General features: G+C 41.6%; 1 protein-coding gene across 6 annotated transcripts; it reads left to right on the top strand.

Moving 5' to 3' along the window:
• The first annotated feature begins 17,999 nt into the window (after nt 1-17,999).
• On the top strand, nt 18,000-124,780 carry gkup (glucuronokinase with putative uridyl pyrophosphorylase). 6 transcript variants are annotated; one of them, XM_028463771.1, is made up of 24 exons: nt 18,000-18,211; nt 22,937-23,043; nt 26,074-26,118; nt 26,232-26,385; nt 26,498-26,569; nt 27,724-27,812; nt 27,886-28,042; nt 40,744-40,821; nt 54,349-54,440; nt 54,546-54,651; nt 54,738-54,817; nt 56,092-56,160; nt 58,117-58,177; nt 58,317-58,333; nt 61,007-61,064; nt 61,131-61,223; nt 61,308-61,368; nt 73,185-73,253; nt 79,357-79,470; nt 110,747-110,804; nt 119,093-119,161; nt 119,238-119,301; nt 119,380-119,421; nt 124,368-124,780. In XM_028463771.1, the coding sequence occupies exons 1-24, from the start codon at nt 18,155-18,157 to the stop codon at nt 124,449-124,451; spliced, it is 1,896 nt and encodes a 631-aa protein (XP_028319572.1). In that variant the 5' UTR covers nt 18,000-18,154; the 3' UTR covers nt 124,452-124,780. The 6 variants fall into 6 exon arrangements, 5 of the variants coding, with proteins under 5 accessions (XP_028319572.1, XP_028319571.1, XP_028319574.1 ...); XM_028463770.1 differs by having other exon boundaries at nt 18,001-18,211; nt 119,380-119,451; XR_003675320.1 differs by lacking the exon at nt 124,368-124,780 and having other exon boundaries at nt 18,001-18,211; nt 119,098-119,161; nt 119,380-119,441.
• The last annotated feature ends 14,840 nt before the right edge of the window (nt 124,781-139,620 follow it).

Genomic DNA, 139,620 nt, shown 5'->3' with positions numbered 1-139,620 from the left:
ATGACGCGCACTGTGCAGTAAAATAGTTACGAGTAGAAATCTGTCCAGTAGTGCTGTGGCTAAATTTAAAGAGGCCATTCCTGCTGCCTTAAACTCAGTGCATCATCCAATAAATAACTACGATATTAATTATAACCCCTCTCAACTGGATATGCTTGTCGATAGCTCTGCTAGTGTACTAAAATCTACCTTGGACTCAATTGCCCCATTGAGGGAAAAAACTATTAAACATCAGAGGAAAGCTCCGTGGTTTAGCTCTGAAACTCGCACACTCAAACAAACAACCCGTAAATTAGAGAGAATGTGGCGCTCCAATAAAACAGAGGAGTCACGAATACCCCTGCAAGAAAGCCATAGTAAATACATGACAGCCTTACGACATAGTCGATCTACATACTATTCCTCACTAATTGAAGGAAATAAAAATAATCTGAGGTACCTTTTCAGCACTGTAGCCAGGCTAACACAAAGTCAGAGCTCTATTGAGCCCATGATTCCTCTAGCCCTCAGCTGTGAGGACTTTATGACATTTTTTAACGATAAAATTCATAAGATTAGAGATAAAATTAGCCACTCCCTGCCTTCACCTGGGCCTGCTGTACCATTAAATGTAAATAGGCCTAACCTAAACTGTTTCACACATATAGGACTTCAGGAACTTAACTCTATTATTTTATCCTCCAAACCATCGACCTGCCTTTCAGATCCGATCCCAACTAAGCTGTTTAAAGAAGTTGGTCCCCTAGTCTGCCCATCTTTGTTGGAGACAATAAATATTGTATATCCCTATCAATAGGCTACGTGCCACAGTCCTTTAAAGTAGCTGTAATTAAACCCCTTCTCAAAAAACCTACTCTTGATTCAGTACTTTAGCAAACTACAGGCCTATATCTAATCTTCCTCTTATTTCAAAGATTCTTGAGAAAGTTGTGGCGGCTGAGCTCTGTGACTTCCTTCCAAACAACAACCTGTTCAAGGACTTCCAGTCAGGTTTTAGAGCTCAACACAGCACAGAGACTGCTTTAGTTAAAGTAACTAATGATCTACTCTGGGCTTCAGATGAAGGACGACTCTCAGTGCTGGTTTTATTAGATCTTAGTGCAGCTTTTGACACTATAGATCACTATATTCTACTAGAGTGATTAGAGGAATTACTTGGAATCACAGGGACTGCCCTAAACTGCTTTAAGTCCTACCTATCTGATAGGTACCAGTTTGTACACGTGAATAATAAGTGTTCTGTGTACACTAAAGTAAGCTACGGGGTTCCTCAGGGGTCTGTGCTAGGTCCAATCCTCTTCTGCATCTATATGCTCCCCCTTGGTAATGTTATGAGAAAATACTCTGTTAACTTTCACTGCTATGCTGATGATACCCAACTGTATGTATCAATGAAGCCAGGTGAGACAAATCAGCTATCTAAACTTGAGGCCTGTCTAAAGGACATTAGGGCCTGGATGGACCAAAATTTTCTTCTTCTTAACTCAGACAAGACTGAGGTCATTGTACTGGGCCCACGACACCTTAGAGAAACCTATGCTAGCCTAACTGCCCTAGATGGCATTACTCTGGCACAAAGCACAACTGTTAGAAACCTTGGGGTTCTATTTGATCAGGATTTATCCTTCAACTCTCACATAACACAAACTTCAAGAACTGCCTTTTTTCATCTCCGTAACATTGCTAAAATCAGACCTATCCTGTCTCAGAGCGACGCCAAAAAGCTAGTCCATGCTTTTGTTACCTCTAGACTGGATTATTGTAATTCTCTTTTAGCAGGCTGCCCGAGCAAGTCGCTTAAGACACTTCAGCTGGTTCAAAATGCTGCAGCACGTGTACTGACTAGGTGAAGAGATCACATTACTCCTGTATTAGCCTCTCTGCATTGGCTTCCCATGAAATATAGAATAGAATTCAAGATTCTTCTTCTCACTTATAAAGCCCTAAATGGACAGGCACCAGTCTATCTCAAGGAGCTTGTAGTGCCATACAATCCCCCCAGAACACTACGCTCTCAAAATGCTGGCCTACTCGTTGTTCCATTTGTCTCTAAAAGTAGTATAGGAGGAAGAGCTTTCAGTTATCAGGCCCCACTTCTCTGGAACCATCTACCAACCACGGTTCGGGGGGCAGACACCCTCTCTACCTTTAAGGTTAGGCTCAAAACATTCCTCTTTGGTAAAGCTTTTAGTTAGGAACCAGCTCATAGCTCATAGTTAAGATGCAATAGGCATAGACTGCCGGGGGGGTCTGGCATGCTCGGTTGGAGAGAGGTTGAAGAGGGCGTTAAGAGAGAGGTCATTTAGGATAGAGAGGGACCGGAGAGGGTCCCATTCCTCTCTCTAACACTCCCTCTATGTCTGCTTCTTCCCTTGTGTGTTTGCTCCTGTACTCCTTCTGGCTTTTGTCTTGCAGGTCCGTGGGATCCTCAGTGTGGAGTTACAGAGTCTCAACAACTCTGTCTCCACCCTTTCCTCTGCACACACCCAACACAGCATAACGTGGATGGCTGTTCATCATAGGAATGGGATCCACACAAGGTTCCTGCTGCTTAACAGAAGATTTTCCTTGCCGCCATGATGATTTCATGTTGGGTGTGGGATACATATGTATGTGTATATACGTATATATTCATATGTGTGTATCCATAAAATGAAGAGTCCGTCCTTAAGACTGCTCTACTGTAAAGTGTCTTGAGATACCATTGGTTATGATTTGGCGCTATACAAATAAAAGATTGATTGATTGATTGATGAACATTAATACCTGTCAAGTATCCCGTTTTGGCCGGGAAACTCCCGTATTTTACCCCTCTTTCCCACCATCTTCCCGTATTAGTATTTTCCCATAAATATCCCGTATTTTAATGTAATAATAATTAAAAGATGCCTTACTAAACTGAACGCTGTCACTAGCCTCGCGAGAACTTCCACCTGAAATGGCCTGGGTGGCAGTTCTCACGAGATTAGTGCTGACAGCGGCAACAAACCCGGAAACATCTCAGAAAAGAGATGAATGAAGACATTCTGGCGAAAAAACAAAGAAGTCGTTTAAATACGTTGTGAAATGGAAGAGAGAGTTTAACTTCATAAAGAGCAGCAGGATGGGACACAGTTACACGTTCTGTAATATTATTAACTGAAATTTTAACGTCTCCCACAGCAGAAGGAACGACGTAAGTCAGCATGAAAAATAAGCCAATCACAAGCACCACAAATATACACTGCTTTAAAAAGTGTTAAAGGATGTAAATTCTGCAACAAATCTGTCGTTAGTGAAAACCAGAGAACCACATGAGTGAGCATGATAAATTAAAAGAAAATATATAATGAAAATGAAATGATAATGTCTAACTTAAAGACGAGCAATGTTAAATTAACAGTAAATATGCAATGTGTTGACTTGTATATAAACTATAAGTATATTAAATAAACGCATGTGCTTCATATACCATTTGTGTTTTTATTTAAGCTGTTTTATAATTTAGGGCTGGTCAATATATCGAGATTCAAGATGTATTTTCAAATCCAAAACTTGACAGACATGCATTAGATTAGACAAGGAATTTGTTTAATTTACTATGTATTTATGCTAATACCAGTGTTCATAACACTGGTAGTAGCTGAATAAAAGTTTTAATTAATTTAAGTTCATTTCTAGGACAGATATACACACACATACGGGTGGGTGATATGGTGGGAAAAAAAATATCACATCACAATTTTTTCTTTGTAACATCACAATACGATTTTTTTCATTGAAATCATTTAGACTACAGTATTTTAAAGTTATTTACCAATAAAACAAACCAATTCACTTACTTAAAATCATCGCCCTAAATGAAAAAAAAAAAGAATAAATGATCATTTAAGACAAGGTAATTTTCAAATATTTTTTTTAAATTGTATTTAAGCAATTTATCAAACTGGTTCCACGTACAATTAACATCAAACAAAATGGCTGACGTGTTTTTATAGTCACACATAGTCTTTTTATTTTGTTTAACTAAAGTAGTGTAGCATTAGCATCACTTGCTACATAACAAGGCAGCATATCTGTCTCGTGATTTCTATTTGTTATTGAGGTAACGCACTCAGGGTAATAAAATCCTACTTTAAGCAGTGTTTGAATGTCTCATTTCACACAGTTTAGACAATCATATCCTTTACAAGATAAAACATTACTGCTTTGGTTACATTAGGCCTGGATGATATGGAAAAATATTCATATCTCTATATTTTTCCTCAAAATGGCAATAGGCGATATAAACCATTTGTTTTTTATCAATAGTTTTACAAGAAAAACAATAATGGGTCAAAGTTAGTGAAGCCACAAAAACCCTTTTATTAATCACTAGCAGCACAATAACATTTTGTGTCATTTTTTTACTTTTTCCTTCATTAAAGCTGAAATGTATGGAAGCCCGTTTCCGTCACTAAAAAAAATTAAAAATTACCAAGGAAAGTCATAATTATGAGAAAGAAAGTCATATTTATGAGATAGAAAGTCATAATTATAAAATAGAAAGTCATAATTATGAGAAACAAAGTCATAATTATGAGTTAGAAAGTCATAACTATGAGAAAGAAAGTCATAATTATGAGATAGAAAGTCATAATTATGAGATACTTTAACACATTTATAACAGCTTGTTCATGTGGTGAGTAGCTGATACTGAGAGATGGCTGATAAGACTATCGAAGGCTACTTTAGACGGGGCTTTACAAATGATGAGATATTTTGTTTGCTTGGAATTGTGGAATTGTGCTGAGTAAACACACACTTGAAAGGATACTAAGCAAAAAGAGGCTCTGGCGTCGAAAGGATAAAACTGATGTGGCTGAAGTAGCACAGTTTATTGAACAATAAATGGAGACTTCTGGTCAGTGCCATGGGTACAGATGGATGTTCCAAAAATGTTGGCTGAACGGAATTGTGACTGACAGAGAAACTATTCAAATATTGCTACAATTATTGGACAGTGAAGGTGTAGATCTGCATTCAAAGAACAGGCTGCAAAGGTGTGTATACCACAGCTGTGGCCCAAACTATGTCTAGCTTATCGACGGCTATGACAAACTTAAGCCATTTGGAATCACAATCAGTGGATGCATTGATGGATTTTCCAGAAAAGTGCTATGGCTTGAAGCTTACAAGACAAATAATGTTCCAAAGGTCATTGCTGGCTACTTCACAGATACCGTGATAACTGCTGGAGGGTGCCCTGCCCGTCTGAGGCTTGACTTAGGAACAGAAAATGGACACATGGCACAAATGCAGCGCTTTTTGCATTTTTCTGAGAATCAAGATGAGAATGAATCAGTAACCTTTGGTCCAAGCACTGGAAACCAGCGGACTGAAAGATGGTGGCTGATCCTGAGAAGTGAGTGTGCCCAGTTTTGGATGCACCTGTTTGACAAACTGAGAGAAGATGGCTACTTCTCAGACACATTTTTGGACAAATCTTTGATCCAGTTTTGTTTTCTTCAAAAAATACAGGTAAGAATAACATACATTACATGGACCTAGTTTAGGTGCACTATTACATTTGTTAACGTGATAATGAAAACACACATTATCCTAACTATTTGTGTACACTAATACTACTACTGTTTATTTCAAGATGAAATAAATGAGGTTGTAATGACTTTGAACAACCACAGAGTCCGTCAAGTCCATAACTCCAGATCACCCCATGGACTTCCCTCTATTTTGCATGCAGTTCCTCACCTGTTTGGAGGCAGAGACTTTTTGCATCACGTGGACCTGGAGAAAGTGCAACTTTGCCTTGATGAGTGTACATTCAAAGATTTTCCATGTGACAGTGATGTGTTCAATATCTGTGTGGACCTGATGTCCGTGCATAATCTGAATATGTCAAATGATGTGTATGAATCAATTAATCTCTACATTAAACTCAGAGATTTGATAGACAATCAACTAGAGTTAGATGAATAGTGTATATTACCTGTGTAACATGTCAGAATGCAATGACAAACAGAGATTAAGGAGTTTGTGCCATTTGTAAATAACCCATTTTTTTTCTTTTCAAAACCACTTTTTCTACCAGGTCTTTTTTGTTACAGTTCTTTGAGACACTTTCCTTTTGTGTTCAACCGCCTTTTTTTTAGTGCGCATCTGAACAAATGTACCAGTACCTTCTCGGAAATGCATCCATCCCAACTCAAATTTTCTTTCATTCTTCTGAACATTCTTTAAGCTCACAGGAGCTTGATGGCTTTTCTCAGGCCCATTATCCATTTGTTTTTTGTGAGCTTTCCCTTAAGCCTATATTCTTTCAGTTGTTCATCCGTTATGTAAGGTATGACTTTGGCATCAATCTAAAATGAAAAAAATATTCCATCATTGTACAATCATCATTGGACATGGTTTTAATACCTGCTAAGATTTTAAGATCAAACAATGCACAAAAAAACACAATTATTTTTTATTCTAATTGTTCAATATTAACATGTTAAACAACAACTTATCACATCATTATTATTATTACCTCTGATTTGATTGATGAACAAAAATTACCTTGACCTTTTCCATTTGCTCAATGGAATCAATCTACAGACACATGCCGTGACCATAGATAGTCACTTAGCTCATCCATCCTGTCACGTGTAAGAGAAAAAAAACAACATTTTATTTAACTTTCTATTTAAGTTTTGTTTCTTTCTTTTTTGTAAATATAAATATCAGTTATTTTTAATACATTTTTTTTTTTTTTTTACTAATATTCAGATTTATCCTTAAATGTGCATTATTATAGCACTCAAAATTAAGGACTGTTTAAAGCAGTGGTTCTCTAACTTTTTTTTGCTCAAGTTCCCCCTTTTTCTTGTTTCTGAATCCAAGTACCCCTTTGTCCAACTACAACATTTTACTCAGAATACTATGAAAAAACAACTATCTATCAGAATGATGGAATGAACGAGTGATAACACACATTTTAAAAAATCTCATTTTGTAAATAAGTGTAATGAAACAGTATTTAGTGCCTCCTGAACAGAACTAATTATACAGTTTTTAAAACTTCCAGTCATCTCTCACCTAATGTTGGACCAAGACTGACCTTTGCATTTCCAGTTAATGTTCTAATCAAGATCATTATTATGATTACCATTTTTTAAATCTACAAATAAATATTATAAACTTTAATTCTCTCTCTCTCTCGTACCCCATGTAGTGCTAACTGCTAAAACACGGAACACCGTTTTATCCTACGGTTAGTGTGCCTGAAAGCATGTCGACGAATCGATGTGTTGTGTGAGGTGTGTAGAGACCGTTCATTGGGTCGTTGTTGTGTGATGCCTGCCATGGTTGGTTAGATTTAGGCACAAGGAGACATAGATTGGTTATCTCGGTCAGTCAATCAGTTACTCGAGCTATGGCAAGCCGCGTGGACCACAGTTCATTATCATAAAAAGAAAAATAAGAGTATTGAATGGGGAGAAGCGTGAGAAATTTCAAGTGTGGCGTGTGGTGTGAGAATGCGTCAAATTTGCGTGACTGTCACACTCGTGAGGCTTGGCAGCTCTGCTCTTGACCATTGAAATCACACGCTCGAGAACTGAACTAGAGCAAGATTTCCTAGAGTATGACAAGGCTTTTTGTATGCAAAATTTCTCCACAGAATTCTAGACTTAAAGTATTGTAGACAATGTTTAGCTTCCGGGTGGATCATCAAGACTATTGGTCCTCCTAATTGTCAATCATGTTTACAAAAGGCCGTCGTACGTGCTCGTGCCCGGTGCGCACCGGGTCCTTTGAAAATGGATTTTCACTTACCGGTGGCGAGTCTGACATAGTGGGAAAAGTGCAAATCTTCTTTTGTAAGGTAAGCTTGTATGACCGATGTCCACACCAACTTGTAAACAGAGCTGTGCACGAGGAAAACGGGGCTCGTGCACGCTCTCCCGCACACGTAGGCGTGTTGCGCATGCGCTTTTTTTTTTTTCAAAATGTGGATAGGGCGTTTCTTTTTTAAACATCGTCCACAATACCTTCAATAATTCTGACATTGTAAGCAAGGAAAAAATGTTACATCGGTTCAGACATCCAGGGAGCATTTTATGTTTTTTTTTAAGTACATGTTAATTTGCCATTTAAAAAATGCCAAGTAGTAACTGGTATCAGAGAAAAACCCAACCGATACCCAACTCTAGATGTGGCCCAGCCTCAACAGCACTCTGCCTCCAGCAGCCTCCAGGTAAATTTAGTTTGAGACCCCTGATGTAAAAGATGTGAGCCATCTGACAAAATAGACTTAGCCATGTTACACACCCATTTATTGTACAGATCATGAATAGGTTCCTGAGTCTTTTGAGGGTGGGGTTGTGCTGTGTTCAAGTCTGAAGAAATAGAATAATTGGGAAAACAATATCCAAAGGCAGAATAAGTGTGTTGGCATTAACAGAGAAGATTTGGAACATTTTTCATTGTTGCAACCCAAATACCTAAGTTCAGCTTGTCATTTCACAACTTCATGCTCATTACAAATGTGGTGTAGCTCCTTTCAAGACATCACGGACAAAGTCCATTCTTCACACAGAGGTTTATTCTCCGTCTCTACATCTTAACACATCGCAAAAACCAACACATAAATAACACAGTACAATAGATTGAGCACAGTACACAATCAAGCTACAAAATGGCGGAAGCACAAATAAAGACATGAAATTAATACCTCGTTTAAGGTTGCCACCTTTCAGAAAAGAAAATAAGGGACACCCACGGGACCGTGAACACAATCCTGAAAAATAGAACATTTGGACATAGAACAGTGTTTCCCAAACGCTATTGCCCCATGTACCCCTTAGCTCATGTTATACATTATTTATTGTGTGTGCAGGCTCGTCTACACTCTTTCCTGTGTCTCGCCTAACATTAACCTTGAATTTAGGCCTTTTTATTCATTTACTGTATTTCTGATGTTTTGCTCATTTTGGAGAGTTGTGCAACAAATTATGATTGATGAATGAAAACAAAAGTCTGTGCATGTAAAAAAAATATCTATAATGTTGAAAAATAAACTGAAATGTTTGTGTGTATCTCCTGAAAGGTGTTCAAGTATACCTAGGGCAGCGGTCTACAGCGATTATTCTAAAAGGAGCCATTTTGCTTCCTCTCACCTGGATTAAAATCCTTACGGAGCAGAAAAAAATCCAATCTCAATGAAGACAATATAGTGAAGAAAATTCTCGTTACAGTTATATAAAGTAAAATTATTAATAATATTAAAAAAAAACTTGAATTAGATAACACATGATCATGTCGGTCAACACACACACACACACACACATATATATAATATTAATTGCTTGATTCTTGCAACATATCAAGTATGCATATTAATCTGGCACATTGGCAGTAAATTCATTATTTCCCTACACAAATAAAATCTAAATTTTCTTCCAGAACAGTGTTTTTTTGGTTTAGCTATCTAACAGGGATTTAAAACGTTAGGTTAACCACAGGTGCAAGGCAAGTTTATGGTTGATGAGACTTATTGTACAATGCAATTTATTTTTAGGTTGACAAATTGTTTTATCATGATTTTATTTGGTGTCAATGTCATTTATCATTAATACCCTCTGTAAGAAATAATTCATTATTTTAATATTTTCTTATAGCTATAGGGAATTATTGTTAGAGAGTCAAAGACCCACAGGTTGCAAGCCTCTGTCCTCAGGGTACACATACCCCAGTTTGGGAACCACTAGTATATAGAAATTTCTACAAAATTTTAAACCTAGGGAATATATATAACATAAAATAAAATATTAATGTATTTATTTATTTAATGTTAACCTAATTTTTGTTAAAATACCTGACATAATATTCCCATTAATATTGGCTAATACTACTGTAATAATAAATCATTCAACTTTAAAACCTCCACATCCTAAACATTGCATCAAATTACAGTAGTCTTTCAAATTAATAAATCTTACATGCTTACAGTCCAATCATGATGTGTCTTACTGTATTGTCTCAGGAGATGATAGATGTATGAAGAACGTCTCAGATCGTTCATATCTACAGTGTTGTTCTCCTGAGGCTGTTTGATAGGATGCAACGATTAATCGTAAGGCAGTTAAAAATCGATTCATAGGTATCACGATTGATATTGATCTTCTGAAAATTGAATCACAGTACTTTTTTAACCAGCAGAGGGCGCTATCAAGAAGTGTAGGCGGCGGGTGGAGTCTGCTAATACTTTCTTTCTGGCTGCCTTCTACTCTTAAATATGCTAATAAATGATTCCTTACCCCTTTAGCACCGAAAGAATATCTTTAAAATTACATGAATAACGTAAAAGTCACGTTATTCTATGAGCTCTGTCTGCTAGCATAGCATCTCTTCTTCACTGCTGGATTAGCTGCATGCCAACCGACCACTGGGTTACCAGCGCCCTCTGCTGGTCCAAACAAATATCTGACGTAAATACAGGGCAATGACATTTTTTTTTTTTAAAGTCCAATTGTTAAGGCACAAAATACATTTTCAGTTGCACTTTCAAAAAGAAAAAGAACTATGATGCAATTTTGCATTGTTTATTATAGAACCAGAATTTAAATTAATAAGCTTCTTCTTCATTTGTATTATTCCTTTATTTATTTAATTTAAGATTTATTTTTAGTTAAATTGCATTATTTTGAATAGTTTATCAAGGGATTATTTTGACAATGAAAAATAAAAGGAAAATAATACAGTATTTTCTAGTTTTTTTCCCCCCAAAAGAATAAAGGAATATTTTTCAATCATCATTTGTCTACAGTCTTATTTTGTAAAATAAATCGTGAGAGAATCGTATCGTGAACCCAGTATCGTGAATCGAATCGTATCGGGAGTTGAGTGAATCGTTACATCCCTACTGTTTGATGTCAGACAGTCCACCGTATGACACTGAGAACTCTCTAAAGTTGGACATTTTTAGGGTCTGAGCAGCGCAGGTGTGACACACCACACAGAGCAGGGGTCCTACGTAAATCTCACCATTACGATGTTGCTGGCTTTGGTTTTTCCTGTGTTTTTGTGTGTGATGATCTGACAGACATGTCTAGTGTTCTGGTCATTTATGCAAATACGGAACAAACAGTGTTCTGTTTTGGCTCAGTATGGGACACACCATTTAAGGGCCAAATAAGGAACGATTACATATTTTAAGGGACGGGTGGCAACCCTGACCTCGTTGGTTGCTTGCAAAACTTAAAGATGTTCCAGTGTAAACTTGAAGATTTTCCAACCGTATATGCATCTTAAATGCTAATAAATTGATTATTTTACTAAATAATTTACAATGACATTAGCTTTTGCCTTCGTAATCCGTCCGTTCACTGGAAGCTATACAGCCGTCCGGAGCTGATAACCCGCCCGGTTCTTTAATGCTGGAGAAAGACACACATTTATAATCATACACTCATAATGAAGATGAAGTCAAGGAATTAACACCATTTATCACAGATACGATTTACAAGTGAGTGAGATACCATTCAGCGCTGGTCCCCATGGTTCCTTCACACGTGCGTTATGGAAGCTGAAAGAGAGCATCGTCCTGGCATCCCCTGGCTTTATTCTCTTTGCTCCTCCTCTTCCTCTTCGGACCTGTATAAGTAATCAATGTGTGTGGAATCGAGTGTGCACCGCTGAGTGACGTGACTGTGTGTGTTGCTAAGTGTAATGTGCAAATAACGTCCCTAAATATCCCTCACTTCAAAGTTGCTCTCTCAGAAGAGGAGTGGGGGAGAGGGAGGTCCCCTCCTCCCAAAAACAACTCTCCACTAGCAACCTGTGAAGCCAAGCCTCTCCCTCTGCAGGCTACTCACCAACCTCTCACTCATTCAGAGCTGTTTTTGTCAGAGAACTCTGACTTTTAACTCAACAGATAAAGGCCATTACCTGGCCTTTGGAATGCAGAAATCCGACACCCCAGGAAAACAACAACTGCTGCAACATCTACTGCCATCCCTATACACGCAAGTAAAATCCCTCCTGCAACTAAAACAAAATAAATTAATGTATACCTGAACACACAACCAAAGATGCGTTTGATCAAATGAAAGCTACTGATTTCAAAACCATTTCCATGGAGGAGGAAAACGTTTTCAACGATTCTTTAAAGGCTTCAAATCCCACATACCGGTACACTCTATTCAAACTATATGACACAGAACATGCATTATGATAAAGGTGGAAATAGCTTCATCAGTGTGCAATATGAAAGTCTGATAATATATATACATATATTTTTTGGGTTGGTGGTCAGATGCGGACACAGGGTTTATTTGGTCAATGGGTTTTGGAAGCAGACCGGTCTGGAATTCAGGGGTTTCAGTGTGTGTGTGTGTCTCAATTAATCTGCCGTTGTTCTGTGCCCTCAGGGTTTTGTAAGCTGCTGATAGTGGTAGTCATAACAATGACAGAGCATCCGAGAAGAGACTTTGGTAAATGCTATCAGTGTACGATGGTATCTGGCCTGCTTAGGACAGTCTGACCAGAACTGACCAGGAGAGATTCTGTAATGGCAGTGGCTATCCGTACGATTGCCGTATCAATATACTGTACCAACATTCTATCCGTACACAGCGCCTCTCATTGGCCAGTTTAGGTCACGTGACTAAGACTAAACCAAATCCTAACCCTACAGTCTCTCTGTGTGTTACAAATTAAGAAATGGGTACTCAACAAATTATACACAATCCCGGATACAACTTCTTAATTACCACATAACACCATCAGAGCTGTCCCGCCCCCCACTGACCGGGACACCACTGCGGTTGGAGTAGTCGCAGGCACCTTTTCAGGAAACCTTCGTACTCCACAAATAAAGACCTGGGTACCCCTGCAATGACCCACAAAAAAAAATGCCCTTAACCGCTACCGCCCCCACTTAATGGCCCCTGATCACATCGACTACTGCTTTCAATTAATGGCCTTGACCCTAAATCCTACCCAGTCATTCAATATGAACCCCTACCCTAAACCTTGATCCCATACCTAACCGCTACCGCCCCCACTTAATGGCCCTAAACTCAACCTCTACCACCCCACTCAATGGCCGGGTCCTTAACCCTCAATCTAACCCCTACCCTTTAACCCTGATCCTAAACCTAACCGCTACCGCCTTTACTTAATGACCAAAATTAGAGAATTTCACAACACTTACCTTCCACATTTACTACACCCAGACAGGAACCTCAACCCTCACCACAACCACTACCGCCTCCTCTTAACTCATTCAGTGCCAGCTATTTTCAGAATTTCTGCCCCCCTCAGTGCCTGCCGTTTTTGAGCATTTTGACTGATTTTTAAAGACCCACAGAATATTTTGTACCATGACAATCTGGGATCTGACACCAGATTCTGAAAGATTGAAGCCTCTACTTTCATCAGATAATTTGTTGTTTCTGGCTTGTTTCGTTCTCCCATAATCAGCTGTTGAATAAAGCAAGTTTTACACAAATCTTCAGTGTCAAAGCAAAAAGCTGAGAAAACAGCCTTTTTCTAAAAAAAAATCCAGTCAGTGACTTTAAAGCGTTTTTTTTTTTTTTTTTTTTTGCTTTAGTGACAACTCTAACATCTGAACATTGTTTCCTTACATAAAACAAAAACAAAAAAAACACTGAGACAGGGCTTTTGATGGCAAAATTATTTTCACGCACACCTTTTTGTTTCCCTGTTTTAAGGTTTTGAAATTTTTGTAAAAATCATAAAATGGAAAAATGCTATAAAATCCAGAATTTTTTCAGCAGCTTTGAGGTCATGTGGCCCAGTGACCTAAAACCAATTTATAATAGTAGTCCTAGTCCCAGGTACTGATGATGTGTTGTTGCAATAGTAATCCTATTTCAGAACCTAGGATTACTATTGCAACAACACATCATCAGTAGGGTAAAAGTAACCTGTCTCACGACGGTCTAACGCACACCTTTTTGTTTCCCTGTTTTAAGGTTCTGAAATTTTTGAAAAATCATAGAGGGGAAATATGAGAAAATCCAGGATTTTTTCAATAGCTTTGAGGTCATGTGACCAAGTGACCTCAAACCAGTTGATAATTGTAGTCCTCGTCTCAGGCTATCATGCAAACCTTTTAGATTCCCTGTTTTAAGGTTTTGGAATTTTTTAAAAATCATAAAGAATATCAATTATTTTTTTCAATAGCTTTCAGTAACCTTAAACCAATGTTTTTATGGCTACTTGTTTTTCAGTTGGACAGAGTGTCAAATCAAGAGGTAATTACCTCTTTCCAGTGTAAATTAAAAAAAAAAGCAATATTTTAGTTCCCACTTCAATGCAGCCTCAGCCTCCTTAAAAAATATTGAGAACAAACTCTTATATGTAACAGACATCCTATACCCTGAATATTTGAGAGAAAAAATGAAATCTGTTCCCCCAAATGGATTATCAAATTAAGAACTGTCCTTTAGGCTTGCTGGATCATGGAAGCTGGGAGTATATCTATCATTACAGTTTAAGTTTGTATAACATAAATTGAAGCCTAAAGGAAATAGTGCATATGATGTATAAATAAAAATTATGCAATTTACTTTATTTTTTGGCAGGTTTTTTTTTTTGCAAAACCTGCCAAAAAAGGCTGCCGATGAGGAGTGGAAAGCATTGTTGCAACTGAATCAAAATTGAAACAACCTATGTGGCCTCCTCTGTGTTGGGATTCAAAGCGGTTTTGCCTGTAATTGATCTAATGGAGCTTTCTCATCTTTGCTTTATATGAGGTAAATTCACAGTGGAGAAAACACAACAAAAATATGCATTGATTTGTTGTATTTAAGCAAGCAATGACCTGTTTTGTTGGTCAAATACACTATTCTGTGAGAATGGCAAGTTCTTGCTAAGCAAAGCAAACTATCGGTTATATACATAGCCCCGGTTCTCTGACTAATATGCGTGTATGTGTAAATGACCTATAGTTCTATTTCATAACATTTGTTTCAATGTCTCACTATGGGATGCGGTAGCTCCCTTATTGCAGACAAGCTTATTGCATGCCACACCAGCCTGAAGGGCAAGCCCTGCTTCGATCAGGACAGGAGAACCACCCGTACCACACACAGAGCGAAAACATTCAGTCGGAAAAACAGGACAAAAGTGAGGGGCGAGGACCAACTCGCTGCTGCACAAATATCCTGATCATCAATCGTATGGTCGTAAGGAAATTAAACATGTTTGAAATCCAGTTGCTCCTCGTGAGGGTATCTCACAGTTGAAGCAGTACCATGGACAATCTTACCTTATTCTCTCACACTGCGCATGCGCGAACACCGTAGGACCGCTGTAAAATTGACAGACTGTACTGCCCACGTCTGTCCAGCCAGCTCCTGGTCCATCAACATTGCCGTCTTTTCTTTTTTTGCGAGTGTCTCATCACTTCCCGGTTTTTCTTCTTCGTCTGTTTTAATGGCAATGCTTCAGAGTTCTTCTTCTTCTAATTTGTACGTTGCATTTCTGTAAACAAGACCTCGACGTGTTGTGTATGAACGTACAGTGTGAGCAGTCAGATCGTGTCAGAGTGTCGTACAGTGTGAGAACATGCATCGTGAGCTGCGCACATTCAGGCTCTGCACATGAGTCGCACAGTTTGAGCTGGAGCTGAGTATAAAGCAATCGGCTCCACCACCCAATGTGACAGGCGTTGCTTTGTAACAGACTTTCCCCTATGGGGCGGCGCCCAGGAGAAGAAGAGCTGATCGCTCCTCCTGAAGCCCACTGTCAAATCCATATACGCGCAAGACAGCATGTACAGGACAAAACAGATGAGGCCTCTGCTCACCCTGTGAAGCAGAGAAAGCCGTAGCATCAATAGGAGAACACAAGCCTAATATCTTCGGCACAAAAGCCAGGTTGGGCTTCAGCACCATCCTAGGGTCGCCAGATAAGAATTGAGCGCACAATAGGTGCACTGATGCAGGAATGGCATTGACACATTTGGCTGAAGCCAAAGCCAGCAGCAACACCGCCTTTAGGGACACAAACTTCAAGTTTGAGCGTCCCAACGGCTCAAATGGTGGGTGCTTAAGCCCCTCCAAGACCACAGCCAAAACACACGGTGGCACCAGCAGCCTGGACACAGGGAAGAGCCTGCGCGCCGTTTTATCCCCAAAGCCCACATGACAGGCTGCGATAACCGCCAGATATACTTTCACTGAAGAAAAAGCCCTCTGTTTGTCAATCACTGAAAAGGAACGTGTCCCGCCCGTCGACACCACTCCTCAAACACCCTCCACTTGCAGTTGTACAGAGACCTAGTGGAGGAGGCTCTAGCGCACTGAAATGTGGAAATCACACGTTGTGGGAGCCCAATGGCTGACAAACTGTGCCATTCAGGGGCCAGACCCATAGCACCAGGCGTTCTGTGGGATGAAACACCCTGTCCTCTGTCTGCGACCACAGGTCCTTCCGCAGTGGGAGATGCTAGGAAGGAGCGCACAGCAGCCGGTAAATCTCCACGAGCCAGTGCATAGCAGGCCCGAGCGGAGCCACCAGGAGCAGACTGTGCCACAGCTCCCTCACCCTGGAAAGGGTGGGGGTACCAGGGCCAATGGAGGGAACGTGTAAAGCAGCGCGCGTGGCCAAGCGTGCGCTAATGCCTCTACCCCAAAGAGAGTGAGGTTGTGTGAACTGACCGTTTTTGTCCCCGGAAAACAGATCCACCTCGGGCCGTGCGTAATCGGCCCATATCTGTTCCACGACTTCCGGGTGAAGTCTCCGCTCACCGTAACATGGTGCGCCCCTGGACAACAGGTCCGTGCCAGAATTCAAGACTCTCGGGATGTGCGACGCTCTGAGTGACAGGAGACAACCGCCACTTAATAGGATCAGTTTGCGTGCCAGCAGGTGCAGCCAACGGGAGTGCAAATTGCCCTGGCCTTATTGTCCATCCTCACCAGGACGTGATGGCCCATGAGAAACGAAAGAAAGTGCTGAAGCGCGAGGAACACCGCTGAGGGCTCCAAGCAATTGATGTGGGAGCGCTGGGGACCGGCTCCAGCGTCCTCTCACTAGGGCTGGGCAAAAAATCGATTCATTTGCTTAATCAAATTTGTTGATAAAAACAATTTTTATTTTGCAAATATATATATATATATATATATATATATATATATATATATATATATATATATATATATATATATATATATATAAACATATAAACAAATATATATATATATATATATATATATGTTTTTTTTTTCCTAAATAAATGAATAAAATAAAAAATTACCAGCCACCCCTAAATTGTAGCAAAATATGTCACTAACACAATATTCAATAAATAACTAAAATATCATTGAACAGTTTTATAAATTACAAAAATAAATTAAAAAAAAAGGATTAAAGTTGTATTTTTACATTTTTTTGAATTATTATTATTCTTCAAATACACATCACACACCATAAAGATCAAATACCTGCATCATATACTTAAACTTTCTCAAATATAAATTTGTTCAAATAAAATTCAGCATGAAAATATCTAAGGTGGTGCACTTGTCACTAATCCTGGCTCCTCTGTATTTGTAACACACTTTACTAAACATAATCAAAAACTAAATGTGTCTGGGGTCGCTGGACATTTGCGATATTAAAATGGGATCACAAACTAAAAAAGGCTGGGAACTTCTGGGTTAATGTGGGACAAAAAAAGAAGGTAGAGAATACCAGTGTAGTTTCTGGGAAAAAAAAAAAAAAAAAAAAAATCTTAACTTACAGAAGGGGCCTAAATAGATGGTTTATACCCAGGGGCCAAAATGTGGTGCTACGTGCCTGAACTCATGATAGGTTTGTCCAGCTTGTTTTTATTTGTTTTGCCTCACAGTCAATAATTACACTGCAACCATGTAACTAAACTGAAGGGGAAGAAGCATTAGGCCATATGTTTCCATAATTAAAATGGTTAAAGGTATTGATATACCAGTACATACAGTCCTTATATCCAGTTAAGTTTGATAGATTTGAGTGATACACAATGGGTTGTTCAGGTTAGAGCTTTATTTTGAAGGGGCTTTGAGGAAGCACTCTCTTGTTTTCTTCAAAACCTCGTCTTAGCTGACAGCCGAAAGAAGTTAGACTCTGTACCTCGGTCCAGTGGTTCTTTTGGGTGAACTGGGACAAACTTGGCATAGCAATGATCTGCATTTTGTTAGTAGCCGGTCACGGCACCGTGTTAGAAACGCAAATCAAGGTGAGTCAGCCAAATCAACTGGATACTCAAGCTGTGCACCGGTGTAGTGAAAAATAATCCTACGCGTGAAAGCCTCCTACAGGCGCATGCGCACATGTATACGTACAATATTTTGCTACCTTAATTGTTCCTACTATTATAAACCCAAATTTTAACCTTAACCCGAACTGTCTACCGTAGGAAGCTTTCACGGTAAAACCTACCGTGAAAGTTTCCTACACCGGGTTAAATCACTGCGTCTGACATGGGTTAATGTCTCAATTATTTGTTTCCTCCTTTGTTTTCAAATCCCTCTCTAACCACTATTCAGGGAGGTTTTATCATCGAGGAGAGTCTTCCTTTTATTTAAATCCACCAATTGTTTTTCTCTCTCTCTCCCTCTCTCTCTCTCTCTCTCTCTCTCTCTCGGACTTTGGTCCTCTTTTTCTTGTGTGTCACGATTTTGTCAATGCAAAACAGTATCTTTATTGATTCGGTCACGTGTTTGTAAATTTACTGTAATAACACCAGATTGGCACATTATTTTTTAAGAGCAACTCTTAATCTTTCAGATATTTCTCTAATAAAACTTTTCAAACTCTTGAAGTGCGCAAGCGCGACCTGCGGAGGTCATAGGTCAAGAGGTATACAAATGTAAACATGTTTGTGTTATGCGCTTAGATTTTCGGCGGACTTTTTGTACAGTAAAGGTTGGCCTAATCTATCTGACATTTCAACCTATTACAAGTGAAACAGACTGCAGTTCAACACGCTTCATTGAATATTTGAGCTTTTATTAGGCTGGTGTCAGACCATGACACTCAATTTGTTTTTCTTGTTGTTGTTGTTGTGTACACTAGTTTAGTTAAAATCGCTACATCTCTGTTATCTGTGAACGGATTGGGCTAATCACTGCGGTCAACCGAGCCGTCAGCCAATTTTCTGTGCCTGTTTATAGACGGTTTTACGGTAATGCAGTCCGAGGACGGACTTCAAAATAAAAACAGAGACTTATGAAGGCAGTCTGCAATTTCACACGAATTCAATCAATCAGTCAGTCTGTTAATTGATTGATGAATTTATTAAGTGATTAGTTAAGTAATCAATTAAGCATTAGGAGTTAAATAATTGATTATTTACATTATTGATATTACCATTTTAATTCTGATCACAATGAAGCCTTCTGATGTGTAGTTTCAAAATAAAAGCACACCAAAGTTTCAAATATGAGACTTATTACATATGACTTTGGATTCATTTTTAAAGAAAACTACCAGTTTTTAGTCTAATTCCACATCAGCGTTGTAGTACACGGCTTATTACATATGATTTTGGATTCATTTTTAATTCATTCAGTGCCAGCCATTTTCAGAATGTCTACCCCCTTCACTGCCAGTTGTTTTTGAGCATTTTGACTGATTTTTAAAGACCCATAGAATACTTTGTACTTTGACTACCTGAGATCTGAAACAGATTCTGAAAGATTGAAGCCTCTACTTTCATCAGATTTTATTTGTTTGTTTCTGGCTTGTTTCGTTCTCCCGTAATCAACCGTTGAATAGAGCCAGTTTTTCGCAAATCTTCATTGTCAGAGAAAAAAGCTGAGAAAACAGCCTTTTTCTAACATCTGAACATTGTTTCCTTATATAAAAAAAAAAAAAAAAAAAAACACTGAGACAGGACTTTTGATGGCAAAATTATTATTTTGCTATCTGGGTCAGAGTTAAATTGATTTTTTACTGTATTTTGGCGTTCCTCCAAGTTTTTTCTCGTCATTCTGCACACACGCAACTTCCTCTTCCTCCTGGACATGCCGAGTGTCATTGCTTGCCCCGTTTTTTTTTTTTTTAATCGTTTTATCACACATGCAGTGGCCAAGTGGTGAATGTATTTTACAAAATCTTTATTTTTATGAGACAGTTCACTGCATCAGCTGTCAGCTCTCGATCCTCATCTCCACATAGCGTTTACCTGAATTTAAACAAGGAGAAGCGCTCTTTGTGACTATTTTTGTTCATAAATGACTGACAACTTTTTTTTAACAATCTGTGGAGGCAAATTTGATCATCCTGCCTATACAGTGAAGGAAAATGACTTTGTTTCGGTCATATCACCAGCTGCTGCGCTAAAAAGACACAGCCCACTGTCTCCAAATCCTAACTTGGTCAATCCCACACACGGGGGAGCAGGGAGGGGAGGGGCCATTTCTACGAGCATGAATCAATTTTGCTACAGACGTCTCGCAAAATGTGTTTCAAAACTCAAGCAGCGCAGATTCACATGAGAAAAATAATTTGTGCATCTGTAGCGGTAGATTCGAGTAGTTGTAACCGGTGAGTTGTGGTTGTAAACAATCATTTACGCAAGCAATTAAAAAAAAAAAAAAAACGTGAATAAATGTTGGATTACAAGTTTGCATCTGTAATTTTATGTGTAAATATCAGTCTAAACATTTTTTCTCATCATTTGTGACATTAAAATTTTTCACATGTATGTGGATTTTTTTAAACACAAGCTCACATCACATTCTACAAGCTCTCACATCACATTTAACAACTTCACATTACATTCTACAAGCTCTCACATTTTGCAATATATCTACCATAACCCACCCCCTGTCGATCACACAGATGTAACTTCCTCTTCCTCCCGACATGTAGCAATGACCGTTTTGGCTTGGTTAGTTGATGGTTTTATCTCACGATTGTAGCATTATCAAAAATCCACTCAGGTCCACACAGGTTCTGTGTTAGTATGTGGAGCTGTGAGCTGCTGGATACGTCACAATATCACTTCATAGCACCATAATCTTACTCGTTCCTGCTTCTCCCCCCAGCTAATGGTAGCATCAGTGGCTAATCTCTCATCTAAAGGTGCACTGCTGCCACCTTCAAGGCATCAGTTGGTTACTGCATCACATTACAGCTTAGATATTGATGAGGGCCCTCCGCTAGGGAGTTTTCTAGGAATCTCTTTGAAAAAAATGCAAATGATGAGTTATCTCGTCAATGGCACTGAGTGAGTTAAAGAAAACTGTCTGGTGAGACATGTCACTCATATTACTCATAGAACCGTGTTATGTAAATTACCTAAAGCTCTACTTCATAATATTTATTGAGATGTCTCACTATGGGATATTGTAGTTTCCGTATTGCAGACATGCTTATCGAGAGGAGACCAGCTGCAGGGCAGAAGTCTATACACATCCGGACAGTTAAACTGCCCGTGCTGAAACGTCCTGCATGTAAAAGCGGACAAACGTGAGGGGCGATGTTTAACTAGCCGCCGCCTAAATGTCCTGTACAGACACTCCCCTGAACAAAGCCCAGGATGTGGCAAGTCGAGTGTGTGCGCAGACCCTCAGGCGGCCGCAGATCCTGAGTCGTATGAGCCAAAATGATACCTCCACAACCCAGCGTGACAGGCGTTGCTTAGTAACAGGCTTACCCTTAACGGGATTAGCCCAGGAAACAAACAACTGAATGCTTCCCCTGAGGCTCCTTGTCATGTCCATATATGTGTGCACCACATGAACTGGACACAATACATGACGCTGCTGCTCAAATTGTGAGGCAGAAAAAGGCCAAAAGTTCAATGGGAGAACATGAGCCCACCACCTTCGGCACAAAGGCCGAGTTAAGCTTCAAAACAATCCTTGCATCACCCGTGAAGAGCTGAGCGCATGACTGGTGTACCGAGAGCGCATGGATGTCATTGACACGCTTAGCTGATGCCACAGCAAGTTACAGAACAGCTTTCAGAAAGGCAAACTTCAGGCTCGCCTCCTCCAGTGGTTCTCTCACTACGGTGCTGGACACCTTGAGGAGGAAGGAAGGGGTCCTGCCCGGACAGGCTCGCCTGACGCGCCTGCCACCAGCAGAGGCTTTTTGTGTTGAACACCGCGCTGTGCCGACATTAGCCTGGGGAGTCGACAGCCAGCCGGGCGTGGTTCCAGCTTCAGACAGCTCGAGCAGACCTGGTGCTTGTCTTTGTTGGAGATTTTATTCCCGCAATGATAGAGGCGAGTCCCAGCACATCCCATCTCCTCGGTGAGAAAAGCCCTGGCCTCCATTTCTGCGGTGACACAGTCATGTCCTGCGATTGGACCCGTGCTAGAATTGTCATGCGCAAATAGTCATACTGAGATTACAATTATATCTTATTTGTAATTCACATTAATATTGTGTATTAAGAAGTCTAATAATGTTATATAATATTTTAAATATTTCAGCAAGTTATTTGTCTGTGAAGTGCATTTTATGCCACACCTGTCTTTTTTATATATAGTGTTTCTATGATTTGTTGAAAGTCCCTGGGATATTTGGATTATTCATTGATTTTGTAAAATATCCCCGGACTATCCAGACGAGACATGAAAAGAGGACATATGGTTGTTGGTCACCCTACTGTCGTGCAAGGAAGAGTTAATTATCCTTGACTGACAAGCATTTTAATGTGGCCAGCCTTCGGCTCACCTGTGCTATAATCATGCTTTTTAATCAGCATCTTGAGGTGAATAGATTATTTCGACCAAGAAGAAAGTGCTCTCAAAGACGGATTTGATCAAATTTGTGAACAATATTTGTAAGAAATTGATCTTTTGTCTACGTAGAAGAAGTTTTAGATCTTTAGGTTCAGCTCATTAAAAAGGAGCAAAACCAAATTTGTTGCATTTGTATTTTTGTTTTGTGTAATAAGTGCTATTGAATCTTGGTGTTTCTCTTTTCTTTTTTTATTTCTCCTCAGTATGACGACTCGGGTCTATACAGCCATCTTACTGGTGTACCGAAGGCCCTTCTCCCTGGAACCAGAGGGAAGAAAATTCTTGACTTCTGGTGGGAAATAGTCAACATGTAAGTAAGACTGACACAAACATTAACAGGAATTTCAGATGATTTTACTGACAGACCAGTCACGGTAGATCCTCAGTGTTGAAATCTTTTATTATAAATATGTGTTGATTCACACTACCTGTACAAATCTCCAGAACGAGAATACATGCAGTGAAAAACCAATAGTCCCATTTTCTGTCATACTTTTAAATATTATAGATCATCACTGTTACAGAGAATATGGGCTGCTGGTCTTTGAGCTCTTGTAGTATTTTTCTTTGGTCAGTAATGACTGCAAAATTTTCCCACTGTTTCTAGTTTACTTTATTGGTACTTAATTACAAGGAAACACCTTAAATCATCCCACAGTGGGGAAATGTAATGTGTACAGCAGCAGAAGAATAGTAGCAATAAAAATGAATAACAAGAGTAGATATATAATAGGTAAAATAAATATTGAACACTTCACTATTGTTCTTAGTAAATATATTTCTAAAGGTGTTATTGACATGAAAACAAAGATGTTCAAAAAGTGTGTGAAACAACACAGGGAAAAAGTATTGGAACATGCTTAATGAATTTTATTTAATACTTCACACTCAAGTCTTTGTTGACAATAACAGCTTTAAGATGTCTCCTGTATGGAGAAACTAACTCAACTCAACTTTATTTATATAGCGCTAATTTCAACAATAGTGATTTCCTAGCACTCATCACACAATATACAAATTTTAAGAAAAATATCCAACAATTCCACACAAACAAGTATCAGCGACAGTGGGGAGAAAAACTCTCTTTTAACTGGAAGAAACCTCTTGCAAAACCAGGCTCAGACGTAGCAGCCATTTGCCTTGACTGGTTGGGATTATTGGACAGAAAGAGGAGAACAGAACAGGATAGAGAGAGAAAACATCAGAGTATCCAAAATTGAGCTGTGAACTACATATCAGGAACTGCCAACTCCAGCTTCAAGATACCTGAAACAGGAAAAAAAGAGAGAGAAGGGAGAACGAGGGAACCTTGTTATAGTTATATGGCTTACACATACTGTATGTAGTTAGGAATTATTAAAATATGTTTCAGATCAATTTTACCTGTTGGTTCTCTTAAAGCTGCAATATGTAAAATCCTTTCTCCGCTCCGTTTTCAAACCAAAACTGAAGCTTATCCTCCTTTACTGGTATATTTTGTGAATACTTCTAGCAACTTTTTTCTCAATAGAGACATAGTTACAAATTTATGGACTTTATCTTTTGTTAGTGGAGATTTTTCTGGTGTTTTAGAGACTCTGACATGAATGTACGTATCACTATAGTTACTGTCCGAAGCAGCGGCCGCTGCCGTCACCTCGTCTCCGCCACAAGCACACACAAAGGCTGCTGAGCGAACTGACAACCATCACTCCGCTTGCAGACTATAGAGTAATTCACCTTGAATAAGCTTATCTTGGTATACACACGTCTGTTATCACTCTCTCTCTGACACCAGTGTGTGTGTGGGGCGGACCCTGTACAGTCACAGGGATCCATGAGGGCACAAAGTGATCCGTTCCTCCTCAGTATGTTTGTGGCTTTAAACTGTTGATTCCCCACCTCTGTCTGCTTTTTTTCTTGATTTGCTGTGTAACTGTTGTGTCTAACGCTGTTATGGAGACTTTTGCTGGGACGTCATTACACGTTTACTACCAAGGGTACCTGACCACCCCTCGACTTCGGTCGAGCAGCCAATAGTAATAGCAAAAACACCTCATGGAGCACACGTGTTTGCAGAAAGATTCACTGTCCACGCAGAACACTTTGATTATTATATGCTCAAAGATGATTATGGACTTTTGACCAAATAATGCCAAAAACAGTTACATATTGCAGCTTTAAGGAGCATTTTACTTTGGCGCAAAAAAGAATAACTGTAAATGGAGAAAATGGCTGTCAACTTGATCGTAATTAGAGGTGCCCCGATCCGGTATTGATATTGGCTATCGGTCCGATATCAGTCAGAAAACGAATATCGGATTTTATCGGCTTACATCTAAAATCACCGATATAAGCTTTCTGATAAAATTTTCCGCTCCAGCACTTCTATCCATAGGTGACTGTGGTTCACACTCCAACAAATTAACCTACTGTTGCTGACTATTGTTATCTGTTTGAATAACATCACTTGATCAAGCCTTTTCTAACATTACACACTACAAAATAAGTAATAAAAGTATGTTGATAGTATGTTGATGATATGTGCTGATATTATATCGGATCAATATCGGTGTCGACCGATACGCAAGGCAGCAATATCGATATCATATCGGAAGTGAAAAAGTTGTATCCGGACATCCCTAATCGCAATTGAGTTGTAATTGAACATTGATAATTGAAGGCACAATTGTAATTTATAAATGTAATGCAGTAGCAAACACGAACAGCTGGTCGCAGTGTCGCTTCACCATTAACATTGTGAAGAAGAATTGCACAACACTGCTCAATCCACCGCTTTGTATCGAGAAAAAAGGGCACTGACCGTGGCGTTTTCTCATTGGCTTATCCAGCCAGTTTGTTTTCTAGGTGCATTACTACAAAAACAACAGTGTGCAACAGTATGCCCACCATGTTGTAAACAAAGCACTGAGCTGCTACGGGAAAGAGGAGGGTTGCTGCTTGATTTTATTTTCGTAAACCTTTGAATTTTATATCGCCGTTTTTTAATTTCCTAGTTCAGGGGTGCACAATACAACGATCACTATCTACCGGTAGATAGCGGAGGCATTTTGTGTCAATCGCGCACGTGGGCTGCAAGACCTCATAAATTAATGAGAACGGCACAGTCACATATACTAAAAATGAAATCCTAAAACTTCAACTTTTGACTTCAGGTTGAGGGGACGCTAGCGCACTAATCTTTTCATTTACAACCTCTAATACGTCAGAAGATGCAAGACTATTTAGGGAACACGTGGATATAAAGTTTATGAAGATGTGATTTAAAATGTGAAAGTTTTAGGCCAAAAATGCATTTTGGCTTAAAACTTATTTTGGAAACCATCTATTTTCACTTCAGGAGGCAGCTGTTCTCAGATGTCTATATGGTCACTAATGCAGACAAGTGAGTACCAGTTTTAGCCCATCACTGAAAGACTGATGATTTAACAACCTTTCCAGATTTATAAATTCAACCTGGCATCGCTTACTCTACGGTCCTTTTCAACCATTGTGCAGGTATAAGCATTATGAGCGCTGGGCTACAGCTAATGATTTTCCTATTGAAAATGTTGTAAATGATGGCAGCACAACATTGGAGGACTGCCTTGGGGCTGTGGCTGACCTTGAACTAGTCATAAGGAGTCGTAAACTGCAGGACGACATTATGGTGGTGCGGTGAATCTGACTTTTGTCTACATATATTTAGGAATGTAGTTTATAATTTTTGTTTTACAATGTCATTTTTTTTGTGTGTGTGATGTGGTTTTATTGTGTGGAAGCAGATTGCAGGAGATATGCTGTGTGAAGACCTGAACTTTGATATTGCTCAAGTCATTCGCTTCTTTAGGTCAAAGGTGAGTGTTTTTGCTTGATAGAAAGTGATAAAATGTGCACATGCTTGAGGTTTATACTAACCTTTGTAAGCATATAATACATCTACACCATTTTTTGTCATGTGGTGTTTAGCCACTCATGAGTCAAACATTTGCTTGAAAAGATGGGTAAGAATTTTACCATCTGGAGCAGAAGTGAATGTGTTTTCCAGTGATGGTGGTGTGATACTGAAGCTCTGATGCATGCTTTGAACACTTAATTACAATTCCATAAAACCACTGCTTCAAAGCATGCTTTGGTTGGAGAAAAAAAAATTGCATGACATACAAGTCTGAAGCAGCAACTGCGTCATTGCCTGAATGAATCACCTGACTGGCTCGTGGTCCAATCGGGTGATTCGATGTGAGGCGATTTGAATTTGAGCTATGCCAGCATCATTTATTACTTGTGAGTAAGTATTTTCCAATTGTGGAGAAGTCGATGAGTAAAAAATCTAACTGGTTCAATCCAATACCTGTCAAAAAATCTGTGCTCCCCATCCCACATAATCAACCCCTGCCATAGTTACATTTGTACAGCTGACCTATGCCATATATTCCCAGCACTCTCTATTCAATAACATAGTACAATCAATCTTTGTAAATAGGATAGGTTATGGATGCAAGCTCAGGCTTGATCACCTTATAGCTGGCCGTCTTTGATGAGGGTGTCAAAGGGTGTTAAAAAGGCTGAATCACCCCCTGATTCAATAGAACACCACTGATGATGCTTCCCAAAATTTACATCCTTCTTATGTCTACATGAGAAACCACTCTCATGCCGCTCTCAAATGGTAAATCTCATGTTCCTACCATCTTTTGGCACAAAGGACAATTCAACATCATATCCTGTGTTTGATTAATCTGATTCTGCATCAAATGTAAGAACACTATTTTCAAACAGCATGACCATATTGGCTTTACTTTCACCCTTCTTTTTAGTGTCAGTCATAATTGCGCAATGTAATGTTTTTTTTTTTCAAGAATAAAATGAGCCTTGCTGTCACAAAGATTGCACCACATACAGTGTTAACCTTTGATTAAGTCTCATGATCATTATTCAGGATTACTGGGAAAAACATGTAAACTTCCTACAATGTTCTAGATAATGTGTTTATCTATATATATGGCTGCAGCCTGGAGAGCTCGTCATATACTACGAACTGGAAGAAAGTGAGAAAACCAGCAGCAGGGGCATTGTGGAGGTGTGCCCTGACACTCACAGGTAGGGCCACTCAGTCACACTTTGCTCCAGAGGGTTGTGTTGTGTTTTATTTTGTGGGATCTTTCTGCATCAGGATTACACAGTTTTTGGAAAAACCCGTGGAAGGACGAACACCATCTCGACTAGCCACTGTGGTGTTTTACTGCATTCAGAGAGGCACATTATCCTACATAACAGACTACTTGAATTTGCCACCACATGCTAATGACAGAGGCTTCGGACGATTCTGGGTAAGTTGTGTTATGATCTATAAATGCTGACAAAGTCTGAACACCTAATCTTGTTGAAATGCTGTAGAACATCTAATGCATCTAAACCCATATATAAGTATTTATGATTCTGGCTGTCATATTCCACACAGTTGATGTTATGCAAGTATTTTATTGCTGAACTCTCAGAAGTGAATGAGAAATGTAATTTCTGGTATTGACCGTTACCTTTAATAACATCAATTGAATGTTCTACTTCCAAACTGTTGCTCATAACTCTCATTCAAATTCCTGTACAGTTTAATACCAAAGTCTTGACACCAATTTTTTGTAAATTATTCTCTTATAGGACTACCTTTATAACTACAGGTGCACATAACGTTTTGGATCTGGTACTCAGTTGAGCACCTTTGTTTTTTTTTTAGTGTTTACTTAAATTGATTTTTTTCTGTAACCCACCTTACAAGAGGAACAGAATAGAGGGATACTAAAATTGCAGCTTTTAAGCACTTACAACAGTAACTAGTAGAAAACTCTGAACATTGTTATACCACAGAATTATATTATCATAATCTTTATCACTTCCTCTGTTTTGAGGAAACAGTAGAAGATGTGACCGTACAAGGTCTACCTCTTTCTCTCTTCTTAAAGGTCCCATGTCATGCTATTTTTCACCCATCTCCATTTGTTCTAAGAACCCCAAAAAACCTAGTATTTGAGGTTATTTTTCCCAAACTCACCTGTTTTCCAGAGTTTTAGCCTCTGAAAAGTCAATTTCTGAGCAACTCTACACAAACAGGCTGATTTGCGTCCTACTTATGTATATTCATGAGTGGGCGTGTCTATAGAAGGGACACTGACTTCTTCCTCCCTGCATGCTGACGTAGGGCCAGAGGACGGCCCGCCCTCCTCCCACCCACTCCGTAGCCGAGCTCATGCTGCTTTATAAACACAAGACAGAGCGTGGGGGCTGGTATATACATAGACTGTAGAAAATACATACACAGCACTGTGCAAAGGATGCTGAAATGCTCACCTTTGTGGGTGTGTCTGTTTACATGTCAATCACAGCAGAGAGCTTCCTGAAGGAGCAGCTTCTCCAGCTCAGTGCCGCGTCAAAGTTGGATCGAGGTGTTTGGGCTTGCCCTCCAGTAAGAAAGGAGAAAATCACTCTCTAACTACTGTTTGAGAGAATCTATGAAAAAAACACTTTGGGAATGTGTATGAAGCCTAAATAGCACTTTTATGATGGTTAAAGCACATAATAGTTGATTTAGCGTAACACGGGCCCTTTAAGCCTGGGATTAACTGTTTTGTTTTGCTTTCAGTACTTTCTGGTGCACTCTACTATTAGTTTGCTACTCAATGTATGACTCATGATTTTATTACCTGTTGTTTTTCAGGTGGGATACACTACAGTTTTAAGACCTATATATTAATTATTGGAGATTCAACAACCCCAAAACAGCCAGCTCTCTTAGCTCAGAAGTGCTCTTCTTATTTTTGTATCTTAAATTAAAGCTGCAATAAGTAAGTTTTTTGGCTTCTTTTGGGCAAAAATCCATTATTGCCTTTGAGCATGTTGTAATTCAAAATGTTCTGAGTGGGCAGTACACTTTTACATCTTATCTTGCCCTGTATTAGAGGTTTAGAAATTCAGGAGCATGACACAACTTTTCAATCAGTCGGAGATCTTTTATCAAACCAAGTGCTCCATGAGCTGTTTTGGGGTGTTACTATTGGCTGCCCGACTAAAGTTGATACGCGTTCACGTCCTCTGTAGTGAAGTGCAATGGCAGACATTCCAGAAGGAGATGTCTCCATGGGTACAAATGGTTACACAACTCTCCAATAACAAAAGATAAAGGCCTTATGTTTGTCACTAGTTTTTTATTAAGAAAAAAGTCGATAAGAGCTCCACATTTCTGTGCATTCACGAGTATACCAGTAAGGGACAATAGGTTTTCACACAGTGAGGGGAGGTTAAGCGTTGTTATTTCTATACAAGTTTTACGATTCTACATACTGAACCTTTAATATTGATAAATTCATCTGTAAAACAAACCAAAACAAAAACAATAATTTTTATAAAGTTAACATTAAAATGTGTCCACTGTTCTTCATTTTAACTTACATCAGTACTTACTGCCTGACTACATCACTTTCTCATCTATCCCTTCTTTCTGCTGCACAGAGCATGAAACAGCTGTGTCTATAGCCCCTCCCCTCTTCACTCCTCATTGGAGAACCGTGCATATTAGAGCTGACTCTTTCCCTTCTATGTTCTCCAAAGCTTTTTTCCCTTTCCCCAAATCTTAGGTGGACAAACGTGCATTCCACCTTCTGATCTTGTGGGCACCATTTATGTGCACCCCTATTTAGGGGTCCAAGCCCATGGGGCCTGGGAACAAGCGGCGCTAGGAACCCTATTGTAATCGCTGAGATTTTTATTATTATGTTTCCCCCGGTAAAAGTGGTGCTGCAGGCTAAACCATGCAAGGAAGGATAGAGTACCCTTTGGAGGGTGGGTCCACTCACATATGTCCGCCAGCAGGTGGCGCTATAACCAAGGTCAACACGTTTTGGCCTATAACTCCCACACTGTATGTTGCACATTCAAAAACTTTATATCCACAGACTCCCTGAATAGCACTGAATCAGCTGGGCTAGGCCACGCCCATTTCCGCCTAACTTTTGTTGGAGCAAATTGCGAAAAATGGAAAACCTACTTTTTCGAACTTTTGTCCAATCAGCATGAAACTTGGCACGTAGAGTCTTCAGTTGATCCTGATCTGAAGTTCAGCAAAGAATTTTGTTCGGGCAAAATATGTGCAAATTGGGGTATGTGCCAAATTTTAATAATGTAGGCCACTAGGGGGCGCTGCAAATATGTGATATTTATATCTCTTAAATGGCAGGACCGATTTTTACCGAATGTGGTGGGTATAACCTTGGGTTGCTCCTGAGGCCATATCTCAAAGCTATTTGCGATTGGTCACAGTGGGCGTGGCTTATTACCAGTGTAATAAGCAGTGTACTTCCTGTTTACAAGTGGCGCTACATATTTTTGCGGGATGCCGTGCCAAACACGGTTAAACAGTAGAAGAAGAAACATTGTCAGCGTGTTTCTGTTTACATCACGTGCGCCAATCATGGCGAGTCAATGCGAGAATAGGACGTGCTTCTCAGAGTGGAAATACCGCATTATTTTTGTCTCCAAAAGATGTATCAGTGAAGCTAAACTAATGCTGCGGCTGGATTTTAACGGACTGTGACTGTTATCCAGGGACAGATCAGCAAAGCTATTGCACGGTATGTTGTTGTAAATATGCAGCCTGTCGCTGCTGCTGAGTCACTGGTAACAGCACAGCTCATTAACCTGATATGTTTAGCATTGTGTAGCTGAGAAAAATGCTGTGAATTAGTTTTTCCACATTTATTTTTACAAGCATTTTCAACAGCAGAAAGTGCACCTATAATATGCACAATTTACTTTACATTACTGTGCTGAGGCTGAAAAATAATTGTTTTAATTTTGGAGCAGCTGTTTTGTGCTTTATATGCACATCATTTATGGTTGTTTTATAGCAGTTGATCAACGGTGGATTATTATATTATTACAGCACTGATATGAAGCTGTATGAACACAAATGACCCAAAATAAATAATAATAAAGTTACTTTTTCTAGTAACGCATTACTTTTTTTCAGTAACTAGCACAACACTGCTTATTACAACATAAAATATAAATAAAGAAAACAATTTTCAGCTGAGTTACTATGTTGAGGGCTGTGAAATTTACAGGGTAGATATAGAAGACCACCCAGACCAAAAATTGCGCCACTAAGTGGCGCTATAATTGCAAACACATTTTGGCCTCTAACTTTCACATTTTAAATCACAGCTTCATAAAATTAATATCCACGTATTCCCTACATAGAGTCACATCTTCTGACATAGGCCACGCCCACTCCCACGGCATATTGCTCTTTGTAAGTCACGACATAACAACAAAAACCTTTGTCGAACTCCTCCTTAGGGTTTTGTCCAATCAGCATGAAACTTGTCACATAGAAGTCTTCAGTTGGACCTGATCTAAAGTTTAGCAAATAATTTTGTTCAGTTAAAATATGTGTTAATTTTTACTGAGTAAAATTTTCTAGTGAGCTATAAAAATGCAGAACTGTTGCATATCACAGTCAAAATAAATGCTAACAACACCAAATCTGAGATCCTGGGTTGACATGTGACTGTGGGGGTATGAGCCAAATTTGAATAATTTAGGCCACTAGGGGGCACTGCAAATATTGGCAATTTGTATTTTTTAAATGGCAAGACTGATTTTTACCAAATTTAGTGGGTATGACCTTGGATCGCTGCTGAGGCCATATCTTGAAGTCATTCGCAATTGGACAAAGTGGGCGTGGCTTATTACAACATAAACAGTAAACATTTATTTCCGCTCAAGTATTATGTTGAGGGCTGTGAATTTTACAGGGTACATATTGAAGAGCACGTAGACCACCCATACCAAAAAGTGCATCACTAGGGGGAGCTATAATGGGTGCAAAAGCGTTTTGGCCAACTTTCACATCTTCATAAACGTTATATCCACGTGTTCACTGCAAATGGCACGTTGGTCTGTGTCCTGATGCTCGCCCCAAGCCCGTCATCCTTCGTGTCACACATCCATGGGCTCCATAATGCCTCGGGGCAGAGTCACGCGGGAAGGCTTGGCCCCCTTTCATTACTGCTTGCAGGTCTAGTTGTATTTATAACTGCAAAGCATGCAGTAGAAAATTACATCATTACAGTGTGGTGGCAAAATTGATTAATTATGTATACTCCCATGATACAGCTTCTCTAAATGAATGTCAGTTGGCCCCAGTTTAATCTCGAAGGCCAGAGCACGTCCAAACCCTCCCCAGACATCACACACACACACACATCATATACACATACACACACACATACATCATATACACATACACACACACACATACATCATATACACATACACACACATCATATACACACACTCATCCACACACACACACACACACACACACACACACACACACACACACACATACACACACACACACACACACACACACACTCATACTCATCCCCACACACACACACACACACACGCGCACACACACGCACACACATCTAACTTTCACTGACCCCCCCCCCCCGGTCCCTTCTTTTGTTGTCTGTGGAAGGAGGAAGGTGGGTGGGACGGTGGGGTATAAATGTGTGGGAAAAGTAACTTTTGGCCTCTTCTTCTTCTCCTGCTCATCGCGCCCTCTCTCCTGGCCAGGAGAGACCAATGCTTCGTCCATCCCACTTTGTACCTTTTCATTTAGTTTAGATTAAATCATTTTTTATTACTTCATCATCTCTCCTGTCTGGTCTTCATCATTTATCACCACAGAGTGTGTTTCCAAGTCAAAGATGAGGTAACCGTAAATTTCACCGTAACAATTGGCGTCACGAACAGGATTCATCTTCTGCTCTGAGGGGCTTCGGCCGCGGACCGGTACCCGGAGAGCGGACGCGCTTAAAACCCCAAAGCCAGCTTTTAATGGTATGGGACTCCGGGTCTGCCCCGCGGTGGTCTGCCTCTCGGACAGAGACTGGATCACGAACCATCGGCTGATCCTCAAACACCAATTCGGACTACGAAGGTAAAGCTGCCTTTAAATATATATATATATATATTTATATATTAACTCTGTGTTGATAGACCGATAACCAGTCGAGTATTGTAAAGACTGTAATGAGAAAGGCTCAAATGGTTGAAGTTCTTTGCTTTTTAATACTATAAGTTCTCTATATTTTTCTTCGGGCTCCGGTTATTTTTGTTCAGGCATCTAGGACGGCTAGTCATTATTTACTTTGATTTTGTTCAGGCACCTCCACGGACAGCCTGTGAGGTCCTGACCATAGAATAGACAGGCAACCAAAGTTTCCGAAACACCCCGGTGCCATATACCGAGTTCACCTCTGCACTGAGACCAAAATGGATTAAAATCCCAAACCTAACCTAATCCAATAAACGGTAGTGAAGACTACAGGGAGTAAAACACTAATAATGGGGATCAAACAGACTGATGAAGATATCAGTGAGATATTATTGGATAAGTTAGTACTATTTATAGAAAATGAGTTCCTAAATATGATGAAAAAATCCAATAAACAAATAGTATATGCAATGCGCATATACATTCTCGGTATGATGTGAACTCGGATCATGAAACCGGCAAGCTTTCGGTGAGTTTTACCTTTTGTTTTAATTTTTTTAATTTTAATTTTTAATTTTTAATCAGATTTCTCCCTTGTTGTTTGACTTTAATGCTTTCATTTCGGACGTTTACACACACACGCACACGCACACGCACACGCACACACACACACACACACACACACACACACACAAAAGACAGAGCCTCCGTAGCCATAGTGTGAACAGATGTCTCTTCCGTGGGGGGGGGATGGCCTGTATCTCCTTTTGCCCCTTTTGTTTTAATGCAAACAGTTCCTTTTGGTGTAGGGGGAAAGGGGAGGGGGAGACTGCAGGAATATCATTACACACAGAGAAATGATTTACACAGACACACATTGACTCTATCCAGGCGTAGTGCCCCTCATTGGCCAGTTTAGTGAAAGGTCACATGATTAGACACTACATACTTGTAATACGGTCTGTTATTAATACATAGATTGCCAAAACTAACGATGTTGTGGCTTCTCGCCTTTCCCTCTGCCTGCAGAATAGTGCAAAGCCATTGCAACACTCAAACAAACACACAGATGAATACATTATTTCATTTTATTTTATTTTAATATTACTGTTATCATCATTATCATTTTTTTTATTATTTTATTGTTTCTGTTGGCTTTGCGGTTGTCCCTGAAGAAATGATATCTTCAATGAAAGCTCTTAATGAATGAAATCACCTCCAACTCTTATGCTAATGAAATGTCAACATCATACAAAGGACCAAGCTTCTACCAAGAACTCAACTCTCCCATTCAGCAAAGCAATGCTGCAACAAAATGACTCGCTCAGTCCCAAGTCAACTCTTCATCGTCTATGGAATGGGCCGCATGCCAGTGCTGGGATTAACACATCCTGCCCATCATCAAAGACTGAGAACCTGTGGGCATCGGAGTTGGTTGAACACTCCCCCACCAATGAGTTGAGGGTTGAACACCACGATTGCTGCCTGAATGATGGGCAACCACTGCAGACTGGTCACACGTCTGCTGGAACATCTTCACCAAAAAGACACTGTTTCAAAAGCCACGAGGATACCAAGCCAGAAGAAGTCCACCACAGCCTTTGGTGGTAGTGCTATATCACTTTAGCCTTGAACTTTGGCATAGGGAGGGGACAACTAGCAAATAGCCAACAAGCTTCTCCTTCGATAAGACAATACTAACCCCTCTATTTTCTGACTGTACGCTAGATTATTTTGTTTTCATTTATTCTCTCACACGCTTTGAGATATACTTAGAAGAAGGTGAGCTTTAAGCAGACAGACCAGACGTATAGTCACACACTCACGTTCATAACTATGAGCTGAAACACAGAACCACCATAACTTCACACAGAAAACACATTTATTTGCACTGCTTTTGCCTTTATGAGAAAGACAAACAAAAGGGAGGAAAATAGTTACTAATGGTTTTGTTTTTGTTTGCTTTTCTTTCCTTTTATTTTCTTGTTGAGGGGAGGCCCCCACAATGCAAGATATGGTTACATCCGTTGAAGAAAGAGCCCTCTGTTGCCTCAGCTTTTGGAGCTGAAGTTTTTATTTTTTATTCTTTTATTGGCCATGATTTTTTTGAGCTCACACATTTTTTTCTTCTTTGTTATTTCTGAACGATTCTTCTTTTACTCCTTTGTTTTTACTCAATTTCAGGAAAATTGAGACAGACATTGAGGACTGCAGCCTCAACCAAGTTTACATTTTGACATTTTTGACCGATACCCTCGTAAACAATCTGTACCTTACCCTTTTGAAGCTGCATGCGACAGACAGCCTAGTTCAACATTCATCGTTGTCATTTTGCGCGCCTCCTCCATACCGCGTCGGACTGTCTTGCCGGCCCGAAGCCACTCGACAGCAGGGGAGGTACCAAATTTTTCTACCAAATTTTTCCCGAGAAAACTGTCCCATTAGTTGCTATGAGTACTATTGTCTCTGCAGTACTGTGCGGTTGAAATTTGGGTGTTCCAGTCCGCGGGTCTGTTCTTTATCGGTTACGTGCTCTGGCAGATATCTGGTGTGTATGGAACTCTGGCTTTGTTTCTGATGTTGTTTTGTTGACGTTTTGGGAATATTAGCTGTTGAGGGGTGTGTTTATCTCCGGCGTGTTGGCTATTTGTTCTTTTTAAGAGCATTACTGATATTAGCTGTTGAGGGGTGTGTTTAATTCCGGCGTGTTGGCTATTTGTTCTTTTAAAGAGCATTACTGATATTAGCTGTTGAGGGGTATGTTTGTCTCCGGCGGGTCGGCGTATTTGTTTTTTTTAAGAGCATCTACTGATTTTAGCTGTTGAGAGAGCGCAGGCGTTGTTTCCTTAAAAGGTAGCGGCTGTATGGTGTGTGTGGGTGTGCTTGTCTCTAGCCTACGGCTATTGAGAGGTCTCCCCGCGTATCGGGAAGGAGTATTTAATAGAAGGGATTATTGTTTTATTTTATTTCTTCCTTCTCGGTGACTCGGGTGGAGAGGTTTGTGGTTTACCGCTCGGCGGTCTGTCTGATCAGCAGTTATTGAGATATTGTCGGAGCGCGTAAGATGGGTAAAGTACATAGCGTGGTACCGGCTAGAGATGCTGTGGACTGGGACGCCCCGTTAATACAACAAATGAAAACTAAATATGGACCAAAATCATGCGTTAAACTTGAGGTTTGGGTCGGGTCTTTTGGCTTCCCGTCTCGAGAATCATTAAGTGAGTGACAACTGGGCCATTTAGTTTACCAGGTTTTAAAGGTTATTTTTTCTGGGTGTTTAAAAACACCAAACGACATTTTTAATATATAATACCACTTTCAGTGGAATGACTGGCTTTGACCTTGACTGACCTTACTGTTCATGTTCAGTGTCCATGTTTTTTGTTGTTGTTGTATGTGTATACTCGTTGTGTACACTTGTCTATGTCTTCGTCGTAGTTGTTGTTATTGTGTTGTTTTTTACTCAAAGGAGACGAATCAAATCCAACTAAAGGAAAGGGATATTTTAAATGATTCATTTAAGTCTTAATGTTTTCCTCTCTTTCTGTTTCTGAGTGTTTCCGAACAGACAATGCCACCGCCTTTTCGACTCCGATCCTGCCTCCTTCAGCCGTCATGCCTGGTCACTGCTTCTTTGATGAAGGATGAGAATTAAAGGGAAGTATTGTCCATAACTATAACTGGGAAGCAAAGGGGAAATAGATTGAAATAGACACGTGACAATATGACATATTGTGGATGTTCTAACATAATATCTATTCCAGAGACTACAGAGACTTCCAATCCAACTGCAAAAGTGGGGACAGATCTTCAAATTTCCAAAAGGAGCGTACAGTTGACCCTGGCTTTGACCTTTTAAGGCTGAGGAGGAGGAGGTCGAGGAGGCTGGAGGGCACAAAGGCAGGCGGACACAAGAGAGAGGAAAACGGAGACACATCCAAAATGATCAGATAAGTGATTTTCCAATGATATTTATCATATGGTTTTAAGAATCCAAATGCATTCTTCTACGTCCCTCTGATTTTGATAAATCATAGGAAAATGATATACCTCAAAACCCTCCAACCATTTTCTTCCCCCACCAGCATTTAGCGTGCAAGACACTTTCACTGGGTTTAGACACTTTTAAGAGTAAAATAAAAGTTCTCAACATTGGGTTGGTGGCCCAATCTGGGTCGCCTGAGATTTAAAGAGGGTCCTCCTGAAATTCTTAATAATTGATAGATATAAATGAGACAGTTTAAAGTTAAGTAACTTCCGAGCATTTAAGGAAGCTCTCCAAACCGTGCTATGGCTTGTCACTCCTACGAATGGGATAAATGCAGAGAGCAAAAGACAATATGATTGTTTGACTCAACTTAACTTTAATTCTGTCTAACCTTAAAAGGGCCAATAATCTTGCTTAACTCTGGTTCAGACACAGAATAGGAGACACTTTTGCCACCAATTTAGAAACGAATGAACTGACAAATTCAGCTCTATAAAAAACTAGGTTATGTTATTAGGTGTGGAGTGTTAACATTATTTAGAATAAATAAAGGATAGAATAAGATTTCTCCTTCATAAATAAGAGATAGCAAAGAAAAAAATAAAACCCGATACAAACAATTTAAATAAATAACATTTATTTATTTGGTTAAACTTATTTGGCTTTCTCACATCTCCATGTCTCCCAATTGTATGCATTCATCTTGAGAAGACATGTAGTCACGCTCCACACTTTCCGTCTGACTTGCATGTCCTTCTCTGTCCGAACTCTCCGCCTTTGTCACTCCAGCCGATCGCCGCAGATGGCAGGCCTCAGACTGCCACCAGGTAGGTGGGATTTGGTATGGTCCCGATTCAAAACCTTGTTTACCAACTGCTCTTTTTCCTGCTTATGCAAAATTGACACACGGTCAGGCCCATGTGTCAAAGGGTGGTATGACATCTGCAATTCAGACAGTGTGGTACACAAAGGGATTTTCCTCTTTTGCAGCCGAGTTTTGTCAGAAATGTATGATCTGTGCTAAAAACAATCCAGGTAGAAAGAAGCCATTAACTAGCTAGACAGCTCACCCACCGCCATCCATGCCTAAGCACTGTTTGATCATCATAGACATGTTTTCCAAATGGATTGAGGCCTTTCCAACCAAACATCAGACAGCCACGGCAGTAGCCAAAGCACTGCTAACAGACATCATTCCTAGGTGGGGCATTCCATACAAAATTTCTTCTGATAACGGCACACATTTTGTCAGCCAGGTGATAACAGAGTTAGGGCTGAGATTAGACATGGATCTTAGAAAACACTGCAGCTATCACCCTGAGTCCGCTGGGGCCGTAGAAAGAGCTAACGGTACTCTGAAAAACAGGTTAAACAAGTGCATGGAGGACTGAACTGGATCAAAGCTTTACCGCTTGTCCTCCTTCAGATGAGACAACAGGTCCATCCGAAATCTAAACATTCACCCTTTGAAATCCTTTTTGGGCGGCCACCCAATGTGGGTCTATCCCCCTCTGTTTCGTCCTGGGCTGAGACAGCTCTCCAGACGACAGTTTGATAAAATACTGTGCACAACTGTCCACGATTCTTACTCTCAACAGGTCCAGAGTACGAGCGGCCCTCCCACTGACTACCACCGAGAACCTCCATGACATTCTTCCAGGTGACTTTGTGATCATGCACAACGCGAGACGGCTGTGAAGGTCGCAGAGCGAGCCACATGGATTCACGCATCACACTGCAGGAAGGTGCCAACACCAGCCGAACCTGCCCTCGAGACGACTGGCCTAGCGGAGGCACAGCCGACATCACAACCGATCGAGGAACCGCTGTAAAGAGGCACACATCCAGGAGCAGTGCCTTGACGAGCCTTTTGTTTGCCTTGAAGGTTGCAAACGAAAGGAAAAGACCTCGGGGAGTCACAGAGCTGACTCTGGATACGAGGCATATGGCCTGTTGAAATATCAGAAATCCTGCTTTGAGGACGTCGTGGGAGAAATACCGATCGCAAGCCTTTCCCGGTCACCATTGTTTGTCCAATGGACTACGAGGGGTTGAGCCAAAGTTACACTAACTTTGTTTAATTAAGTTTTATGAGTTTGGACTGTGCTTTGCTAAGGTTAAACATTTTACTAATTAATTTTGCTTTTTTTTGTGTTGGACTTTGTCCAAAAAGGGTGGATTGTGGTGGCAAAATTGATTAATTATGTATACTCCCATGATACAGCTTCTCTAAATGAATGTCAGTTGGCCCCAGTTTAATCTCGAAGGCCAGAGCACGTCCAAACCCTCCCCAGACATCACACACACACACACATCATATACACATACACACACACATACATCATATACACATACACACACACACATACATCATATACACATACACACACATCATATACACACACTCATCCACACACACACACACACACACACACACACACACACACACACACATACACACACACACACACACACACACACACTCATACTCATCCCCACACACACACACACACACACGCGCACACACACGCACACACATCTAACTTTCACTGACCCCCCCCCCGGTCCCTTCTTTTGTTGTCTGTGGAAGGAGGAAGGTGGGTGGGACGGTGGGGTATAAATGTGTGGGAAAAGTAACTTTTGGCCTCTTCTTCTTCTCCTGCTCATCGCGCCCTCTCTCCTGGCCAGGAGAGACCAATGCTTCGTCCATCCCACTTTGTACCTTTTCATTTAGTTTAGATTAAATCATTTTTTATTACTTCATCATCTCTCCTGTCTGGTCTTCATCATTTATCACCACAGAGTGTGTTTCCAAGTCAAAGATGAGGTAACCGTAAATTTCACCGTAACAACAGTAATTGAATTACATTTTTTGTGCTCTTATATACAGCATAACCCAACAATAAGTGTTTTCCTCCTCTGTATTGCATCAGCATATAATCTTTGAATGTAATGCAAATTCTCTGTGGCTTGTTCCTAATCAGGAGTGGCTCATCAATGAGAAGCAAGTTGATGTATTTGGTATGAAGCTTCCAACTGGCTTTCAGCTCATTGGACAAGTGGTATGTATTCTTTTCTCTTCTAATCTTTATTTTCCCATAGAGTTTTGATATGATGGCTGTTGGTACTGTATCTCTGTGACGACTCGCTAATATGCACTTTTTGACCGTTTTGATGCTTTATTCTAAAGTCACAAATCAGTGCAAACAAAGAGTTTAGAGTGTTCTTAGGGGAATTATTACTTTTGGATTTTCTTAACACTAATAACATTAAACATGGAAACATTATATAGGTTCTCTTTAAGGTTGTACTTGTGAGAAAACATGACATTTGGTTTCCTTTGTTTTATTATTTTTATTTATTATTATTATTATTATTATTATTATTATTATTATTATTATTATTATTATTATTATTATTTATCTATTTGCGTTCTCCATATTTCGATTTTTAAAAATAGACATTTTAGTTTAGCAATCATCAGGGATTCTTAAATTGTACTAAAAAATGACTTATAATTGGGGTTTTTACGCTGGGTTCTATTGAACTCCAGGGGTCCTTTGAATCAGTCACAAGGGCTCAAGACAGAACCTTTTAAAATCTGTTGCACAAAACAATTTTTCATGGTGAACTAATTATTTAAAATATAACTGTCAAATTTTGTAACTGTCAATTTTTTTTTATTTTGAATATTATTTATGCAAATTTAAATAAAATGCATTTTGAAAAAAAGTTAAAAAAAAATCTGGCCGGGCCCTTTCATGTTTGCGTCCAAATGAAATCCTGCCATCTCCTTCTGTTCTTTCACAACATTCAACAATGGAGCAGAAACAACAACAAATATCCATGCTTTTCAAGTTTTATTTGGTGCCATAGCCGGTATTCACATTGTCCCTCTTTTTTGTAGGAAGAAATCTCCAGCTGAACCAGGTTCAGAGGTGGTAGCCATCTACTTCAACTGGTTCGGGTTAGTGAACAGAAGAGCAGACAGAATAGGATAGAAGGATAGTCCCTCCGAGTGTTTCAGACGAGTTGAGCTGTGAACCAATGATCATTCCCTCCGAGTGTCCCAGACTAGTTGAGCCGCGAACCATTGATCAGTCCAAACGAGTTAAACTCTATTCTAGATTTTACAGGAAGCCAATGAAGGGAAGCCAAAACTGCAGAATTAGGCTCTCTCCTGTTAGTACCTGTTATTATTTTAGCTGCAGCCTTCTGGATTAGCATGAGATGTTTTAGCGAGTTACTAGGACATTCTGAAAGTAGGGAGTTACAATAATCTAGTCTCGATGTAACAAATGCTTGGATTAGTTTTTCAGCATCACTGTGGGCCAAGATATTCCTAATTTTAGAGATATCATGGAGGTGGAAGAAGGCTGTCTTTGTGATGTGTTTAATTTTAGAGTTAAAAGATAAGTCAGTATCAAAGATAATGCCTAAGTTTTTTTTTTTTTTTACTGTGGTGCTGGGTGACAGAGTAATGCCATCCAGAGACACTATTTGCTCTGATGACTTATCTCAATGGTGTTTTGGACCAAATAAAATCACTTTGGTTTTATACTGGTTAAGAAGGAGAAAGTTACGGTCATCCAGGATGCAATATCTTTAAGACAAGCCTGGAGTTTTAATAACTGAGTTTCATCTGATTTCATTGTGAGATAAAGCTGTGTATCATCTGGATAGCAATGGAAATTTATATTATGTTCTCTGATAATGTTACCAAGTGGAAGCATATATAATGTAAAGAGTATTGGTCCCAAAACTGAACCTTGTGGAACTCCATGATTAACTCTGGCGTGGAGAGAATTTATTAACATGACCAAAGTGGGTTCTGTCTGATAGGTAGGATTTAAACCAGCACTGTTTCTTTTATCCCAAATATACTTTCCAGTCTCTGCAGCAGTAGATTATCTACTGTATTGAAGGCTGCACTGATATCTAAGAGCACCAGAACTGACACCAAATTTTTGTCTGAGGCTAAGAGGAGATCATTGGGTACTTTTACTAACCCCCAGTTTCCACTGGATGCGGCTCCGCTGCGTTACGTCACCGCTGCGTCACCGGAGCTGATAGGTTTCCACTTTAGTCTATGTGTTAATTTCCACCGGGTCCGCTGCGGTGCGTGTCAGCTCCTTCCCAGATGCGGTAGTCCGGTGCCCTCCGCCAGATATACGCAGGGCTTCTATTTCTGGCTGACACCGGAGCACGACGCATCAATCAGCACAGAGCAAATGAAGCTAAACAGGAAATTAGGCACGTACTCCGCAATAAAATATCGGGTTACTTTTCAAAATAAAACACTTCAGATTATATTTCAAGTACCTACATCACCAAAACGTCATAATTTGTAAAAACAAATTCACATCCACTAGATTGAGTCCTCTCATACTGTAACTGTACTGGAAACTGCAGCAACTTTGATTTAGTTCATGTTTTGCTGGTGCAGTTTTATCTCTTCTCTGTTGGCTGTTGATAAAAAAATGTGGCTGTGACAAATCCAGAGAGTCCAACCTTCTTGTTCTCCTTCGCGAGGAACACAGACCTGTTTATTGTTGTGTTTATAACACATACATTTAACCGCCTTCTCGCACGATTATATAAATATCGTGATAACTGCTCTGTCTCGTGACATCACAGTCACCGGAGCGCATCGTGGTGCACTCAAAACGCAACCGGTGTGAATTACCGGACGGCGGACAGTGGTGAAATACCGGATCGGTGCCGTGGCGCAGCGGAGACGTATCCAGTGGAAACCCCGGGTAAGGCAGTTTCTGTGCTGTGATGGGCTCTAAAGTCAGACTGAAAGCTGTCGTATAAATTGTTCCTATATAGATGATCACATAGTTGACCTGCAATAACTTTTTCAAGAATTTTGGAAACAAAAGGGAGATTGGATGTTGGCCTATAACTGGACAAGTCACTTGGATCGAGGGTAGGTTTTTTAAGGAGAGGTTTGATTACAGCGATTTTAAAGGCCTGTGGTACATAACCTGTTACTAGAGATGTGTTAATCCAGTTTACTATATTAGTGCTAATTAGTGGAAGAACATATTTAAGTAGTGGAGTTGGGATTGGATCTAAAAGACAGGTTGTTGGTTTAGAAGCACTAACTATTGAGGTCAGTTCAGATAGGCCAATTGGAGTGTAACTATGTAAATAAAAGCTACATGTTGGGGATATTTCAGGAGTTGTCTTTTTTTTAAGAAATTATTGAGCATGCCTGCAGGGGGGACATTAGCTTTGTTTCTGATTGTTAGAATTTTATCAGTAAAGAAGTTGATGAAGTCATCACTGCTCAGTTTGACAGGAATAGAGGGTTCACCAGAGCTGTGGCTTTTGGTGAGCCTGGCTATAGTGTTGAATAGAAACCAAGGATTATTCTTTTTTTCTTTTATTAAAGTTGAATAATAGGAGGTTCTAGCTTTGCGGCGAGCTTTTTTTTAAAATAAACTAATAAACTTTCTCTCCAGGCTGTATGAACTTCAACCATGTTTGAAGAAAGCCACTTCCTTTCTAATTTCCGCGATGCCTGTTTTAGAAGACGCAATTCAGATTTATACCAGCTGAGCGACCTTTTTATGAAATATCTTCTTTTTAAGCGGAGCAACAGCATTCAGAGCTGTGTGCAGTGACAACATTGCATTGTTGATAAGATCATCTATTTTCTCTGTCGTAGGACATTGATAGCTACTCTCTGTTATCATATGGATCAAAAGTAAGCAATGATGCAGCTATATCTTTCAATCTAGCTACAGCTTTTTCAGACAATGATCTACTATAGTGTACTCTTCTCTCAGAGTTTAAGCAGGCTGATATTCTGAATTCAAAGGATAACAAGAAGTGATCTGAAAGAATAGGATTTTGAGGATATATTGTCAGGTGATCAATATCTAAGCCATATGTTAGAACAAGGTCCAAGGCATGATTAAGATAATGAGTTGGTTTGTTTACATTTTGTGTAAAGCCAATTCAATCGTGAATAGTGAGATAAATGATTTATTTAGGCTGTTGTTTTCATCATCGGCATGAATGTTAAAGTCACGTACTATGATAGCTTTATCAGTGCTCAGCACCAAATCAGTGAAAAGGTCAAAGAATTCAGAGAGAAACTCTAATTATGGACCAGGAGAACGGTAGACTATAACCAATAAAGTGGGTTTTTCTATCTAGTTTTTGGGATTACAAATTTCAAGGGAGAGGCTTTTGAATGAATTTTGGTTAAGTTTGGTTTTTGGGGTAACTGATAAGCTTGAGTGAAAAACTGCTGCAACTGCTGCAACAAAGGAGGGACGCCATTTTCCATGTTATTCTGTCATTTATGTCCGTGGACAACAACCTCGGCCCATGGTGTCGTTGTCACATGGAATATTATGGAGGCAGGATGACAGCGCTTCTGACTGCTGTACAACCGTGTTCTTATACTTGGTGAGTAAATCATCTTTCTTTATTAGCTTGTTAGAAAGGTGACAAATCTCTTCCCGTAGTTTGGTAATTTCTTTGTTGGCATTTAGTAGCAAAATGTCTTTCTCTGACGGCAGGTGAGGAGCAGGTACTTGCGGTACTCATGGAAGCGGCTCCATTTTGGGTGGTCCTTTTCTGGACTACAGAGAAATCTCAGGCTTTGTAGCTCCTTACGAACCCTCAGCCTCTCACTCTACCACTGGCTGACTAGGGTCACCGTGTTTAGGCCAGAATACATTCCTGAGTTCGTTTTAAATATAGTCATGTGTTGATTCTTCATTCATTATGAGAGGCATGGTCTTTCACTTTGCATACATACATATCACCCAACCAGAGGTGGACTTAAAGCTAACACTTGTTGATGACGTTATTGTATCTGTTTCTGCGTGACAAAAGTTTCAAGCGTAGAGACCACAGAGCAGGAGGAGCTGGTTAAAACAAATGGTGCTACGTCACTGATTTGGACTTCAGTTGGATAGTGAGCCGAAAAATGTGATTGAAAGATGTGTCAAGTGACTGCCACCCAATTAATTTTTCAGGGAGTGATTATTTAAATGAGCATATGGTACGATAAAGAAATAATGCTCCACAGTGACACAACGGCCGTTTGGGAAACTGCAGTCATCAGCAACAGCGGCTCGTACCGCGTTTGTACTCTTACTGGGGGTTTCCACTGGATACGTCGCCGCTGCACCACGGCACCAATCCGGTTTTTCCCCTCTGTCCGCCGTCTGGTAATCCACACCGGTTGCGTTTTTAGTGCGGCACAGTGCACTCCGATTGAACGACTGTGACGTCACGAGACAGAGCAGTTCTCATGATATTTATATAATCGCGTGAGATCGCATTTATATGTATGTGTTATAAATGTAACAATAAACAGTTAAACAGGTCAGTGTTCCTAACGAAGGAGAACAAGAAGGTTGGACTCTTGGGATTTGTCATAGCCGCATTTTTTAGCAACAGCCAACAGAGAAGAGATAAAACTGCACCAGTAAAACATGAACTAAATCAAAGTTGCATCAGTTTACAGTGCAGTTACAGTATGAGAGGAAACAATATAGTGAATGTGAATTTGTTTTTACACATTATGATGTTTTGGTGATGTTCTCCTGGTCATTATTCAGAGTTTTTCTCTGAATTTGTCATAGCCACATTTTTTGAAAGACGTGTCAAGTGACTGCCACCCAATTAATTTTTCAGGGAGTGATTATTTAAATGAGCATATGGTACGATAAAGAAATAATGCTCCACAGTGACACAACGGCCTTTTGGGAAACTGCAGTCATCAGCAACGGCGGCTCGTACTGCGTTTGTACTCTTACTGGGGGTTCCCACTGGATACGTCTCTGCTGCGCCACGGCACCAATCCGGTTTTGCCCCGCTGTCCGCCGTCTGGTAATCCACACTGGTTGCGTTTTTAGTTGTGCCACGGTGCACTCTGGTTGAACGGCTGTGACGTCGCGAGACAGAGCAGTTCTCACGATATTTTTATTATCGCGTGAGATCGCAGTTAAATGTATGTGTTATAAATGTAACAATAAACAGTTAAACAGGTCAGTGTTCCTAACGAAGGAGAACAAGAAGGTTGGACTCTTGGGATCTGCATCCAATATAAATTGGGGGTTATAGCAGCACACCTGATTGTCATGGTGCCAGCCTCCATCTGTGTTTTTCAGTCAGCTGTTTGTCTTTTTCTTTAACTTTACGTATCTGAGTGACAGGTGATTTGGTGTGTGTGAGTCCTGGTATTTCTGTGTGTTTCCCCTTCTGTGGGGAGAGATTTGTCTAAAAAATATTCACAAATAGATCCACAATTTTCAAGTTTTTTTCAAAGCCACAAATATATTTTCAATTTTCACATGTATTGTTTTTAGATTTTCACGTGTTTTTCAAATTTTTTCATGTTTTTCAGATCCACAAATACATCCACAATTTGCACACGTGTTTTCTCATTCATATGTGCATTCATCATGAATAATCATGTGTAAATCTTCAATTGTGCTGGATTGAGCAAAGTGTGTTTGTGGATCGGCCCGCATGTGAATTTATTTTTGAGACAAATGTAACGCAGCTTTGCTCAAATCCACACACACCGAGCTGCCAATCCACACCTGTGTAGAGCACCACCATCCACTAGGGGGCAGTAAAATGAGGTATCTGCTGAAGATTAATTTACAGACACAAGAATATCTAATAAAGTCACTGGTATCCACTGCACTGTTACCACAATCTTAGCCTTTTCATCATCATTTTAGTGGATTTTTATGAGTAAAAATGTCTTTGATGACACTTCTCTTGATGTATGTGATGCTGTATTTTATATAACAGAGTAAAAATGGCATGGTTCCAAGTGTACCAGTTTGACCAAAATCAAAAGAATCCTCACTACACAGAGAATCAGACACCAATAAACTATTCAGGCTGCATCTCAAGTATGACAAATTGGAGGAAATAACAATAGGACACCTTCTTAAACTCTTTCAGTGTTAACTAGGCCCGAGTGCCACGAGCTGGTGAAGGGTGTCTTGCTCTCGCAGTGGCCACAGTACGAGGCAAGGGGCGGAGCCTATGGAAAAGCTTGGGATCCGTGACCAGGGACCCGTGTCATGTTGTAGGCATGCTCCTGCGCTTTCCAAAAATGTATAATTCATGGTACTGAAAAAGGGGGAAACATTGTTATTGGGCTGGAATATTATTCTTTCTTTCTATCTTCTTTGTTTCCCGGTGTCGGAACCAGCTCAACTACTTTTCACCCACTGAACCATTATGTAGAGCCTCAAAAATTCAAACAAAATTCAATCTCATGTTTCTCTAATTTCTTTGCTATTTAAAATCTGACGCGCCAGTGCCCCCAAGTATGCCAAAAATGCATAACGAGATAGGATCATGAAAATTGACACAGAAGTAGACAATGACAAGAGAAGTAAAAAATGTTATTCAGACCATGCGAAGAACACAAAAAAGCTCAGAATCTTGAATTGAAAACTGCAAAATTGCTATTTTCGCTCTCCTCGGGCGTTTCATTGACGGGGTTCAAAATCACAGGAGATCATCTAGAGAAGTGTGACACCGAAAGCTATTCGTGGACTTTTGATAACTTTTACGGTGTTTACAGGGCTGTGAATTTTGGGCAAAAATTACAAAATATAAAATTTTTAGAAAATGCTCCCATCTGCACATACAACTTTGATTTGTGTCATATGTGAATCAGTTGTTAAACTCCCGGCCGTAATCCAGCTCAATGTGGAAAAATGGACATGGACGCACTGGCGCCCCCTACAGAGTAAAGAGCATTTAATGTGGGAAAAATGTCCTCTTTTAACACATTTCTTCTAGGGCGTTTCACTGACAGAGCTCAAAGTTGCTGGAGATCATCTAGATAAGTGTAACACCAAAAGTTAGCCATAGATTTTTGATAACTTTTATGGTGTTTGCAGGGCGTAGTCGTGATTTTTAGCCTTATTTTTTTAAATGCTCCCATTTGCACATACAAAGTCGGATTTGCTTTGAATGTGACTCAGTTGTTAAACTCTCTGCCTTAAACCAGCTCATTGTGGAATTACGGAAATTGCAGCGTTATAGCGTCCTCTACAAAGTGAAGACAATTTAATATGTTGAGGTGTCATTAAAGCAAAAAAAAATGTCGTTATTTCTCAGCTTTTTGTCACAAACAGGCGACTTGTGTGAAACTTGCCTCTATTCAACTGCGGATTACAAAAGAACGAAACAAGAACATGAAATTAGAGACTTTAATCTTTCAGAAACTGGTGTTAGAATTCAAATTGTCATAGTACAAAATATTCTGTGGGTCTTTAAAAATCAGTCAAAATGCTCAAAAACTGCTGGCACCGAGGGGGGTAGAAATTCTGAAAATGGCTGGCAGTGAATGAGTTAATAAAAAAGTATTTTTTGTCAAACCAAGTGTTATACTATGATCAGCAGGAGACAAGGGGAAGGCTGCAGCGATTGTGGCGACACTGCAGTGATTACCAATAACGTTAATAGACATTCTTGAAGCATCTGTTTTTGTCTCGGTAAATGCCTCATTGCAGCCCCCTAGTGGATGATGGTGCTTTCCACACATGTGGATCGGCAGCTCTGTGTGTAGATTTGAGCGAAGCTGCGTTACATTTGTCTCAAAAATAAATTTATACGCGAGCCGATCCACAAATGCACTTTGCTCAATCTACAAGCACAATTGAAGATTTACACATGATAATTTATGATAAATACACATATAAATGATAAAACGTGTAAATTGTGAATGTATTTGTAGATCTGAAAAACATATATGGAAATCTAACAAACACGTGAAAATCTAAAAAATACATGTGAAAATTGTGGATCTATTTGTGAATATTTTTGAGACAAATCTCTCCCCATAGTCAACACAGCTGCGTATGTCCCTGTTGTTTTATGTCTCCTGGTCCATTTTTGGTCCGTGTGCGTCTGCCTGTCCAATGCTGTGTGTCTTTTTTGCCTGTTCTCTGCATGTGTGGCTACACTGTGTGAGCAATGATTAGGAGCATTTATCAGTCAGTGACTGACTGGCAGAGGATTTGATTGTTTTCAGTGTTGCGGCCAGTTCTTTGTCGGAAGTTTAGGTTCTCGTCAGTTAGTCAGCTTATTTGTTTAACCTGAGTGTGCTGTCTGCATCCACGGTTTGAGAAAGTCCCAGGAATGACATCCGAGAGACAGCTGCCAGCTTCGCCTGGTCGTGACACTGTTACTGTGACACGGCTATTTATTTACTCGCTTCAACACTGCTTTGTTTATTACTGTAAAGAGGAAAAATAAAAATCACATGAATATTCACAGCAGCAAATCAGTTTCAGCAAAACTCAGTCCGACTTCACACCATGTATATATTTCTGTTGATATACGACAGCCAAATCAGAGGCTCACCTTCAAAAATAATTAAATAAGTACAAGCTAGTTTGAGATGGCTGTAGTATATGAAAATAAAACATTCCCTCGTGGATGTTAATGTGAACAGGTCTCCAGATGGAGGACATTTATAATGGCTACATCATGACATTTGTATTAATATATACTTGTTCCAGTATATTAAAAACATGTCCGTAGTCCTTCGAGAAGCTAACGATGCTAACGTCAGTAGTAGTGATGCATTTCTACAACAAATCAATAGTTTAACGTCACATAGCTTGAAAAACCAAAAACATTGTGTATCGTGCTGGATAATCACGCATTCCAAGGTGAGAGAGGAAATTTTACTTACAGGGGGTGTTAGGTATTTGCAAGTTTCTTTGTGTTTATTATATTATACATTTATATGACTTTAAGACATTGTTCTTTTTATTTCTTGGTTATAAGGTAGTTTTTGGTTGTGATTAAATGACCTCTTCTTTATTTTTATACTGTTTTCCAACTTGGGGATTTTTTGTTTCAGGCGCTTGAAAACCCTACGGCTCCACCTATAAATAGGCTGGGCCTGGAGTGCACGCTCTCTCTCTCGCTCATTTACCTGCAGACGCAGAGCTGGGCAGAGGTCTGTTCCTGCTCCTCCACCTGCGCTTCTCTTTTTGGGGTTTAGGTATGTTTTGTTTGTTTCTGATGGGACCGGCTGTCCTGTTTTCATTTTCAGTTGGTTTTCAGGATAGATTGGTTTTTTTTTTCTTTCTTAGTTTGGATGTGGTACTGGCTTCTACGGCCCTGTATAGGGTTGGCCCAGTACCGCATCTTTTTCTTCTTTTTGGCCGGCCCACCAGGTTAACTTTGTTTAAAGTTAATTAGTTTAAGGATAAGGGATGGTTTGGGGTTTTTTGTGTCCTTTATTTGTGTTTAACATTATTCTGTTCTTCAGGTTCCTTAACTTTCTTTTTTTTGTGGAGAAGTAAAATAATAGTTAACAGCTATGAATTAAAGTTGTAAAATCCTAATTGTTTTCCCGTGTCCTTCCTAATGTGTTTATTCCCTTTTCGGGGTGTAACGGGTGGATTCACTAAGATACTGTATGAAATAAAGGGGTTTAAACCGGGTGGGTCCTTAAATCCTTTGGTGGTGCTGTTTCCTCACCTGTTGTGGGGAATTCACTAGCATTGCGGTGCAATTAGGTGCACGTATAAACGCAGTTGAGACCGCTCTATTTAAATTAACATTTTTTTAGTTCAACGTTGAGAGGTGAGTGCACAGAAGTACAAAATGACATTTGAAGAAGTTAAATTGGAGACAGGTGGACTTCTGTTTGCTACACAAACATTCAATAACATAGAAAACAAAATAAGCAAATATAAGTGCTGTTTCATTACCTTTAAGATCTAATGTTAATTTTTTTCTTCCCCTAATTTATTGTGGCTGCTTCGTCAGGACTATAAATTTGCTTTTATCAGTCCACGGGAAACAGGCAGCTTTGGACAGATCAATAATCTGTTGTTGCCATTGATCTGAGTTATTGCAGCAACAGGTAAACCAGTCTACTGAGAATCATCCAGCAGGTCTGTGAGCTGTCCTGAGTAGCACTATGCCAGAACATTATGCCATTGCTGCATAAATTACGCAGCTCGTTAGCTGAGAAGAAACATATTTGCCCTACTAATTATCTACAGACGTCTAATGTGGAAGCTTTTTGAAGATTGCTCCCCATTATAAAAAGAGTAAGTATTGGACTGACATCACAACGGCCATTACAACACACTTGTGCAAAAACGTGGTTTGTTTCCACCCGGTGGAATGCAGCGGGTTAATAATATGAGACAGAAATGCTTAAACTGTATGGCCAGCTTCAAAAGACCTCTGTGTATTAAAGTATTTTGTAACTATTCGGACCTGCTGTCTGGTCGTACAGCAGAGCTTTATATCAGCCACATAGTCCATTTCATAACTCATCAGTTCACTCATTACTGTCCAGCTGGTGCTTACAGGCTTCATATTCCCATGATGACCATACGGATGAAGCAATGGCAGGTAGACTAAAGGACACGCGGAGTCATGGGGTCTCAGAATGGGCACAAATGTTGTAAAGCCAGTACTGTGTCACAGGCTCCATCTCGCCATTGATTGGTAAACCACCAGGTTGAACAGAGATGGCCTAAGTGCAACTTCACATAGAAAATGATTAGGTCAGCATCACTTTAGTCAAATTGCTTTATTTAGCATGCATTTATATTTGGGGGTAAGACTTGCTCTGGCACCTCTCTGCCATTTCAGCAGCTGTGTGGAAAGCCCGAAGCAAAGGGAGCTCCCCTTTACTCTTCCATGAGCTACATGGAAAGGTATACAGTATACAGAGAGTGCAGTAAAGCAGGACCCCTGGAACAGAAGCACATACGTTTAAATGGCAGCAGGAGACACTGTTTAATTAGAAAGAAGAGGAGGGGCTGGGGTGGGGTGGGTTGCGAGTCATTTGTGGACAAAGCATGTAGAAGTAGGCGTGTTTGCAGTGGTTTAAATACAGCGCCGTGACTAACTTTAACCAATGGGAAGCATAGAACATGATCAGCTGGATGATTAACTAAAATAGGGAATGGCTACCGTCAGCTGGTAGGACTCGCCTGAACTAACGCAATGCTCAATTTTTTGTGTATTTTTGGAGTAGTGATCAAATGTCGACAACATTTTCACTATGATAGAAAACCGCATGTTGTACTGTTTTTATTAAAAATATTATTAAAAAATGTTATTAGTGTTTGTTCACACAATTTTGCAGTTAATTTTGAATTTTGATATCCGCACAATGAATGTTCTGCAAATTGGCATTTGCACACATTTTAATACCCGGAAATCTTTATTGAATCCGCCGTTTTATGTCATCTTCGACACTCTCTGGCCCTCATTTATTAACCTTGCTTGAAAACGGTTGCAAATCGGAGTGCACAGTGTGTCATACGAATAGATCAACGTGGGACTTTTGAAACATTTGTGTCTGACCCATTGCAGCGCACCAATGATCGGGTGTTGATAAATGCCACGGCCAAATTTGATCGCCATTAACATGTTATGCCTTCAAATGTTCCTGGTTCGAAGGCCCTGCCCACTGAGGTAATACAAACATTTGCAAGGAAATAAACATTTCCCAGATAAAAATCAACATTCTCACAGCTGAGGTGAAGAAAAACAAAAAGTGCTTTTTGGTAGTGTGAAAACTGTAATTTAAGGAGCTCTTTTAAACTGGGAGGCACAAATTTGCAATAACTGAAAGTGATGGTTTAAATGAAATGCTACTCATCCACAGCCTAAAAGCATAAATCCATATTATTTGATCAAGACAATTATTTACATTTAGACTAATTAGGCTGGCGAGCGTGAGTCCGTGAACCCCCCCGTCCCCCCAATCAAACCTCATTTCAGGGCAGAGAACCTGGAGAGAGAGACAGGATTGGCCTCAGTTGTCCGCATGCTGGAAGCAATAAATACAATATTAAAAGAAATGAATGAATGCTTTAAAACACCTCAGTGGAGGCTGCGCTGACACTGGGTCAGCTTTGGCACCTCAAGCAGCGCTGATAAACGTCAGACATTGCTCCATTCACCAATGAAAGGTTATGCAAAACAGGTTACAATCATGTCACACACTTCCCCAGTACACATAAAACAGCATTCCCACGCTGGTCCAACACATTCCGAAGCAGTGCTGCTGTGATCCCTACGCGCTCCTGCCCAGTAGCAGAGTTTGTCAGTGGGTTTGTTGAAGGAAAACAAAAAAGTGCAGGTATCAGTAATAACGTGAGCTTTTTAAAATTAGTTTAATTTTGTTTTAATAATCTAGTTTGATTTGTTCTGAATGCGTGTATGCTTATGCTCAATTGACAGCTGAGGCTTGTTTATTACTTTAGTTTCAGTCTCAGTCACGTTTTGCTGTGCTGCAGTGCAAATTCACACACTCAGATTTGCGTACACGAGGTCAGACTAGACGTGAGACCTTATCGTAGCGTACGATCACGTCAGAATCATTTAATGCTACCGCTCTACCGCCTCGGGTCTGCACGCGCCACATGCTGGTGTGGCGGTCTGGCTGGGGGGGGGTGCCTGGGGTCCGGTCCCTGCTGACTCTGGGCCCGCCGGCTGCCCGTTTGGCACAGCTATGGCCGTCTACTGGGCATGGTCCTTGGCCCCTCTGTTGCCTGTGTTTTTTTTCTAAACAAACATTTCCTCTCTTAACATTTCAGGGCTTGTCAGACTATACCAAATGGCTTACTCACTATTCCACAAAACAACAGAACAACCCAGCTAAAGCCGTCACATATCGCTCCTATGCCAGGTGAGAAAACTTTTTGTTTTATATGGACTGAAGTGACAATGCCAACCAAGCAATTTAACTGCTTTCAACTCATTAAATTTTAATTCAAAATCTGATGATCATCAGGGTAGGGCTGATGGGGAATCCTTCAGATGGCTTCAATGGTAAAACCATTGCATTGTCCATTTCTAACTTCTGGGCTGAGGTTTCACTGGTAGAGAGCCAGACTTTGGTAACACAAACATGCACACACACAAGCTGTAACTGTATCTTTGAGCTCCCTTGGCTAAAGTTTTCTGAACTTCTTTGACTTTGCAGGTGTTACTCCCTCATCCTCTCAATGACCCCACCGAATTTGGCAGCCTGCAGGATTTATTCTGTATTAGTAGAAAAGAAGGGTATGTATGCAGGTGCTGCAGTGCCTTCAAAGCAGAACTCAGTAACTTTTTTACCTTAATAAATAGGGGTGTCCCGATCGATATCGGTCCAATATTAGCCTGAAAACGAATATCGAATTCTAGTTTCCGGATTTACGGATTGATTTTATTTATTCTTTTTTCCCCAATTTAATTTTCTTATTTATTTTATTCAATTGTAGAATACTGTAGATATTATGTTGAAGGTTAAAACCAATTGGTTAATAATACATGCATCAGTTTTTCTCAGACCTACTGTTAATGACTATTGTTCTTTGTTTGAGTAACATCACTTGATCAAGCCTTTTTTAACTTTCCACACTACAAAAGAAGTAAATATCATTTTTTTTTTAATTAAAGAAAAGAGAGGGGGAAAAAACTATGTATGATTCATGCTGATATCGAATCGATATCAGTACATCATATCGGAAATGAAAAAGTATTATCCGGACATCCCTCTTAATAAATCTGTCTTGTAGTTCCTGTGAGGGTAATAAAAGTGTTTATGGGGTGATTGGGGGGTCTTTCATCTCCCCCTGCTTTCTCTGGCCAGAAAACTGCACTTGCAACTTTCCCTGCCTCCGACCCGGTGGCAAGACGTACTGCTTTACGGCAGCCCAATACAAACTAATGCTAGAATACGACCACGGGGCTCGTCATAATCTATAATCTGCACACGTTTGTCTACAAATTCACTTTTCTCAAACTTATATCTTGAAGGAGCCCCCAAAAAAGGCAGAGAAAACCTTAGTCCGAGGAATGAAGCAACTCCTTGCAGTGACAGCTAAGCAGTGGCACACCGCAATCAAACACACTGGCGTTGGGGCAACACACTCACAACCCAGCGATCCATCAGGCAGCACACACACAAACATCCATGTATCTATCCATCCATCCATTTTCAGAGCCGCTTTGTCAGCACACAAACACAAATTTCCACACTCCCTTCCGTATTACTCCCACATCATTAACTTATTTTACTTGTCTCTCTTCCTCATACTGTTCACATGGTCACATGGGACTATATGTGTGAAAGCACCCTTAGTGTCACTGTTGTATTAGGATTTTTCAGTGATCTGATGCTACTGTCTTGGGAGAACAAAGGTGCGCATGTAGCTGTGGGGTGGGTCAGGCGGCCTGGGGTGCAGAGTTTTTACGTCATTGACCTAACCACAAGGGACCTACTTTAATAAGCTTAAATGTTGGCAATGTTTGGTTTACTTACTATATTTTTAACCTGTGCACATTCACTGCAGGTATCTGGGAGGTCTGCGATTGCTGCAGGCTACTTGCAAAAAGTTCTACCAGTTCTGCTCTAAACAAGGGTAAGATAATTGTCTTATTATTATATTGTCCGTTTAAAATGCATATATGTTTGAGGTGCTGCACTGCAGTGTGAATTTTGACAAAAAATGTTCATCGTGACAATAAATATATTATGACTAATTTAAAACAAAACAATATTACTCAAGGTTTTCCTAGAACAGCACAAAAATAATCTAAAAGGTCAAAACATTGTCTTGTGTGCCTTTAATATTTATCTGAAAACATCCTCTGTATAACTAGATATTAGTTTATTAGTAAAGGGCAGCAAAAGAAAACCAATAAGCTCTGGAATCAATGTGTGCCATTTTCAAGCATTTCTTTAGTTTAAAGCTTTCAAATATTTGGACAATAAAAAGTACAACAGGCAGGACAATAATATTTATCAATAATCAATGTGAACAACAACCGCATTAAAATGGCAACTATACAAAGGAACAAACAAATAAAAATCAGTTATCAGAATCACTGTTCAGCTCTCGATAATAACATGTTCAGGCATCACATTTTAATTTAACAGTGAAATGTAGAATGAGAAAAGTGTGTGACATCCTTAATTTACTGAACCTAAAAATCACGTTAAAAACACCTGCAATAAAATACACTTGTACGTTTTGACACGCGCACACGCGAGAGCAGACACACACACAGTGTCTGCTCATGTACACACACACATGACCATCTCTTCAGTTAGCTGAGTCATCTCTCCATAGATCAATTATTCTGTGCCCTGACATAACCTTGATACCCAACATAGAAGAGACGCTAACATTAGCTTAACGTCAGCCTGTGTGCTGACGTCCAGCTGCTGTTTATTGAGGTTCTAGGGAGAAATATCCAGAAAGTTTGTTAAACTTTGTTACTCTGCAGCAGAAAGTATTTACAGACCGTGCAAGTTTTTTCTAGCCGTCATCTCATCACAGCATCCATAGGTGCTCTGTGCTGCAGAGCATCGAGTAACAAACACATTCTTACCAGTTCTGGATCCACCTCTGCCTCCCGTTCCACCTTAATCTCCGGCTGCTGATCTTCTGACATCATTAGATTGAGTGACCGACACAAATAGTTTTTTTTTTTCATATTTACATTTGGGCTTCTGAGAAACGTGTAATCCATTGATTTTAACAATGTACCTGTGATCCGATTACCAACTATTTAAACTGTAACTGTAACAGATTACAGTTACTCATAATTTGTAATCTGTTTACGTAACGCTGTTATATATAATCCGTTACTACTCCCTAACTCTTTTTACTATTACAATGTTCATAATGTCTCGGACACCGTAGGCTACAGTTCAATGATTGACTTTGTGGTTGTGTCATCAGACTTGAGGCTGCATGTCCTGGACACTCGAGTAAAGAGAGGGACAGCGTTTGCACCTATCACCACCTGGTAATGGGTTGGTTCCGATGGTGGATGCCGGATAGACCTGGCAAACCTGAATGTATTGTGAGGGGTTTGTTGGCAACGTCTGGCAGAATGTCCAGTCAGAAGGAGCTTCTACTTTGTCTTTGTTGTGGCGGGAGACATTGTGTCTGAGTGGGCCATATTCTGTGACTCTGCTTTTGAGGTGGCTGATTGGTGCTGTGGCCATAATGTGTTTGGTGCCTGGATTTGGCACCAACACTTGGTGGATACTGGCAGTAAGGGATGCTTTCACGTGGAAGAAGGAGTCCTACTGTATGTGTCCTCGGGCATGTGGGTTAGGGAAGCGGGCTTGTAATCACTGTGAGATGTTGAGCAATCTGAAAGCAGTGTTTTGAGTTGTGAATAAGAGAAAGATATATTTAAAATATGGTTCGAATGAAATTCCAGGTATGTTGGAATTTATTTATTTATTTATTTTTTGATATTGCTGGAGAAGAAAATATTATACTGGCAACACACAAAGGTTGCCGACCCCTGCTCGACATAATCTCTGCTCTTTCAACATCTGCTGTGTTTCTCTCATGCAGGATTGCTTTGACAAAGCAGAACTTCACTCTTAAGTATGACACCAACATTCCACGGCAGGTGGTGAGTGCATTGCTTGTTGCAGCACTGTTTAATGCACACCAGAAAATATGAAATTTGAAAACCTCACTGCATTGAAGTGACACCTCCTGTGTGATGTTGCTTGTAATAATAGTATCTCATTGTCTGTTCCCAAATGCAGGGCCTTGCTGGAAGCAGGTACAAAGCTTTGTTTGATTACATGAACCAGCATTTGTATACAGACAATTTATGGGCTGAGATTTGTGCCATTAGAAACTGAATTTGAACAGTGGTGGCTCCTGACAAATTTCTCATGGGGGGCAACTGTTCTGATGATGACTAAGGTGACCCGTTATATGGGAAAATTAATAGGCAGCTTGACAATTGCCACATCGTATTTTCTGGTCAGCTTACATAGCAATATCTAATCTAATGGCTCCAGAAGTGAATAAAATTAACATAGGCTCTACAAATGAAGATCAACAGAGAGATAAACTTTGAATCAGTTTACCTTCAAATGTCTTTGAAAATGGACGGATATGCTTGCTTTACCAAAGCATGTGCAGATTGCCATATTGGTAACATAATTTTAAAGATTTTGTGCAGCTTAACTATCTTTAAATGCAAATGAAAGTGCAGGCATTCAACAGTGAGCTATTATTACAAATATAATATTTTCCCAATTGTATAGATTTGCAAAAATAAACATATTCATTTCAATGAAAAGATAACTTTTAGAAACCGTCATCAGTTATTTGTGTGTGCGCGCGTGTGTGCGCGTGTGCGTGCGTGCGAAAGAATGTGAGTTTTTGGTATGAGGCCTTCAGCAGAGACTGTTTGTTGCTGGCACTGTGAATACACTGTCTGTACTGCGGATAATCTAATCTAACATGACTCAGCAAAGGAACAACGTCTCTGTTCAAAAGCACAACGATATAATGCAGTCATTGTGTATAGACACATGACAAATTGTACACATGAACACACATTTGATGATATGATGATTAATATAATAATTGCCATAACACATTATATTGTACAGAGGCACACTGATTTAATAATTGGCACCAAGTAGGCACACGTAAATGTTTTTTTTACAATTGGCTTAAAAAAAACAAAAAAAACATGTTATACTCCGATGGATGTTGCTGTTTATCCAGGATACCCCTGAGACGATGCCAGTCCATAACAATATTTTACATGGGAGTCTATGAGAGCAGTCTAAGCAATTTTCAGTTTGACTGAGATAGCCCAAAAGGGGCGGTACTTCATGGAGCACAGTCCTGCGCTAATTGGACAATGATATAGAGAACAGCTCAAACTGTCGAGAATTGTCACAGCCCTGTAACACTGTGGAAGAATATAGGTGGAGCCATTTCAGTAGCAGAGGGAGAGTTTAGGAGTGGCTCTGCCTAAAACGGCCTTAAAAGGGACACTCGAATGAGCTTCAGGTGTGTGGCGCTGGGAGCGAATGGTTTTTACTCTGCTGAGCGTGTGGAGTTATACTGTTTTTCATTCCATCCTGCAATATCTACAACTTGGTTTTTGGTCATTTCATCTGCTCATCTCTGCAATAAATGGATTGGCATATCCGACCAGACATCAAAGGCTTTGGTATTTCACTTTTTATATATATTTTTTTACAATAGCATCCACTCTACACAGCACGCGTAAGCCAATGACATAAGCACCACATCAAATATGATAGAAAAAAAGCCCTCCTTTTTCCCCTTTGGTAGGGCATCGCCCTGATCAACCTTATGAAGAAACAGCCCATGACTTTGAATGGTTGGTATTGAATTTGAAAGTAACAACGTGAAATTGAATTGGTAACTTGAAATTTTTAAAGTAATGACTTGAAATTGAATTTACTGTTTTCAAACTGAATTAGTAACAAAATGTATTTTTTTCCTGTTGAAAAAAAAAAAAAAAGATCTTCGCACATTCTAAAAATTTTATATACAGTGTATGTTTGCTTCTCAAATTCAGATTCACTGCACACAATTCAATTTCACTACATGAAGATACACTTCGAGGTTGGGCAATCAATCACTGATTCACGTAACGCCTGTTTACGTCTACAAAAAATACTTTACGGCGTGTTGAGGGTGTGACCCATGGATATCCATAATAAAAGCGATGGCTGCGTCCCAATACCCACACTTGCACCCCTCGTTTGCGTGCTCCCACTGAAAGGTGCTGGTGCGTAGGGTGTCAAAATTGTACGGGTGTACGTGCATGCAAGCGGACTTTGATGAAGGGAATTAGCCATAAGTCCTTTTGTCGGGGGACATTCCAAATAATTAATTATTATTACTTTTTTTTATCTATGGTGGACAAACTATTACAATAAACCTAGTTGGCAGCAAAAAAAAGTCTTCAAGTGTAAGTAAGGTATTATTTATTTTATTTCTGTAATATGTATTTTATTAGAATACATTGTCAGCGTAGCTGTTATCAATGCCATTTTGCATGTGCCATTATGATTGATGACGTCCTCACTCTCGGGTGGATGACGTAACTGCAAACTGTCCCAATTCTATCCTTTCAGCACAATTGTTCCCTCACACACTTTACAGTGCACTTAAACCAAGTACCCCCTTTGTGGAAGTCCTTAGGCCGTAGTATGGGTATTGGGACATTGCCTGTGGGTCACACCATGTGTCTCCATATAGTGAAATTGAATTGCGTGAATATGAATTTGGGAAGCAGAAATATATTTAATTTTTGGAACGTACTAAGAATTTTTTTTTTCAACAGGAAAAAAAAAATGCGATTCAATATCAACTATTAAAATTCAGTTTCTAGTGGCACAAATCTCAGTCCTTACTCTTTCTTCTAAATATTGTTTTCAACCTCCTCTTGTAACAGTGCTATCGTCTCTGCTACCCTGAAGTGTCTAATGAAATTCTACAACATCACAGACAATGTGAGTTCAACATAGCTTTCAGTTCACGTTTTAGTTATTTAATGTTACGATCTCCAATCACTACAGGATCTTCCTAAACCAATCCGAGCCAATTTTATCCTCATGGTGGAGACAGAAGAGCTGTTCATTACTGCTGGACTGCAGGATAGAGTTGTACAGGTCTGTATGTCAACGACTCACATGTGGAATGCCTCCTGTAGCATTTCAGCTTATATTTACTGATTTTTCTTTTCTTTTCTGCAGGTCTACGAAGGCTTAATCTACATGAATTTCAGTAAGGAGCTCATGGACAAGCAAGGATACGGTACAGACAACAAGGACATAATGCGTGAATACTTTAGTGTATTGTTTATATGGAAAGTTAATTTTTCATATGCAACCAAAATTACAAATGACTTAATATGGAAAAAGGAGTATTTTATTAAAATAATTCCATCATTACCTGTGATGAGGGTTAAATACTTGCTTAAAAGAGAAAAGGGCTTATTTTTCTTTTCATCTCATTTGCATCTGCTTTAAAGAATTTCTTAATAAGAATAAAAATAGAAAGCAACAGAGATCATAATTTAGTATTTCAAATTCTGCCACCTTTATGCCAATTGAAGCAACACAAAAAGATTCTCATTGAACTTCACAAAGTGTAAATTATAATAACCTGGTTTTGCCATTTGGCACAAAATATTTAGGGCTCTAGAAAGTATTAAACGCAAGTGTTTTTGCCCACAGTCTCAAGTAATATGTATGTGGTACAAACTACTTTATATTAGGTAGGGGTGTGTATTGGCAAGGATGTTGCAATTAGGAATGTGTGATATTTTATCGTTTATGATTTATCGTCAAAAACATTCTCATGTCATCCCTTGATATAAACGATAAATTCCCATGTCGGAAATTATCGAGGGCCACGGGCCATTTGTCCCTCAATTTAGCCAAGAATACCCCCCAAAAAAACGCTACCCATGGGCCAAAACTGCCCCGTTTGTTGTCAACAACATATTGTTCTCTGGAGCGGAACGTTGTTTACGGAGGCTCTGCACGGTGTGCACCGCCACCGCCCTCTGTGTGTGTGTTTGTCACGGCTACCAGAAGCTACAATGCTGCAATACATCATGAACCGCTACTTGGTTAAAACCAGACAACCATCCAACAAAGGGAACTGATTAAAGTTCCTCCATCAGATCCACCCAAAGTTCCACAAACACGGGGACAGAGATGAACCTGCAGCAACGATTATGAGCTGGAAACTCAACTAAAGCTAACTATGCTAAGCTAACCCACTGACACACAGACTGAGCTAAGTGCTAACGCGAACCTCTCCATATAAGGAACAGACCAAGTAAAAAGATCACGTCTTACTGTCATAAAGCCACAGAGAGCCACTGACTTGTTTATGGTCAGATTTAACACTTGTATGGAAGGTAGGGTGGCCATATTTCCGGCTTTAAGACAGACCGTCTGTCCGTCTTCCGGCGCGGCCTTAAGCCGGACGTCCATTTGTCCTCCTTTTGACATAATCTTTTTTTTCTCCCATCTCATAAGGTCTCTAATGAAAAAGTAAATGTGCCTGAACAAAAATAACTCAAACAATAAATAATAAAAAACACTACATGCAATTATACTTCCCCTTAAGAGGTATTTGTGGCAGTTTATTGGATGAAATTGGCGTAAAATAAATATAGGACATTTGATTGGTTAACAGTGCTGAACGTAATCAAATTAGCCATGTGGACGTCGTTGACGTCAGGTCAGCCAGACAACGTGAAGCCACCCTGTCAACCTGCAGTCTGCAAAAATGCCTAAAAGAAAAACTACAATTAATCCTGAATGGACAAAGGAATATGGATTCATCTCCAAAAGTAGGAAGGATGACTCCCATGCATATTGGGAGAGGCATTGTTGGTGACGTGCTGACGTGGTGACGTATCGTGGTGACGTATCGATCATTTCCTGTTTACACTCTACCGCTGTTTGCAGCGCTCTACTACTGTGTTCTGCTAACTCTAATCAAACTTGTTGTCATTGATATTTTAGCCTTGAAAACACTTGTTTTAATTTTTTACCGTACAGTTAAACGTACGAAGGTTAAGTAAAAAGCAATCTCGCCTCTTATAGGCAGTACAATCTCCTTTAAACTTCCTTTTGTCCTTAGCTTAGCTTAGCTTAGCTTAAATTTAGCACCTATGGCTTCTCTCTCCTGCCCGGTGTGTCAGATGTTTAGTTACTCCTCGTCCTCCTTTAGGGACAATGGTAGTTGCATAAAGTGTAGCGTACTGTTAGATATGGAGGCGAGGATCAACAATCTGGAGAAGCGGTTCCGCACCCCTGATACCAAAACCGAAGCTAGCAAGCAGGACCTAGCCGGTGCGGACCGTGCTAGCTCTAGCTTAGCCTCCCCCCCGGCCAGCAATGAGTGGGTTACTGTCCGTGGTAAGCATAGTCGAAGGTCAAAAAGCCGCTCGGGACACCACCATGTTCACGTCTCAAACAGGTTCTCCCCCCTCTGTGAGGACAACACACTCACCGGGGAACAAACTCTGATAATTGGCGACTCCATAGTGAGAAACGTGAAGCTAGCGAAGTCAGCGGGCATTGTGAGGTGCATCCCAGGGGCCAGAGCGGGCGACATAGAATCAAATCTAAAGTTGCTGGCAAAGAGTAATCGTAAGTTTGATAGGATAGTCCTCCATGTCGGTACTAATGACTCCCGACGTCGCCAGTCGGAAGCAACCAAAGTGAACATTGAATCAGTTTGTGCTTATGCTAAAACAATGTCGGACTCCGTAATTTTCTCTGGTCCCTTACCAAATCTGACCAGTGATGACATGTATAGCCGCATGTCATCATTTAACCGCTGGCTATCGAGGTGGTGTCCAGAAAACGAGGTGGGCTTCATTGATAATTGGAGATCCTTCTGGGGAAAACCGAACCTGATAGGAAGAGATGGAATCCATCCTACTTTGGAGGGAGCATCTCTACTATCAGAAAACATGGCACATTTATGACATCTCATGAATGAGACCATGTTACAGAGGGGGAGTCCTCCACGCCCCTCTGCGCTTGCCTTAGGACAGTTTCCCTCCCATTGCTATCAGGATAGCTGTGTTCATCGCCATGACAACTGTTGTGATGGTGATGAATATTATTTTATGGAGACGGTGTCAGTCCCCCGACCCATATTTCACAATGATTTTAACATAAAATCAAATAAAAGAGCTATCAATTATAAAAATCTGAAAAAAATTAAAATCTCAAATCTAGAAACACCAAAACATAAAACCATTAGATGTGCTCTATTAAATATTAGATCACTGAGATCCAAATCTCTACTAGTAAATGACCTTATCTCAGAAAATAACTTTGATTTATTCTGTTTAACTGAAACATGGCTGTATCAAGATGAATATGTTAGTTTAAATGAAGCCACTCCTCCCAGTCATTTAAATACTCATATGCCACGAGACATAGGCCGTGGAGGTGGTGTAGCAGCTATTTATCATTCCTCTCTCCTAATCTATCCTAAACCAAAGGCCAGTTACACTTCCTTTGAAAGCCTGGTTCTAAATTTATCTCATATCGAATCAAAAACCTGCCAGCCAGTCTTATTTGCGATAATTTACCGTCCTCCAGGCCCTTATTCTGAATTTCTATCAGAATTCTCTGAGTTTATATCAAACTTAGTCCTCAGTTCTGATAAAATACTGATAGTAGGAGATTTTAATATCCATGTGGACAAAGATAGTGATAGCCTGAGCTCAGCCTTTATGTCCCTAATAGACTCAGTTGGCTTTTTTCAAACTATTAATGAAGCTACTCATCGTTTAAATCATACTCTTGATCTTGTTCTAACATATGGCCTTGATATTAATGAACTAAAAGTCTACCCTGAAAATCCTCTGCTATCAGATCACTTTTTAATATCTTTTAACATTATCCTAGAGGATCTCGCACTGTGCAATAAAATAGTTACAAGTAGAAATCTATCCAACAGTGCTGTGGCTAAATTTAAAGAGGCCATTCCTGCTGCCTTAAACTCAGTGCACCATCCAATAAATAACTATGATATTAATTATAACCCCTCTCAACTGGATCTGCTTGTCGATAGCTCTGCTAGTCTACTAAAATCCACCTTGGACTCAATTGCCCCATTGAGGGAAAAAACTATTAAACGTCAGAGGAAAGCTCCGTGGTTTAGCTCTGAAACTCACACACTCAAACAGACAACCCGTAAATTAGAGAGAATGTGGCGCTCCAATAAAACAGAGGAGTCACGAATACTTTGGCAAGAAAGCCATAGTAAATACATGACAGCCTTACGACATAGTCGATCTACATACTACTCCTCACTAATTGAAGAAAATAAAAATAATCCGAGGTACCTTTTCAGCACTGTAGCCAGGCTAACACAAAGTCAGAGCTCTATTGAGCCCATGATTCCTCTAGCCCTCAGCTGTGAGGACTTTATGACATTTTTTAACGATAAAATTCACAAGATTAGAGATAAAATTAGCCACTCCCTGCCTTCACCTGGGCCTGCTGTACCATTAAATGTAAATAGGCCTAACCTAAACTGTTTCACACATATAGGACTTCAGGAACTTAACTCTATTATTTCATCCTCCAAACCATCGACCTGCCTTTCAGATCCGATCCCAACTAAGCTGTTTAAAGAAGTTGTTCCCCTAGTCTGCCCATCTTTGTTGGAGACAATAAATATATCCCTATCAATAGGCTACGTGCCACAGTCCTTTAAAGTAGCTGTAATCAAACCCCTTCTCAAAAAACCTACTCTTGATTCCAGCACTTTAGCAAACTACAGGCCTATATCTAATCTTCCTTTTATTTCAAAGATTCTTGAGAAAGTTGTGGCAGCTCAGCTCTGTGAATTTCTTCAAAACAACAGCCTGTTCGAGGACTTCCAGTCAGGCTTTAGAGCTCAACACAGCACAGAGACTGCTTTAGTTAAAGTAACTAATGATCTACTCTGGGCTTCAGATGAAGGACGACTCTCAGTGCTGGTTTTATTAGATCTTAGTGCAGCTTTTGACACTATAGATCACTATATTCTACTAGAGAGATTAGAGAAATTACTTGGAATCACAGGGACTGCCCTAAACTGGTTTAAGTCCTACCTATCTGATAGGTACCAGTTTGTACACGTGAATAATAAGTCTTCTGTGTACACTAAAGTAAGCTACGGGGTTCCTCAGGGCTCTGTGCTAGGTCCAATCCTCTTCTGTATCTATATGATCCCCCTTGGTAATGTTATGAGAAAATACTCTGTTAACTTCCACTGCTATGCTGATGATACCCAACTGTATGTATCAATGAAGTCAGGTGAGACAAATCAGCTATCTAAACTTGAGGCCTGTCTAAAGGACATTAGGGCCTGGATGGACCAAAATTTTCTTCTTCTCAACTCAGACAAGACTGAGGTCATTGTACTGGGCCCGCGACACCTTAGAGAAACCTATGCTAGCCTAACTGCCCTAGATGGCATTACTCTGGCACAAAGCACAACTGTTAGAAACCTTGGGGTTCTATTTGATCAGGACTTATCCTTCAACTCTCACATAAAACAACTTCAAGAACTGCCTTCTTTCATCTCCGTAACATTGCTAAAATCAGATCTATCCTGTCTCAGGGCGATGCCGAAAAACTAGTCCATGCTTTTGTTACCTCTAGACTGGATTATTGTAATTCTCTTTTAGCAGGCTGCCCGAGCAAGTCGCTTAAGACACTTCAGCTGGTTCAAAATGCTGCAGCACGTGTACTGACTAAAACTAGGAGAAGAGATCACATTACTCCTGTATTAGCCTCTCTGCATTGGCTTCCCATAAAATATAGAATAGAATTCAAGATTCTTCTTCTCACTTATAAAGCCCTAAATGGACAGGCACCAGTCTATCTCAAGGAGCTTGTAGTGCCATACAATCCCCCCAGAACACTACGCTCTCAAAATGCTGGACTACTTGTTGTTCCATTCATCTCTAAAAGTAGTATAGGAGGAAGAGCTTTCAGTTATCAGGCCCCACTTCTCTGGAACCATCTACCAACCACGGTTCGGGGGGCAGACACCCTCTCTACCTTTAAGGTTAGGCTCAAAACATTCCTCTTTGATAAAGCTTTTAGTTAGGAACCAGCTCATAGCTCATAATTAAGATGCAATAGGCATAGACTGCCGGGGGGGGGGGGTCTGGCATGCTCGGTTGGAGAGAGGTTGGAGAGGGCGTTAAGAGAGAGGTCATTTAGGTTAGAGAGGGACCGGAGAGGGTCCCATTCCTCTTTCAAACACTCCCTCTATGTCTGCTTACTCCCTTGTGTGTTTGCTCCTGTACTCCTTCTGGCTTTTGTCTTGCAGGTCCGTGGGATCCTCAGTGTGGAGTTACAGAGACTCAGCGGCTCTGTCTCCACCCTTTTCTCTGCACACACCCAACACAGCATAACGTGGATGGCTGTTCATCATAGGAATGGGATCCACACAAGGTTCCTGCTGCTTAACAGAAGGTTTTCCTTGCCGCCATGATGAATTCATGTTGGGTGTGGGATACATATGTATGTGTATATACGTATATATGCATATGTGTGTATCCATAAAATGAAGAGTCCGTCCTTAAGACTGCTCTACTGTAAAGTGCCTTGAGATACCATTGGTTATGATTTGGCACTATACAAATAAAGATTGATTGATTGATATTGTACGCTGTGTCGTTGTGATGTGGACGTAAGCAAAGTTAAAGGTGCCCTCGATCGACATGCTAGCACAGACAAGCACAAGAGCAACAATCAAAGCGTGGGCACCTCTTCACTTTTTTCCTTTTTCCGTGAAGCCACATCTCCCCAGGATGACAAAATATCTGCTGCAGAACTTTGTAAAGTTTATCGCGCCGTCAAGCATCACCAGTCATACAGGAGTGTAGACTGTGGAATAAAAGTTGACCGGGAAATCTACAACGACTCAACAATAGCTAAAGGAGTAACCTGTGGGAAAACTAAAGCTAAAGCTTTATGTGAAAATGTCCTAGCACCCTACTCCATCCATGCGCATGTGGACTACATAAAAGAAAATGAACTGCACTATTCTCTGGCGACTGATGCCTCAAACAAAGGTACGACCAAGTGTTTCCCTATTGTCTTAAGATATTTTCACTTTGTGGAGGGCGTGCAGCATGCGCTGCTCGATTTTTACAGTGACAGCAACAAGATATATGACACGGCAGCGCATCCGAAAACAGAAAATGACAACAACAACTCAGAACAGCCAGTCAATCCTTCCTTTTGTACCATTCACTGTAGAAAGTATGAAACATTTTCTGACTTTACCTATACTGAAGGTTTGGTAACTCAGGTGTTGATCTCCCATCTTTTAAAAGCTGTCGTTTTTCCTCAAAAAAAAGTTTCTCCATCATCTCTAGCGCTGTCATTCTGACTGTAGTGTTATCCCACCCACTAGCAAGAGAACGTAGCAGCAGCAGTCACATGGCATCTATTCACTAATGTACTGTGAACTTAGGTATAGCATTTAGCATAGCATGGTTACGTGCAAAGGCAGCTCTCTACGCTGCCTTTGCACGTAAATGGTTGTCATCTTGGGGACTTGACTGCGCATGCACAAACACGAAAAAACACTTAATGGGAACGGAGGCAGAGGAGCAACGTGCCTTTGGGAGGGGGCGTGGCCTCCCTCTGCCTTACAGCAGAGTGAAAAAAAAAAAAAAGACTCCGGAAATAGCGCTGTTTAGTAATTTGGGCAATGAAACGCACAAAATGCGGACACTTTCAAACTAATTGGTACTGTAGGCTATTGGAAATGGAAAAATAAATAATTTATAACTATATTATAATTAAAACAAATAATCAAAATCTCAATTCACCCTTGGGTAGGCACTGCCTACCTTGCCTACCCTGACCACACGTCACTGACTATTTATCATTGTGCCAGTTGTTAGTGCTACTATCTTTACCCGGCAGCAAATATGTATTCCTGGTTATTGTTTTACAGAGTTTTATTGGTCTTTATTTACCGGAGATTAGTTCCTATTGGTCGGAACCACATGGAAACAGTTGTATTTATTTTTTTTTGGGGCCGAGCACCAGAAGTGGTGCAAAGGCCCTATTGTTCCCATAAGGATATACTGTATTCTTCAACCCTCACATTACCTTTATGAGGCCCTTCCCGTGGGTACAGCTTCATGAAATTTGGCAGGACCGTATAGTTTGGTGAAAAATTTAACGTGTAGTTTTTTGATGCAATTTCAGGACTTGTTAGCACCACCTACAGTTTGTAACTTTTCACTGGTTTGAGCTAGCTGGATGGCATTTCGTAGGTATATGGAGTTCACAGTGACTAGCAAAAATGTCATTTGGACCTATAGCCTAAATACAACAGGAAGTCTGCAATTTTGAATATAGCAGGCCAAATTACACACTTTTTCAAATTTTTTGGCCAAACCACACCGCCTTTAAAAGCAAACTCCTCCTAGAGTGTTCATAATTTCCACATGAAATTTAGGATTTATGTTCTTGACAAGTTGGAGACCCATTGTTCCTAAATACGGTGAGTTTATCCACACTGGCAGCAAATGGAGAATTTCAAAAAACTCAGCTGAAACTCAATCAATCAAAACTTAGTCATCTGCATGCAGTAACATGACAATTGCCGCGACAAGTCTTACTGCCCTTTGGTGGTGATAGAAAAACACTTTTTTCAATCTGCTACTTATTGTGTTAGCATTTTTCAACATATACTTCCAAAATGTACTCAGAAATGTCCCGGACAAGTGGATGATCATTTGTCAGGAAGATGAGTTTTTACGGAACACACTTCCTGTGGCAGAGCGCCATTTGCCAAAAAACAAATTGTCTTCATTGGAGTAGTTAGAAATTGTGACAAAACCTGCAGTGTATGCTAACTCATCCACTGCCATTTTAGAGCATTTTGACTGATTTTTAAAGACCCACAAAATATTTTGTACTATCACAGTCTGAAATCTGACACCAGATTTTGAAAGATTAAAAAAAAAAAAAAAATGTTTCTAGCTTGTTATGTTCTTCCATAATCAGCAGTTTAATAGAGGTTTTACACAAATCGCCAGTTACAGAGCAAAAAGCTGAGAAAATGGCCTTTTTCTAAAAAAAAAAAAAACCTGTTTTTTTTTTTTTTTTTGCTTTAGGGGCACCTCAACATTGGTTTCCTTCTTACTACAAAAACAACACTGAGACTGGGCTTTTAATGGCAAAATTATTATTTTGCTATCTGGGTGAATGGTTGAGTTGAATGGTTTTCCTACTGTATTTTGACTTTTATCCAAGTATCTCCCTCCGTCAGACTGCACACACGCAACTTCCTCCTTGAGAGGACGTGCTGAGTTGACCCATTTGGCCCATTTTTTTAAAATTATTTTTATTATTTTTTCCTCATGATCACGACACTCTCAATATTCCTCAAAAGCACAGTTATGTCAGACATAGTCTGGTCGAGTGTGCGCTGCTTTGAGCTCCAGGGAACTTCACTCTCAACTCCTGTACGATTTTCAGCCACGTAAACTACCTTGTCTTCTCTGCTATCAGCGCTAATCTCTCATCGAAAGAGCTGTTGCTATCTGCTGGCTCAATAAAATATTGTCTATAAGTAAGATCTTTACATTGAAGTTGCATAAGGCTGCACCCGTTCCCACTGAAAAACATAATTGACGTCTTTAGACATCTTTCACTCTAAGAAAAGAAAAGTTAAAACAAGCCTGCTTATGAAATTGATAAAAATACTCTTGACCCACACTGAATTTAACATATACAAACATGGTTCAGTATAGAAGGTTTTCACGGCACGTCAGCAACCCGAAGTCGCCATTTTGGAGATAAATAGCAGGATTCCAAACAGTACGCAGATGGGCAAATCCCGATTTTCGAGAGGAAATGGTGAATTATTGCCGTGTTTGTCTGTTCTAATCAGTCAGACAGTGAAAAACATGTAGAGTTTTATAGACTGCCAAAAGTTAGAATAAATCAGGGAGAGCAATGTCTGCATTTTACAGTTAGTAGTTCTACATCAGTGACATGGTCAACTCACCGTTGTTGCTGGTATGAGCCCTCGTCTCCTGTCTTGCATTTAAATCCAGCTTCAGGTCCAGTTTTTTCTCCAGGGAGTGGACATTAGAAAGCAGGATGGAAGGAAGCACAGTTCACCACTTGTCCGTCTGCGTTCTGTTTGGAATCTAGACATTTACATTTTATTTACATTACATATTTTTGTTATACTTTGTCATGCTTACTCATGTAGTTCTCTGTCATTCACTAATAATGTGTTATACTGATTTGTTGCTGACTTTGCATCTTTCAACACTTTTTTGGAAGGAGTGTATTTGTGGGCTGGGCCAGAATGGTTTATTTTACATGACCGTAAAGCATAAACAGTGCTGTTGTCAAATGACATCCTATTCTCAGTAACAATCTTCCTTACCATACTAAACACCCTTTCACTACTGGCATTGCTGTGGGGAATGCATAGCAAAGCCTTCATTAGTCTTGGCAGCAAGTGTTTGACTGAATATTGCAGATCTAAACTATACATTACAATATTTAATTCTATCAATGGGGAAGTGACTAACATCTACCTGTCCCTGGAGTAATGTTGAGGCGAGCAGCAGGGTCCAGCACTTTCATGTCCCTCAGGAGTGGGTGGTCAAGGGGAAAGGAGGAGAACATCTTCTGAAGCACTGCTTCATAGAATCTTCTCACAGATCTACAACAGCATAACAGTAAAACATGCATTAATGGCAACATTTAGGCACACTACAGCCTAAACTCTCATACTGTCAAAAGATCAAATAACTACTGTATATAACTGCTGGGTAATATACTCACTGAAAGATTTTCTTCTTGGCTGACACAGGGAGCTCTATGCTTCTCATGTAAGCCTTTGTGTCTGCTCCAATAAAGAGCTCTTCACCAGCCAACTGATGTCCTTCTCCATACTCCACCTCCCTGAGAGGTACACTCACAATGGCTGGTATGAGGTAGCCCAGGAACTTCCTGATCAGCCTGCACATCTCATCTTAAAGTCTGTGAATTTGTACTCCCTCTGACTGCAGGAGATTTCACAACAAAAATAAGTGATTTTCATTTCTATTATTCACTCGTTAAATGTTATTGATGCCCACCTGGAAGGCAATATTAAATTCAGATAGAGGCTTTAGAGCAGCACTCAGAAAAAGGAAGTAGGTCTTCACAATTGGATCACACAGATGTCTTGCCAGATCACGCACTTTGGCACTCCTCTCCACCTCCTCATGACTGTGTCCCGATGTACTATAGGCCTACTTTAACAAAGTGCAATTCATGGTTAAATTGGAAACATAGCATAGTATACTGTGTATACATCTGCTGGAGTTACCATCCTTACTTGTAGTGCATCCCACTGGTTCAACACTCTCTGAAGTCAGGTTATCAGACTCAGCCATCTCGTGCTGCAGTATTCGAGGAGCTTCAGGTGGTCTAAATCAGTGAAATCTACAAAGTCTTTGTATATTTCACAGCGTTTTGCACTGAAAGATAGAAAACATTTTTTTTGGAGGTTGGAAATGTATGTGTTTATAAGAATATCAACTGCATGCCTATTTCATTTATATGCATTTACCTTTTATCAAAGTGGGTGTATATCCCCACTAGGATGCCTTCGACTGGTACCTGGGCTGCTCTGATGCCACAGCCAGTGGCCAGCTGTACGAGGTGACAAATGCAGCCAAGGTCCTGGACGTGGGGCTGGCTTATCTTCAGTTTGCTGAGAACTGAGTTGTCTGCCTTTCATGACACTCGCATTATCAGAGTTAAAGGCTATCAGGTTCTCCCATGGGATGCCTCTTTTTCTATTGCAAACAGGAAAAACATTCAGACAAAATATAAAGTTATGATTAAATGCAAACTACAACACACATCAACACAACTGCAGTTCCCCTACCTCAATGCTTCACTCAGCTTTTCATACAGATTTTCAGCATTTCCCACGTTGCATGTAGGCATCTCCATAAATCGTGTAGTGACCTGCATAGTGGCCTCATCATAGAGTCCAGCCAGGATGACAAATTCTTTTTCTGTTTTTCTGTTGTTCGATTCGTCGCACAAAAGTGAAAAGGGCTGAGATCGACATGTTTTGGCCAACTCGTCATCCAGTTCTGCTGCTATGGCACCTGTTGAGTGAGTGCCCAATTAATATCATCCAATTTCTACCCCACGTGGCCAGTTAATAATGTTAGGTAAAAATGAATCTACAATATGTATGCAGGACATAATCATTCATACTTAATTTGACTCAATTTACCTTTGATGAGTTGCTTAGTTTTGGTTTTTCCAGCAGAGTATTTTCGTGCTATAGCAGAACACTTGTTGAAGTCGTCACAGAAGGTGAAAGCAACGTTGTTTTTGGCACACAGCATTGCCATTTTCACCTCCGCATTACTGACCTCATCTTCCTCTTTGGGATTTCTTGTCACAAATGCTGACAAATTGGAGTCTTAAAGCCACAAAAAAAAAACACCACTTTAAAAAGAAAATAAACTAATATAAGACCTCTTTACAGTTATTTGGGTCATTCAAAACTACAATCAAAATAAAAGTGAAAACAGTTCTCATGTGTGGTCTTCTGTGTTATAGTCATAAACATGCAGACTTTCACACGGACTTATAAGACACACAAGGTCCTCGGTAAACTGAACAGGCTTCATCGATTGGCAGGCACTAGGACCCTGTTTTTTGGAAGAGGTCTTGGAGATGAGTGATTCCACTCTCTTCCCATGTCCTCAAATGGAGCGGTGTTTTTCTATTTCCAAAGTTGGAGTTGGAAATGTGCCAAATTGGAAACACCATGCTAGGTTTTAATTGGACATTTGAAATGTCTTGGGCTTTCCACCACGCAGTCAGGGTGGAGGTGATCAGTGAGTATTTAAAGCAGTTGTGACATCTGAGAGTCACAGTGATAAAGGGAAGATCAGAGAGTTTAATATGTTAGCAGTCTAACTGTTCTATTTCTAGCCAGGTGCTGTAGTGTTCTTTTGGTTTTTAGCCATTCTGTCAAATATAATATTTGATTTGTTAGATAATAATGCATGAAGTCTGGGGCTTCTCGACCACCCCACATTTTTATTTTTCTGAAGAGTTGAAAGGCTTATTTTGGGTTTTTTATTCTGAGCATAGAATTTTGTAATAGCATAATCTAATCTTTGGAACCATTGTGTTGGTGGTTTCAGTGGGATCATAAAAAACTGTTTATTTTTGTTAAGATTTTCATTTTTACTGAGCTCAGCCAATTGTCATTAAGTCTGTCTGATGGTATGTCACAGGCAGGCAAGATGGTGCTGAGCATAGTCCTCTGAGGGTCAGATTCTTACAGAATGTATTTAGTCAACAGTCGAGTAAGAGTATGGTATAGTAACTATACCTACAGCTCACCTTTGGGAGACAGCACATCAGGTTATTTTATCACTGACCTCAGCTTAATGTTTTTAAGAGCATTCACATTCAGCAGACTAACTCCCTTATCTGACCAAATCAAAATCACACTGTACTCAAACAGATCAACATCAATCCAAGAAACACCGCAGAAAAACAAACTATACTCAGTCAAATCTGGCTACAAATGGAGAGAAAATAGTGTGGGAACATACCAAAATGCAATCAGGCAGCAAAACATACAAACTCTCTTAGACCGGTTCCTAGAAAAAACATTTGAACATGTTGGTGTAAACGAGGCAGTAGAAAACCTCTATAACGTTTTTTACCTTTCAGCCTCCCTATCAAACCTATCAAAGAATACCAGAACCCATAAGACTCCCCAATCACACCTAAAGAACTAGTATTTAAAATCAAATCTGGAGAAACCAAGAAAGCCTGTGGCACCGACGGCATCCTAAACTAAACGCAGCTACATAAAAATGGGGACAAGCTCAACCACAACAATTCCCATGGGATCTGTGTCAACAGCAACATGGGTAAAATCCTCTACATGATCATCAACCACCGTCTTCTTCACTTTATCACCAAAAAGTCCTGAGTAAAACCCAATTTGGCTTTTTTTTTATGTTTATTTTTTCCAGTGTTAACACACAAAAAACACAACCAAACATACACAAACACACAACAATATAATGAGGGGCTTTGTCTCAGTGTTTCTACTAAAGTCTTTCCTGCACAGCAGAGACCACTGTCCGATTTTTTTATACTGGTAGTCCATCCACTTTTTCCAGCGTTGATCATGGGTTCGTTACTTAGTTTGCAGGTACTAAGTCAGTTTTTCCATAGGGAAAATCTTTTCCACTATGGCCGACCACTGGACTTGGAGGATCATTTTTCAAGCAGTTCCTTGCCTTTTTACAAGCAAGACTCAGAATTCTAAAAAAGTAGATATCTTTCTTATGGATCAAGTCATTAGGGATCAGGCCTGGATACACAATCCGAAGGTCTCTGGGAATTATATAACATAGAATATCTTCAAAACACTGAATAACCCTATCCCAGAATGATTACAATTTCACACATGAACAAAAAATGTGTGTGATTGGCATTTGTTTGCCCACACTGTCTCCAACAAAACTGTGGAGTTATGAGTTGCTTATTTTTAATTTGAGATGTAACAAAAACATTTTTCCACCCAAATTCCCTCCACCTCCTTGAGCTCGTGGACGACTGTTGTGTTTCACAAATAGAATGCCAGTCACTGTTTGACAAGTTTGTATTCAGTTTTAGTTCCCATTTAGTCTTAACATATCTTACAATATGTATTGAATCTGTTCTGTTTCTGCAAGCTTCTATAAAGTTTAGAAACAATCTTTGATGGAGCGTTTTTGTAAGCATCAATCAGAGTTTCAATTACGTCCTACCTTCAGCTGAGATTCATAGAAGTGTCTGAATAGCACCTAAATAGGTCACCATTCTCCAGCTTAAATTCTTGTTTAAGTTTCTCAAAAGATTTAAACTTTTTTTCTCCCTATGAGTGTACAGAGAGCTGTTCTTCCCTTTTCTTTCCACTTAGCAAAAGTATTATCCATCACTCCAAGCTTGAATCTAGGGCACTGAGAAGGACATATAAGTTTATAGTCCCCTTCCAGTTTATATTTCTTAACAACTTCATCCCATATTTTGAGTGTTCCCTCTAAAAAAAGGTTCCATTTTTTTGTCAATACTTTTTTTCTACCTAGTCTTGCCTGGGGTTGACACTGCGTCACGTTCAGCTCAATATTTTTCCATCAAGGTTGGTATTCTGAAGACCACCAGCACACAAATGTATCTCATTTTGGCAGCATAAAAGTATTCTTTAGCATTTGGGAGAGCCAGGCCTCCATTCTCCCTGTTGATATAGAGAGTCTTGAATTTTACTCTTGATCTTTTACCTGCTCAACGGTAGATTCGCCCCTGTTCTCAAATTCTTTGCTGGTAGATGCCTACTGCTTCCCCGCTATTTTAGTAATAGCCTATTTTTTAAGGTTGTATTTTAGCCTATTAAGGTAAATACAAGATTACTGCAAGTCTTGTAACACAGAAATAACTTGTTGGTACAAAATAATATAATTAGCTAAAATAGCTTAATGCCTAATTTAGTACAGCCAAACTGATAGATTCACATGCTGTAGGATACCAATGACAAACTCTACCAGTGGTCATCATCACGTCATATCTATTATTGATTTTGGGTAGCGTCTAGCTTTTGTTAAGCAGGTGAGCAGTCGGCTAATTTATGCCCAGCTGTGTGGTGTTGAGACAGGCTACTTCACAACAGAGACAAATAAATGCAAGTTATTGCTTGGCAACTGAGGCTTAGGGGGCAAAAAACACAGTCCACTCGATTCATTTATGTGTTGCCTTGCTGGTGGGCAGGGGAGGAGGTGTGTTTCGGGCTGCAGCTGTGCATTGTCTGCCACCTCCGTTTGTCCGCTCTGCGCGTTCATGTTGACAGAGGTGTGTGAGGGTGGGATGGAATATTAGTGGGGGCATTATTATCACACGCTTTTAATCGACGAGCACTTACAGATGATCATGTCAGCATGGTGCATGGTCCACAAAAAAAAAAAAGACTTTCAAAAAGGCACTTGCTTGGTCCAGAGGGCAAAGGGCAGGTGCTTTAGCACCACCTAGTGTCTACCTGTGCACACCACTTACCCAAACCCAAAGTGAAATGGAAGTCTACTTGGCCCTAAACAGGAACTACATGATGGCAAAACACCTGAACACTGTGACCAATCCACAACTCAGGAAAATCATCACCCGGTACAGACTCAGCGAGCACAGTCTGGTGATAGAGACAGGCAGACACAGACAGACCTGGCCTCCCCGAGTGGTTAGACTGTGGACACACTGCACCCAGGGCCAGGTGGAGACCAAGCTCTACTTCCTGACCTCCAACCCCAGGTACCAGGACCTTAAGACACATATTTCTCCCCGATCACACACACCCACAAAGACTTTCAGAACCTGTCTGACGTGCACGAACTCCTCTACCTGCTTGTGGGAAGTCCAGCAATGTGCAAACAAGGCAGCAAGGTTCAGATTGATTAGACTGCTGTGACAGGAAAAGGTACTCTATTGACCCACAGCCACCATAGCCTTTATAGTCTCACTGTATTTATGTACTGTATATATAGATAGTCTGCCCATGCATATAATTATATACATCATATGTAGGTGTTTGTGTACATGTACTGTATGTATATACTGTATATATATATATATATATATATATATATATATATATATATATATATACTTGTACATATGTGTGTGTGTGTGTGTGTGTGTGTGTGTGTGTGTGTGTGTGTGTGTGTATAGATATATGTAAAATTCTGTACATAACATTTTCCATCTTTATAATACTTAGTTTATTGTTTTGCACAAGACAAATGTTGCTTCTTTTAAAATATATATTGTGTGTGCATTGTTTTACGTTACACTTGCTTTGGCAATGCAAACTTGTTTCTCATGCCAATAAAGCTGTTTTGAATTTAAATTGAATTGATTAAAATTCACTTCATTTACCCTTTAAAGAACCATTCCGATTAAACTCAAGTGTGCTGGTGTGCATTCAGACAAGTTACCTGACCCCCGCAGTGTCTACTAAGGAAATTAAATATACTTATGGTAAGACCATCACTGTTAAAAAAGATTTATTGTTTTTGATCTTTTTCATACAGGGTGTATGCTATGAATCTAAATTACCTCTTATCGCGCTAACTTCTGGGATTTAATCAGTGTGTGCTGGACGACAAAGCTCACTGGAGGTCAATCACTATGGCAATTAATGCTGAACGGCTAACCTGGTTGGCAGCAGGTTTGGCTCTGGCTTGAATGTTAGCGAGTCCCAAAGCCCCTCTTCCTGACCAATCAGATCTTTTAGAAAATGACCTGCCCATTGTTAAATGATCCCAGTTGGTGAAAATCTGGCAGCTGAGTTTAGGAAAGAAGATTAATAATTATGAATGCAAAATTTATCATCCAGTGGATTAATATAATAAATCTCGTGCTTTTACACATTCACAGTTTCAGCAGCTTCCTGCTTTTTCTGTAACAATAGGGTTGTCTTTGGTCTGAATTATGGATTTTAGTTATTCATCACTTTAAACTTCAGCAACCTGGTCGTTACCAAGTTATGAAGTGGATCAGATCTGAACGAGTATAAAATCTCTCCCTCCTTCTGTGCGCTGCACTAATTCACTGTTGCTCTTCACTGTCATTATGGATTTAAATTCATTTTATTTGTTTAAAATCACAAGCTGTTCCTCCATTCATTGTGAAGATGCTCAGTCTGTCAGTTCTCTCCATTGATTGATCACACGCTGCAATCTCCACCCCTTTCATGTGCACGCACACGTAGCGAAGCTGTAATCACTTGGCTTAAATTAGCATGTTGTGATCAAAGGTGATTGACGGTCATAAGACAGCTCCTGTCTGACAGGGAATGTTTGGTTAGGTGAAGCCAGCTAACAGAGATTAATCCAATCTAGATTTGTAACATAGGCACACAAATATTAGAAGCAATAGGTAACAATAAACAACAAATTAATTGCCTATTTGCCTTTAAAAGTGAGAAATATTCTAAAATCTAAGAATCTCCCTGTGTTGTTTTATTTTTTGACCCTCATTCTTAATTGGCCCATGGGGTTGAGATTATGGTTGCGGGATGTTGTTTTTTTTTCTGACTATATCTTAAGACTATTAAATATTTTAAGGAGATATTACATGCCAAAAGATAATCTTTACACTCTTGGCCTATATGGTTGAATGGCTTATAAAATGTGACCTATTTTGTCCACAGGCAACTATGTTTCTATGGATATGAGGAAACTACCACAGTTTTGGCTGGCCTACCTAAGTGACCCCAGTGACTCTGGAAGCATCCACAGCAACATTCGACAGCGCTGGCTGAGCGGTAACTTCAAGCTACTAATTCTCTCTCTTTTTTAAAGGCATTGCAGCTATTGGAGGTCTGTAGGAAATGGCTCAGTCATCATTTATTCTTGTATTTCAACAATTCACAATACACTATTTAAAAAGTTAACTTGGATTTGACTCCCCAGTAGTGAGGTAAACAAAAAATAAAAATGTCCTGCCTCTTTTCAAATATTTTAACTTTGTTATGGTCAATGGCAAAAATGTTCCCTCAAAGGTCTTTTGTAACTTCAGATATGCACTGGTGCTTTAGATTTGCTACATCACATGTGGCTAGCAGATCTTAAAGAAGCAGACATTACAATAAATAGGTACTATTATAGGCTGTTTTCAGACCAGGGCTGTCCAAAACTCACAAATGCGTGGAAAAAGGCTGATAATTTTAACACCTTGATTTTCCTGGCATCATGAGGACAGACACTTCCTGGTGCAACACAGTCTCATCCTTAACTCGTCGCATATTGACGATCAGTCAGGACCCCTTAGTGCCAGTATTCCTCAATGAAAAACATGGCGGACATCTCATATATTTTAGGGGCAAATTGCCTTATTTCAAGATAGATTGTGGCTTCAGAACTGTTTTGATGACGTTCATAGTGAGAAAAGCACACTTTACTTTCATAGTATCCATTCGGTTTGCGTGAATGATCTGTCGTTTTTTTGATACAACGAACATTCTTCTGTGGTCGCTATGACAACCTTTGGAGTCCAAAAACTGCAAACCAAAAGCAGTTTAATATCCATTCACGGGCCGAGTGGATGTTGTAATTATTTGGTTAAAACATTTCCCCTTTTCATCTCCTAACCGTGGTTGGGGACACTGGGGAGATTGTCACTCTCTAGAGCCGATCAAGCAGCTTCTCCTCCGATGTTAAATCCCGGAGACCTCCCGGTCAATAAAAGTGGAACCGTGCAGAAAGGACAGGCTGTGTTGGTTTTGGAGAGCTGTACTTTATTAACTACCTGCACTGAAAACATAAACCTCGCTACCGGTCCTGGTCGCCTTGTCGGACTGGACTCAGGACTTATGACGCAGACACACACTGACATGTAGGGCTGAAACGATTCCTCGAATAACTCCAATAATTTGGTTATAAAAAAGCTTTGAAGAAAATTATGTGCCTTGAGGCTTCATTTAATTCATATCCCAAAGTCCGTATCACGGCCGTGTATACGTTGTCTCTGGTGGCGTCATGTTTCACCCGGACTGAATTAATTGATGCTCACCATTTGCTCTCTGGCAAAGGCGGAAAACGGGGACACCAGTGGAGTGCGAAAAAAACAGAAAATGCCTAAAGTGTGGGACTATTTTACGCTTTGCAAGGAAGACAACGTAGTCCAGTGTAGATACTGTAAGATGGATCTAGCCTACCAGAACAGGACTTCCACAATGCAGCAACATCCTCACGTGAATGGTTCTTCTCCAAGCGGACTCGGAGTCGGAGCCTCAACAAGGTAATGCATTTTAACCTGTATTATGAGTTAATAGTGATGAGGCATAAGTAACAAGAGGGCGAATGTGCTAAAATCTCACTCACATAACTTTCTTCTTCATCTCTCCGGTGTGTGTGGCACTAGAGAAAGACACACACACACACACGTTCTCACTGCACATAAGGTATTTATAATAAAAATATACTAAATGAGTAAAATAAAACAAACAACTAAACAATATGTATACAAAAAGTACGCAAAACGACAACAGAAATGCACAAAAATATTCCAAATGACCCCAGAAACAAACAAAATGACAACAAAAAAGGACAAAATAACTATAAACATACACAAAAAGATACACCAAATGACTCCAGAATCACACTAAAATGGCAACAAAAAACAATTATACAAAAAAATGCACAAAAAGACAACAGAAAGTTACAAAAATACAAACACCATACACCAAACGACAAAAACATAAATGTGATTAAAAAACAACAACAAACTGAACATCCATCCATCCATCCATCCATCCATCTTCTTCCGCTTTATCCGGGGCCGGGTCGCGGAGGCAGCAGTCTCAGCAGAGATGCCCAGACCTCCCGATCCACGCACACCTCCTCCAGCCGTTCTGGGGGGACCCCGAGTCGATACCAGGCCAGCTCAGAGACATAGTCCCTCCAGCGTGTCCTGGGCCTTCCACGAGGCCTCTACCCTATCTCGAAGGGTGCGCCCAGCCACCCTGCAAAGGAAACTCATTTCGGCCGCCTGTATCCGCGATCTTGTCCTTTCGGTCATTACCCAAATCTCATGACCATAGGTGAGGGTAGGAACGTAGATCGATCGGTAAATTGAGAGCTTTGCCCCCCGACTCAGCTCCCTCTTCACAACAGTCCGATACAGCGACGGCATCACTGCTGACGCCGCACTGATCCGTCTATCGATCTCACGCTCCATCCTACCCTCACTCGTGAACAAGACCCCGAGATACTTGAACTCCTCCACTTGAGGCAAGTGGAGGAGTTCTAGACAAACTAAACAATATTTATTAAAAAATGCTAAATATGGACAAAGCTGCATTCATTAGCATATACATTTACTTATGGGTGTTTAATGAATTTGTTGTACAAATCAATGTTTGTTTTTTTTGTCCCCCACAGTAGATCACAGCGGTACATGAACAGCTTTGTCCTGGGCCATCTTTTAAAAATAAAAATATGTAATTTCCTTTATCATTTTAATTAAGTTACAAAATGAGCAACCTTGAAGAAGAAAATGAAAATGCAGGTTTGATTATTATTATTTTGAAGTGCTGGTGACGTGCTGACGTGGTGACGTATCGATCATTTCCTGTTTACGCTCTACCGCTGCTCGCAGCGCTCTACTACTGTGTTCTGCTAACTCTAATCAAACTTGTTGTCATTGATATTCTAGCCTTGAAAACACTTGTTTTAATTTTTTACCGTAGAGTTAAACGTACGAAGGTTAAGTAAAAAGCAATCTCGCCTCTTATAGGCAGTGTAATCTTTAAACCTTTAAACCTCCTTTTGTCCTTAGCTTAGCTTAGCTTAAATTTAGCACCTATGGCTTCTCTCTCCTCCCCTCCGCTCTCCTGCCCGGTGTGTCAGATGTTTAGTTACTCCTCGTCATCCTTTAGGGACAATGGTAGTTGCATAAAGTGTAGCGTACTGTTAGATATGGAGGCGAGGATCAACAATCTGGAGAAGCGGTTCCGCACCCCTGATACCAAAACCGAAGCTAGCAAGCAGGACCTAGCCGGTGCGGACCGTGCTAGAACTAGCTCTAGCTTAGCCTCCCCTCCGGCCAGCAATGAGTGGGTTACTGTCCGTGGTAAGCATAGTCGAAGGTCAAAAAGCCGCTCGGGACACCACCATGTTCACGTCTCAAACAGGTTCTCCCCCCTCCGTGAGGACAACACACCCACCGGGGAACAAACTCTGATAATTGGCGACTCCATAGTGAGAAACGTGAAGCTAGCGAAGTCAGCGGGCATCGTGAGGTGCATCCCAGGGGCCAGAGCGGGCGACATAGAATCAAATCTAAAGTTGCTGGCAAAGAGTAATCGGAAGTTTGATAGGATAGTCCTCCATGTCGGCACTAATGACTCCCGATGTCGTCAGTCGGAAGCAACCAAAGTGAACATTGAATCAGTTTGTGCTTATGCTAAAACAATGTCGGACTCCGTAATTTTCTCTGGTCCCTTACCAAATCTGACCAGTGATGACATGTACAGCCGCATGTCATCATTTAACCGCTGGCTATCGAGGTGGTGTCCAGAAAACGAGGTGGGCTTCATTGATAATTGGAGATCCTTCTGGGGAAAACCGAACCTGATAGGAAGAGATGGAATCCACCCTACTTTGGAGGGAGCATCTCTACTATCAGAAAACATGGCACAGTCACTGTTATGACATCTCATGAATGAGACCATGTTACAGGGGGGGGGAGTCCTCCACGCCCCTCTGCGCTTGCCTTAGGACAGTTTCCCTCCCATTGCTATTATGATAACTGTATTCATCGCCATGGCAACTGTTGTGATGGTGGTGAATATTATTTTATGGAGACGGTGTCTGTCCCTCGACCCATATTTCACAATGATTTTAACATAAAATCAAATAAAAGAGCTATCAATTATAAAAATCTGAAAAAAATTAAAATCTCAAATCTAGAAACACCAAAACATAAAACCATTAGATGTGCTCTATTAAATATTAGATCACTGAGATCCAAATCTCTACTAGTAAATGACCTTATCTCAGAACATAACTTTGATTTATTCTGTTTAACTGAAACATGGCTATATCAAGATGAATATGTTAGTTTAAATGAAGCCACTCCTCCCAGTCATTTAAATACTCATATGCCACGAGACATAGGCCGTGGAGGTGGTGTAGCAGCTATTTATCATTCCTCTCTCCTAATCTATCCTAAACCAAAGGCCAACTACACTTCCTTTGAAAGCCTGGTTCTAAATTTATCTCATACCAAATCAAAAACCTGCCAGCCAGTCTTATTTGCGATAATTTACCGTCTCTATCAGAATTATCTGAGTTTATATCAAACTAAGTCCTCAGTTCTGATAAAATACTGATAGTAGGAGATTTTAATATCCATGTGGACAAAGATAGTGATAGCCTGAGCTCAGCCTTTATGTCCCTAATTAATGACTATTAATGAAGCTACTCATCGTTTAAATCATACTCTTGATCTTGTTCTAACATATGGCCTTGATATTAATGAACTAAAAGTCTACCCTGAAAATCCTCTGCTATCAGATCACTTTTTAATATCTTTTAACATTATCCTAGAGGATCTCGCACTGTGCAATAAAATTGTTACGAGTAGAAATCTGTCCAATAGTGCTGTGGCTAAATTTAAAGAGGCCATTCCTGCTGCCTTAAACTCAGTGCACCATCCAATAAATAACTATGATATTAATTATAACCCCTCTCAACTGGATCTGCTTGTCGATAGCTCTGCTAGTCTACTAAAATCCACCTTGGACTCAATTGCCCCATTGAGGGAAAAAACTATTAAACGTCAGAGGAAAGCTCCGTGGTTTAGCTCTGAAACTCACACACTCAAACAAACAACCCGTAAATTAGAGAGAATGTGGCGCTCCAATAAAACAGAGGAGTCACGAATACTCTGGCAAGAAAGCCATAGTAAATACATGACAGCCTTACAACATGGTCGATCTACATACTACTCCTCACTAATTGAAGAAAATAAAAATAATCCGAGGTACCTTTTCAGCACTGTAGCCAGGCTAACACAAAGTCAGAGCTCTATTGAGCCCATGATTCCTCTAGCCCTCAGCTGTGAGGACTTTATGACATTTTTTAACGATAAAATTCATAAGATTAGAGATAAAATTAGCCACTCCCTGCCTTCACCTGGGCCTGCTGTACCATTAAATGTAAATAGGCCTAACCTAAACGGTTTCACACATATAGGACTTCAGGAACTTAACTCTATTATCTCATCCTCCAAACCATCGACCTGCCTTTCAGATCCGATCCCAACTAAGCTGTTTAAAGAAGTTGTTCCCCTGGTCTGCCCATCTTTGTTGGAGACAATAAATATATCCCTATCAATAGGCTACGTGCCACAGTCCTTTAAAGTAGCTGTAATCAAACCCCTTCTCAAAAAACCTACTCTTGATTCCAGCACTTTAGCAAACTACAGGCCTATATCTAATCTTCCTTTTATTTCAAAGATTCTTGAGAAAGTTGTGGCGGCTCAGCTCTGTGAATTTCTTCAAAACAACAGCCTGTTCGAGGACTTCCAGTCAGGTTTTAGAGCTCAACAGAGCACAGAGACTGCTTTAGTTAAAGTAACTAATGATCTACTCTGGGCTTCAGATGAAGGACGACTCTCAGTGCTGGTTTTATTAGATCTTAGTGCAGCTTTTGACACTATAGATCACTATATTCTACTAGAGAGATTAGAGAAATTACTTGGAATCACAGGGACTGCCCTAAACTGGTTTAAGTCCTACCTATCTGATAGGTACCAGTTTGTACACGTGAATAATAGGTCTTCTGTGTACACTAAAGTAAGCTACGGGGTTCCTCAGGGCTCTGTGCTAGGTCCAATTCTCTTCTGTATCTATATGCTCCCCCTTGGTAATGTTATGAGAAAATACTCTGTTAACTTTCACTGCTATGCTGATGATACCCAACTGTATGTATCAATGAAGCCAGGTGAGACAAATCAGCTATCTAAACTTGAGGTCTGTCTAAAGGACATTAGGGCCTGGATGGACCAAAATTTTCTTCTTCTCAACTCAGACACCATTGTACTGGGCCCACGACACCTTAGAGAAACCTATGCTAGCCTAACTGCCCTAGATGGCATTACTCTGGCACGAAGCACAACTGTTAGAAACCTTGGGGTTCTATTTGATCAGGACTTATCCTTCAACTCTCACATAAAACAAACTTCAAGAACTGCCTTCTTTCATCTCCGTAACATTGCTAAAATCAGATCTATCCTGTCTCAGGGCGACGCCGAAAAACTAGTCCATGCTTTTGTTACCTCTAGACTGGATTATTGTAATTCTCTTTTAGCAGGCCGCCCGAGCAAGTCGCTTAAGACACTTCAGCTGGTTCAAAATGCTGCAGCACGTGTACTGACTAAAACTAGGAGAAGAGATCACATTACTCCTGTATTAGCCTCTCTGCATTGGCTTCCCATAAAATATAGAATAGAATTCAAGATTCTTCTTCTCACTTATAAAGCCCTAAATGGACAGGCACCAGTCTATCTCAACTAGCTTGTAGTGCCATACAATCCCCCCAGAACACTACGCTCTCAAAATGCTGGACTACTCGTTGTTCCATTTGTCTCTAAAAGTAGTATAGGAGGAAGAGCTTTCAGTTTTCAGGCCCCACTTCTCTGGAACCATCTACCAACCACGGTTCGGGGGGCAGACACCCTCTCTACCTTTAAGGTTAGGCTCAAAACATTCCTCTTTGGTAAAGCTTTTAGTTAGGAACCAGCTCATAGCTCATAATTAAGATGCAATAGGCATAGACTGCCGGGGGGGGGTCTGGCATTCTCGGTTGGAGAGAGGTTGGAGAGGGCGTTAAGGGAGAGGTCATTTAGGCTAGAGAGGGACCGGAGAGGGTCCCATTCCTCTCTCAAACACTCCCTCTATGTCTGCTTCGTCCCTTGAGTGTTTGCTCCTGTACTCCTTCTGGCTTTTGTCTTGCAGGTCCGTGGGATCCTTAGTGTGGAGTTACAGAGTCTCAGCGGCTCTTTCTCCACCCTTTCCTCTGCACACACCCAACACAGCATAACGTGGATGGCTGTTCATCATAGGAATGGGATCCACACAAGGTTCCTGCTGCTTAACAGAAGGTTTTCCTTGCCGCCATGATGAATTCATGTTGGGTGTGGGATACATATGTATGTGTATATACGTATATATGCATATGTGTGTATCCATAAAATGAAGAGTCCGTCCTTAAGACTGCTCTACTGTAAAGTGCCTTGAGATACCATTGGTTATGATTTGGCGCTATACAAATAAAGATTGATTGATTGATTGATTGATTATTCATTTTATTTATAAGTTAAAATATGCAGCTATATTCTCAAAATTAAAAAGCATTTATGTTAATGAATTTTAAATTGAATTATGGTACACATTTGCTTCCATAATAATGTGCTTTCTACATTGTCAGCCCTTAAACATTGGAAATCTTGACTTTTAAGAATTCCAAATCAAACCTCAGAAAATATGATATTTTGGTAAGTAGACTGAAATGTTACTCATGATAGCAATGCTAACTCACTAATTTCAAATGAGTTAACCTATATACGAAGCAGGTTAACACAATGAATACTGTTGAACAACCCACCTCTGTGGTAGCCTATTGCCTGTCACCTTTTGTATATACAGTAAGTGGGTGTAGTGGGCCATATCATATATCATATATATATATATCATATCGTGTTGAAGAGAGAGCTGAGCCAAAAGGCTAAGCTCTCGATTTACCGGTCGATCTACGTTCCTACCCTCACCTACTGTCATGAGTTTTGGGTCATGACTGAAAGCAAAGCATATGATTACGTAAGCGGAGGATACACACAGACAGTATTAAAGGCAGCTTAGTGGCTCCAGGGGTCCTCAGGTAAAGATGGGGGCATCCGACCAAATCGCCTGTATTATAAGAATTTGAACAGCGCTGGCGAGAACCCTGAGATATATATATATATATATACACTTATGTTGATTTTTTTTAATTTTTTTAATCAATATATCCAAGCCTCTCGATCAGGGAGTGTTGTTTTGTTTTGGAAGTAATAAATTGCACCTGAATTAACTCACTACTTCAGTATTTCTTTTACAAGTACTTTTATACTCTTACTCAAGTACTTATTTTTAAAAGTACTTTTACTTGAGTAATTATATAATGAAGTAATAGTACTTTTATTTGAGTATCGTCATTGTTTACCCTCCACTGGTCATTTTTCATTTAATTAGTAAAGACTAACATTTAATATGTATATGCAGAAAAAACTAAAAGTGGGCTGATGTGTTAATGTTGCCGCAAGCTTGTATCATTAGCCTAAAAATGTGCAGGTTTCTGTGTGCATGGTAAATGCCTTAACTTGTGTGATGAGACTTGTAGAGCCTTTGTTTATATAGCTATTTGTTTTGTTTGTACTTAAGTTTCACAATCAAGTTAGGTCCCTCAGTAAATTTATACACAACGCAACTTCTTTGGTCTGAGAGTTTTATCTGAGCATGCTTCATTGTTTAGCTAGCTGGATCAGCTATTTCAAGCAAAAAGTGTGAGACTATTACAGTAAAGCAAGCCCTTTTGGTCGAGCTGTTAGAAAATCATGTCGCTACTCGTGTGCAAAGGTGACTAAATTGCTATCAAACATCTCTTTGTAGTGTCAAAACGAGAGCAGATCCACCAGGCCAAAATGAAGTGTGTGCAAAAAGTGTCAGTCACAGCAAGCAGGAACCACACCTGGTGAGACGCAGAAAATCCTGGCCTGATCGCCCCACCCCCCTGGAGTGGGGACATCAGCTACTCCACAGGCTCGAAAAGATCCTAAAGGTGCATGATGACACCAAAACAAGTTGCCGTCGCAAGAGCTCTCTTGTGTGCTGTCTGTTTTATGTTTCTATTTGTCATTGAAACACTTGCCACTGTAAGCTATGGCCGTGAGACACTACTGAGGAATCCGGGAGGAAGCCTGTGGACTGTAATACATTAATCCCAGACTGAGGTGCGCTGATTTTGATGTGTGCCCCACTCGGGGCAAGCAAGGCCAGGAGTCAGGCCACAGAGGCCGGGAGCAGAGTGAGGGGACTGGGCGGAGGCATCGCCACACACGCCGCACATCTGAGCCCCTGAGCGGGGATGCTGCAGACTACCAGCGGTGGAAGGACAAACACCGGGGGAAGCGAGGATGGTTTCTGGTGAAGCTACGCAGCCGCCAGTCGGGGATCCTGCTATCCTCCATCTACTTGGTGAATGTCCAGTCATTGCCAAACAAGACGGATGACCTGCTGAGCTTCATCCAAACCCAGTGCGAGGCCTGGGACTGCTCTGTGTTCTGCCTGACAGAGACATGGCTTCACAGCGGTGTGCCGGATTCTTCTTTCCAGCCACCAAGCTTTTCTGTCAAATGCTTGGACAGGGTCAAAGAGTTCACCGGGAAATCGAAGGGGGAGGTGTGTGTTTTCTTGTAAACAAACTTTGGTGTCATCATAAACAGAACTTGCAACGTTAAGCTGGAATGCATTATTGTGAAGTGCCGCCCCTTTTACCCAGGAGTTCTCCATGATGTTTCTGTGTGGTTTTTACATATATACACGGGCGGACACTACTGTTGCCTTGAGTGGTCTGGAAGAAGGGAAAGGTAACAGACCAGTTGGGAAGATGGGAAGACGGTGTGGATCCCGAAGGAGGAATCGTCTCAAAACATCAATCAGTTCCGAGCCATCTCCCAACTGTTTAAGGGAATATCTTCAGTCCTTTCGCCAGGCAACTGGCAGACTTCCTCTTGAAAAATTCTTACATTGACACCTCGGTCCAGAAAGGAGGGATTCCAAAGGTCTCTGGGTGTTTGGAGCACACAGGGGTGGTCACCCAGCTTATCAAGGTAGCCAGGGCAACAAGGGTGACTTGGCTGTGGCTGGACCTTGCAAACGCCTATGAATCCATGCCCCACAAGCTGGTCAAAGAGGCACTGAACTGGCATCATGTTCCAATAAAGTTCAGAGACCTCATGCTAGACTACTATGCCAACTTTAACCTGATGGTTTCCTCCGGAACAACAACTTCTGATTGGCACAAATTGGAAAAGCAGATCATCTCTGGATGTACACCCTCAGTCAACCTCTTTGCACTAGTTTTTTTTTTTTTTTTTTTTTTTTACCTTGTCCGCACATGCTGTTGAAGGTCAACACTACAAGAAGTGCAATCTTTTAACAGCAATGCATATTTTATTATTGCAATTAAATAAATGAATTTATTTCATTGCATAATTGTGACCATCACCAGCCCTCCCTAGGGAAGGGTAAATACTTTATTAAAGGGAGGATGTAAAAAAGAGAGGGCAGTGTTACACCAGGGTGAGGGGGGGGGGGGGGGGGGGAGTTAACAGGGAGGAGGGATACAAGATAGGAAAACGAATGGGTGGGGAATAGTCAATAAGTTACAAGTGATGCGATGTGAAATTGTGGTAGTGTATATTGTGCTTATTGTTGTGTTATCAAGCCAGTTTGGTAACCAGTGTGCGGCTTAGGAATAATGGTGGTGGCTGTGAGCAGAGGAGGAAGTGAGTGGAAATTCCATAAAACAGGTATTTGGGAACAACGTGTCTATGGTTGAGCCCAGTATGAGTGTTATCCCACAGCCCGAGGCCGGTGCGTCCATGACAAATGTGATTCCAAGAACCGCTACTGCAAAATCCATGGGCCGCCCCCGGTCCCGAAGAAGCAGTCGGGCCAGCAGAAAGAGCGGGAAATCTAGGGGCCCCTGGCGACCACCCCACGGCCAAGCAGCCCCCCGAACGCCCCCAAGATCCCAAGCCGAGAGGCAGCCATTGCCCCCCCATACACACCCGAGAAGGCCCCAAGGAGCCAAGGACCCAGCACACCACGCCACCGATCCCAACCCCCAGGCCCCCCACCACCTCCCACACCCCCGCGCCCAGCCCCCCGAGGGGAGGGCCCAGAGAACTCCCCGCCCGAGACCCCAGCGGAGGAGCCGAAGCCCACGCCCAGCAGACGACCAGAGCCACGCCGAATGGGCAGCCGGCAGGCACCCGCCGGCGAGCCCAGAGCCAGCAGGGACCCGACCCCAGGCCAGGAGGACCCGGAACGGATGCAGCACCAGGAGCAGCCCGCCCAGGGCGGACGACCACACCCCAAGCCGCATAAGGCACCAGGGGGCCGCTGGGAGTCCCCCCGCCGGTCCCCAGGCACCCCAACTTAGCCCCCCCGGGCGCCCCCAATGCTGATGCCGCCCGCGCCACGAGCTTCAGTTCTTTAAAGCCAGGGCCCCCTCCAGAGGCCAAGCCAGACCGCCCCGCCGGGATGTGGCCCCCTATTCTGGCCCCGACACCCTGCCTCACGGGGGATTGCCCAAGCAGGGGCCGCACCAGAAGGTATGCAAGGGCGCGGCACGCGCCACCCGCCCCGGAAGACCCCCGCCAGGACCGGCCCGGCCAGCCGGCCAAGCACCCCGGGCCCCAGGAGCACCCCCCGGGACCAGGACCCCCCAAAGGCAAGCCCCTGGGCCAAGCCCCCCGGGACGCGCCCCCCACCCCAGCCCAGGACCCGGCCACAGCCCAGCAGGACCGCACATCCCCAGACGGCACAAGGCCAGCAGCCCAGGGCCCGCCGCCCCCCGGACAGCGCAAGCCACGGGGCAGGGCCCCCCGCCGGCCCGCTAGCAACCGGCAACCCCCACCGCGGGGACGGAGGCACCCCAACAGCACACATCCAGCGCGGGACAGCAGCCCCCAGCCAAAGATGCCCCGGACCCACCCACCAGTCCGCAGATGGCAGGATATACCCACCAGGTGGCCGAAAGCAACCTCAACCACCGGAACAGCTAGCGCCGCCCCCCCAGTAAACAGCATCATCCCGAGGCGCCAAACAACCCTGCCCCAACCCCGGTGAGGACACCAGCACCCCCCCAGCACACCCACCCCCCAAACCGGCGAGGCAGGCCGCCCCGGGCCCGCACACCGCGGGGCCCGCCCCCAAGGCCACCAGGAGACGAAACAAGCACCAAGCCACACCCAAGGGGGAGAGGCACCCCCGCGCCCCACCAGGCCGACACCGCCCGGAAAGACCCCGCAAGGAGAGACCCCGGCAAAGCCCCCCCGAGACCCACCGCCACGCCCGACCGCACCATCCTATGTACTTTTACTCTATGCAGTGGCCCAGCCACCAACAGAGGGGCCAGGCCCCCACCGGAGAGGCCCAAATATGTGTACCAACCCACCACCCTGTTATGGTGCCTCTCCATTCCCCAATGGAGAGGCACTTCCCGATCCCCTGTGTGAATGTGTGTGTTTGGTGAATGTATGGGGTGTAATTAAAAGAAGGGGGATGGAGGGGAGCGGTGCTCCCCATCCAGCCTCTGTGGATTTATGTGTATGTGGTGTAATAGGCCGGAGGGTGTAAATGATGATACACCCTCCGGGGGGTGGCATGTTGAGATGCGATTAAAATTGGAGGGATTAGTAGGGCAACTAGAGGTGGGAGGGCCGCCCCCACGCCACTACATAGTAACACAGGTGGCGGCCCCCTCCACCCCCAACCCCACCATCCAGCCCCACCATCCAGCCCCCCATGGGTTGGGTATGGGTGTGTGGTGAATTTTGTGAGTGAGCCAGACCAGCTGGGAGTGGGGTGAAGTGAACATGTAGGAGGCCTGTCCAGTGTGAGCCGGGCCCGTCCGCATGGCGGGCCACGCGAGAGGGTAGATGGCGCAGACGGGCAAGTGGAACTGCGGGCCCCGGAGCAGCACAGCCGGAGACCCCCCTCCACGGCACCCCCCAGACGCCGCGGAGCACGGCGACACCCCCCACCCCCGGGCACAGCCAGGCACCAACCCCATCCCCCGGCGCCCCAGGGGGCGACCCCCGCCGCCCGCCGGCCCAGAGCAACGCCACCCCGCCGCCAAGGGGAGCGGCCGAGCAGGGGGGAGGCCCGTGCCCACACCAGGGCCAGCACAGGCCCACCCGGCGCCACGATACAACACTCTCCACCGGCCCCGGCCCCCCGATGAGAGAGGACGCCATCCACCGCCAAGCAGGGCCATCCCGCCAGCCACGGACCGGCAAGCCAGAGTACCGAAGCACCCCCAGCCCGGAACCGCCCCCCCCACACCAACGGCGCCAATAGAGCCCCCCCCCCCACGGAGGCGATCCCCGACGACCCACGCACCGGCACGGGACACCCCCCCGACGCCAGCACACCCCGGACGACAGCGGGCCCGAGGCCACCAGCCCCGCCCCGCCCAAGGCTGCGCAGCGCCGCCACGAGCCGCGGCCGGTCCCCGGGCAGATGGCAGGAGAGCACTCCCCCGGACACGTAGACCAAGGATCCGCCCACGGCGCCCGGCGCACCCAGCCAGCAGACCAGCCAATCCCGACGCGGATCCACCAGGCCAGGAACCACGCTCCGCGCCCCCGCACACCCACCCAATACGACCCCCGGGGAGGCCCCATAGCACCCCCCACCCCACCCCTCTAGCCGTAACGGCCACACCCCGGCCATTGCGGTCATATAAAAAACCCCGGAGGGGGCCCCGCCTGGCTCGCCGCGCAAGCGACATCCCTGGCAAAGGTGCACCCCAGGGAGCCAAGCCGAGGACCCGCAAGGGCCGACGGAGCAACCCACAGCCACACCCCGCCACCCAGCGACCCAGGAGGCAATCGCCGACCCCGGGCAGCAGCCACCCCCAAAGCCACCCCCACCCCGGATCCCCCCGGACCGGAGCCAAGGACCCCACCACCCCAGGTCCCCCAACGAGACCACCCCCCAGCCAACCCACCTGGCACGGCACCGCCCGTCCCCCAGGCGGGAGCCACAGCCCCCCCACCAGTGCCCCTGGCCAACGGGAGCTCCCCAAACCCAACCCAACAGGATGGCGGGCGCAAGAGCAAAGGAGGAGGAGTGGGGGAGCAAGGGGAAGGAGCGGCAGGGGAGCACGCAGGGCCCCAGCCCCAGAGACCAACCAGATGCGCATGCAAGGGGCAACAGCGCCAAATCAAACAGCCCCGGGACCTCGTGAACACCCAGAAAGAATGCACACCCGTGCTGAGGCAACAAGGCACCCCGGCAACCCACCCCAGCCATCCCGGCCAAGACCACCCCAGAGACCCAAGGCGGCCCAGGCCTACAGTTGGGCTAGTGCGTTAGTAAAGAGTGGTGCTGGCAGTCGCTTGCAGGCTAGATCATCAGGCTTTTAAAAATTTAGATTTAATGCAATTAAAAAAGGAGACCAACGCTCCTCAAAGCACGTTATTTTTTTTTGTTTTCTGAGAGCAGACATCTTTTCCATGGAAATAAATTCTGTGAGGAGATTTTGCCATTGGTTTATGTTTAAGGATTTTTTGTCTTTCCAATTTAGTAATATTGTTTTTTTTGCTATGGCTAGTGCCGCAAGGATTGATTGTGATTGGTTTGCTGGAGGTTGAAGCATTGTCAGGTCTCCAATCAAACAAAGATTTGGAGATAAAGGAATCCTGCAGTCCAAAATGGAGGACAGTTTTTCAGTGATTAGAATCCAAAAGTGTTGAACTGGGGAGCAAAGCCATAAGGCATGTAAATAGGAATCCGCTGTATTCTGGGTGCACTGAGAGCAGATGTCTGTTGCTGAGAAGCCCCTTTTATGCATTTTCTGTTGGGTAATGTGGGATCTGTGGAGGACCTTGTATTGAATTAGCTGAAGGTTTGTGTTTTTTGTCATCTTAAAAGTATTACAACAAATTTCTGCCCAGAAATCAGTGCTCGGGGTGATTGAGAGTTCGGCCTCCCACTTCGCGATTGGTAAGTAATTACAGTTAGTGTTCGAGAGCGCTCTGTATATTTTTGAGAGTTTTTTTGATTTTGTTGAGATTTTTTTCATATATATAGCCAGTTCTGGAGGTTGTAAAGTAGTTAAGTCTAGTGGAGTAGTTTTTTTTATTGTCTCTGTTACTTGTAAGTACTCCTAGAAAGTTACTTTTATTTATATCGAATGCTTGGGTTAGATTGTTATATGACCTGATCTTGTCATTTTCAAAAAGGTCTTGGAGATGAGTGATTCCACTCTCTTCCCATGTCTTCAGATAGAGTGGTGTTTTTTTTATTTTTAAAGTCGGGGTTGTGCCAGATTGGAGACAGTATACTAGTTTTTAATTGGACATTTGTAATGTCCAGGGCTTTCCACCATGCAGTCAGTGTGGAGGCAATCAGTGGGTTTTTAAAGCAGTTATGACGTTTGAGGGTCAAAGTGATAAAAGGGAGATCAGAGAGTTTAATGTGTTTGCAGTCTAACTGTTCTATTTCTAGCCAGGTGTTGTAGTATTCTTTTGGTTTTAGCCATTCTGTTAAATATAGTATTTGGTTTGCTAAGTAATAATGCATGAAATTAGGGGCTTCTAAACCACCCTCGTCTTTGTTTTTTTGAAGGGTTGAAAGGCTTATTTTAGGTTTTTTATTTCTAGTATAGAATTTTGTAGTTGTAGAATCTAATCTTTGAAACCATTGTTTTGGTGGTTTCAGTGGTATCATTGAGAACAGGTAGTTTATTTTTGGTAAGATTTTCATTTTAACTGAGGCTATCCTGCCAAGTAGTGAGATGGGGAGATTGTTCCATCTCCGCAGATCTTCTGTGACTTTGTCCAACATCGGATCATGATTTAGTTTAATTAATTCATTTAAGTTTGGTGATATATTTAAGCCTAGATATTTAATTGTATTTGTGGTGGAGGGGTGTGCAGGATTTTGGTGTGCAGGATTCCATGAGTTTTTTGTCAAAGGGAGGATTGATGATTTTGTCCAGTTAATGGAATAGTCTAATAATTTAGAGAAGCTGTTTATTAGATTAAATACTTCCTCTAAAGAGGATTGCGGTTCTTCCAAATAGAGTAAAATGTCATCCGCGTAAAGATTAATTTTGTGTTCTGAGATGGATGAGTGGATTCCTTTAATAACAGAGTTCTGACGTACAGCTGCTGCGAGAGGTTCAACGAATATTGCAAAAAGCAAAGGTGAGAGTGGACAGCCTTGTCTGGTTCCCCTCTGCAGTGTGAAGCTTTGGGATGTTATTTTGTTTGTGGTTACTGAGGCCTTAGGTTTATTGTACAGGGTGGAGATCCATTGTATGAATGATTCTCCGAAGCCAAATTTGCCAAGGACAGTTAGGAGGAATGACCAGTTTACTCTATCAAATGCTTTTTCTGCATCGAGTGACAAGATTATTTTTTTCTTTTTAGAGTTCTGTGCCATGTTGATCACATTAAACAGTCTTCTCACATTGTCTGTGGAGTGTCTATTTTTAATAAATCCTGTCTGGTCTTGGTGTATAATTGACTGTACTACTTTCTCTAACCTGGATGTGAGTGCTTTGGAAATAATTTTTAAGTCTGTGTTAATAAGTGAGATGGGACGATAGCTTGAGGGTAACATGGGGTTCTTGTCTGGTTTAAGTAACAATTTAATGTTCGCTGTATTCATGTGACCTCCTACATAACCTTTATTTTTGATCTCTGTTACTACTCTGAAAAATAGTGGAGCCAGCATTGACCAGAAATGTTTTAGGAATTCAGCAGGGAACCCATCTGGACCTGGTGCTTTGCCTGTTGACATGCTGTCTAAAGCATTTTGTAATTCTTGTAAGGTTAATGGTGAGACTAAGGTGGTTTTCTGATCTATGGTGAGCTGTGGTAGGTTTAGGTTTTTGGGAAAGGTTTTAATATCTTCAGTGTCAGGGTTTAAATTTGATGAGTATAAGTTTTGATAATAATCACGAAAAATGTTATTAATGTCCTGAGGTAAGTTTAAAGTTTGACCTGAGTTATCAGAAATTGCTGCTATAAAGGAATTTTCTTTATTGTGTTTAAGCTGATTTGCTAAGTATTTGCCTGATTTGTTATTGTAGTCAAAGTTTTTGTATCGTAATTGTTGCAAAATGAAGTCGGTTTTTTTAGATAAGATGATATCCAGATTAAGTTTTGTATTTTGAAGTTTTTCCCATAGAAGTTCAGATGGGTTAGCTGCGTATTCTTCCGTAAGTTTCTTAATTTTTTCTTCAAGTGTTTTTTCTGCTATCTGTTCCTGTTTTTTCTTAAAAGAAGAGTATGATATAATCTTCCCTCTAATGACAGCCTTGCCGGTTTCCCAGAGTAAGGACGGTGATATTTCCGGGGAGTCGTTTGTCAATAAAAAGTCCTCCCATTCTTTTCTTATTATTTTTCCAAATTCACTGTCATTAAGTAATGAGGTGTTAAAGCGCCATAGAGAGGATACTTTCTGAATAGAGTCACACTGCAGGGTGAGGGATATTGGGGCATGATCGCTAATAATTATAGGATGTATTTTAGAGGACATCTTATGTATGATGGAATTATTTGAAAGAAAAAAGTAAATTCGGGAGAAGGATTTATGCACGGGGGAGAAGAAGGTATATTCTTTTTTAGTTGGGTTATTCAGTCTCCATACATCTCCTATTCCAAGATCTTCCATTTAATCCATTAATACTTTAGCAGATCGAGATGGTTTTGTATTTGAGCACTTACTAGATCTGTCCAATGATGTGTTGAGCGCCAGATTGAAGTCACCTCCGATGATTAAAGATGAGTCTGCAGAAAGGTCTGAGAGCTCTAAGAAAATTCTATAGAAGAAATCAGGGTCATCATTATTGGGGGCATAGAGATTTAGAATTGTGAAACATTTATTATAGATTAATACTTTGATAATAATATATCTACCCTCTGGGTCTATGACGGAGCTGATTATGTTAACAGGTAACCTTTTGTTGAGAAGAACCGAGACTCCTCTTTGTCTGGAATTGAAACATGAGTTATATATCTTATTAAAATTTGAATCTGTCAGGGATTTTTCTTCTGATTTAAGTAAATGAGTTTCTTGAAAGAAAACAATGTCTGCATTTAATCTAGAAACATAGTCAAATATCTTAATCTTTTTAGCCTGCGAGCGAATGCCACGCACATTCCAAGAAGTTACTGTAAACTGATACATAGAATGAGGTGAATGTTAGTCCATACAGGTGTAAGCATATCTGAGAATCTGTGGTCATTTGTGCACAACTGTGTTATAAAAGGCTTGGATGCAAGAAAAAAAGAAGAGGAGACACACTTATCATGCGATAACACCACGTGGTAAATGACTGGATCAAAAAGGTTAGTGAGAAGCACAAACATACAACAACAACAATAACAACAATAACAACAGGTATCAAAAGAGTAAAAGGAGCAAGGGGTAATTATAGGAGGTGTAGGAGGTGGGGGGTGTTGTGGGTGTTGAGTGAATGTGAAAGAAAAAAAAGAGTGAGGGGTGGGAGAAGAAAGAGTTGACATGACGGTAAAGAGTGTCCTGTGAGAGAGTACGTGCCGAAAAGTGTTTACCAAAATCTAAGCTAATATGTAGCATACATACAAACATACATACATACACACACGTGTCCATATATACACCTATCCGTGTTTTTTTTTTTTTTTTTTTTGGTGGTGGTGTTATTTTTATGTATTTATTTATTTTAATTGTTATTTTTTTTTTTTTTTTTTTGGAATTATCATTATTTTATATATATATATTTTTTTTTTCCCTCTATTTTTATATATATACATACATACAGACACACACGCACACACAGACATATATACATACACATACTTTTTTTTTTTTTTTTTTTAATTATATATATAGATATATACATACACACACACACAAACATATACATACACACACGTACAGCACATATATTTATTTTAACTTTAAAATAATGCTACCTTAACTTCACCTTAAGTGGAGAATTATCCTTTGAATGTTAACTCACATATCACCTATGTTTTTTTTTTTTGTTTTTGTTTTGTTTTTGTTTTTTTTAAATTTTTTATTTATGTATTTATTATTATTTCATTATTATTTTTAGATTTGTCTTTCTCAGTAGAGCCAGGGTGTGATGTTTGAATCCCTAAACAGTTGGCCATCTATGTAAAGCTTGTCTACGACCAGTTTGGAATTTTTGCCTTTCTGTCGGTTTTCTTTAAAGATAGGATACAGGGTTTTTCGACGTTCGTTTATTTCCCGAGGGAATTGATCGTTCATGCCGAATTGCGTACCTTTAAGTTCCCGACCTTTACTTTTGACCTGGATTTTCTGTTGAAAGTGCTCAAATTTGGCAATGATGGGACGTGGCCGGTTACCTCTACGTGGTCCGAGGCGATGGACACGGTGAAATGTGATGTTTTTCACGGTTTCTGCCGGGATTTTAAGCGCAGACGACATGAAGTCTTTTAGCAGAGCATCTGGGTCATCGTTGGGGGTCTCTGGGATGCCTGAGAAAATCACATTGTCTCTCATACTGCGAGATTGGATATCCAGGACTGACTCTTTAAGAAACTTGTTTTAATTTTTCAGCTCTTTTACCTCGGAGCTCACCGCGGATAAAGCCGAATGGATATCATGGTTATCTTTTTGTAAGTCCTGGATTTGTTGATAGGCAAATTCCAGGCTGGCTTTCATTTCCTGAACGTCTCGGTGCAGTAAGTCGAGCACATCCAGCCTCTTAATTATGGTCTGTAGGAGTTCCGTGTGGGATTCTACCTCGAGGTCTGACGTATCGGTAGCCGAATCGTTTTTTCGGCGCTTGGCCGACTTACCTGATGTACTGGCTTTTGGTCCGGACTCCATCACGTACTCAGCGTAATATCTATCGATGAAATCCTCGAGGTCCTCCACTCTGGCTGGTGGGGGGGCGCGTGGTCGTTAATATGTGCACGTAAGCAGGATCGGTAAACTAGTCTCGGCGGCGAGCCGCCATGTTGAATTTTCACAGATTGTCACGTGACTCTCAGAACATCTCGCGTGACTTACCTCGTGTCTCCGTGACTTACCTCCCTAGCTTTGCAAACATTGCACTCTTTGCACTAGTTAAGTCTGTGGAAGTTCAGTGGAGCAGGCCCCTCACCAAAGCCCGTTGAGTCTGACAGCCACCAGTCTGAGCCTTGATAGATGACCTGACTGTTACAATTACATATGCGGTGGATCCTGAGCAGCCTTGAGTAGTTGATCTCCTGGGCTTGTGTGACTTTCAAGCCAGCCAAGTTAGAACTCTCGTGAGCAGGAGTAGAGGAGAAGCTAGGTAGGATAGGAGCAAGCTGTGGAGCGCAAGGTCAAGTGGACCAACCTATGGAAAGCAGCAGCCGCCCGAAACACCATAACCAAGAGCCCGTCATTGGGAGCCGAGAGTTGACCTGGGAAATCAGCTAAAAGCAGTCTCCAAGACTACTTTAAGGCCAGACATTGTTCTTACCTCAGCAGCCTCCAAGCAGGTAGTTCTCCTGGAGCTTACTGTGCTTTGAGAGGACTAAATGGAGGAGACCCATGAGAAGAAGAGGGCAAAGTATTCCGAGCTAGTGGAGGAGTGCCGGAGCAATGGTTGACAGACAAAATGCCAGCCCATTGAAGTGGGATGTCAAGGATTTGTGGGCCAGTCTCTCTGCAGGGTCTACAAGATGCTGGGTTTCGCAGTTGCCAGCCAGCGAAGGGCCATCAAGTTCGTCACTGACGCAACAGAAGTGGCCTCAAGGTGGCTTTGGATCAGGAGGGGTGAGGAGTGGCACGTGGGGCAGCCTGGGCACGAGCTGGGGCCTGATCAAACCTGGCTGGGTCGCCTAAGGGAGGGGGTCTGATTGTTGCAAGGTTCAAAACCTCCTGTAATCACAGGTTGCAACTATGTGTCCAGGGGTACCATAAGGTGTATCTAAGAACAAATAGATTAAATATCTCTTCTAATGAATGTTTTTTTTTTTTTTTTTTCTTGTCTGCACGTGCTGTCAAAGGTCAACACTACAGCACTACAAGAAGTGCAATCTTTTTTTAGACAGCAATGCATTTTATTTTTTTGTTATTGCAATTAAATAAATTGCATTATTTTATTGCATAATTGTGACCATCACCAGCCCTCCCTTAGGAAGGGTAAGAAACACTTTATTAAAGGGAGAATATAAAAAGAGAGGGCAATGTTACACCTAGATGAGGGGGTGGGGAGGAGGTGGAGGGGGAAGAGAGCAGGGAAGAGCGATTCAAGGAAGAGAAATGGAAGGGTGGGGAAGAGTTGATTACTGTAAAGTGAGATGTGAAGTTGTAAGCGTGAGGCTTAACTATAATGGTGGTGGCTGTGGGCAGAGGGAAGGAGTGAGTGGTAATACCTGAAACAGGTATTTGGGATCAACGTGTCTAAAGTTAAGCCCACGACAAGTTTTATCCCACAGTCCAAGGCATGCTTGTGCATTGTAGACCGATGTATGTGCAAGAAAGTGCCACTGTAAACCCAAGCGCTGCCCCGAACTCGAGGACGCAGCCAGAATAGCAGAAAGAGCGTGGGCCAGCGAGCCCAGGCAACCCCCCCCCGGCCGAGCAGCCACCGCCCCCCACATACACACCCGAGAAAGCACCTAGAAGCCGAGGAGCCAGCGCACTCCGCCACCGACATCCACCCCACCACCCCCACACCCAATCCTCCGCCCGAGATCCCAGCAGAGGGGCCACCCCCCACACCGGCGAGACAGGCCGCCCCGGGCCCGCACACACAGAGGACAGCCCCCAAGGCGACCAGGAGACGAGACATGGACCAAGCCACACCCATAGGGAAGACGCACCCCCACTCCCCGCCGGGCCGACAATGCCCGAAGAGAGCCCCCGGCCGCACCCCCCACGCCCCCCGAGACCCACCGCTCCACCATGCCCATGTAGGGAACTAAACCCCCAAGTTGATCTGGACTTAGAACATTTGGCTTCACCAGGCAGTGGAGTTGGCGAGTCTATCGCCTACTGTGAAGTGCAAACATTCCCCCAGGGGGGCCTTCTCCCCTTCCTGCCGAACAAAAAGACAGGAGAATCCAAGAGCAGTTGTCCTCCTGTTATCACCTCTGCTACCTTACGATCAAAAGGGAAACAGTCAGTCAATGTTTACATGCTAAGTTTTCAAACTCTGGGCTCCGACCCCCTGCAGATGCTGCCACCTCTCGAACCCACACCAATGGTTACACAGGACGATGGAATAACGCCAGTTCTCCCGCTCAAATGAGAACAAAAGACATGTGCTTGACTGAAAAGTTACAAATGAAAACATTATTGGAATGATTTCTACAAGAAATTGAAATTGCAAATATTGGCTGTTCGATTTCACTCGGTTCTTGTAATTCAATAACCAACAGAATGCTATTTTAAGTGTTTCATCATTTAAAAGTGCTTAAAAATACCAGAAAACATCACAAAAGTTAGTTTGAGGTATCTACTGCAACCCTATAGTTAAGAAGATTTTTGACATTTATGTTTATGAGTAATTACAAGTAAAATTCATTAACCAGTTCCTAAAGTGTTCATAGGATATTTTCCAGTCGTGTTTGGTATCAAACTCTTTCGTAATACATGATATTTCAGGATATGATGTTGAAAAGATGTTTTGAAATATGTGGAATTAATTGTTAGGCATTCTTTTATGTTTAGAATCATCCCTTTGTCGTCTGTCCTCTGTCTTACACACACACACCCAAGACACACCCAAAGGCAGCCAGCTGAGACGCTGGCAACTTTAAACCAATCAACGAAGTTCCCTCCTTAGGAGGCCAGCCCCAAAGATAAGCTTTTAAAAGGAAGAACGCCGTTCCTAACTTCAGTTTTTGGACGCGGGCGTTCATGCTCACACGTGTTCCCTCATGTTTCCAGTCTTTCATTTCATTTTTTTTTTAATTTTTAGTTGAAACAGTTAGATTTTGTAATCAACAGCTGCTTGATTCGGACAAATACAGCCTCTAGTGACGTGCGTAACAGCCGAAAGGAAGCCCGGCCTGTGACCCCCTGTGGTAAGCCAAGAGCCACTCTATAACCCAGCTGCGAAAGCCAGAACCGCTTGGATCGGCTGAAGGGGCTACACTCTGTTGAACCGAAACAGAACCAATGGTGGCACGTCCGGCTGTATTGCTCAAACAGAACGTCTCCAGGTCCAACCAGACTGCATCTCAAGGTATGGACCAGTGAACAATGGACCAGCAGAACTGACTCACTTAAACTACAATACAACCTCATTCAATACATCCTCATACTTACACTTCACTCACAATCCACCACATATGTTTGTCCGTCTCCCCCCGTCTGTCTTCCCTCTTTGTTTTGACTTTATTCTTTGATTTTATGATCTTATTATTCGAATATGTATCCTGCATTTTTATTCAATATTTAGTAGACTAGCATCCTCCTAGATTAGTGATTTCACTTTATTACATATAATCCTCACTTTTATTAGCCTAGAAATGCATTTCATCATGATTTAATTATCCCATTTCAATTGATATTTTGACTGTGTTAATTGTTGACGTTTGAATAAAAGGTTAAACATAATCTTTGATTCCTCTGATTCATTAAAGCTGTGACTATGGTGTAGATATTGCTGGTAGAATTCACTTTTCCCTGGTTTCACATTGATGAGTTTAGTCTAAAAACTTAGACATATTTCTCCTGTTAAAAGGAGTGGCACCCCGCAAATTTGAATTAATATTAATAATCATAATTAATATTCTTAGTTATATAACCCATTAATAATAACTCATCATCCTACACCCAACCGCACCATCCTGATGTATTTGCATTCTACACGGTGGCCCAGCCATCAACAGAGGGACCAGGCTCCCACCCGACAGGCCCAAATATGTGGTTCTACCCACCTTCCTGTTATGGTGCCTCTCCATTCCCCAATGGAGAGGCACTTCCCTATCCCCTGTGTGAATGTGTGTGTTTAGTGAATGTATGAGGTGCAACCTTTGTGTATATAAGTGTATGTGGTGCAAATAGACCCGGAGGGTGGAAGTGGTAGTCGCACCCTCTGGGTGGTGTTGAGGTGCGATTAAAATTGGAGGGATTAGTAGGGCAATTTGAGGTGGGAATGCCGCCCCCGCACCACTACTCAGTAGCACAGGCGGCGGCACCCTCCACCCTCAGCCCCACCATCCAGCCCCCCAAGGGTTGGGTATGGGTGTGCGGTGCACCAAGTGAGTGAGCCAGACCAGCTGGGAGTGAAGTGAGGTGTTCATTTTAGGAGGCCTGTCTGGTGCGAGCGACATCCATGGCGACGGTGCGCTCAAGGGAACAAAGCCGAAGCGCCCAGACAGGCAGGCGGAGCGACCCACAGCAGCACCCCGCCACCCAGCGAAGGTTTTTTTAAATAGAGTAAAATATTACCTGCACTGATTTTGTGTTTTGAGATGGTTGAGTGGCTTCCTTTAATAAAAGGGTTATGATGTATTGCTGCCACTAGAAGTTCAAAGAATATTGAAAAAAGTAAAGGTGAGAGTGGAAAGCATTTTTCTGCTTACCCTCTGCAGTGTGAAGCTTTGAGATTATATATTATTTGTGGTGACTGTAACGTTAGATTTTTTGCACAGGTTGAATATCCATTGAATAAATGAATCTCCAAATTTACCAAGGACAGCAATGAAAAATCACAAGTTGACTCTGTCAAATGGTTTTTCTACGTAAATTGCTTTTGTTTACCCAATGGAGTTCTGTGCCATGTTACTTAAATTAAAGGGTCTTCTGACATTGTTTCTGGAGTGTCTCTTTTTAATTCATCTTATCTGAGTATTCGATATATTTTTTGTTTGTGATAGGTTGGTAACTAGAAAGTAACAGGGTTTTCGTCTGGTTTAATTAGATGTTTGAGGCAGTCATTTGACCTCCTACATAACCTTTACTTTTAATCTGTTACTACCCTGAAGAAAAGTGGAACCAGCATTGACCAGAAGTGTTGTAGAAATTCAGCAGGAAACCGTTTTGGACTGGGTGGTTTGCCTAGTGTTGTACTGTCTAATTCATGTTTGGTTATTGGGGAGTTTAAGGTAGTTTTCTTTTTTGTGATTAGCTGTGGTAAGTTTAAGTTATTTAGAATTTTTTTTAATATATTCAGTGTTAGGGTTTAAGTTTAATGAGTATAGGTTTTGATAGTAATCATAAAAAAGTTTATTATTGTCCTTAGGTGAGTTCAAAGTTTGACCTGAGTTATTAGAAATTGCTGCTATAAATGGTGCTGCTTCGACATGATGTTCAGTCGTGCATGAATAACAGTCACACGGACACACAGCTCTTCTAGTTCTATGGCATAATTTGACTGAAATATGTTTTTTTTTTTTTCAAGGAGAATAAGACATTTTAATAATACTGCAATTGAGCACAAAGTCTGCAATCACAAACTGTCAGATAGTGCCAGTCAGACTGTGGATGAGCCATTCAAAAAGTAACGCAGAGAAAATAAGTTTACTGTGTATGGCTTTATATTTGCACTCGCAAACACAAGTGTAGAGGGTTTAAGGATTCATTATGAATTTATGTGTTTAATCATTTTGGGGTGCCATACTCTATTAAGAGGAATAATAATGCTATGTAGGGATGCTGCTAATTTGAGCTGGCAGCTATCTGATTTATCGTAAAGTTCGTATTGCGTTGGCAGCCGTTTTGGGAAGGCTGCCACTCATCACTGAAGGTGTGAACAAGGCATTGAACTCTCAGACCAGGGGCTGGGAGGGTGGCATGCCCTGTGGCCCGGATAGAAGGTTAGACTTAAGGGAGCCGGGCCTCTACCACGGCTCAAGGGAGCTGGAGAAGGCGTAGCTTGTGCCCAGAGACGCCCAGAGTGTAGGCACAGTCTAACATCACCCATCATGCAGATTTATACAGGGGTTATAGAGACCCACTTTAGTATGCATACTAAATTAGGTGCATGTGCACGCAGACTCGTTGCAAAACAACGTAACCGCTGCCGAAGCGATTGTGCACGGGAGCAAATGGAGCGCTATTTCAGTCTGGATTCAGTAAAAAATTACCATAAAAAGCTGTAAATGGACACATATGCAGACGTGGGATAGTGAGGAGAAGACTTAATGTAGATGGAAACTCATCCATTGAAACTGATCAAAATATGCTGAAATACACGGAAACAGGTGTACAGAAGCTTGCCTTTCCTGCCTGTTCATAACAAGTAGTTATAAGCATCTAGAGACTTAACGCTTTTAGGTTTTCTTTTGTATATACACTGGGTTTTTCTATCAGATTTTCTGCAGAGTATGCGCGCGCACGTCAGTCACGTGTCTAATGTTTGTCCACATTGAAATGTCTCTATAGGTTTCCCCGCTCATTCTCCAAGTTAAAACTCAGTAAACACCACTTGAGGAGCACAGTGGGACAGGAGAGACTGAGTGGACTTTTTTCTCTTACCTCTCCTAATGTTATTTTCCCTTTTTTCATCTAAATATGGGGCCCCTCAAATGCCCTTGGCGACCCACAGTTCTCCCGCTTTTGTTTCCCATGTTATATGTTACTGTTCTTCTATGTTCTCTTTAGACGGGATGATACTGAAATTTGTGTGAAGCACTTTGTGGTTTTTACCAGTGAAAAGCACTCTATAAATAAAGATTACTTCCTTACTTACTTACTACTAATTAATCCCAAAGGTACTTCGAAAAACTACACGTTCATTTTTTCACCAACCTATACACTTTTGCCAAGTTTCATGAAATTACTACCCTGGGAAGGGTCTCCAAAGTGGCAGCAAAATAATAATAATAATAATAAGAAAAATTCTAACAAGAATAGGGCCTTTGCAATGCCATTGGTGCTTGGGCCCTAATAAAGGACGTTAGCTTGTATAATACAAAATTAGCATAAAATACCGTTATATGGCCTTTTTATCAATCAATCAATCAATCAATCAATCAATCAATCTTTATTTGTATAGCGTCAAATCATAACCAATGGTATCTCAAGACACTTTACAGTAGAGCAGTCTTAAGGACGGACTCTTCATTTTATGGATACACACATATGCATATATACGTATATACACATACATATGTATCCCACACCCAACATGAATTCATCATGGCGGCAAGGAAAACCTTCTGTTAAGCAGCAGGAACCTTGTGTGGATCCCATTCCTATGATGAACAGCCATCCACGTTATGCTGTGTTGGGTGTGTGCAGAGGAAAGGGTGGAGACAGAGTTGTTGAGACTCTGTAACTCTACACTGAGGATCCCACGGACCTGCAAGACAAAAGCCAGAAGGAGTACAGGAGCAAACACACAAGGGAAGAAGCAGACATAGAGGGAGTGTTTGAGAGAGGAATGGGACCCTCTCCGGTCCCTCTCTAACCTAAATGACCTCTCTCTTAACGCCCTCTCCAACCTCTCTCCAACCGAGCATGCCAGACCCCCCCCCGGCAGTCTATGCCTATTGCATCTTAATTATGAGCTATGAGCTGGTTCCTAACTAAAAGCTTTACCAAAGAGGAATGTTTTGAGCCTAACCTTAAAGGTAGAGAGGGTGTCTGCCCCCCGAACCGTGGTTGGTAGATGGTTCCAGAGAAGTGGGGCCTGATAACTGAAAGCTCTTCCTCCTATACTACTTTTAGAGACGAATGGAACAACGAGTAGTCCAGCATTTTGAGAGCGTAGTGTTCTGGGGGGATTGTATGGCACTACAAGCTCCTTGAGATAGACTGGTCCCTGTCCATTTAGGGCTTTATAAGTGAGAAGAAGAATCTTGAATTCTATTCTATATTTTATGGGAAGCCAATGCAGAGAGGCTAATACAGGAGTAATGTGATCTCTTCTCCTAGTTTTAGTCAGTACACGTGCTGCAGCATTTTGAACCAGCTGAAGTGTCTTAAGCGACTTGCTCGGGCAGCCTGCTAAAAGAGAGTTACAATAATCCAGTCTAGAGGTAACAAAAGCATGGACTAGTTTTTCGGCATCGCCCTGAGACAGGATAGATCTGATTTTAGCAATGTTACGGAGATGAAAGAAGGCAGTTCTTGAAGTTTGTTTTATGTGAGAGTTGAAGGATAAGTCCTGATCAAATAGAACCCCAAGGTTTCTAACAGTTGTGCTTTGTGCCAGAGTAATGCCATCTAGGGCAGTTAGGCTAGCATAGGTTTCTCTAAGGTGTCGTGGGCCCAGTACAATGACCTCAGTCTTGTCTGAGTTGAGAAGAAGAAAATTTTGGTCCATCCAGGCCCTAATGTCCTTTAGACAAGCCTCAAGTTTAGATAGCTGATTTGTCTCACCTGGCTTCATTGATACATACAGTTGGGTATCATCAGCATAGCAGTGAAAGTTAACAGAGTATTTTCTCATAACATTACCAAGGGGGATCATATAGATACAGAAGAGGATTGGACCTAGCACAGAGCCCTGAGGAACCCCGTAGCTTACTTTAGTGTACACAGAAGACTTATTATTCACGTGTACAAACTGGTACCTATCAGATAGGTAGGACTTAAACCAGTTTAGGGCAGTCCCTGTGATTCCAAGTAATTTCTCTAATCTCTCTAGTAGAATATAGTGATCTATAGTGTCAAAAGCTGCACTAAGATCTAATAAAACCAGCACTGAGAGTCGTCCTTCATCTGAAGCCCAGAGTAGATCATTAGTTACTTTAACTAAAGCAGTCTCTGTGCTGTGTTGAGCTCTAAAACCTGACTGGAAGTCCTCGAACAGGCTGTTGTTTTGAAGAAATTCACAGAGCTGAGCTGCCACAACTTTCTCAAGAATCTTTGAAATAAAAGGAAGATTAGATATAGGCCTCACAGTCCTCACAGCTGAGGGCTAGAGGAATCATGGGCTCAATAGAGCTCTGACTTTGTGTTAGCCTGGCTACAGTGCTGAAAAGGTACCTCGGATTATTTTTATTTTCTTCAATTAGTGAGGAATAGTATGTAGATCGACTATGTCGTAAGGCTGTCATGTATTTACTATGGCTTTCTTGCCAGAGTATTCGTGACTCCTCTGTTTTATTGGAGCGCCACATTCTCTCTAATTTACGGGTTGTTTGTTTGAGTGTGTGAGTTTCAGAGCTAAACCACGGAGCTTTCCTCTGACGTTTAATGGTTTTTTCCCTCAATGGGGCAATTGAGTCCAAGGTGGATTTTAGTAGACTAGCAGAGCTATCGACAAGCAAATCCAGTTGAGAGGGGTTATAATTAATATCATAGTTATTTATTGGATGGTGCACTGAGTTTAAGGCAGCAGGAATGGCCTCTTTAAATTTAGCCACAGCACTATTGGACAGATTTCTACTCGTAACTATTTTATTGCACAGTGCGAGATCCTCTAGGATAATGTTAAAAGATATTAAAAAGTGATCTGATAGCAGAGGATTTTCAGGGTAGACTTTTAGTTCATTAATATCAAGGCCATATGTTAGAACAAGATCAAGAGTATGATTTAAATGATGAGTAGCTTCATTAATAGTTTGAAAAAAGCCAACTGAGTCTATTAGGGTCATAAAGGCTGAGCTCAGGCTATCACTATCTTTGTCCACATGGATATTAAAATCTCCTACTATCAGTATTTTATCAGAACTGAGGACTAAGTTTGATATAAACTCAGAGAATTCTGATAGAAATTCAGAATAAGGGCCTGGAGGACGGTAAATTATCGCAAATAAGACTGGCTGGCAGGTTTTTGATTCGGTATGAGATAAATTTAGAACCAGGCTTTCAAAGGAAGTGTAACTGGCCTTTGGTTTAGGATAGATTAGGAGAGAGGAATGATAAATAGCTGCTACACCACCTCCACGGCCTATGTCTCGTGGCATATGAGTATTTAAATGACTGGGAGGAGTGGCTTCATTTAAACTAACATATTCATCTTGATACAGCCATGTTTCAGTTAAACAGAATAAATCAAAGTTATTTTCTGAGATAAGGTCATTTACTAGTAGAGATTTGGATCTCAGTGATCTAATATTTAATAGAGCACATCTAATGGTTTTATGTTTTGGTGTTTCTAGATTTGAGATTTTAATTTTTTTCAGATTTTTATAATTGATAGCTCTTTTATTTGATTTTATGTTAAAATCATTGTGAAATTTGGGTCGGGGGACTGACACCGTCTCCATACCTAACTCCTATCAGTAGTTAGGTATAATACTATAACTCTATTACTGAAAGAAATAGTAACAAGTTATATGCATTGCATCCTACTATCTTTACTCATTATATTGGCAGGTCAGAGTGAACACTCAAAGAACAGTTAAAAATTGAAAATGTTGGTTTTGTAACTGAACTAAAATGAACACATCTTGATGTCTTTCTTTTGCGTTGGTCATTGTTTGCTGTTAATGAAACACACACATAAACACACTGTAGGTACAGAGTACAGGTGCAGGGTAGGGATAATCACAGTGTAAACACCTTTTGTCTGTGATTAGACTCCGTTTGGTGGTGCTTCACGTGCTGCAGCCATGAAAAGAAATAAAACCCTGGCACTTTCTGTGGGGGAGGGGCTAAAGGCCACTCTTGCCTAGGGCACGAGTGGACCACCCTGAATGTAGTACTCTATTTTAGAAACTCCAATCAACAGAGTCTTTTAAGCATTAACACTTCTTACTACAGCTACAATTTCATTTTTCTGTATATGATCTATAATATGCAGTGTTCTACGTAAGTCTCGCTTTGGCAAATAAACCCTGTTTGATCATGTTGTAATTATAGAGGAAGTCTTCCAATCTTTTTGCCATTATAGTTCTATAGTCATTTATCTATTTTAAAAATGGAAATTGATCTGCATGAACCACATAATATTTTTTTGGTGCCTTCATTAGGTAACGCAGAAATAATTGCTTCCTTCCGTGTTGGTGGAATTTGTGGCTGTTTAATGTGGACCCGTTTAATGTGGGTAGGAGTGCGGCATGAATTGTTCTATAGGTGTGTTCTACCACTAAACAGTGTACCTTTATGATCCATGAAATATGCCCATTTTCAATTGACTAATTGCCTTGTTGAATTTTATCTCGGTAATATCAGCAGCATTTTTTTTTCATGTTCTTTGCTTATAGTAAGTAAATCCAGGGACTTCAGAAAGGAATCTATTTTGTCTTCCATCACATAAGGGCCTTTATAATAGAGATCTCTATAATATATTTAGAATGCTTACTGAATATCACACAGATTTCAAAAGTAGTGATCTTGTCTCTTTATTATGTTTTCAAGGTGTTAATTCATTATTTTATGTCCTTTGTCTCCACAGGTGAGCCTCTGGTGGTTGAGGCCATGAAGACTTTTGCTGATCTCACTGATCAGGCAAGGTTAGTCTTGATATTGCGGTGATCATAAATCTAGGTTTTTCAAAATGTGGTGTGCTGCATGACATGCGAGAACAAAATAAATAAAATTAAAAAAAATCACTGTTACTATTATCACACGAAGAAAGAGGCGTGCATTTGTGGCTTGTAGTTATGTTGAAGTTTGTCAGTGTGCTGATGTGTCTTTATATTTTGCAACAGAGTCCTTTTGCACACGTAATCAGTTGTCATCCGCAGTCTACGCTTTTTTGGTTGTGTGAGTCAGTATCACTTTTCATTGTCATAACCTTGTGCCCTATAAGTGACGGTCCTTGTTGGTCTTCTGTTTAAAGGGTGAGCTGGTTTCAGGTAGTTTTTCTTTGTCTTGCTGAATGTTTTTCAGACTGTCTTCTATGGAAGCATATGTGTACCTTAATTCAATTTAAAATGGATTAACAGAAATGTTTTTTTCATTTTCAGAATATAGCTGCATTTTTAACTCATAATCATAATAATAATAAATAATCCAAACTGCATTTTCATTTTCTTCTTCAAGGTTGCTCATTTTGTAACTTAATTAAAATGATAAAGAAAATTACATTTAAGTTTTAATTTTCAAAAGATGGCCCAGCAAATAGGTACCAAAATTCAATTTGAAATAGAAAATTTTAAAACAATAATGCATTAGTAGAAAGGCTAATGCATTGAAGGATGTAGCTGCCTTATTTACCGACTGGGATTGTGAAGTCAAATTGAATTATGTTACACTTTGCACGGGGGTGGGGCATGAAAACAAAAATGCAATGACCTCTTTGCTTTCTTTAGTTGTGTCACAAAATAAGCAGTGTTGAAGAAGAAAATTAAAAAGCAATTTTGATTACTTATTACCAATTTGAGTTATGGGTCAAATAAGGCAACTACAACCTTCAATACATTAACCTTTCTACTAATGGATTTTAACTTTCAAATTTTTGATTTCGAATTGAATTTTGTTTCCTTTTTTCTGGGCCATCTTTTGAAAATTAAAACTTAAATGTAATTTTCTTTATCATTTTAATTAATTTACAAAACGAGCAACCTTGAAGAAGAAAATCAAAATGCAGTTTGGATTATTTATTATTAATTAATTATTATTTTATTTATGAGTTAAAAATGCAGCTATATTCTGAAAATGAAAAAGCATTTCTGTTAATCTATTTTAAACTGAATTATGGTACAGATATGTTTTCATAGTCTTCATCACCTGAAGAGCAGGGAAGGTCCCTGCTTAAACTGCCCTTCAGGTGATGAATAGTCAGGTGGTCATTTTCAAACCCATATGGCTATTTTCTGTGTCTGTTTGAGTTTCTGCATTTGGGTCTAATTCTCTCTGTTCCAGCCAAGGTTGAGACAACAAGGAGGGATACCTTTAAACTAAGGGGTAACGTTTAGACGACATTGTTCACAAAAATTGATAACAGAATTAGTCACCGACAAATGTAATTGTCGACAAATTTTGGTTACGTCATCACCCATCTTTTTCAAGCTGTGGACGGAGCTGAACATTGTTTTTCACAAGGAGTGGATCATCTCACCTTATATCTTTGCTTAGAGCTGTATGCATGTTACAGTACACACACACACAGACCACTACTTGGTTGAGAACAGACACCCACCCAACAAAGTGAACCAGTCTATGGGGTCTTTTCTCCCATCTGGACTTATGCGCTTTTTTGTGCACCTGCAGTTATGCAATTCTCTCCTGCTCATATTTTCCCGTCTAGGCTGCTGACAAGCCCAACGCGAGTAAGGAGGCCAAAAGCGTGTATTCTGTCAATGGAGAAGGTCTTATGGAAAGGAGGCGGTGATCATACTCGGAGTTTGCGGTAGTGATCAAAAGTATTCATTTAAGTTTTCCCAAATTAATTCGAAAAAATAAAATTCTTAATATAATGTACATCGCATACAAATAATTAAGTGCCAAAAAGTGAATAGGAAATTTTGAAAACGGGGATATAAACACAAAATCAAATCAAGTAAAAAAGTTTTAAAGGACCAGCAGCCGATTTGACCCTCCTGCTTCCTGTAGCAGCTGTTGTTTGTAGTGATGCAACGACCAAACAAGCGGCTGGAACACAGAACGAGCAAACGCCGGGATCAGTGCGCACTTGTATTGATACAAAGTGGTAGATTGAGCGGTGCTGTTCCGACCTACTTAGCCACCCCAACTGCCTCCCCCGCTACAAAATTGGCATCCATCGGCTGTGGAAGCACATAGACAATCAGCGAAGGTGGAGTTATATTGTTAGAGACTTTTAATGCCATAATCTACGTTGTTGGACTTTTAAATGCTTTTAATCCATATGGATCATTTTACTCTATTCTACCTGTTGTTTAACTTAGTTATTTACAAATGCCAGTGTAGGAGGATAAGGGTAGTTAATAATAGGTTATATGAAGGAGGATATTAATTATGATTATTAATATTAGCTCAACGAATTACTGGGTGCCACCTCTTAAAAAGAGGAAATATGTCTAAGTTTTTCTTAAGACTAAACAAAGTATTAAATCAGGGAAGTGAATTCTAACAGCAAATCTACACCATCATCACAGCTTTAATGAATCAGAGAAATCAAAGATTATGTTTAACCTTTTATTTGCATAATCCAGTAAGAAACGAGAACAATGCAGTGATTAAACCATGATGAAATGCATTTCTAAGCTAATAAAAGTGAGGATTACATGTAGTAAAGTGAATCACTATTCTAAGCTAATCTAGACTAACTATTGTAAAATCAAAGAATAAAATCATAAAACAGAGAGGGAAGACAGACGGGGGGGAGACGGACAAACATATGTGGTGGATTGTGAGTGGAGTGTAAGTATGGGGTTGTATTGATGTTTAAGTGAGTCACTTCTGCTGGTCCATTGCTCACTGGTCCATACTTTGAGATGCGGTCTGGTTGGACCTGGAGACGTTCTGGGTTTGCAGGAGCAACGTCCGTGTGGCAGTATAGCTGCCCTGGCATGCCGCCGTTGAGTTCTGTTTCGCTAAACAGCAGGGTTTCTATTTGCCGATCCACAACCCCTTCTGGGATGATCGCAGCCGGTTTCAGACTAAGAGGGACCACGGTTTGGTCCACTATTCAGATGTTGGAAGGTCAGCTTCCAGGCACGCTTTTTTGCGTCTTAGGCTTTCACTGTGAGCAAGGTTCTTAAAAAGTCTAACTGATGCAACTACAAATAAAAGAAAAATGAAATGAGAGACTGGAAACATGAGGGAACACGTGAGCATGAACGCCCGCGTCCAAAACTAAAGTTTCGGGCAGCGTGTCTTTTTTTAAAAGAATTTGGAGACGCCTTTTGGAGGAGGTGTCTTGGTTGATCATTCTGAGATCATATCGGTGATTGGTCAATGTCACTGCTTTCAGCTTGTGGGTGTGTCTCAAGTGTGAGTGTGAAATGGAATGACAGAGACAACAGAGGGAGTTCCTAAACAAGAAGAATGTCTAATAATTAATTCCACATATTTCAAAACATCTTTTCAACATCATATCTTAATATATCATCTATTATGAAACAGTGAGATACCAGACACGGCTGACAAATAGCATAGTTAGTACTTAATAAACCTGAATGTCAAAATTCGGGTTAAGGAATTTTCTTTATCATATGGTTAACATTCAGTACCTTGAACTAGCTTTGTGATGTTTTCTAGTATTTCAAGCACCTTTTAAATGATAAACAATTTAAAATAGCATTCTGTTGGTTATTGAATTACATGAAAAGAGTGGCATAGGACAGACAATATTTGCAATTTCAATTTCTGCAGGACCGTACGTACCAATAATCCTTTCTTTTGTGACTGTTCAAACAAGCACATGTTCTTTGTTCTCATTTGAGCAGAAGAGCTAGTGTTATTCCAATGTCCTGTGTGACCAGTGGTTTGGGTTCTGGAGGTGACAACATCTGCAGGGGGTCGGAGCCCAGAGTTTGAAAACTTAGCATGTAAACAATCAGTCAAGGAAACAATCAGTCATGATTGTCATGATTGATAACAAGAGCAAAACTGTTCTAGGATTCTCCTGTTCCTTCGTTCGAACAGGAAAAGGGAGAAGATCCCCCTGTGGGGCACGTTTGCATTTCACAGTAGGAGACAGACTCTCTGACTCCATTGACTGGTGAAACTAGTGTCCTAGGTCAAATATCAACTTGGAGGATTTGGTCCCTACACCAGCAAGTCTGTCCCTATCTCCCATATTAAAGCACATGTATCCAGTGTTGTATGATATATCATGTAGAACATCATAAACAATAACACTGCTTAATTTAAGTTGCAGGAGGGTGCTGAACATTTGAAGCTCCTTTAGCACACAGCGTTACTACTGACATTGGACGCACTCAAACAGGAAGTGACATCACTACCAAGCAGCTTCAAAATAAAAGAACTGTTAACACAAACACTTTCTGACAGTACTTGCTCTAAAGCGTGATGCGCTGCAGGGAGGAAATAATCCCTGCAGATAGTCCTGCTTTAAGAGGAGACAGAGCTGTTTGCAGTGTAAAAGAATGCTTCCTGCATAATACGCAGTTTTAAATATAAATAGTTTAATGCCTTATGAAGCTTATGTGAGCGGTTTCCATCCATCCGGTATCCAAAATCTAACTGATTCAACTACAAATAAAAGGAAAATGAAATGAAAGACTGGAAACATGAGGGAACACGTGAGCACGAACGCCCGCGTCCAAAACTGAAGTTTTTGGAGCAGCGTGTCTTTTTAAACAAAACTGAGAGACGCCTTTTGGAGGAAGTGTTTTGGTTGATCATTCAGAGATCATGTCGGCGATTGGCTAGTCAGACCCAGTGTGTCGTCTTACAGCTGTAGTAGTCATGTCTTTGGGTGCATGTGTAGTATGTGATAACAAACAAACAGAGGGCTCTAAACATAACACTTAAATGATGATAATTCATTCAGCATAATTTAAATCATTCTTTCAACATCATATCCTAAAACATCATGTATTATGAGACAGTTTGATTCCAGACATGGCTGAAAAATAGCACAGTTAGTACTTCATAAACCGGAATGTCAAAATTAATGTTGTGCTTTTTCTTTACTTTATGGTTAACTGTGAGTACCTTAAACTAACATTTGTGATGTTTCCTGGTATTTCAAGCACCTTTTAAGTGATGAAACATTTTTAAAATAGCATTCTGTTGGTTATTGAATTACCTGAAATAGAGTGGCATAGGACAGACAATATTTGCAATTTCAATTTATGCAGGAATCATTCCAATAATGTTTTCTTTTGTGACTTTTCAAACAGTACAGTTTCTTTGTTCTCATTTGAACGGGAAACAGAAAGCTGGTATTATTCCAACGTCCTGTGGGACCTCTGGTTAGGGTTCTGGAGGTGAAAAAATCCTTAAGGTGTCAGAGCCCAAAGTTTGAAAATTAAGCATGTAAACATTGACCTATCATTACCTTTTGATCGTAATGTAAAAGAGAGGTGGGTTACGGTCTCCTGTTCCTTTGTTCAAACAGGAAGTGGGAGAAGGACCCCCCATGGGCACGTTTGCATTTCACAGTAGGAGACGGACCTTCTGACTCCGTTGAATGGCGAGACTAGTGTATCTAGGTCAGAGACCAACTTGGAGAATTTGATTCCCTACACAAGCTTTTTCAAGCTTTTTCAACCCATTTAAAAAAGATTTCAACCTTTTTAACCCATTTCAATTTCTTTCAACTTTTTCAACTCATTTAAAACGTTTTCAAATTTATTTCCAAAGTTCAGATTCAGAGTGTTTGGGGTTGGGGTTTTCTGAGGTTGCAGCCGCTGGGGGGTGCACGTGTGCAGCCTCTTGTGGACGCCACACTGCAGCCTGCAAGGAGGGAGGGTGGACGGAGGGCCAACGAAGGCCTTGTAATATAATCACTTCGCTTCATTCTGAGTCAGTCAGATGACGAAGGACGACCTTGGGTAGATCTGGTTCAGAAAACAGAGTTCCAGGTGGCGGTGGGGGAAGTGTAGGAGGAGGAGGGGGGCGAAGCGTCATTTCCAGGGGTGGAAAGAGTACAGAAAAAATCTACTTAAGTAGAAGTACTGTTACTTTGATGAAATTTTACTTAAGTAGAAGTAAAGTTACTGGTGTAAAAATCTACTCGAGTAAAAGTAAAAAGTAGGTCACTTAAAATGTATTCAGAGTAAAAGTTACTCAGTTACTTTTTTTTCTAGGTGGAATGTCAAAAACTTTGTAAGCATCTATGCATTTAAAACAAACTGTCTAACAAACAGATTACATTGATTATGCATAAATTGTGCATAAACAAAGAAAACATTCAAAAAATGCTTAATGAAATTATGAGGTAATAGTGCTTGTGTCAGTGCAGACATTTTCAAGTAACAGAACCAGGGGCCTCATTTATAAACAACGTTTGGGACTTGTAAAAAAAAACCTGGCGAGATAATGTGCGCACCTCCATGGCAGCTCTGACCCTGCTGTACGCACAAAATCATGAGAAACAGGAAACTCCGATCCCAACAGGAGAAGGATGAAATTGAATACTGCTCTGTGAAATTTATACATTTGTGCGAAATAATCAAACATTGCACATTTCACAACACATCATACAGTATATGAAGGATATCTCTCTCAATAAATTCAAGGAAGGTCTGTGTGTGCGTGTGTGTGTAGGTGGAGCGAATATCCTCCCGACGCCTGTTCGACCTGAAATTTTGTCAACGGCTTCCAAATACCCCAAGTTTGTGCATCTGTTATTTTGGAGTAATTTGGTAATTTCCAAATGTTTATTTTCATTTTATTTCACATCTGGACGGCACAGAAATTAAACCTTTTCAGCTTTTGACCTCAGAGTGTGAGGGGGCACTAGCGCACCATCTATATCTATTTCGCTGCACAGCTGTCATCCGATGCGTGCCAGCTAAGTTTGGCCCTGATCTCGCTCCTGTGGACTTCTCTCTTTTTTTTTTTTTTTTAAGGATTTTTTGGGCTCTAGTGGCCTTTATATGACAGTTGCTCGACAGGAAAGGGATCAGAGAGAGCAGGGAATGACACGCAGCAAAGGGTCCCAAGCCGGGAATCGAACCTGGGACCGGCTGCAGGTGAGGAACTACAGCCTCCGTACATGGGGCGGGCGCTCAACCCACTGAGCTACACACCACCCCGTGGACTTCTCTTTTGAGGAAAAATACTTTTTTTACTGTTCCTCATTTGGAGTTAATTTGACCGTACGCTATTTAGACCGAACAGAACTCACCTGGAAGTTATTGATGGGCAATGGCTGCTGTGTTCTCCGCAGCGCGTGTGTGAGAGAGAACCAACGGAGGAGATTAGAGTCTCAGGTAGTATCTCACACACATATGCCGATCAGGTGCGCTTCACAATCGATCACCGTCTACTTGACATGCATGTGAGTGTTGAGTGTATAACGGACCACCATTTAGTCCGGTTACAGTCTGTCACGACACCCGTCCATAGGGTGGTAGTGACTGTAGTGTTACGCTCTGAGTCAGATCTAAGTGTTTACATTTTTGTAGACAGTGCTACATAGTGAAGGGAGGCTACCTTCTCATCTACTGGAGTAAACTCCAACGTACAGGCACAGAGTTAGAGGGCAAGAAGTATGGCCACGTCAGCCCGGCACCTCTCACCATTGGCAAATCCAGAGTGGAAAAAAGTCCAAACCCTCCGGAGAAGACTGGGTTCAGAGCCCTTGCTATGTGTCGAGGTGAGACCGACTATATCTAGTCGGAACTTCTCAACCTCTCACACAAGCTCGGGCTCTTTCCCCGCCTGAGTGGTGATGTTCCATGTCCCTAAAGCCAGTAGACGTGTAGACGTGAATCGGATTGTCAAGGATTCCGCCCTGGACTACCTAATGCTAAGCTAATGAAGTGCAATTTGCACAAGCACCTGCCTTTGCACTTGCATTTTCTTCAGGAAAGCAAATATTCTAGTTATTATAATTTTAAGTAATTTTCAAACACAAAGTTTACCATTTTAAAATATCCAATAATGTTACTTGAAGCATGGAATGCTTTATGTATGACTGACACGAGCATATTTAGCAAAAAAAAATCACTATTTTCTCAGAAAACCAAGTTTTGTTTTGCTTTTTGTCCGTTTCTTCCATGCTGATCTGTTCCTGGATTTGCCATATGGATTGTCACATATTTGTTCTCTGATACATATTTTGATCTCACTTTGAAATACCCTAAATCATATTGTAATGCATTCTAGCTGCTGGGATTGTAAATCCCTACAGTTTTGTTCTCTTTTTGCCCCTCTGACTGAAGATGTTTGTTCCTAGGGCAGCTATCCTGGACAAAGACTGGAGCTGTCTGGCACAGTTGATGGACAAAAACTTTGAACTACGGAGGTAATTGCTTAACCTTTGATACATACATGCATGTGCCATGTAAATTTCCAGTCAACAACTGCTGTATGTGCCACAGGTCAGTTTACACTGATGGCTGCCTGGGTCCTGGGAATATGAAGATGGTGCATTTGGCGAGACTGGTAGGAATTCTGTGGACTTTGCTCAATGAGAGCAGAACTTATTTTTTATTTTTCTAAATAATTTGCTGATGTTTGCAGTTTGGCTCAGCTGCGAAGTTGCCTGGCAGTGGGGGGGCAGTGGTGGGTCTCTGTCTTGACCAGGCCAAACTGGTAATGTTTAATTGTGGTAAAGAAAATGCATAATTTATCAAACTGTAATGAAATCTGAAATGTTTTAAAGATCTTGCCATCTTTTAGGATTAATCCCTATTTGAAGTGTATTTTGATTTAAAATCTCACATCTAACCATGTTTATGTCATTTAATTTTTGTATGCAATTCACATGATCAATTAACCTAGACTGTAACTATCGACCTGTCGTCATGTCCGCTCTTCGTTTGATTGCCCCCGAACTCAAGCAACTAGGGAGCACTTCCAGAATATCGATTTCCTGCTTTCACTACGCGCCTCCCATCTCGGCGCATGCCCTGTGTTCTGTCCTAAGCTCCTCTCTGGCTCTTAGCAAAACTAGGTGAGGTAATGGCTAATCCCTCTGACCCACTACACCAGACTGTGGGGGCTCTGAGCAGCTCCTTCACCAGCAAACTGAGACATCTATCCTTGCAGGAGGGAACTCTAAGATGGAGCTCATCCCATCATTAAAAACAACTGTTTAACAGCACTTTGTAACATCCATCATGTCTGCTTCTTCAATTAGTAATAAGCACTGTATACTGTATATACTCTTTTTCTGGACCACCATCTGACTGCAAATGGCCATCCTTTTATGCAGCGCTTTATTTTTTTTAAAGTTTGTTTATTTATTTTTGTCCCCTTTGTCTGCACATGCTGTCGAAGCTCAACACTACAAGAAGTGCAATCTTTTTTAAAGACAGCAAAGCATTTTTTGTTATTGCAATTAAATAAATTATTTTATTGCATAATTGTGATCATCACCAGCCCTCCCTCACGAAGGGTAAGAAACAATTTATTATAGGGAGAATATAAAAAGAGAGGGCAGTCTTACATCTAGGTGAGGGGGGAAGGGAAGGAGGAATCAATGTAGGAAATGGAAAGGTTGGGAAAGAGTTGATTATTTTAAAATGAGTGTGAGATGTGATGTTGTAGTTGTGCTTATTGTGTTGTATAATCAAGCCTGGTGACAAGAGCTTAGGTTTAATGGTGGTGGCAGTGAACAAAGGGAAGGAGTGAGTGGTTATACCTAAAACAGGTATTTGGGATCAACATGTCTAAGGTAAAGCCCAGTACGAGTTTCATCCCACAGCCCAAGGCATGCCAGTGCATCCAAGACCAAGGCTTGGCTGCGGTTCGGTGTGGCGCCGCGCTGCCTTTGGTCGGGTCGGGCTGGTGGCCTGGGGCCCGCCGTCCTCCGGGCTGTGCTGGCGTCAGGGGGGTGTCGCGTGGGTAGCCTCCGTGGGTAGGGGGGCTCTGCTGGCGGCACTTGGTGTGGGGTGGCGGGGCCTGGCTGGGGGTGCTTGGGTTCGCCTACTTATCGGTTGATGGGTGGCGGGATGGCCCTGCTTGGGTGGCTGATAGCGTCCTTTCTTGTTGGGGGGACCGGGGCCGCCTCCCTGTAGAGGGCGTTGTATCATGGTGCCCTGCGGGCCTGTGATGGCCCTGATGCGGGCGCGGGCTTCTCTCCTGCCCGGCCGCTCCCTGTTGCGGTGGGGGGCGCTTCGGGCTGGCGTGCGGCGGGGGTCGCCCCCTGGACTGCTGGGGAGTGTGGCTGGTGCCTGGCCGCACCTGAGGGATGGGGGGTGCTGCCATGCTCCGTGGGGCTGGCATGATTTGGGGGGTACCACGGGGTGGGTCTCCGGCCGCGCTGCTCGGCGCGTCCCTGGGTTACACTGTGCCGCGTGCCCGTCTGCCCCATCTACCCTCTCCGGTGGCCCACCGTGTGGACGGGCCTGGCTCGCACCAGACAGGCCTCCGAAATGAACACCTTACTTCACTCCCAGCTGGTCTGGCTCACTCACTCGGTGCACCACACATCCATATCCAACCCTTGGATGGCTGGATGGTGGGGCTGGGGGTGGAGGGTGCCGCCGCCTGTGCTCCTGAGTAGTGGCACGGGGGCGGCATTCCCACCTCAAGTTGCCCTACCAATCCCTCCAATTTTAATTGCACCTCAACACACCACCTCTCGGAGGGTGCGACCACCCCTTCCACCCTCCGGAGCTATTGCACCACATACACATATACTGTATACTCAAAGGTTGAACGTGCAGCACCGCTCCCCTCCATCCCCTTTCTTTTAATTGCACCTCATACATTCACTAAACACACATTCACACAGGGGATAGGGAAGTTATCTCCGGTGCTTGACCACCTCGGACCCACGCAGCAGGACAGACCCACGAGGCGACAGACAGCGACCTTTACCACCGGAACAGCGAGCGTCGCCTTACAGCAAACGGCATCATCCCGAAGCACCATGCAATGCTGCTCCAACCTGGCACAGACGCCAGCAAGGTTTCCATGAGACAAGACAAGCACTAAGCCACGCCCGAAGGGAAGAGGTCCCACCAGGCCAACACTGCCCGGAGAGATCCCGCGAAGAGAGCACCCAGCAACAACCCCCCCACGACCCCCAGCACAGCCTGGTGGAGAGCGGACCCCAAGCAACCAGCCCCACCCTCCCCAAGCACGGCGCCACACCGAATCGCAGCCAGTCCCAGAGCAGACAGTAGGAGAGTGCGCCCCAAGAGGCCTTGACCCAAAAACCCACCCCTGAGACACCCTCGCCCCGGCACGGCGGCCACGGGGCCCGGCACACCCAGCCAGCAGACCAACCAATCCCGACGCAGATCAGTCTGGCCAGAAGCTCGGCACGGGTGAGGCCCCATAGCACTGCCCCCTCACACCGCACAACGACCGCGGGTGCAAGTTCTGCCCCTGAGCAGTAGCCACCCCCATCCTGGAACCCCTCAGGCCCAGAGCCATGCACCCCATCACCCCAGGCCCACCCTCAAGCTAACCCACCCGGCGCAGCACCACCCATCCCCCAGGCAAGAGCACCACCATCATCCCGGGCTGCAGGATTCCCCCAACACCCAACCCACCAGGAGAGCAAGCACTGCTCTAACAAGAAGCGGCAAATAGCGCTGGTGTTTGTGGATGAGGTTCTATCTGCTCTGAGGAATACTTCCATATGAGATTGCCATATTTGTATTTCAATTTGTATTCCCTCATTTATATACATTCTAATGAGTTTGGCCCTACTTGTGGTGGTGCAGTATGCGCCAGTTTAGTGTTGCAAAAGCAGCACAATCCTTTTGAGGATCTGGTCCATATGTTGTTATTAAAGGGGGGGTATGAAGTTTTTTCAGGCACATAGTACCATTCTATAGCATACTTACTTACATACTATGCTACCCACATTTTTTGGGAAAATGCAGCAAATATATAAAAAAAAGTTCCCTCTGTAGCACACAGTTCATGATGCTTCGAGTTCGCCTCTGTCTCTTTAAGAAACTCCAAGCTTGTCTGACGTGCCCATGAACACTCCCCCTTCAATACTCATACAAACACGCATGGATTTTGTTTACTTCTGTTTTTCTGCGCACTGTCTTGGCTGCTTTCTACATTTTTACATCACTATAATACATTAGAATGATTATCAAAGTGAGGATTGCTAACTTCCCTGTCTCACACGCACACACAAACACACGCACACACACGCACGCTTACCCGTGCTGCTGCTGGCTCTGAAGAAGTAGTCCTCTTTACGAGTAGGGATCGCATTGTTTTTTAGTGTCAGTGTACTTTATAATCCTCTTTCTAATAAGCTGTTTTAAAGCAGTCATCTGAAAAGTGCCTGGAACAAACATTGCAGAAGTTTTTGGGACGAGGACCGCTTCCAAAGATGAACTGTCGACAAATTGTTTCATCCAAAAGAGAGCTGTTTTCTTCACAACTGCGAGAGAACATTTCCTGCTCACTATTGCTTCAGGATGTTAGTTTTATATTCTGAAATGCACTACCACCCCATTAGAGATGTTCTATACATAGGGTTGGGTGCCGAAATGCGGTACCAATATGGCACCCGTTTCGACGTAAACAGTAGTAACCAGACGGAATAAGAACGAACATTTTGGTGCCCCGCCACCCCCCATACCCCCGGTTGTTGATCATGACGTCAGTGCCGCTACTCATCTGATTCAGCACACCGGTTGCTCATAACTGATAGCGAGAGGATAAAAGACCTCATGGAGTTAACTTAAAAGCCAAACAATGCATCGTGCTTGATAACCTACAGGACCCGTAGCCAAGTACGTCAACAAACAACAAACTGAAGTGAGTTCCACTCCTACTGCTGCTCGTGTGGCAGACATCATCACAAATTATGACAGCATCCTTTCCTCCGAGAAAACATCGTTGCCATTCAACGTGTGACAACAACATACTGCATGAGCTTTGTCCCATATTCAACTCAGTGTCCGCTGACTTTCTGCTTAATGCTCAGCGTATAACAAGTCGTGTTTGTAGACAAAATGTCGAACCTAAGCTTTAACACCAGATTTAGAAGGCACAGTTTTGCATTTACACAGATAGGCTAGCTCACGGGTCTGCTGCTACCTGCGGCTCAGGAGCCGCTCTTTTGCAATGCTTTGCAATAGCTTTAAAAAAAACCATATTGAAATAAAGAGCTGCTTTTTTTTTCTTTTTCTTTATATAGAGGTTTTTTAATGATTATTGACAAATAAAATCATGATAATATTATTTCTCCAGTATTATATAGTTTAATACAATATTGTTTAATTTGATATTATTTAAATGTTTTTGTTTATTATTTCCATGTTTCTTGTATATATATTATTTAAGCTAATATTGTGTTCAATTTGGCCCTGAAAATAAAAGGGTATTGTATTTTCACAAAGTGTACGCGGTTTCCTTTCTTTTTTTTTAAAGTACCAGTTTAAGCACTGGAATCGTTTAAAAAATACAGAGTAGGCATTGATATTGGACGAAACCCTACCTATACCCAACTCTATCTATACAGCTACAAAATCTCAGGGGAGTTTGCTTGCCTGCCTGATGTGGTGTGTGTGTGTTTGACCCACTAGGTGGAGATGAAGCAAGCTTTCCAGGAGGCCGGCTGTGTTTTCTGTCTCATCTCACCATATAACCCATCTTCTGGCCAAGACTGAATTGGAACAACTTCTTAACACCTAAGGCCGATGCACAACTACAGTTCAAACATATGGCGTCAATTGTTTGTCCAAATGCCATTTGGTAGAATTTACTGATAAAATCACCTATTTTATTAGCTTTTATTTGGTTTATACCTGGTTTATTGATTCATCTGAAGGACGGATTAAGCTAAATTTGAAATACTACTTTTTAAAAAGTGATATAACATTTAGAATTAATCTGACTAGATTTAAAATTGTGTATTGGTAGCAAAAAACGTGAATAAGTTCCCAGCTTTTGAGATTTGTTTTCCATTCAGTTTGAGTAGATTCAGACTTTGACATTTCAACACAACATAACATTTGTTAGACCTATCATTCAGCAAATGTATTTACATTATTGGGAAGTTTTTTTTTAATCCTCATGTATTCATAGCTAATTTTCCTAAATGATTTCTTCTATTCAAATATGTACAACTTGTCAAAACAAATTTCAACGCTTTGGTGCTCCTATTTAGTTAATCTAGTGGGTTTGGACAGATTATCTGTTAAATTGTGTAAAACTAAACTGCAACACAATGAAATTAACGCAATGTTACAAATTGAAATTAAATATATGCAACAACACTGATCACACTTTCGTTCTTCCTTTTCAGGTTATAAATCAGGTAAGTACATCACACTATTAAATAAAGCAAACATCTTTTTTACAGTATGCTTCCACAGTTAAATAACAGCATAATCACAGTAAACAGCAATACTGGTTCACACATAAACATACCATATAACACAAACAAGGTCTGACAATTAACTGAATTAGTCAGGGCAGCTAAACTAGCTTCTTGCTATTGATTAGCTTCACGATTAGGGTTAGCATAGTTAGCACGGTTTTTGTGACTTAAAATAAATGTCTCAAACACTATCTTAAAGATCACAGTGCCACAAAACAACTAAAATAATAATTTGCATTCATACTCACTGTTAGTTCCACTCCAAGACTCAGACAACCAACACTCTGTGGCGGAGCACTTGTAGCTTATGCATGAACAAAGAAAGTGCCTGGTCCTTAACACTCAAAAACACCACCAGGGGGACTTAACCCTTTCAATCCCTGACAGGAGTCAGAACACTCCCCGCTTGGTATAAACATGTTATACCACTATTTACACCTTCTTCTGTGGCATAAGTAAAACAACATCACTAATGGGTCTAAGATACTCCTTAATTACACCTTGGCTAACAGTCTTCACTATGACCTTACGGACCTTGCCATCCGAGCTGGCCATTGCCTTAACTATCCGTCCAAGAGGCCACTTGTTACGTTTTGCTTGAATGTCCTTTATCAAAACAATGTCACCTTCCAGGAGATTAGGCTTCTCTGAGGTCAACTTCCTGTGTGATTGAAGTGTTGCCAAGTACTCCAATCTCCACCTTTTCCAAGAAGGAGTCTGCCAAGCTCTGAACCTGGTGCCACTGTACCTTGCATAGATGATCTAATTCAAAGTCTCCCAGAGGTGCAGGAGTAACACTAGCCTTCTGGGTGAGCAGAGTGGCAGGTGAGAGCATTTCAGGTACCTCAGCATCGTATGCAATTGGAACCAGAGGTCGAGCATTCATGATAGCCAAAACCTCAGCCATCAAGGTTGATAGGACTTCTTGAGACCTTCTGACAGCACCATCCTTTACTAACAGTCCATCCAGGATGCGTCTTGCCACTCCTATTAGCCTCTCCCAAGCTCCTCCCATGTGTGAGGAGTGGGGAGCATTAAAGGTCCACGTACATCTCTGCTCCTCCAGGTAGCTCTTGATCTCAGGGTCATCTGTGTTTACTTCATTGTCCATAATTCTGAGAAAATTGTTGTCATCAACTGACATGGCTGGTTTGTCATCCTCAGGTGTTTTCTGAAAAACGTTTTTCCCGAGACCATCTCGACATGTGTCTTGAAAGATCTCTTCACTGTGTGACCGCGTTTGAAGACCGCACTGAGTCAGACCTTTAAACCTCTCCTTTATATGAATGTTATTGGTGCATGGCTTAAGGAAAGAAGAGCGTCCATTTTGAAGGAAATGTGTCTTGTAGGCGTTGACTTGCTCTCTCTTGTGAGCACCACCTAAGCATAAATCCCCAACTATGACCCAGCCAAGGTCAAGACGCTGAGCGTATGGTAAGTTGTGAGGTCCATTACGCTGTTCACGTACCTTGTGCAAGCTCAAAATATCCCTGCCTATCGGCAGCAAGATGGGAGCACTGGGTTCAAGCGGAGGAATCTTATCAGCCACTGGTCTGAGATGAGGAAAATATTGGGTGCACTCAGGTGTTGGGATCTCTGACCTGTCGTCAGGAAGGTAATTACACGTCAATAAAGTGGGAAGTGTCACCTTGGTTTTCCCATCAAGTGATTCCACTATGATGTTACTTGCTTTCCCTCCTGCAGTCTCCACCGTGCTGGAGCATGTTTTTAGAGTGTAGTGGGATGCACTGCTATCAATGTCCAATAGATTGAAGAACTCTGATTTTACTAAAGACCGGTTGCTTTGGACATCCAGTACTGTGTAGACCCTGTGAGATGTATTTGGATGGTCGGCGTGGGAAACCTTGACCAAGCAGATTTTTGAACAGGATCTGGGGTTGGGGGCGCCACTGCATATCTCGGTGCACTTGGAAGTGACTATAGGGGATGAAAGATCTTCACTCACCCCGCTTTGCTTGTCCTCAGGTGAGTGTTCAGCATGCCCACCAAATGACCATGGAGCTGGACCAGGGTGCATAGCTGAGGTATGTTTGTTGCTGTTACACTCTATGCATTTAAGCGTAGTCTTGCAATCTTTAGCCATATGCTTGGAGCTGGCACAACATCGAAAGCAGATTGAATTCTCCTTTAAATATGTTTTCCTTTCATCAAGATGTTTTCCTCTGAACCCACGGCATTTTGACAACGGATGAGGTTTGTTTGTGCTGTTCTGAGATGCACTAACTGTGGCAGTAACATCAGTTTTCCTAACTGTTACAGCTGATTTTTGGAAGTAGTTTGGTGATTTTTCAACCTTGAGTTGGCTGGGGGTAGAGGAAAAGTTCAATGCAAAACTGGGGTCATTGCGCGTCTTAGCCTGGGAACATACAAAGTCTACAAAAAAGCTGAAGGGTGGGAAAGAGACATGACAATCCTCCTTATATTTGGATCCCTGTGTGATCCAGCGTTCCCGCAGTGAGAAGGGAAGCTTTTCGACTATTGGATTCACACCTCTAGATGTGTCTAAAAACATGAGTCCAGGCAAGAATCCATCAGCCTTTGCAGCTTCTAGCTCCTTTAACAAGTCACCTAACTCCCTGAGCTTGTGTGTGTCCTTGTTAGAAATAGGTGGGAAAGTATCTAGTTTTTTGAGTAGCACACTCCATCACCTCTGGGCTTCCGTATGTTTCCTCCAAGTGCTCCCACACCAAAAAAACACCTGCTTGAGGATTATTTACATGTACTGACCTTATCCGCTTGGCTTGATATGATTACTCGGGCCCCAGCCATTTGATCAGTAGGTTGAGCTCTTCCTGATCAGTTAGGTTTAGCTCCCTTGTGGCTGCTAGGAAAGATGCTTTCCATGCTTAGTAATTTTTTGGACTATCATCAAAGGCAAGGAGTCCAGAGCTCACCATCTCTCTTTTCATGAGATAATGGGCTATATCAGGGGTTTGAGGTGTTGTAGGTGAGTAGTTGTTACACTGGGCTAGATGAAAGGTTGGAGGAGTAGCTGCTGTATGCTTCCTTTGAGTGTCAGAAGTAACAGGTGAATATTTCTGCTCTGGCAAAAATACCTTTGGGGCAGGGGGATGTGCATAGACTTTTCCAGCAATGGGTTTGTGCTCCTCCTTAATTGACCCACGCCATGAATATTGTGCCTTGTGGCTTGGGGGTTGGGTTTTTACCCTGTCATGATGAACAATTGGTAGCAGAGGCATAGCATTTTGAAGCTCCTGTGGAGCATGTGTGTCAAATGGCTGTGTTTCTATATACTCATTGGTGTGTTCTATTGGATCTTCCTGAGCTAAATCCTGTAACTCACCATGAGATTGATCTTCCTCACATTCGGCTGCTGCTGCTTCTTCATATATTGCTGCCTCTATTGAAGCTGCAGTTGCTTCTTTTTCTTGTTTTAAGATGTGAAGACTTGCCTCTATTGAAGCCTTTTCTTTCATCATGGCTGCCTCCTTTTCCGCAAAGGATACTTTAATTTTTGCTGCTTCAGCCTTAGCTTTGGCCCTTGTTGCAGCAGCTCTGACTGATGTACGGGATGACTTTCTGGAGGATTTGTGTGAACCTGAGACTCGAGACCTCGTCTACAGCCGAGACCGACGTTCCTCGTGGCTGCTCATGTTGATGTTTCTGCATGCTGCTCACAGTTGTTCAATTGCCTTTTCCCGCTGAGTGGTTAACCTTTTACTATTCTGACCTGGCTGACAGATAGCGAACAAAATTGAGAGAACCAGTAGATTGACTGAAGTTGCTTTACTGAATCTTTTCAGGTACCTCCGCATCGTATGAGATTGGAACCAGAGGTTGAGCATTCATGATAGCCATAACCTCAGCCATCATGGCTGATTGGACTTAGTTTCACTCCAAGACTCAGACAACCAACACTCTGTGGCGGAGGACTTGTAGCTTATGCATGAACAAAGAAAGTGCCTGGTCCTTAACACCGCAGTAACTCAAAAACACCACCAGGGGGACTTAACCCTTTCAATCCCCGACAGGAGTCAGAACACTATGGCCTGAGCTTTTTGACCATCCTGCGTTGTTTCTGGCCGCCTTTCCTCCCAACAGGATGGGACACTTCTTCTTTTGTACTCTTTCATTTAGTTTATAATAAATCCTTTTTTTTTTTAATAAAATCATCAAGCTTCGACTGGACTCCATCATTCAACCAGAGCAATAAATCATGTCTCCGAATGAGGTCAACCGCAAATTTGCCGTGACACATGTTTTATATTGCAATTAAATCAATAAATTTATTTTATTGCATAACTGTGACCATCACCAGTCCACTGTAAGGATGGGCAAGAATAGGACAGGGAGAATATAAAATAGAGGACAATGTTACACCTTGGTGAGGGGAAAGAGAAGAGGGAGTCAGGGTAGGACAATGGAAGAGGTGGGGAAGAGTCGATTTTTCAAAGGTGAGAGTGCATTGAGATGTTACAGTTGTGCATATTGTGTTGTGTAATCAGTTAAGCCAGTCTGGGGGGGAAATGTAATTAAAATTGAAGCGGGTGACAACACCTGGATAAAGATTGTGGCCATGAACAGAGGGAAGGGGTGAGTGCTTATACCTACAACTGATATTTGTAATCAAAGTATCTAAGGTTAAGCCCAATATGAATTTATCCCACGGCCCAAGGCATGTCAGTGCATCCACGACCGAAGTGTGTGCAAAAGCCACTTCTGCAAACCCAGGCGCTGCCCAAGGTCCAACAGTGCAGTCAGGCAACACCAACGGCAACCAAGTAACCCCAGGCCACCCCCATGACAAAGAAGCCCACCAGATGCCCCAGAGACCCCAGGCCGAGAGGCAGCAACCACCCCAACATACACACCTAAGAAAGCCCCAAGGAGCCTCGGACCCAGCACCCCACCACCGCTCCAACCCCCTACCCCGAGGCACCCTGCCACTGCCCAACTGGCCACCCCCAAGCAAACAACAACATCTCAAAGGGCCACAGCCAAGGAGCCCCCTGCCCCAACAAAGGAGCAAAGGTAACTCCCAGGAGGCGACCAGCACTGTGCCGGACAGGCAGCCTCTAATCAGTCTCCAATCCAGAGGCAGCACCAGCAACAGCCCGAATCCCTGGCCACCCAGGACACCAGAGGGACACTGCAAGATGCTTTACCGGCACTCGGTAGTGCCCCAGATCACTCTTCACCCATTACGCCAGCATGATGAGACTTAGCTATGGTCAAAAATCAGACCCACCCCCCCCAGGGGCCCCAACCAGCCCGCTATACCTTTATGTGGCGTGTGCAGCATTAAGGCGGCGGAGCCTCAGACCCCAGCATCGCAGGGCACCGCCCAAGCAGGGGCCTCCCATCGGCCCTCAGACAGCAAGACCACCCACCAAGCGACAGCGCCCTCAACCACTGGAACAGCGAACGCCACCCCCCAGCGAACAGCATCATCCCGAAGCGTCACGCAAGCCAATCCACCACACCCACTCCCCACACTGGCGTGATGGGCCACCTCGGGCCAACATACCGGAGACTGCCCCCAAGGCCACCAGGAGACAATACCAGCACCCAGCCGCACCAGAAGAGGATAAGTAGGATAGACATGCACCCCCCACTGTGAATGGCTCTAATTAATTAGCATTTCAATGTCTGGCCTGCCTGACTGAAACTAACAACCATTGGGTGAACCACAGACAATTCAGAAGTAATATCACCGGTGATCACCATTGGGACATATGGTAATTTGCCCCTCTCATTTTTATTATAATATTAATAACAACACAAATATTGATAATAATATTAATGATACTGATAATACTAATACTAACTATTATTGCTATTATGTAGTGAGAACTACACGCCACAAGTTCATTGAGAATAAGAGACATTTAGGAACATATTGAAAGTAGAGCTTTATTTTATAAAACAAACAAATGTGTTTAACTTGTCTGGGTCACACACTAAAACTTTAAGTCAAGTGCCTCTTGGCTGCTTCCGGGTCATAAAAAGATGGAGCAGGTCTTTTGGAGGATGGCCCATAATGCAGCCTTTTGTGGTGGGTTGCTTGATATTTGGGGTCATTTTCCAGTCTCTTCTGTAATGTTGAAGACAGAGCAGACAGCTCCTGGCTTCTGAAGGATGGGAGCCAAACTATCCACCCAGCTTCCCCTTCAGCTATGCCATCCTCTTCATTAGGCATCATGTCCACTGTGATGCCCCTCCAGAAGTCCATCTCTTCCTTGGCCTTCCCAGCAGCTGGAAACACAAGCAGTAGAATTTGTGATGTTCTGTGGCAGTGGTTCCCAAACTTTTCACAGTCCAATACCCCTTCAAACATTGAATTCCAGATGACCCTAATGTGGGGTCATCTGGAATTCAAATTGGGTCCCCTGAAAAATGTCTGTTAATTTAGATTAATGAAATCACTGATTAAAATGTATTTTTAAAATGTTTTAATTATTATTTTTCAAATTATTACACCACACACATACAAAACAATCTTAAACATATTCTATACACTTTCTCAAATATAAATCGAGTTAAAACTAATACAGTGCCCGTCAGAAGTATGTATTCATATAATGGGGGCTTAAGTAGAGTTAGCAATTATGGCCAAATGAGTGTGTTTGTAGGATGAATGTATAAAGAGGTGTTCTGCTCTGTAGTGTTATAAAGGGGTTTTATTTGCAGGTGCAAAGTAAAATAGTGTGTGCGATTTTTGTGGTTTAATTCTATGGGAGATGCGCATGATAAATTGGTAAAAAAAAGTTTGCACCAATGTTCGCTGGAATTAAGCAAATGGATAATAAATGTTTCGGAGCATCCTCTGTCCTTAGATCCTCCTTTGGCAAGGAAAAACTCAGAAAACCCAGTCGGAATATTAATTACACACAAACATGTCTTGTACATCCAAAATACTACCATAGAAAAGAGACACAGAAAACAGGTGGGTTTTACACCAAAGGTGTTCTTCTCATATTCTGCTTGTGGCGCCAAAGGAGCGTGCAATGTAACAGCCTCACGCACTTCCCCACATGCTTTTCTTTATTTACGTAAGGTGCACGTTAGGTTATAAACACGTGGTGAACAATAGGGGTGTCCCAATCCAATGTTGATATCGAACATCGGTCTGATATTAGCCTGAAAACCAATATTGGATCTTGGATTCAAATATCCGACTTCTCCGATTTTTTTTTTTTTTCCCTTTAATTAATTTTGTATTGATTTTTTTCAGTTGTAGAATACTGTAGATATTATGTTGAAAGTTAAACTGTATGTAACCATTTGGTTAATAATAAATGGGTCAGTTTTTCTCATACCCACTGTTGCTGACTATTGTTCTCTGTTTGAGTAACTACATCACTTGATCAAGCCTTTTCTAACATTCCACACTACAAAATAAGTAACGATTTTTTTTTTTTTATTAATTTTTTATTATTATTTTTTTTTTAATTAATATTATTAAAGAAGGAAAAAAAAAACTATATATGATATCGGATCAATATGGGTGTTGGCCGATACTCAAGGCTGCAATATCGGTATCGTATCGGAAATTAAAAACTTGTATCGGGACATCTCTAGTGAAAATACCAGTGTTCAAAATCTTTCTCTGTAGTACCCCGAGCCTCGGCTCCGGCTGACTGCTCCTTCCAACGTTGCCACTTTGCCGTGCACGTTAGCCTCCAGCAGCCTCTCACTCCGATAACACCCCGGTGACAGTCCCGCTGCTACCTCTGTGCCAGATCTCACGGACCCCAGCACATCTGATGCTGTCCCAGATCGCGGCTCTCGACGCCCTCCAGGTCCGGCGCACGTTGGTTTCTCTCCCGCGCCTTCACCACCGTGTAAGGCCCAGTTCCAGCTCTGTACCACAGTACCCGAGCTCCCAAGATCTAGCTACCCAGCTGCAGTTCAAAAAGAGTCAAAACTGTTCCAGACGTCTCGGATGTCCGGTTCACGTTGTCCTGCATCACTAGTATGTCCTAGAGCGGTTTTTACTCCAGGTATTTTCTGGTCCCCCTGGACCTATGGATGTTGAACAGATTTCTCAGCAAATATAAGTTCAGGATGCTTACGCACGCCTCCCTTTTTGCCTGGGAGATTGGTTTATGTCTGTCGACCTGAAGGATGCGTATTTCCACATTCCGATATATCCTCCTCACAGGAAGTACCTGAGATTTGCTTTCCGAAGAATATATTATGAATACCGTGTGCTCCCATTCTGCCTCTCACTGAGCTCGAGGATGTTCGTGCATTGCACGGAGGCTGCAATAGCCCTGCTGAGGAAGCGGGGCATCCGCTTGGCCACCTATTTGGACAATTGGCTGCTTTTATCAAAATCTGAATCGGAGACCACAGCGCACACGCACATTCTGTTACATCACTTATCTGACCTAGGGTTCGTGATAAACGAGGAAAAGAGCATGTTGTCTCCTGGGAGTTTTGGAGCCCAACTCGGCCTTTGTGCCAACAGTGGTGGATTCTTCATCTCCCTTTGACCTGTTAGCCTTCCTGCCTCGCAGGATGGGCTGGTTTGTTCTCTCGATAAGCATGTCTGCACTACGGGAGCAGCCATATCCCATAGTGAGACACCTCACGAAATATTATGAAAAAGAACTTTAGGTTATGTACATAACCCCGGTTCTATGAGTAATATGAGTGAGATATCCCACCAGATAACCCTTCTTGCTCGAACGAGTGAGAAGAGGTGCTTATTTTGAATGAAGAACTGTACATTGGCCCTCCCTCTTATAGAGGATGGGAGCGTCCCCAGCGGATGGAAAGTTCTTTCCAGCCAATCAGGGCTTGGCAGATTGAGCAAAGTGCTTCTGAGGGTTACAGGGAGTGTTTATCCCATAGTGAGACATCTCACTCATAGAACCGAGGTTATATACATAACCTAAAGTTTTGAAATCACCAAATGAGTCCAAATGAAGCAAGCTGTTCATAAAGCTTCAGTGCCTTAAGGCTCTTTCACAAGTTTTGAGCTCCTGTGGACTTACCTTTCGAGGAAACATAGTTTTTTACTGTTCCTCATTTGGTCATTACGTTTTAAAACATTTATTTTCATTTTATTTTTAAATCACGGAGAGCGGGGAGGCCATTTGAGCAGGCACGCTCACACTGACCCCCGTCCCCACCGTGATGAAAAATTTTCATTTCAGTTTTCCCAAGTTTATAAAAAAAAATACAATTCTTAATTTAATATACATATTATTCAAATATTTTAAGTGCCAAAAACACAGTGTCTAGGAAATTATAAAAACGGTGATTTAAAATTCAAAGGTTCACAAAATAAAAACAACTAAAAATCATTTTAAAGGGGACATATCATGCTAAATCCACTTTTTTTAGCCCTTAAATGCATTTTGTTGTATATTTAGAGTGCTTAGAAGTACAGAAAAAATCAAATTAGTCTCTACAGGTGCTCCGTAGAAATCTTTATAATCTGTTTTGGTCATATTTTTCAATCTGTTTCGATTTTTCCATTCTCTATTATGTTTTTTGAATTATTACGTCACAGTATTTGCAGCGGAACTGCCAAATTAGGACATAGACTCCAGGCCCAACACTTGTTTCCGGGTTTGTTGCCGCTGTCAGCACTAATCTCGCGAGAACTGCCACCAAGCCAGGCCATTTCAGATGGCAGTTCTCGCGAGGCTAGTGACGGCGTTCAGTTTAGTAAGGCATCTTTTATTTATTACCTTAAAATACGGGATATTTATGGGAAAATACTAATACGGGAAGATGGCGGGAAAGAGGGGTAAAATGCGGGAGTTTCTCGGCCAAAATGGGATACTTGACAGGTATGCCTTGATAAACAGAACAGGTGCCACCGGCCGGCAGGCAATAGGACCCAGAGGTGGAGTATATGTGTCCCCATACTGCTGCACAGGCTGTAATATCACCAGTTTATCAATTTGCTAGTTGTTAGAGCTACTATCTTTACCAGGGAGTTAATATTTATTCCTGGTTTTCTGGAGTTTTACTGGGATTTTTACTGGTGATTAGTTTCTATCTCCCTCGCGGTCCAAACTGCAACTGGAGCCAGACACACACACACACACACACACACACACGAGTGTGTCATACGTGTCACTCAGTCACATTAAGGAAGGTTGTGGTCATTATACGGGGTGGATTCAAGAATGAATAAAGGATTGTTTTATCCTGTTCTTCTCCATGTTATTATCACATTATAAAAAAGTTTAAAAATAGCAGGAATTAGTGCTGGTCTCGAACGGTCTTGAGAGAAAATCCCGAGTCCGGGCAGCCAGAGTCCGAGACAAGACCGAGACCTTTAAAATTTGGTCTCGAGACCAAGACCGGTCCCGACTACTACAATCATTTAGTATCTGAGCATGAGGTGGAAGATTAAGCAAACCGTGATTACATGCGTGAAATGTTATGTGAATGTTATGAGAGCATAGAACTCGATTGAAACTGTTTGAATATCCATGGTATTAGTGAGATGAAAAGTAGTGAAGTTGTGTTGTTTACGTTTTTGTTCTTAATGTCCTTTAAGTCATGCCCCAGAGAACTACTCCCCTTGAGGATGCCACTAATCACATCCTTGCAGGAAGAGATAAGAATTCAATGTTGGAAATCAAATATATTTATCAGTTAAAGGTGAGTGACTTCAGAATGACTAATATGTTTAGATTTCTAGAGTGAGAAGTCAGGATTTTTGAAGTAAAGATCCCACGTTGCACTTTAAATTAACAACTGTGCATTGAACAGCTATACTTGTATTGGATGTTGTCATTAGTGTAGCTGCCTACAAATTAAAGTACAATTTAAAAATGTGTCAGTATAAACTTCTGTTTAGTGCATGATGTTGGACTACTGGTAAACGAGAGCACAAGTCACCAAATTGCAGAATGAAGTTGATCGAAGCAGAAGGGAAACCACATCTCTGCCTTTTTGCACTGAAGGAAATTACGACAGGAACTGAAATCACCTATGACTATGGTGGGAAAGAATGGCCCTGGCGTAAAGAGGTGGGTCATTTTGATTTTTTTTCCCCCTATGAATTGGTGCCAAGGTTTAAACAATATAGCCTTTATTTTGACATCTTGATAACAATGAAATAATCTGTCTTAAAAGCTACTGTGTCTTAAGCTGTGTCAGTTTTATGATGCCACAGAAATGACACAATATCTATTGCTTGTTACTGCCAACAATTATAACCAAAAAACAGAAGTCACTTCATGGTGGTTTTCAGTCAATCTTGTCAGATTAATCTTGAACTGGCATGACTCACCCAGGTGATGCCAGCTAGTTTATCAGTTTGTTTTGTCCTGTATGTTTTGTAGATTCCCCTTGCTCTTACAAGCACTGCTGCCCAGGAGTCTATTAAAGACAGTTTCCAAGACCAAATCAGGTCATCCACAGTCTTTATTGAAGGTCAGTGACTGTTTGACTTAATGTTTTATCTAGTTGTCAATAGTGTACTGCAGATGAGTGAGAAACATTCATGCCACATATAGCCATGTTTACTGAGATGGCTTTACTTAGTTATGGTGGGCATATAAAGGCAAGGCAAATTTATTTATATAGCGCATTTCATACTCAAGGCAACTCAATGTGCTTTACATGATAAAACATTCAATTGTTTAAAATCAATAAGAACATTTAAAATCATCAGTAAAATCAATAAGAACATTTAAAATCATCAGTAAAATCAATTAAAATAATCAGTAAAATCATCATTACATCAACAACATGACAAAAAATCTCTCTCTCAATCATATGCAGTAGAGAAAAAAAGTGCCTTTAACTTTGATTTAAAAATGTTCACATTGGATGCTGACTTCAGCTCCCCTGGCAGTTTGTTCCACTTCTTTGCAGCATAACAACTAAAAGCAGCATCACCATGTTTACTGTGAACTCTGGGCTCCACTATCTGATCTGTGTCCATAGATCTGAGAGACCTGCTGGGTTCATACCTGACTAACATGTCACTGATGTATTCTGGACCAAACCCATTCACAGATTTATACACCAGCAGCAGAACTTTAAAGTCTATTCTGAGGCTGACTGGGAGCCAGTGTAAAGACTTTAAAACTGGAGTAATGTGCTCTGACCTCTTTGTTCTGGTTAAGACCCGAGCTGCAGCGTTCTGAACCAGCTGTAGCTGTTTGATGCTCTTTTGGGGGATATAAACATAATGAGCCTCATTTATGAAAGTTGCGTACGACCGGATTTGTGTGTATACGTTGTGTACACCCAAAACGCTGCACCATCTGCGATTTATTAACATGAATATTGGCGCACGGTGCGCTCAGATGGTACACCTGTTCAAGAGCAGGTGTATCCTGTATGCACACTTCAAACCAGTGACAAACTGCACACAAACACTACTTTTAACCACATGAAACGTGTTGCCCTGTTATCTGTCAGTCGTTAGGGTGATCTTCCTATTGTAAAATTGTCTTACATTATTATAATTTACTGTATATCGTAATATCGATATAATTCACGTAACATTAAAAGTTTCTTCCTTAGAGACGTCAGTATGCCTTTTTCTCCTCTATCTGTCCCTCTTAACCCCACCCCTCCTCTCTCTCGCTCTGTCCCTCTGATCGCAGCCAAAACAAACCACGCTGAAAGCTTCAATGACTCGTACTCTACCTTATGAAAATGGGGCGAGTAAAACACTGTGTGCGGGAGTGTGTGTCTGTGCGCTGTAGAGATCCAGAGGTCTCTGCGGGTCGATAACGTTGTAAACCGCACTCAAAACAACTCGTTACCGTCAAACTGCACGTTTATTGTGTGCAGGGGAAGCTCAATCACTGCTTCTATGTCATTTCAGACGGGCCAGTGACAGAAAAGTATCATAAAGCTCCGTTCATCAAATCAGGAAGAAGGCAGGTTTGACTCAACTCTGACCTCATTTTACCATGGCTCCCTTAAAGGTCTTCAGAAGGCGATCATTACAGCGCGTGTGTGTGCGTGCATCACAGAGAAAACATTAATATATATTGAGTATTGCCATTCTGCAAGAATGAGAATCAGCACCTCCAAATCCGAGTCCATGGTTCTCGACCGGAAAAAGGTGGAGTGCCTTCTCCGGGTTGGAGATGAGGTTCTGCCCCAGGTGGAGGAGTTCAAGTACCTTGGGGTCTTGTTCACGAGTGAGGGAAGGATGGAGCGAGAGATCGACAGGCGGATTGGTGCGGCGTCTGCAGTGATGCGGAGTCTGCACCAGTCCGTCATTGTAAAGAGGGAGCTGAGCCAAAAAGCGAAGCTCTCTATTTACAGGTCGGTCTACGTTCCAACCCTCACCTATGGTCATGAACTTTGGGTCATGACCGAAAGAACAAGATCACGGGTACAAGCGGCCGAAATGAGTTTCCTCCGTAGGGTGGCTGGGCTCTCCCTTAGAGATAGGGTGAGAAGCTCAGTCATTCGGGAGGGGCTCAAAGTAGAGTCGCTGCTCCTCCGCATCGAGAAGAGCCAGATGAGGTGGCTCGGGCACCTAATTAGGATGCCCCCTGAACGCCTCCCTAGTGAGGCGTTCAGGGCACGTCCCTCCGGAAGGAGGCCCCGGGGAAGACCCAGGACACGCTGGAGAGACTATGTCTCTCGGCTGGCCTGGGAACGTCTCGGGGTCCCCCCGGAAGAGCTGGAGGAAGTGGCCGGGGAGAGGGAAGTCTGGGCCTCCCTACTGAGGATGCTGCCCCCGCGACCCAGAAACGGCTAAGCGGGAGAAGATGGATGGATGGATGGAGTATTGCCATTCTGGTTCAATTGTATGCATCAAAGCATCTTCTCAAGGCAAGGGCAGAATATCCAGATATATATCGTATAACGTGATATAGCTTGAAAACATCGAGATATTTAAAAAAGGCTATATCGCCCAGCCCTAGTTAATTGTCAGATCGATTAACACTAGAAGTCCCAGGGATTTCTATATCCCCCCAGAGCAGGGTCAAATGAACTCTAGGACCAAACTGACGACTCTGATGGCTACAATTTGCATCTATTCATTTGTAAATGAATCACCTGAGAAATCAGCAGGGGGGAGAGCCTGACTCTAACAATGGAAGTCTGGAATGTTAGGGGGAAGTGCCCTGGAAGCTAAAGTCACAATGCCCCGTTTATTAACTCATTCTGCTTGATGCTGGGGGAGAACAAACACAGACTACAAACATTGAAAGAAACAGAGTCACTTGAGGGCAAAAAAACATCAGATTTAATGTGTAGTGTCAATGGGGCCTGAGACAAATCCAGTAAGGACATTGTTACTGAGCACTTCAAGAACCTGGGTGTGCCTCTCAACAATAAACTGTATAATAAGGGCCATAGTGTAAAATTATATATATATATATATATATATATATATATTATCACAATCCCTTCACAACCTGGTCAAGACACTGATGTGCATCAGAATTTATGAACTTTGATGAAATCATAGCATGTTCAGAATGTGTTCAGAGTATGTTCACAGGTTGGGGTGGGGTAGGGAG

Source organism: Gouania willdenowi, chromosome 13 (assembly GCF_900634775.1).
Source record: "Gouania willdenowi chromosome 13, fGouWil2.1, whole genome shotgun sequence".
In the NCBI taxonomy this organism is placed as follows: domain Eukaryota; kingdom Metazoa; phylum Chordata; class Actinopteri; order Blenniiformes; family Gobiesocidae; genus Gouania; species Gouania willdenowi.
This window is presented reverse-complemented; position numbering and strand designations above follow the sequence as displayed.

Bases quoted from the DNA above. Each gene is read 5' to 3' on its own strand.
- gkup (XM_028463770.1), top strand. From the start codon at position 18,155: ATGATCTGCATTTTGTTAGTAGCCGGTCACGGCACCGTGTTAGAAACG. The intron at 18,212-22,936 runs GTGAGTCAGCCA...ATTTCTCCTCAG, and splicing joins TGTTAGAAACGCAAATCAAG to TATGACGACTCGGGTCTATA. The intron at 40,822-54,348 runs GTATGTATTCTT...TTAACATTTCAG, and splicing joins TTCAGCTCATTGGACAAGTG to GGCTTGTCAGACTATACCAA.